The sequence below is a fragment of the Sylvia atricapilla genome, chromosome 15 (assembly GCF_009819655.1).
Source record: "Sylvia atricapilla isolate bSylAtr1 chromosome 15, bSylAtr1.pri, whole genome shotgun sequence".
Lineage (NCBI taxonomy): Eukaryota > Metazoa > Chordata > Aves > Passeriformes > Sylviidae > Sylvia > Sylvia atricapilla.
The window spans coordinates 13,582,167-13,719,892 of NC_089154.1; the positions used below are offsets into that span (position 1 = coordinate 13,582,167).

The window sequence follows — 137,726 nt, forward strand, 5'->3', positions numbered from 1 at the left end:
AGAATCTTGCAGAGACTTATCAGAGACTTCCCCCGTGAACTAAGGATATTGTGAATATCCTGGTTTTGCTCTGCTTTAAGCATTTCAGTGAGGTTTACAGCTGAGTATTCTATTCCTCTGAGCATGGGAAAATATTGTTAATCTGGTAATAACTCTTACTTCACTTTCATTCATCAGAGATAAACTTAAAAGGTTTGTTGGTGTTTCAATAAAATGTTTATATTTGGGTTTGATAGGGCAAATCAGCGAAGGTACTAAGTAGATAAATTTCTACAAAGCATTGCTTTGTAATTAATTTGTGAAAGATAATCTCCTGCTTTGGCCCAGAACCAAATTGTTTTTTGGCTGTACATACATGAATTGTTGTAATTGGCAGCCCAGTATTAACAGGGGAGAAGCCACAGGATATACTTGAGGGATCAGGACAGTTTCTTTTAGCTGAGTGATATATAACAATACACTCTCAGCAGAGATCAAGTTCAAAAGATATGTCAAAGCTGAGGAAGTTTGAGGATTTTAAAAAAAGTATTGATCCTTCATTTAGTTGTGCCCAAAAAGGTGAAAAATAATTGTTGAGTATGCAAAGAAATGAGTATACATTCCCATTATTGCACAGTAACTGGTTTTGATTCTAAGAAGTGCAGTGGCAACTGTATTCCTTTCAGTTAGGGAAAACCAAGGAAACATTACCTGTTTCATTAAATACCTTATTTTATCCTCTGTAATCCCTGTGTGGCTTTAAGGCCTTATTTAACTCATGCTGTAGGAATCTCTAGTGCAGTCACACTGGGAAACAAAAGGCTTTGAAATTATTCATTAGTTTACTTCAGTATCATTTTCCTGCTTAGACTGTGCAGTGGTCACTTAGAAACATCTGAAACAAGGGCACACACCAAGGCAAAGTCATGGGCTCTCTGCCAGCCTGGAGTGCATTCCCAGCATTTGGATGCAGATTTTTCAGTGTCTTTAGCCTTATGTATCTCTTGATATGTTCAAAGCTTCAGTCACTCTCAGCTGCAGTTCTTGGTATTTGTTGATTTTGCAAATCATCTCTCATTTCTCAGATTAGGAACTCCAAAAATAAGGAACTTGGGTTGTCAAAAGCTTGGTTTAAGCAACTTCATAGATCTAGTGCAGTAAACAGAGCTTATCCCTGAGCCCTGGCATCCATTTCCCAGAGTGGAAGTGATTTCATCAGAAGAGATGCTTGGGGCCTCTTCCCTGCTTTGCTGCATGAACACTCTCACAAAGTATCCAATAGCTCTCCTGCCTTAAGCCTCTATAATCTTACTAAGAAAAAAAAAATCTTAACCTATTAAATAAAAGACCCTAACGGCTATCAAACAGTTGAGAATCTTAGTACAATAGGAGGTTGATATGAAAAATTCAGCACTGTTTCTTCCACTGGTTTATCTGCAGAAATAAAATTTAAATTTGCATATGAAAGCTCTAACTTGCTTATTCATTAGATTTTTTACATGTTTCCCTTTTTTTTTTTTTTGTTCCCCCTGACTGCTAGTAGTACCTACACAGCCTTGCTTAGCTCCTTGAGAAACTTGCTGGACAGTTCTTCAGCCACCTTCACTGGCAATTTCTGCTTCATCTTTTGTTTTGGAGGCTGTGGCTAAGCAGATCTTGCCATACTTGCTAGCACTTGTTTTTCTTATTTGTTCTAAATTGGTGTGATGGAGGTGACAAAGGCAAAACATACAAAGAATATAAACAAAACACAAAGTAAGAAAGGATTTGTAATCTGGTGATGGAATGGAATGAAAAACCTGTACCTACCATTCTTAATTCTGTTAATTTTTCTAGGAACCTGTGATTTTTTTTGAAGCAGCTTGTGGTCCCTTCTTCTATAGCATTATTGTTTATTAGTATATTTCCTAATTTATTAATACTTCTTTTTCTAGTTCACCAAAGAGCTTCAGCTTCCTAGTATTCCTTGTGTTGAGACATGAAGAACTTGAGGGGATATCTGCAGTGTCAAAATTCACAAAATCCATTCTTTTTTTGTAGGTTTGAATAGCACAAAGAGGAGGAGGTGCTCCAGATTGATCTGCAGGTCCCCAGATCCCCCAGATAAGCTGTAGGGACATTAATTGCTTTGGATGGGGTCTGGCATATTGACTGATCATTCTTTACAAGATGCACCATGTGCTGCTGGACGTTTCTCACTCTCCATAGAGTGTACAGCTCTCCCAGAGACAATCTTTTGGCAAAACTGAGAGCAAGGTTCATGTCTATGACCTATGAGCCCCTTTTACAACCAAGGCCATGATTTAAGAGACCACAATTTCCTCTGTGGCCTGAAAGGTGACAAGCCTCAACCTTCCAGCCTCGAAGGGGAGGAAGCTCCAGCCTGTGCTGGACATCTCCACAGCTATGCCCATGAAAGCTGTTCTGCCTGACTTGGCAGCTCTTGGGTCTTTCTCCTGTGACTGAATTCACGAGGCACACACCTTTAAAATCTATAAATAATCACCAGTTAAAAATACTGCAATAAAGGTTGGATGAAGGGTGAGAACCCAAACCTGTTGTTTCTCAGAGAATGCACTGACTGTCTGATTTTCAGCCTTCATGCAGGGCAGAGCAGCTTCAGCAGAAGGGTGTGAGAGCTCCCCTTCTCCAGGGCAGAGCAGAGACCACACTGCAGAAGTGTGGCAGGAGGGACCTGAGGCTCCTGAAGAGGAAGGTGTTGTGACCTTTCTCTGATACCACAATCACTGTGTGCACTTACAAGAACATCACAGCTACTGGAATATGAGGGTCATGGTAAGTGCTCCTTCATTCAACACACTGATGATGTGGATTCTGAAAGCTTTTGTGTCTGGTGTGTGTTTTCGTTGACAAAGATCAGAAATAGTCTAGGGAAGCCCCTAAAATATGTGGTTAATTCAACTGCCAGTTTATTATTTTTGCTCAGTTTTTTTATTCAATCTGAAACTCAACAGAGGCTGTGGTTTTTTGCACGCATCCTTTTCCTTGTTAGCTGGAGTTTGCATTTGTGCGCTGTTTCCCATTCTTGCTTTATTTTAATTCACTGTTAGGGAAATTACAGAGGGTTTGTGTCACATGCTCCAAGTGTACCAATGTATTGGACTAGTTAAATGAAGTCCAGTGGAGGTGAAAGGAGAGATACAAGTTTCTTTTTTTTTTTTTTTTTTTTTTTTTTTTTTTTTTTTTTTTTTTTTTTTTTTTTCTCTAGTTGCTCTTAGCTACACATAAATGGGAACTCCTGTCAACAAGATGAATACTGTGGTGCACTGCCTGTCCCAAAACTACTGCTAAGGGATCTGTGCATTTGTAGTGCTCACAGATGACTTGAAAACCAAGGGAAGGCATAAGAGGTTTTCTCAATGCCTTCTCCATCCACAGGCCAGGCAGCTGCCAACTGCTGGTGGAAATGCTTTGCTCAGAGCCCCAGGACGTGTGACTGGCTGTGAGGGGATCCACTAGTGGCAGAATGGTAGACTTCTTGTGCAGAGAGAGCTCCACTCCATGGGATAGTTCCCTCCAGGAGCAGACTAGGGAGTGAGCCAACAGCTTGTGGTACATCACCGTGATTGCCACTGAAACATGAGAAACACAGACTTTCTGCAAGTGTTTTCAACCGTTAAACAATTTCCACCTGCAAATGTGCCCAGGCAGTGTTCATCATGATCAGGAGATTATAGGCTTATCAACCCAAACAGGGGATTGTTTCTTCTGTTATATCTAGATTGGAGACAGATCAAAAGCAAGATGGACTTCGAATGGGTGTTAAGATATACAGATTTCAGGTTTGTTCCTGTTTTGCTCCTCCCATGTCTTCTAAGTATTCCTGAAGAGTTTTCCAACAAGATCTGCAAGATGATAACGTGGGAGGAAGCCTAGTTTCTATAGAGCTGTCCCTGGCTTTTGGTGGGCTATAGGCAAACCGTGCAATAACGTGCCAAAACTATTCTGCCTTTGAACCCAAAGCTGATTATCTTGTAACTGAAGCCAAAATAAGGGAAAGGGGAGTAGAGAGGCTTAAGCTTTGAAAACTTGGTTCAAGTTCTTCTGCTGCTGCAGTCCTAATTTGCAATAATTGAATGTGATTTCTTTTTCTGCTTTTGTTTTTGCATTTGTAGAAACAAAAAAAAATTTCTTACTGTCTTGACACCAGATAAAATCTACCAAGGTTCATGACATACCCAATGCAGTGTGCTGAAGGACATAATGTGGCTTACATTGGTACACTTTCATCTACCTCACTGTCCCTGGGAAAAACAGTGACATTAATTACTGACATTTTACTAATAGTATTTGGGCTCCAAAATTAGCTGTAGACTTTGCACAGCATCGTATTTACTTAGAACTGATACTTCCCCTCAATGCAGAGAAATCAAAAGCACAAGTTCTCCTTTTCAACTCACTTTCCTCTTTATAACGTGTCACAGCACAAACAATGTGTGTGAAAAAGAGAACTAAGTCAGGCCATGCATTTTTACTGTTTGGTGCTTCTGATGTCGCCATTGCTTAGCACTTTCCACAGCTAAGGCATGTCTTTTCTTTTGGATCTTGAGAGTACTACCATTATGTCATTCATTTGTATAGTAAAAGAATTATATCTTATAATTTAAACTAGTATATTTCAACAAAACTTAAAATCAACTTTACTGAAATGTAGCTTCACTAAAACATAACAGAACATATGCCTAAGAGAACTTAAAGTTAGCATTGTTAAGACTCAACAAAAATTAATTTAAAAAGAAATTAACTTATTTAGACTCTATTATTACAAAAAGTTACTAAAAATTTGTCATACAACAGTTAAACATCAAGGTAAAAAACATGCAGGTAAACAGTTGTACCAAAATAGCAGCAACATAAATTTATCGGAGGGATTAAACTGCTGCAGCTTTTTAAGATTGCCTATATGATAGATTTCAGTTTGGCCTTATAAAAGTAATAATATTGAAAGCTAAAACAATCATAATTTAGTTATATAACAGTGCCATAAGTTTTACACAAATAACTTGGTAAGGTTACTGGGTTTGTAAAACTGACCCTTGCATTTAAACAAAGTTAGGCGTCCAAATTATTCTAAAAAATAAGCTATTATTTATTGTATTTGTGGTCCATCAACATACTTAAACTGTTTTGATATCAAGTCTAACTTTAATTTCAATGTGGCAAGGAAAAATAATTATACTTGCATCACTAAATAGCTCTACTAAAAATTCACAATAAAATTACCTTGTTAAAACTATGAAGTAAAAAGTGAGCACCTGGTAAAAACTGACAGTAGAGTTTCCTATAGTAATTACAGCTAAGTCTCAAATAACTACTACAGAAAAGATTAAAAGTTTTTCTTTAATGTGAGCCGACGAACGTTAAATTTATTACTTAGCCAATTACTCCCAATGAATCAGTCTTGCTCTGTTATCAATATGTGGAAAAACACCACATCCACAAAACACCTTTGAATCTTCCCAGTGACAATCCTGTTAAAAATCCCAAACCCCGGGTAAATTTTAAGAGTTTCCATCAGCGTGTAGCATCAGCAGGTGTTTTGCTGTGCTGAAGCTGGAGGGAGCCAGGCAGAGGGACTGCACCTCCTGCAGCAGCACTCACAGCCACTGCTCCTGACAGGCACCGTGCCGGGGGACAGACACCTGGGTCTTTCTCAGGGTCAGCACCTCCAGGGTCACAGGGTCACAGGGGTGCTCCCCACCACTGTCACTGCCATTCGGGCAGCACTGAGTGACTCTCCCTGTCCTCCTCACAGAGGGGCCGTGGGCTCTGTAAAGAGGGACACAGTCTGTCCTGATCGTAAAGAACTCAGGCTCTGCTACAAAGGGAAAGCGGGAGGCATCATCCCCTTCATCTTTAGCATGGGAGTTCTCTTTGAGGAGCTCAAAAATCACCCACCAGGAAGAGAGCATTTCTGCAAACGTTTTGTTCCCCTTCATTGCACAGTCCCACAGTTTGGCTCCCACCTTGTCCCACAAATTTGTCATGGACTCAGTAACTCCTGGTAGCTTAACTGTTGTCCATCTCAGTAGAGTTTTTGAGTCAGGTGAAGGTAAGGATTTGCCATGCTGTTGTAAAAGCTTTGTCGTAAGTTCAAAAATGTCTCTTTTCTGAGCAGACAGTCCTGCTTCTTAGCTGTATTCCCACACGATGTCTCTCAGTGTGAGAGAGCCTGAGGAGGCTGATGTTCTGCAGCACAGATCAGGCTCCATGTCTGTAAACACTGGCCAGAGGTCAGCTGCTCCCAGGATGGAAACAGCTTTGTCTCTTTCCAGTGAGCATGTTCCCATGGAACCTGGTTGGAGTGGCTCTCCTCTGCAAAGAGAAAATTCTTACACAGGTCAGCAGCTGCTTTGCTCATAGGAGCTCCTGCCTTGTGCAGAAGGCATTTCTTACTGGCAGCCCATTAAAATCTTGCCTTACTGAAGCAGAGAGCACAGGATGTCATTGTGTTCATCAAGTCCTATTTCCTTTCACCTTCAGACTATGGTGGAGCTTTGCTTAAAAGCTCTAGCCAATGGAATAATGCTACAAAAAGTATCTGTTCACTCTGGAGTACAGTCTCTTTTATAATGAATTCATTCCTAATTTGTGTAGGTCTATGCACTAATAAAAATAGAAAACTAAACAAATAAGCTTGCAGATCATCACAAAAGTAGCTATAGGCATCCTTGAGAGGAAGCCCATGAATGAACTTGGTTTTTAAAAGGCTGTTTGTCTTAACACCAGGTAGGCATGGCAAGGAAAGTGATGATTAGATGAACAAACATTCTGTCGGATGCTGCTACAAGCAAACTGTGAACACCATGTGCAAGCCAGACAAGCTCCTGTTTCATAGAACATCCTACTTGTCATCTTGGGCCAATGGCAAGAGACTTTGCATGAGATGCAAAACTTGTTTTTGTTGGTAGAGTCTGTGAAAATGTGAAAGACATACTTTCACTTCTGTTACACCAAGTGGAGCTGCAAGGTAAGTGCCCACATGCTGCTGCTTTTATTCTTACTGTTGGACTGTTTAACAGCATGGCTTTGGGACAGATTTGAACTGGAATGAAAAAGGAGAGGAAGAATTTGGGAACAATGGAAATTGTTACTGTCAACTCTCATCCAGTTCTGGTTTCCAAGCAAATAAATTGATGGTTTTTTATTAATGACAAGATCGAGCTCTTCTTAGCAGGGACAAGTGACCAGTGAATGTAATACTGCTTGTTATACTGGGGCTGCTAGAAGGGAGGTCCTTCTTAATTTTCCTCTTTGGAATTCCCCCTCTGAGTGTTCTGGTCCGTCTTATTTCCTCCTTTCTGCTGTCACTTTCTCTTGGCCCTGGGCAGGGCTGGCAGTGCTCATCATTTTTTGGTACTGGATCCAGAGTGAAAGAGCAGGAACTGTCCAGTTTCTTAAGGTCAGTTTTTCCTCAACCGCCGAATGCATGTTTTTTTCATGGTAAATTCATCTTATCTTGCTTTTTGTGCATATTTGTAATTGCAGTGTGCCAGTATCTGGACTTGTGTTACTTCAAATTTTAGTAGGATAATGTCTGGATGTGGATGAAATTTTAGATAATGGTTTGTGATTTTATTTCGTGGCTAGCCCTGCCACTTGCTCAAGAGGTTATTGTGGTCTGGTTTAGATTTTGTTAAGAATATTCATTTTTGTATAAACGTTGTGCCTATGGAAAGCGAAACTGAGAATCACTTGAAAGAAGCTGGCTTATTTCCATCTTTTCACAACTCTGGCAAAACAACCTAGAGCTTTATTTTTTTCATTGAAGTGGGCTGAAATTCTGTCTCAAAGAAAGCCATTGAGTTAAAAGGTAGAAGTTCTGCTGTGATGCTTTATCTCCCAGCTGGGATAGGAGAGCTGGGCACAGCTGTGACACAGGCAGTGATACTGGACATGAAAGGCAAATGCTGCTCTCAGTCACAAGTCTGACATCTGCAGGGCACTTGTTACAGCTCTGCCTGAACTTGTCCATCTCCAGCACCAGTAACATCTCCAGTAATGTCACTGAAAGGCAAAAACTCCTTTTACCTGATATTTATGCTTTTAAAACCTCCTTTAAACTCATCTCTAAGGCGGACAAAAAATAATGTGACAGGATATAGATCAGGTTCTTTTTCAGCTCCACCTGTTTTTCTTTCATTTTGGACTATAAAGTCTGTGAAAAATAACACAATTCCATCAGAAAGATAAAGACTCAGCAAAAGTAGTATCTCTTCTTGAGCTGGGTAATACAATAGAAAAAGTTAAACTGGCTTTTCAGTGTATAAGTTTTTCACAAATCTGAAACAGAAACTAAACCTTCAAAGCTAAATATAAATTGAGCTCCATTACTTGCATTTTACAAATAATCAGGGCATTTCTGAAAAGAAAAAGCGACATGGTACCTGTGGAGCAGAGGAATTGTAAGTCATTTATTGGAGAAGAGGAAAAGGAGATAAGTGGAGGGAATTTCATCCTTCCCCCCTGCTGGCTTGCCCACCTCCCAAAGAAGCATGTCCCAAAACATTGCCTGCAGCAAAAGCCAGGAAATAACTCTGCCTTTGGGAGAGTGCCTTGTGCACCTTGACATAACCTTCAGGGGGCACAGAGGATCAGAGAAAACTTCCTGAGGTTGGTGAAAGGAAACAAGGCCGTAAAATTGTGGCCAACAATATTGAGCTTTCCAATCAAAGTGTTTTTAAATCAGAGTACTGGTGTTTCACTGGACTCCTTGTTTACAGCTTGATATAACCTGCTTTTTGTCAGCTTGTTTCACTCAGACTCGTGTCTTAATGGGTCTGAGGTGTTGCAGGAAAATAGCATTTGTTCAGAAATCCTTGTATTTCATTTTTAACTTCCTGTCTTCACAGCAGTCCCACTCTTCAGTTTCTCTGTATTCTAGGACTTGGAATGTTATGAAAGACTTGGATGCTATGTCATCCTGTGGTTAAAAAGTGTGTGATTTGCGTGGCACTACACTTTTCTTTTCTATGAATTATCTTCAGCTTCCTAAACTGGTCCAAAAGTTAAGTTGGAGGGGGATTTCCTCTGTTCCTAAAATGACATTACAAATTTTCATTTTCATAACCTCTGTACTCATGTGGGAGATTTATTACCTGTTAGTTCATATGCCTGCAGAGGTTTGGGAAGGAAAGCCCCTAACAGCTCTCTTCAAATCTCTCCTTTATATTATTATTGGAGTAAATGTTGCATTTTGGCCTTTTTAATCCTTTATCCTCTTAGATAACATTTGATTTCCATCAGTAGCAGACCCCGTTGCCTGGGATCTTTAACATGTTGACCCTTTAAAATATAAGACAAGATTAAATCAAATTATTTGGGAAAAATGACAAATCAAAATGATTCATCCATTGCCTTTAGAAATCTAAAATGCCCCATCTAACTCTCATGATTAATATGTGATTTAAGTGAATACCTATTCCTTCTTTGTCCTTGTACAGTGATGGTCACTGTTTCTTTCACTACTTTTCCAGCATTATTAATTCACATTCCACTTGAACTCTAAAAGAGCACTGAAAAAAAAGCATTGTGAGTCTTGGAAATGAACCATATTGTCATGCCATGTATGCAGGATGCAGAGCTGAACCAAATGCATCCTGAGGAGAGACCTGGCAGTGTCAGGTGTGCCCAGAGTCACTGCAGAGATGGCACAAAGGACACACAGGGTGCCAAGTGTGGTCGTGCAGCTGGAGAATATCTGCTGCTGGGGAAAGGAGGTGTTATAGAAGGATTTAAAGAACAATATTTGTCTTTACCAGTGTCCAAACCACAAAGGATTGAGCTCTCTGAATGGCATGGAAATACATTTGGAAGTACGTCCTGTCTCGCCCCCGCCCAGCACATGCCCTTTGTGTGTGGAAGCCTCACAGGTGGCCCTGGGGACTCCTGTCCTGCAAGTCCCTCTGTCCCTGCAAGGCTCTGCCTTGTTCCTGCTGAGAGCTGGCCTTGCCTTCACAGCCCTAACACAGAAATCATTGCAGATTTTCTTATTCCTCTGGCATGAAACTGTGCCAAATACTCGTTTGGGCAGCATTGGGTCCCATGAGACCCCAAAGGGAATGTAATATCAGTAAACTAAGTTGAAATCATGTATGAAACAACAGAGGAAGTGCTGAGCAGTACAGAGCTTATTCACCCTTCACCTCAGACAGGACTGCTGGGATGCTGTGACAAAAAAAGGGGAAACTCTGGGAAAGGAGTTGCTGCTGTAAACAAACTTGGTTAAGGTCTGGTTTCATTTTGTGTGCTTCAGTTACAATATGCAGCAAAATATTTGCTGTCCCTAACGTGTCATTTTCCTTCCTCTGCCTCCTCTCCATGTAGAAGTTTCCATCTTTCAAAAACTTGTTCTTTATTCACAGTATAGTATCCATGGTGGGACTATATTTTGAATGCAGCAGAATACAGCTGCTATTAACAATTTTTTTGTTTCAGATTAGAAAGAAATCCCGGGATCCTAAATCCAATGTAGTCAACAGAGAGACAGCTATATAAGAATTTGTGTCAAAACCAAAACAATGAAGAAAAAGTACCAGAGTAAGCTGAGGGCCATTCAGGCTGGTGAAGCAAAAGTAGTCAAGCAAATGAGATTTTCATTTTTGAAAGAGTGGCAGTCTTCATTTTGTTGAGGTAGAAGAGCATGTTCCTCTCACTCCTGTGCACCTGAGCTACACCATCTTTTACATTCTAGTTTTAAGCTCTGTAGCCAGACTTGACACTGCCACAACATTTCCTTGGTTGCTTCCTGACTTCTTGTAGCTTAAAACATTTTTGCATTACTTACGTATTTATCCACAGAGAAGTGCTATTGAAAGAAAAGTTTGAAGATAGAGAAGCTCTTATGACTATAAAAATAATTAAAGCTTAGTATTTCCATGAAGATTAAGTAGGTCTACTCAGTCTCTTTCCCTAGACGTGCCCTTCTCTTTGTGCTGGAATCAAGCAGTTTGCCAATCACTGAACTTGGAGTGATAAATTTTTCTGTCTTGCATTCCCCTTAAGCCTTCTGCCCAATTTCTTCTCTGACTCTAACCCCAAAATGATGTTGACTCAGAGGTCATTTTTCAACAGCTTTTTTCACGCAGTCTGACAACTTGGCCTTCTGAAAGGCCCTATTTAGATTTTCTGTTAATTCTACAAATGGAAGGGGCAAAACAAACTGTTGCAATAAACTGAAAATTTAATCTGTGTTTATAACCTCATTCTTGGTTCCCAGGCAGGTTTCTTAACTTCTGCTTTCCATTTTTGGCTGCCAAGCAATGCTACCAAATTTTTGTAATCTCAGTGATTAGGCCATAAAATGTTGTGAAGCCATAAAACATAAAAAAGGAGAACTATCTTAGTGCAGGCTACTCCTCTCATGGAGCCACACCATGCTCACCTACTTTTCAAACGTCTGGCTCTAGATTTTAGCATTTTCTGCAACAAATGCAGAAAATACTCATTTCCAAGCTGTTCAGAGGGACAACCCCATAGAGGGGTAAGAGGAATCAGATGAGTTGATAACAAGGCAGCACATGGTAGTGTGTGATGAGGTCTGCTCTGCCTTCTTCCATCACAGCTGCAGTGTTAGCTGAATTTCTCTTTTTCCATGTTGCAGGTAGGTTTTATGGAACAGCAGTTGCTCCATTTTTTCACACCTCGGGAACAGGGATAGATGTAAACAGGGACATCAGTGGCCTTCTGCTAAAGGCAGAGTACTTAAGAGCTGTTTATTAGATATTCTTCTTTGATGCCAAGCTGAATCTTTCCATAGTTGTGGAGTGTGGACACCTATTTTAACAGGATAGAGTCTGAAACTTTTGCTGGTTGTTCTTTTCATCCTGGTATCTGTGTATTATGCTGGAGTAAATCATGTGGATCACCAGCTCAGGTGGCATTTACACCAGTGATCTATAAACACTAAGGAGCCAATATTTGGGTTCAAAATAATTTGACAAAGATGATGAATAAGTAACATGTAGTGTTATTCTGTACTTGTGGAATATCCAGGAAGAATATTCTTTATGAAGAAATGTAGCTTCTGGATTCTCCCATCATACTCACTGCAGTCTTCTAATTTCCCTAATACCTGCTGGATTTGTGCATCATTTATATCCTGATAAGATACCAGGGTTGCCACTTATTCAGTGCTTGGCACTTTTGGCCCAGGTGGTCTGACTGCAGTATCCAACTCCTCTCACTGGAGTAAAAGACAAGTGAGTCCCCTGCAGGCTCTCTCTGCATCTCTAAGGAACTCAGGGTTATAACCCAGTGCATGTCTTGGTGAGAAATGCCAGCTCTCCAGCCTCAAGATCTGTGTCTTGCCAACAGAAAGCCACAGTGCAGGACTTGTGGATTTGACTGACAAAAGCCGTGGGTGTGTCAGAGCTAACTGCTGTGTAATTTGATTTCTGACAGAGACAAACCATGGATTCTGTATTTATGCCTGAAAATGGCTACCTTGATTTACTGCACAGTGATATTGATCCATTGCATCTGTGTACTTTCTTTGATCCTAAGTCATCTGGAGATGAAGGTGATTTCTCTACAGGTTAGTAAAGCACTAAAAAAATATTTGTCTGGTTTATCCCTCATGCTGTAAGTTATTGCCATCTCCTCTCAGCTACAAAGCCGCCTCATGGCAGTTAATCATGATGACTGAATTAAAGTCTACAAGCACTTGGTGTTAGGATGTGGTAAGTTTGTCCGTGTCTGTACATACAGTGACTGCTTCCAGAAACTGTCATGTTTTTAAATTGTACATATTTATAGTATCCTGCTCAGTCAGTCCAACAAAACATACTGTACTGTCACTCATCAGGGCATGACAGTGTCTTTCATTTGGATATCACTCCTGTAAGTAGTTTATTCGCAAATGTTCCTGTCATAAGCTAGCCAAGTGTAATTGTCAACACCTCAGTGGCTTGAAGCCAAAAGTTTTGCAAAACAGAATTATAGATGACTTTGTGATGAAGACAGTCCACAAGCAAACAGCATTACATTGCCTTCTGAGATCCTAAGGCACCAGAACAATGGAGATGCATTACCAGATGCCATTTTCCAGCTTTTTGGGACACAGTGGTTTTATAATTCCATTACAAATGAGAAAGCAGAAGGGCAAGAGTATAAAGTTGATAATTTCTTGCACTTCAGTTCCTACAGGTAATCAGATCAGGAGGCTGCCCTGAATCTCAAACTTTGTGCTCGTGACTTTGTGTGGGAGTTGTGGGCTGTTCTGCTCTCCCTTCCCAAAGTTTGAAAGTGAATCTGTGGTATGGAGTGTTAGCTGAGCTTATTTTAAACAAATGAGCTGGACCACAGATTGAGTGGAGAAGAGCTGGTGTATGCCAGCTCCCAGCTCTGGTGTAGGAAGTCTCACAGCTCTGTGCCAAATAGGTGGAAAATGTCACCAAAATGGAGCATTGTGTCTTTCATGAGTGACCAATGCCAGAAGGCACATGGGTAATTAGTGGAGAACTGAGCACCTGAATGTGGAATCATCTTTGGGATAGATCATTTCCCTGGTTGGGCTTTTCCCTCTCAGCTTCTGACTGTTAAAAACAGCTGCAGGAGTGTTTCTCACCCCATGGCCCCACTGGCTCAGTGACTGAAAGTAGGATGAATTAGTGGTCAAGCACTGACTTACGCTATCACAGATGTTTCACTGATTGGAATACTTTTGAGCCTTAGCAATGTCTGAGATGATGTAGGTGAATCAAACATCATCAGGACATAGCACCAATTACTGGAAGCTGGGCATCTCTGCTGTGAAGGTGTTAGCATGGTCCCTGGCAAGGTTTTAGCCTTGGCCAACTGGCAGCTTCATAGGTAATTTGCAGTGCAATTCAGGGACTGTCATGGACACAGCATTGTTCTGAGCAGGCCATCTGGGTGAAACCACCATATCCTGAAGGATAAGAAGGTTTAATAGGCTGTATGAGTCTGGGCCTGATTGTCATAGAATGGATTCTGTAAGTATTTTATTTACCAGGAGAGATGAGGTCTCAGAGTTTAGCAAAAGAAAAGTGCTGACTTCCAGGTGACTGTGAATTACTGAGAGTTCAGTTCTGGTCTTTCTTAGCCAACACACAGTGAGAAGCCAAAGCCTTCTGCTGAGGTAACAAATCTGCCTGTGCTACATGTCCTGCTATCTGGTGGTTTTACTGCTTGGTTATGTCATTCATTGAGCCAATGCATATTCCTTATTAACTCTAGATCTTGAAGTTGATGCCAGCAACTATGAACAGGTAAATAATGTGGATTTCCCATATGAAAATGGAGATGGGTTCTACCCCTGTTCCAACACCACGGATGCTTATGCTAAAGTAGGTATGAAAGCAATTTTTGCAATTTTTGCTATAGCTATTTCTTATAAATTCTATTCTCAATCTGAAGGCATGGCATTTACTCAAATAGCCTTTCTCTCGTGTGTGGTAGATCTAATTTAGAGTACCTGAACATGTGCATCGTGCAGAAACCGATTAACAGTAGCTTGTGGTTGTTGGGGGAAAATCTCTCTATTAATGTCTCCTTCTGCTTAATACTTCCTTTCTCAACTTCTCTTTTCTTGTGATCTTTATTTCCTGAACAACAAGTTACAAGAAAAACTTAATTTAACTCTTCCATTTTACTTACACTGCAGAGTTCTTTTAATGACGATAAGCTTACAAAAGTTTTGCTGTGACATTTACTGTGTCATTACTATATTCCTCTATTTTTTTTTCCTTTGCTGCTAGCTGAACTAGTAGAATATGTGCTCAAGGATCAGCAAGAGAAGCAGGTCGAAGACATTTTTGGTAAGATTGATATGGCAAAGACTAATTTTCTCTGTGGCAATGTTCTGTCTAACACGTTCTCCATCCCCCCCAGTTTGAACACTAGTAAAGTTTCTATACCTCTGGTGTCTTCCTCTTTCCCCCTGGGCACAGTGTCCCAGAATTTTCTTGGAAAACGAGGATTTTATGCATTTTTTCAGGCCTGTCTCAAAGATGGCAGTTTTGTCTCTGACCTAGCTGCTGATTATATCACCATGGCCATAGAACATGGCCAGCTTCACTGTCCAGTGCATTAATAGCCTCAAGGATCATCACACTTGTTCTGAGCCCAGCAGGGATGATACACATAAACCCCCAGAGCACTTTGCATGTGTATAAATACAGTTCACACACACTGATTTCTGTCCAGGATGCACACAGCTGCCTGAGCATGTCTGTCAAGTTTTACTTCTCACCCTGATTAATGCAACAATGTTATATATATAGTAAATCATTCCTTCATAGGCGGCTGCTGAGAAATCCATAGAACCAGAAGGTTCACAGAATATCTGTATATCCTGGTTTATGTTTGAGCAAAATAATTAGGACTAATTTACCAAAGGTCAGACTTTCCCTAGAATAATTCTGGCTGTAGGAAGCTCACATGGTTTTCAAATTATTTATGCTGCTCTCTGGTGTGTTTGGAATTTGGAGAGTTTTGCACCTAATGGCAATATTTTTTATTGGTTTTAGAAAAAAGTGGTATACAGTATTAGTACTTAAATATTTTCCACTAAAAGTATGATGTGGATAACTTCACAGTTCTTGCAACACAGAATATAAAATATTTTTAGAACCTTTTATTTTTCTATTAAAGGATCTAATAATCCCTTTAGTACATAAATTGAGTAGTACTGAGATCACACTGTGACACAGCTGCAATGTTTTATCCTTTGCTAACCATTAAAGGATTGAGAAGTTCTTATGTTTTATTAGCCACTGCCAGTAGATTAATAGTTTGCAGTGCAGAAATTAACACAGGGTGGCAAAGTCTGCATTCAGAGTTCTGTGGGCTTTCTAAATCATATGGATCTGGATACATTTTTATTGCATGATTCGATTTTTATCTTTATTTGGAGCATATTTCATCTTTGCTCTCTGTTAGCGTGTTTCTCTTGCTTTTACTCCTCTCTGTAATTTTTTTAGAACGAAGTTTGACATTGGACCCTATTTCATGTGTTTAGCAGGGGACCTTATTTTGGATGACATCGTTGCTGACAGCACTGAGAAGTTTCCTGACATCAAGAAGCAGACATGTCTGAAACGAAGTAAGCGTGAGACAGTGACAATACAGAAGGCTTTGTGTCTGAGTTCCAAACTTGCCTTACAGCCCCTTGGCTTTAGCACAGCCCTAATGCAGTCATCAGGCAGCTCTTCAGTGACACCAGACGTGCTTCCTCTGCCTTCAGTCACACTCATGGGCCGGAAATGAAAGCAGGGCTCCCAAGCGCAGAATTTACAGTTCGCAGAATTTGTTGTCCTGTTACAAACATTAACCATGTTACATTTCTTTGCATTTTTGTACTCCTCATGGCAGCGCTGACTTTGTTTTCAGTGTAGCTATAGCTTAATAAGCATTGGCTCAACCATTGCCTCTTTAATAGCAACAACAACGGCAAAAATCTTTGGCATAAAAATCTGCAGCCTAATTAAAACTTCACAGTCAGAGCGAAATAACAGGAGGCTTTTCACACTCATTTTTATACATTGGACCAGTACAGTTCTGAAATAGCTGAATTGAAACTAGTAACATCCCCTTCTACTTTAAAAAGTTAAAATAAGTTTCATGGGGTAAATTTAAAATTACCAAAATTTTGCCACTTACCATGATTTTGCTTTCCTTCAGCTTTCTTAGGCTCTGCAGCAGAGAGTTACTGTGATGCTTCAGAACCCAAATATAAGAAAATTGGTAAGTCATTGTCTGAATAAGCAAAAGTTGTTGAACATATATTGTCTCATGTTCCAAAATGCCATCCTCTGTCAAGTACTGTAACCTATCTTCCAGAAAAGTTTGCTGTCATAGATTTGGTGATTTTGATCATTATGCGTTTTTATGTTTCTGCAAAAAATCACACTTTGAGATTCCTCTGACTAATTTATGATATAACAAATCCATATCCTCTGATCTGCAGCTATTAAATTGTGCAGCTTAGGATCAGCTATGCAGTAGCCTAAGAACAGTTGGATCCTTATGCTTTAAAAGTACATGTTCCTGCCAGGTGACAGGAAAATTACTTCAGCAGAGGCACAGTTGACCTTTTCAAAATCCACATGAGAGAAGAAAGAAAAATAATGGACACGTGGGTCAGTGCCAAATTCTGTAACTTTTATAACATACACGCTTTTTTTTCCACTGGATTTTTGGAAGATGCCTCACTTGGAGCAGAAAGGATCAAACCCAGGACATGGAGAGCTATGACCTGATGGGTAATATGACTCAGGTCATAGCTCTGCATGTCCCGGGTTTGATCCACTTTGTTCCAGGTGTGACATCTTCCAAAAGTCCAATGAAACATCCTAGTGAAAATAATAACTGTGATGAGGTGATTTCTTGGCCCAGTCCATTCTATCAGGTCCTTTAAACCAAAGAAAGAAAGGGAGAAAGGGAAATTTCTAGGTTTTGGCACATTGTTAGACCATCTACAAGGCAACACCTGAGGCCAGCAGGAAGGCTGGAACTTGTTTCCTAGGTGTAAACTGGTGCTTCTGTTCTTACCCAACTGTAGCCCAAAGGGGTATCTAAACCAGCAAAAAACTCTTCCAAAATTCAGGTGAGAGCAACCAGTTTTGACTATTTTTATTGTGTTTCAAATGGACATCACATGTCAGCACACCTCACAAGCCTCCCAAGGGGGGCCATGTGCATGTCAGGGGGCAGCCAAACCAGTGTGTCACCTAGAGATCCAGCCAGGGTGCACCTCAGCACAGTTCAGGTAAGGAACTGGCAGAGACTGCATGAAAATCAGAGAGATCACACATGTGCACCAGGACTGATCCAAGCTGGTTTTCCAGCTGGAGTTCTGAGGGAGTAAGGAAGGAGAATTGAGCAGAATTAGCTGTGAAAAATCATATTTGCTAGCACTGGGAAGGTTATCAAGAGTTTCTACTGAACTGGTACCTGCTGACTGTAGTTATTTAGACACAGGTAAAGTTCCTGGCAGTTAATACCCATTAAAGGTGGATTACTTTCTGTTTGCTTACGTTCCTTTCTAGATTTGGCACTTTTAAAAGCCTGTCTTTATGCCACATTAACAATAATAGCTTTCTATAAGGATGTGGCAAATCAGCTGCAAAAGCCTCACCCTACAGAAACTGCATTCCAGAGGAAAGGATAACAGGTGCTTTGTGAAGTTGCACCCATCCTTTTCCTGGAAGTCCTCAGAATATTATCAGTTTCTCTACTGTCCTTGACCCAATGAAGGTGCTGAGGAAGGAACATATACATAAGAAAGTGCAGTACACAGTGTACTGTGTAGAAAAATCCTAATTGACAAAAAGATGAGCTACTTGACAAGATGAGTTTATTTGACCTGTCATGGGTGTCACAGTATGATTCTGCAAAGGTGAATGCATCAGCCCTTCAGAAGTGCAAAACTACCTACAGCAAAGAGAATAATGTGTACTAAAGTTCAAAGTAGTAAGCCAAGGATGAGATTCTTTCAAAGGAATTGGATGGAATAGTGGCACAAACCCTAAACAAGTTTGTAGTTCCTGATAAAAAGTTCAGACCACAGGAAGTGATGAAATATAGATTTAGTTGTTGCAGCTAGACAGGAGAGGGAAGGAAAAAGCAAAACCAACTTTGAGATTAGGGGTGTTATAAAACCAGTGAAACTAACAGACTAATTCAAATATATGTGTCTTACTTGATTTGTAGGAATCTTTGATAAGCAGATGAAATTGTACAATGCACAAGCCTCTCTCCCCATTTGCTCTATTCTTGGAGGAAAAAAATGTGCTGCAGAGGAGATACTTCTTGAAAATCTCTTGTGTTTGTGACTGTTCTTTGGGAGACAGTTCACATACACTATTTGTCCTCACAAGTGTCTAAGTAGGAAGTGAAGGTCCCCAGTTTGTTGCTTGTGGGCCTCTCTGCTTTTGTGCAGTATTGAGATAATATTGTGCTTGGAAAATTGATACAGCCAATGTAAGACCTTTTTGTCTTACCTGCCAGTCATCCATGTCAAGGGTCATGTACATCTAGAACCATCTGGAAATAAGACAGGCCAGGAAACATGAAGAAAAAGAAAATTTAAAGAGTGAACTACTGAGAAGAAAAAGTGATCTACTGTAGAATTTAATGAATACGTTAAGATTCTGAGAGCTAAATAGTTTTCAGAGAGCTATTGTGAATTTTTCTTGCTTTTGGAAAGTCAAAAATAGATGATCAGAATCAAGTGGTTTATCATATCTATTGAGACCTTTTCTTTGGTTCCTTTAACTTCTACCAATGAGACAACTTTCTTCTTTTGTTTTGCTGTTTTATTTTTAAGTGGAAGTCCCTGCTGTGTCTGGAGGGAATGGCAGTTTCTTTGCTATGCCTCTCAACAGCCACCCAGTGAGCTGCCCCTCCCTGACTAACCAGCACATGTCCTTTTCTGTTCCTGCTGCCCACGGGCTGGAAAGAAGCCTCATAATTCCTGGTAGGTAGAGTACAGCTGTAGCTATGCACCTGTACACAGGCTGATTTACACATGGGGAAACCTCTCTTATAAATCTTGTCACTGACTATGAGCAATGGAAAATGGGGAAAATGGCAGGTGTGGCAGCTGTCTCAGTCAAGCTCTTTCAAAATGTGGCACTCATTAAAAGAGTGAAAAATATTCATGGGAAATTAAAAGGGCATTGCTCCTTGAGTGGAATGAATCTTTCATTTAATTGGTGCAGGTTATAAGAGAACAGTTATTTACTATATGCTAATCTAAGTAATTACTTACTTGTATTAAGAATAGGAAGTCACAAAATTTTCATTATTAAACTTTAATTTAGTTCCAATTTTTTTTTTCGCCCAGAGGTTTGTAAAGGACTGAGGGATAATTACATTTTGCAGCAGTAGAGCAAAACCTAGGCTGTGATTTAGCTGATGAAAACTGAGCAGTAATCGCACTGATGTAGGTGTAGGCACCTGGCCTGGGCCACACTGGGTACCAGAGGGTGCTCATGGTGCACTGAGAAGTGCTAATGACAAAGGCCCAGTTTAACACCTTTCAGTGTTAAATCTGTGCTGGAAAGGAACCAAAAACAGCGTGTGAGTTGGAAGCCTTGAAGCACCTCATGTGAGCCGAAGCAGCATAAAGTAGCAGAAGAAATTCTGTCCCACCTACAGAAACTCAGAGCTATGGCTGATTAAGTTGCAAGCACTGAATCATCAGAAAACTTTCCCAGTGTGGGTTGGGAGGGAGGATACTTGTACAACCTGCATGATGTGCAGTTATGTGGGAAGGATGAAGTGCAAGGAAGGTAAATTTAATGCAGATACATACTATTTACACATTTTCTCTTTTTGGACCTCTGGCTATACATTTACACTTTGCCTTAAGCACTGTTCCTTATGATAATAGATTTTCTCTTTAGACTGTTGGAAACAGTGGCTGCTAAAAGTGGGTAATCCCTTGTATTTCATGCTCATCCTTCCTTGTAAGAGTTCTTTTTTTAATGGGTTCTATGGACCTTATTATCCTGTGAATTCTCCACAGATTTGTCTAGCAGGTGCCATAAAGGATAAATAGCTGTTAGAAAGCTTTTTCTCTCTCATAAAGCTTTAGAAAGCAGAACTCTGTAAAAACAGAAGAGTAATTATTCTGCACTCATTTCAGGATTGTCAGAACATTTGACCTCAGAGTGCCTACCAGGCAGTGTGAAAGGGTACCAAGAGAATCCAGGCTTGGCAGATCCTCCTCAGCAGATATTTAACTTTGTTCTTGAAAATGGCACATCTAATGTTATAGTATATCCAGGTAAGAGCAGTAGCCTTTTATCCTCATAAAGAGGCATAAAGTGCTAAAAAATCAATGCTGCCAACAGAAGCATTGATTAAATTCAGTTACTGATAGCTATGATATGCTGCAAACTGTGCTTTGTTTCTTTCCAGTGCTGACATCTTCCATGGAAACATTCATGTCTCCAAGTATTCCAGTTAATTTATGTGGTAAGTAGAAAATTGGGGTTTATATAGGTACAGCACTTTGAACGGGGAAAGAAACCATATTGCTTCTACTCAAAGCCAATTCTCCCCTTCAGGCTTTACTTGTATTGACCTTAAAAACAAAAAATGGATGGGTTTTCCTTCTTTGTTTTGATCACTGGCTGCTTAGTCTGATCCAAAATGTACAGATAAGAGTTGTTGAGCTTCAGGTTCAGCAGCCAACCCCCTGTGTTTGCCATGACATCCAGTTTCTGGAATAAGTCAGGTTTAGTTAAAACAGTGCAAAGCCCAGAGTGCTGGAGCTCCCTCAAAAACTGGGAGATGCCCTGATGCTGCCATGGCCTGAGAATTTGAGATGCTCAGTGCTGGCAGCCAGACTGCAGCCAGCTCCCATGGAAGCCACAAAACCAACATGATGATGACTTATTGAGCTAAGCAGTACTGAAACCTAACACACACAAAGGCTTATAAAGGAATCAGAGCCTTGGTCAGGATTTAACAGTCCCAGTTCAGGTAACAAACTTTCCTTAGACACTTTCTTCCAGCCCTCAGAGAGCTGATGGAACCCAGAGTTTTGAGATCAGTGTCGTTTCTGGTCCCTGTGCCCAGTGCAGGAGTTTGTTGCCCTCTGGCGGCTTCCACTGCCCCAAAAACAAAAGTGTAACGTGGAGATTAAGAGGCAAATATCTCTCTAGGTATCTTGGTAAATTGCATTTACTGTTTATGTGAATGAACAATGCTAATAATTCCCACCGATTCACTGCAGCACAACATACATATGCCACAAGCCCTGGAACTCCAGATGCAGCAGTGGACAAATTAACATGTAAGATGCCAAGCCAGTTTATTTTCCTTTTTCAAAAGTTCTTCACTCTTGCCTGCTTTGGCCAGTTTCCCATCTAAATGTCTCATTACAGATTCTTTTTTCTGTTCTTCCGTTCTGGTTTCTTAGTAAAATAAACAGTAAATCAAAACCAGACATTTGCCCAACCCTTCTTTATTTAATATATTTCTTACTGGAGGCCTGTGGTACTTCCTTTTAGAAGCAAATCTGAACCCAGACCATTCTGATGGTTGCTGGCATGCAGGGGAGGAATTAATTTCCAGATCACTGAAATTTTAAGATTTGTATTTCTTTTAGACCACATTCTACATCAAGATGATGTTATGGTATGAAACACACTTTTACATATTTAGGGAGATGAATTTGTTTTGGTTTGAGTAATTTTTTTTAACATTTCTGTTGTGTGTTACGAGACTCTGAGGTTTAATTTGTTATAGCTTCTGTCAATTTAAATTCTGTCTTGCATCTGCAAAGCTCTTCCTACCAAAAGTTTTGTCGAAACTGATACTCTGCAATTACCAATCTGTAGAAAATGTGTTCTCTCTGAAAAATTCCCTATTTATTTGTGTAAAGGAGACACTGTTCATCTGACCCAACTGCAGAACTCTGCAATAGTGTGAAAGCAAACAGGTGAAAAGAAAGAAATTCAGACAGCAACAGGACTTTGTCAGGGAGAGTAATGGGTAAATTACCAATTCACCCAAGAGTCACTTCTCTGTGACTTTCATTCTCAGTGCTTGGTCACAAGGTGTAGAATAACAAAAGGAAGTTATTGCTTTTGAAGACATAAAGAAGCACTATGTGTGAACATGAGTTTACACAGAACACTGTCATTTGAAAAGAGCAGTGGATGTCACCTGGTAATGGTAGACCTGCTTCCTGCAGCTGCCAGAATAGCTGTGGTCTTGTTTGATGCCATTCTGCTTCAAACAGTGCACACCAGCAGAATTCTACTTGTAGGAGAATTTTATTCATTTTCCTTGTAAAATTAACCAACTATCTCTCACTCTGAATATATGCTACAATGAATGTGGGAATTTGCATTAATCTTATTGTTAAAATTAGTAAAGCTGAATCAGTGATTATCTAGGTGTCTTTGTCAAGTACATTGTTTTGTTTCTCCAGATTTAGAGGAATTTCAAGAAGTTCAAGATTTGATAATTCCTTCTGAAGAACCTTTCAAAAGACCAGGTGAGTTTAGTCTTGGACTTAAACCTTCCAGTATTTTTTTTAAAAAAGATCCTGTGTTTCTTTCCATACAGAAAAGCTCTTTATAGGAATCATTCAACAATTTGTGAAGCTGCTCTGAGGGTCTGAGCACAATTCCTAGTTTCAGGATATTAGACTTGGCTTCCTGTAGATATCTAGCTATATATAGTACCTACTGAGTAGCTCAGTGTACTTCAATGATTTTATCATCTGATCAGAGAGCTTCAAAATTACTCAGTTCATAGATCTGGAAGTGTCTGTTGTGCCTGCACTTCTCAGCTGCAGTTGCATGGGGTAAATCCAGACCTGTGGGCTCTATGGGAATGCCTGTGCTTTTACCATACTGCAATTAAGCATTTAAGGCACCATGCTGTAGTTTGTGGACTGGTTCCCTCAGTTTGTGTGTGCTCTTCATTTCTCTAGAGCAAGTGGAAACCTTCTGCTCATCCCTTAAAGATTATTTCCGAGACACGTGCAAATCTGTGACCATGGAGAGGGAAGTAAATCTGGATCACCTGTTCATTGATAGGACACTTGTTCAAAGTCAAACTGAAACCAAGACTGGGAAGAACAGTGCAAAAGCAATGGAAAAGGAGCTGGTAATCTGCAGCCTGCAAGAGAAGGAAAAGACAGCCATTGATAGAAGCCAAATATTTCAAATCCCACAGCGTAAAGACCTAGAGACTAAAGTGATTGTGGTGCTGGGAAAAGCAGGAATGGGCAAAAGCATTCTGGTTCAGAAGATCTGCCAGGACTGGTCCAATGGAGAGTTTTCTCAGTTTGAATTTGTATTTTGGTTTGACTGCAAACAAATAAGTTTGCCTGAGAAGCTATACAGCCTGCAGAAACTGCTGCTTGAATTTTTCGTAAAACCTCGAGAGGGAAGCAAAGAGATCTTTGAGTATATATTGCAAAATCCTGCTAAAGTCCTTCTGATTTTTGATGGTTTTAAAGAATTGCATGATCATGAGAATTCTCCTCGTTCCTCAGCCAGCCATCCTGAAAAGGATTTGTGCAGTGTAAAGGAGCTGCTTTCAGGACTCATCCAAAAAAAGATACTCAATGGCTGTACTTTATTATTTACAGCAAGACCAAAAGACAAACTGTACCAGTATGTGTCCAAAGTGGATAAGACTATTGAAATAGTAGGATTTTCCCCTCAGCAGAGAGAATTGTACATAACCAGATATTTTGAAGAATCATCCTACTGTGATAGTGCACTGAAATTAATCAGAGAGTGTGAGTACTTGTTCAGTCATTGCTACAGCCCTGTCATGTGTAGATTTGTTTGTTTTCTCTGTGAGGCAGTGCTTGAAATGGGAGAGAAAAGTCTTCCTTCAACTCTTACTGAAGTCTTCCTCAAATTTTTTCAGCAGAAGATAATGCTTATGCAAACAGATGTTACAGCCACACAAAACCAAGAGAGTCTTGCTGCCCTAGCACGTATAGCCTGGCATCTTGGAGAAAAACACCAAAGTGCCATGAAAAGTGATCTTATTCCTTCTAAGGAAGTTAAAGAGTTTGCCCTGAAGTATGGGTTCTTCCTGCCATTTGCATTCCCCAGACATTCAGATAGTGAAGAAGAGGAATTTGGGAGCACATTCTCTGATTTTGTCGTTCAGAATTTCTTGTGTGCACTTCACCTTTTGTTAGCAGAAGAGCTCAAGGATAAAAATCTAACAAAGTACCTCTCTTTCCTATCCAAGAAGAAAAAACCTTATAACTGGTTAGATTTAATGCCTCGATTCTTGGTTGGTTTGATGTATCTCCAGGAGGACCCCTATTTCTGCTCTCTTTCAAATGAGGATGCAAAACAATCAACCAAGAAGCAGAAGACACTCTTGAAATACATTAGAAGGCTGCAGATGAATACTCTCTGTCCAGAGAGGTTGCTGGAGCTTTTATGTTGTGTTTATGAAACACAGAACAATTATCTTATGCAGCATGTGGCCTTAAGACTTGAACCAGACTTGTCTTTTCTGGGCATAGCTCTTACACCACCTGATGTCCATGTGCTGCTCTCTATTTTGAAAAGGTCAAGAAAAGAGTTTTCCTTGGATCTGCGAAACAGCAGCATTGACATGCAAGGGCTGCAGGCCTTGGTCAGCCTGAGGAACGTGACATCATTCAGGTTGGTCACTCTCTGAACCCCACAGCACTGGGTGTAGGTGACACTTTCATGCAACAGCAAGTCACATCTGTTGGTTTTGATTGTTTTCTCACAGGGCCTCCCTCAGTGACACAGTCAGACTCTGGAAATCTTTAAAACAGGCAAAAGACTACGAACTGCTGAAAGCATCCACAGAGAAATTTATCCTTGATCCCTTTAAGGCAAAGACAATGAAGGACATCAATGATCTCTCCGACCTTGTAAAGATGCAGGACAAGATGATGAATTGGTAGGATCATTTATGATCAGAACTCCTCTTATGCCAGCAATTTATAAAAACAGAGTTCCACTACCAGTTGTCTGCTTGTCCAGAGGAGAAATAACAAAGGCAGTGCAAGCTCTTGGGTCACCTCAGGGGGTTCTCCTATACCCTGAGAGGGGGCTGTCATGGCAGGGAGGAGCAGTGACAGCACTGTGCAGAGCAGTCATCAAAACTGCCAATGAAAGAGCCAGCTGTCATTTCTCTTAAATCTCTGACTATGCCATCTTCCAGTTATTTCAGTTACATAACTTGGGCTGATTTTTTTTTTCCCCTCCCCTGTAGCACCTGGGTATAAATAAAAGCCTGTTTTGCCCTGGTCCCAAGTGGCCTGAGTCACTCCTTTAGCCCAGGAGGTAAAAGCCTGTGTTACATGGTCTGGAAACCCTGTGCTCCATCCCTGCTGCTGATGTAGCTGGGGGATTGGTTGCAATTCAAAACATGCAGAAAAAGTTTTGTTGTTTGGGTTTTTCTTTTTTAATGATGATGTCTATTTTAACATGGGTGGAGTGTTTTGATTAAAATATAGACAAAATAGTTTCATGTTTGACAGAAAATAGTTCATTTAGAAAAATGTATTTTTATGTTTTATTGGAAAAAGAGCAAACAATTGTACTATGAAAGGCAATCATTGGATTGAAATTACTCAGTTAAAGAAAGGTTGGAGCAGAAGTTACTCTGAACTTTCCTGGTTCCTCAGTTAATGCAACAGTGGTTTATTTTCTGTCAAAGTCTGCTAACAAATTATTTTTAAAGCACTGTTTTGGCTGCTAAAATATTTATCATACTCTAGTTCTACTGTGATTTATTTAGTGTGCAAGAAGAATCTGGTTGCAGCAGCTATGGAATTCCTGCCATCAGAAACCTCAGGAAACTGGAATTTGCGTAAGTGCTTAGATTTCTCCTGATGGAGATGGTTGTGTGTAAGGAGGAGCAGTCATGGTCTTGGCTACAGCCACTGCACTGATGTACTCAGCTTAAAGCACTAAGTAAACTCCATTTATTATAACTCCATTTAAACTCCATCTTGCTTTTCTCTGAACTAGATTTATTAACTTATGGCCAAAACTCAAAAAACACCATTTCTGGCTCCTGCAGCAATACAGATCAATGGGCTTTACCAATTTTTGTTTGGTTTTAGTACAAGTTCCCACCTGACCACAAGGTACTGGTCTTGTGCCACAGAGCAGAAAATATGTTGACTGTGATCCAGCTACCTGGGAAATATTATCCCCCAGAAATGCTGAACTTTTCTATCTGAGTCTTCTGATGTCATTTTCTACCCTACCAGAGCTAAGGCCATGAGAGGATCACATCAGAGAATGCCTCCCAAATAAATTATTTAGCACCCTTTTCTTGGAAGACAGAAAATTGACTTGGTAACATTACTTTAAAAGTGAGGTTTTAGTAACACTTCTTTTGTGTTACTTTCAGCAAACTGTCAGCAGCTTCCAAGGCCGTTCTATTGCTCAAAATATCCTGCCATAGCATATGAATTGGTTTGGGCAGAAACTGCAGCAGTGCAGTGGACAATTCTCACCAGGTCTTCACCTGTTTCCTGCTCTGTAGATCTAAGCCCAACTGGGACAGATATGCTTGGCCTCACTTCTGATTTTGTGCTGCTTTCTCTTCGAATTTCATCTTCCTATTTCCCTTTATTCAAATTCTGTTTAAAATCCTAATCTTTTTAAATAACTGAACTTGTTCTGATACCAAAGAAACTCCAAATAGGATATGAGAGACAAATGCTTGGAGCATGAATATCAAAGTGCAGTTTATGCCTTAAGCTGCAGTAAAACATTAATCTTAAGTTAGACTGAATTGTTATTAGTTAGGGGGGAAAATAACTTTGTTTTCATTTGAGTTATACTGAGATAGATATATATTTCATCTCAAGATTATACTTACAGTGAAAAACCTGAAAAAGATAGAGAGCAGAAATACAAAAATTTAAAACAGGTGAGCTAAGTCTTGCAGAGAGGAACAAAAAAGTGGCAGATGTCCCACTGCTGCTGTGGGAGCTCTGTCTTGCCTGGCCTTAGCCTCATCTGGAGGTTTCAGTGCAGAATTCCTTGGTGCAGGAGGTAGGGAATGGCTGCTTCTGAGGGGTGTAAACTAGCCTGCATTGGGGGCTGGAGGGAAACAACTCAAAAAATCATTAATTTTGCTGCCTGTGAGCCTGTGAAAAACCTGCTGTGTGTCTGTATTTTCTTCCAGGCTGGGTCCAGCATGTGGCCTTCAAGGACTGCAAAAACTCGTGAAAATTCTTGCAGCATTCCCATCACTTCAGCATTTAGAGTGAGTTCTGCTAAAGATTAACTTTGCTAACATTTCTCCTCAGCAGCCCTTGAGGATGGAGGAGCTCTTGTACCCAAGAAACTTCTTATTTGCCAACAAGACTCCTTGTTTGATGACCAAACTGAACAGCAGAAACACTCCCAGACTGTATCAGCAGCTAAAAGCTGACACTCCCATCCTCCCTGGAGACACCTGGTGCTTTGTTCAGGCCCTCCCAGGGGTGTTCTGGGTGGGTGAAGGTTCAGTAGAGCCCCTGGGTGTCCTCCCTTCCTGCCCCAGCACTGACCAGCTGCCTGCAGTGACTTCCAGAACATCCATGACAAAACAGCTCCCTCTTAGTTTTAAGCTTCTTCACACTAAATCCAAGTGTACCAGTAGTGCTGTGCCATGGGAGGGTTACTGGGTTTTGAGAGGAACTTTGGCCTCACACACCCCATTGGCCATTTGTCTCTATTGTAGCTGGTCTTTTCATGATATTTCAGGAAAACAATAAAGCTTTAAAACTGAGAAATGTCCAGTATATTCCAGCATTATCAAATTGTCAGAATAGAAAGGGATTCAGTATCTGAAATTGTGACTAGGTATGAGGAGAACTTCATTTTTAATACTCCCTCTCTGGAGAAGGAGCTGTTTAGGCAAGGATTTACAGACTGTGATGGATTTTGTCAGTTCTGTATTTTTCTGTGCACAGGAAATCTCATTCCAGCTTAGCAGGAACACAGCTATTTCATAACCATTTTAATAATCTTGCATATCAAAGGAAATGGGTCAAGACATTCAACTAGTAAAAAAAAAATCTTAGGCTGCAAATTTGGGCAGTAGAAAGCTGCTTATTGGAGAAGCTGTAATTTGTGTGCTGCTTCATGCTGATTGAGGCTACTGCAGAGAAGAAGCTTTTCCAGATAGATAGAGTGGTCTCTGAGGTGAATAAATCACCAAAATTTAGATTAAAAGGGAAGCTAATTCTCTCTTTGTTGTCACACAGCCTTGATGCTCTGAGTGAAAATGGCATAGGAGATGAAGGTGCAAAGAGCCTATCTGAAGTTTTTCCAACCCTGACATCACTGGAGACATTAAAGTAAGTGCAAGGTTAACAGTTCAGGGAAATTTTGAGAAGAAATAGATTAAACCTAGAGGCTTAAGGGACTGTGTGTTAACAATTATGGGCAAGAGTATCCCATGGGCATGGAAGACCAATGAGCCTATTGAGATACTTAATGGGTACATTCATTAGACAGATAGATTAATCCTTCCTGACTTCCCTTCAAGGGCTCTATTTTGTCTTTTTCTTTGCATTTGGCCTAAGCAGACTGTCCAAATTCCATTTTTTAAAAAATTGAAAATTAATTTCCCCCACGTTGTAGTAAATTAGAATAAATGTGCTCAACTAACAAAGTGATCTCACTGTAGTTTATCACAGAATAAAATAACAGACGTGGGTGCAGAGAACCTCGCTACAGCTCTCCCTTCCTTGTCTTCCTTGAAAACACTAAGGTGAGTGGTTGTGTCCTGCTGAGTTGTTTTGAAAACATCCTTTGCTGTCTCTGAGCTACTGAACAGGGAACAAAGAGGTAACACTGTGCAGCACCCAAGCTTTTGATTTCATTTTTGCATGAAGTCTTCAGAAAGAAGTATGACAGACATAGAGAAGAATATCCAGGAATATAACAAGGACTGGAGTGATGTTTAAATCCAGTCCGTAATACTCACTTATGAATCATGCCCTGCACAGATTGCACCCAGGGCCACCAAAGCAGGATGCAGAGACAATGGTCCATCCCACTGCAATGGGATATCTGACACAGGCCTGAGTGAAGCAGGGAATGCAAGAAACCCTGGGGTGCAATTCTGGAGTGGTTTGGTGATGTGGAAACCTTTTGACTGCTATACCCCAAATCTTTGTGCTTCATTTTTTAGCAGATCTACATTTTTTAATTTGATCTAATGTAGACAGAAATGTTCTTATTATCCATAGAATAAGAGAATCTAGACTTATTTTTGCTGTGCCTGTGCTAGGTGAAGAAGGATGTGGCCATTGGCTTTTACTTGGTACAGGAAATACGAATGTGCGTTTTAAACTTTAACTGCAAATAAGGATAAATTCAAAGTTATTTGAAATATAACTTTTGAAAACCATATTTGAAAACCCTTGATCTAAGATCTGTTTACATTATCCATTATTCAGTTGTGACTATTCTGGTTTGGTTTTCTGCAGCTTGTACAATAACAACATTTGTGATTTTGGAGCAGAAAATCTGGCAAAGGTTCTTCCTGCAATGAGATCTTTAAGAGTGCTAGAGTGAGTATGAAATCTTTTGAGATGGCCCAGGAAAGCTTAATTCCTTGGAGACTGAAAATACAGATGTTACATGTTTGATTTTAGAGGAGACAGAAATTGAGGAAGAAGATTTTGGGGAAAATTTCACTGGGAAAACGTGCTTCTGCAGAGTCCAGATAGTCAGTGATTAGAAAAGATTAAGGAGTAGTTCACCATAAACCCAAAAATACTGGTGTTAACATGGGGAAATAGGCTCGTGGGGAGCTGGATAATGACCTCAGGAACGTATTAAAAGGAATCCCTCAGATGAATTAACATAATGAAGTTCCTATTCAACCTTTTGAGTATATTATTACAGGCTTTTTGAATCGACAATTTTCTTTTCTCTTTCTTACCCCATCTGCAGATTAGCCTATATAGTATTTTTGATTTTGAATGAAAAGTTTGATTACACCATTTGATTTGGATTAACAAAGTTGTTTTTATTCCTCAGTGTTCAGTATAACAAAATAACTGGTGTTGGAGCCCAGCAGCTGACTGACAGCCTACGAAAATGTCCCCATATAAAGAACTTGGTGTAAGTCTCTTGACAGGCTGTTTGCTGTATCTTCATCCTGTAAAACTGGGTTAGAGATCATGCTAAAGCTGCCTTCTGTATTTGTCAGATTTATAAGAGGCACAAAAGAAGATATCACCAGAATACAAAAGCAAAGATGTCAAAAAATGTTGTCTCTGCTTTCGGATGCATTAGTCCCCAGTGATCCCAGGCAATCGAGCTTGTCTTGCCTTAAGCAGTTTCCACTGAGCCTCCTTTCGTTAATTTTCCACCCTCCCAGAGAACCAGACCCACTCTGTGCTGCACCGCTTGTGTTTGAGGGGTAAACAATGAGCAGCCATCATCAGAGGTTAAACAGACTGAAGCTCCCAGTCAGAGGAAGGGAGTTTGATGGAAACCTAGAGAACAGTTAGAGAGACAGGACTGCAGTTGTGTCCTGTAACCAGAGTCAACGAGGCTATGGAGTACTGAACTGCTTTTTTCTAAATTAAAATGCATTTTCCTTTGCTCCATAGCCTATATACCTTCACAGAATGGTAGACAAAGGCAGAGACAACTTAAAAAAAAAAAAAAAAAAAAAACCAAAAAAAAAAAACCAAAAAAAAAAAAAAAAAACCAGCAACAACCAAAATAAGCCACAAACATATCAAACTCACCAAAAGAAGGTGAAGCAAATCACAGTCCTTACAACATCTTTCCTTTCTGAATTTGCCCTTACAGGATGTGGAATCCCACCATTCCCTATGGGGTTCTTGAACACCTTCACCAGCTGGACTCTAGGATCAGTGTGTAGATTCAGAGGATTCCATACAGGTAACATAAACCTTGGCTCCCTGAGACAACCAGGTGTGTTTCTGTGGGAGCTGTTGGTGCCAGGCTCACTGGCAGCAGGCACAGGAACAACATCTGTGTGTCCATGGGCAGGTTTGGAGATGGTGCCCAGAGTGGCACAGATCAATGTCACATCAGGCCCCTTTCTCTGTGCTCACCTTGCATCCCTCACCTCCATGGCACCTGCACTAACAGACTGCAAGTGCTTTATTTAATAAAAATGGACTTCCAGAACTCCCAGTCAAGCCCAGTTCAGAGACTGGCAGCTGCCCTGCTTACTTTCCCTTTTCTGTTGTGGAAAACTAAAGCTCTGTATACTTCTCATGTTTAATAGATGAGTTCTGCACCCCTCAAAGGTTTTGTGTTAATTTCAGTGGATCACATCCATGATTTTGGTAACTTAATGGTGGTTAATCTGATGGGTATACATCTAATGTTCTGTTTTCATCATTTCACAGGTGTCATAAAGAAGAGGGGAGGGTGTCCTCTGTGCTTTCCTGTCTTCTTGCTGCTTTATGAATTGGTGTTTTCATGTTTGTTGCAAAGAGGTCACATTTAAGTTTCTAAGCTATGCTAAAATCGGGTGAATGGTAGAGTTTTAAAATGTTGTTCAAAGACCCAACTGTACTTCTACTTAAGTGGTAAAAGGGTTAAGCAACATCAAGTTTCAAAGATGAAAAGAGCATCTGGATACTGTGACCATCATTAAAGGAGACCAGGAACCACCAGGATACTGTGAGTATAAAATTCCATCAAGTCATCCAAGAGCAAACTGAAAGCTGCTCAACCTGCAACTCTGAAGCACTGACAGATCAAATCTGATTGTTTCATGGTGCCTGTGGTATCTGCCATCAGACTTGGTCTAATGATTTTGGACTTGGAAAACTCAAAGTTACAGATTTCACCTGTCTTTATGGACTGATTGGAAGCACTAGGGTGAGGAGCATAAAAATAAGTTAATTCACAAGAATCTAGAAGTTGCTCTTCATAATAATTAGTGTATCCAGAAGTTGCTCTTTTATTCATAATAATCAGTGCTACCTTAAGGGATAGAACCATATCTTCTCTGACTTGTTACAGAATCCTTCAAAAAGATTGGGAAGAAAAAAAAAGAAGTAATGAGAAAAAGGAATTGAAAGTGAAAAACTGAAAAACTATGAAGGATTTTTCTAACATTATTGCAGAAATCCAAATGGATAAAAACAGCCAATTCATTGCACACAAATCCTCAAACTATCTATCTTTGAAGGTTTTTACTTCGTCTCAAATGAGAACTTTTAATTCACATACCTGGATTGCTATTTAATTTCTTAAATGCAGCTGGAAGCATAAATGTTTACAAGCACCAATTTTATACTTGACAGTGATATCACTACTGTATGTGGCTTGTGTGGCCTTCTTGTGTAGAGCTAGGAGTAACCAGGCAAAAGCACATTTCAGAGCACTATCATGTCTATGCTGCTGGTCTCAGTCATATGTGGGCCAAATATTCATCCTGCTGACTGCAATAGCAAACCAATTGTCTCTTTTATTCTTTTACTTCTTCACTGTGAACATGGAGAGAAGTTAAAAATTGTGCAGAGGCAATTGTCAGGTCAGGAGCACCATTCTGGCTTCCTCTCCAGATACAGTCTGAGCTAGGAATGCTCAAAATGCTACAAATTGGCAAGTCTTTACTTCACAGTTAGCTCAGGGTTAGTTCAACAACCTCCTTGAAATCTCTTCTGCCAGGAAGCACTGACAGTACTGACCCAAGGATCTGTGCAAACTACAATCTCCCAACTAACCTCTCAAATACTCTTGTTTCTTGGTCTTTGAAAATTCCCATATTTGAACAGTTCAAACCCACAACATCCATTTTCTTTCCAGCATGTTGTACTCCTCTGCTTAAGCTTCAGTGCCTGCAGAATCTTGACAGCAGGGATGTGGACAAATTAAAGGGAGTGGACAAATTAAAGGAAGAAGGGAGAGAGGAAGGAAAGTCTGTTGTTTCTGAGAGCAGGGAATTAGACATAACGTGAAGGAACAGAGAGCAAGGTGGAAAAACTCTGTGGAGAAAATCATTTAAATCAGAATGTGGTATTTTTCTTATCTGCATGGCTCTTCTCTCTAGACAAACTCTAGCCCAAGCCATGGATAAAAAATCTTATTTATCCTCTCCTCTTTGAGCTGCTTGAATGGGAGGTGGTTTGAGCCAAATCTGGTGTGATATTCCCATCAGCCTGTGGCACTCCAGCCATGCACATCTGTGGTGAGCCCTTGTCTTGCCTTCTCCTAACTAAGCTTTGGATGACAAATGCCCCTTTGGGCATATATTCTGCAGCTGCACTTTACTGTGACTGAGTCTGAGACTGTGCTAAAGATTCCACAGGCAGCTGAATGTGACAGGATGCTGTCTGGACTGCTAAAATCATGTTGGGTGTACTGCTGTTCTCTGAGTTAGTGTGTTCTGAGTTACAATCTCAGAGTTTGTAAATGGAGACCACAATTGTAATTGTAAATTTTGGTTGTCTTTACACATCTTTTTTAAAGTGTAAATAAAAGTAAGTATTCTGTTTAACAGTACCTTGTAGTACCCATTGAAAAGTATTTCGATTTTTCTCTTGGAAACACTGTGAAACCACACAGCAACTGCTGGTTTCTGCCACAGCAACAGGCTTGGGGCTTCATATTGCAGGTTGATGGAAAGCACTGTGTGAGGGAGACAGGATGGTCCTGCTGGCACTGAACTGTTCAGTGGGCTGGAAATGGAGAAATAATTCTTTCTTAACAGGAACAAGTTCTTGCAATGCCAACTGGCAGAGGGTAACTTCAGGATCAGGAGATACAAATGTGCTGAGTGAGGCTGCCTGCTAATAAAAGCAAAACCAGGTTTTCATCCTTTCTCAGTATTTGCAGTTAAAAGTTCTAAAATTATTCCTGGTTCAAAGTCTGGATATTCTTATGGCACCAAGCTCCTCCAAAATGCTTTTGTCAAATGAGTTCCTTGTGTATAGGAACTGAATTCACTGACTACCCCCTAAGAAGCTGTTGAGACCAAATCTTTGTTCTAAAAAAAAAATCTTTTAGGATGAGAAAAATGCTTCTCTCTTTATGCCCCTCTCTTTTTGTTGTCAGAGAAGCCTTGCTAAAATGCCAAGGATTGTGTTATCATGGTAGTCACAGCCTGTAACCCTCTTCTCATCCTTCAAATGCATGAAGCTGAGCTGTTCTGAGAAATCAGAAATCTTGATCTAAGATTCAGAATCTCCAAAGGGACTGACTATGGGCAATTTGTATTGTTTTACTGTGCACTGTGTGCACAATAAACCCAGTGCAGAGAATTTATTACACACTCCTAAGTACCAATAGTGACAAACTGAACCACGTACTTAAAAAGGCCTGAAAAACTAGTGAAGCCATCTCTGTGAACACTATGAATTAATAATTACAGAGGCAGCAGGAATGGCCCCTTGCAGTAGCAAAATTCAGCCTTAACTGTGTTAGTAGCAAATGAGCACACGAACACAAGCTTGACAAGTTTTTAACTTGGTTATTCTTTCTATAGGTACCTAAATAGGGACTTTTCTTCCCTAAATGTATCTTTATGTGTAAGTGACTTCATCCCTGAATTGCTGTCCAGGGATTTGTGGAACAAAACACTTGTCAGTGATTAAAGGTCCTGAACTGCACCTGATGGAACCAATCTTGGAGAAACGCTACTTGGTTCAGTGTCAGCACTTCCCCTCTTGCAGGAGCAGCTGAAAATTGCATTTGGAGCACAGAATTTTGGGAACTGGGAGCTAATTTCTACTGCCTAGGAGCCAAAATGTGCCATTTGAATGCAACACACTGGGAGTATCAGGATACACAAGTTTGTCTTTGTTTCATGGGGGATCTAAACCATCACCCTCTTGTTCTCTCACACTGGCTGAAAAGAGACTCCTGCCACCATCTGTCTGCAGCAGGGAGCCCACGCTGGGAGCAGATGGCAGACACAGACTGCAGAGGACAGGCATCATGCAGAGAGTGTCAGCACAATTGTTTTCAATTCTGCTTTATCCAAAATGTTCTTGATACACCAGCGCGGTTTAAAAATCGCACAGTTACAAAAATCAGACTTTTCTAAAAACACAATGACAATCAAACAAAACCAGTCCAATGCCTGCCCTAATAACACCTGGCTTACCCCCTTCCCATGCCTGATGTTTCAGTTCAGGTCTGATTTTTTACGTAGCTGTTCATGAGAATGATTTCCTACCTGCTGGCCATCTCAGCAATCTGGAACTACTGAAGGTACCTGCAGGAAAACTGGAATTTCCTTGAAAGCATATTTAAATTATTTTCTTTTCAAACTTGAAGAAGAATAACTCCAACACAACTGCTTAATTTTTTATGGAAAAGTCAGTCTTTATTGTATTGCTTTCACATCTGTACATAGGAACGTGAGCTTAAACAGTCTGCAAAGTATCCTGTGTTAAATAATGAATCCACCTGACATATAAAATTCACTCTCTGATCTATTTCAAAACTCTCTTTTTAAATAAAATATCTTACTAGCACAGTTCTTACCATAATACTCCCTGAACAGAACCTCCTTCAGTCACTCCTGCATATTTTCCCCTGAGAAAGCACTGCCTTTGAACTACTGGCTGGTAGAATTTTCAACATGTGATTGTAAAACTGGCTTAAGCTATATGTAGAGTGTGTCCATGTGGGTGACATGGTATTCCTTCAACAGTTTATCAAATCTGGGTAACATCTTGATTTTCTGTTATAATAGAACATAGTTTATCTTTACTTTTTCACATAGTTCATCCCCAAATTACCTATGGAAGCCCAGTATGGTGCATGAATCACTGCAGTAAGTGCACACACAAGAGGCAAAGATCGTGAAGAGAAGTCACAACTGACAAGGTCTGATGACAACTCTTCTTCTTGTTCTCTTGTCCTTATTTTCATCTCTACAGTTCAGAGTATAGTTTCTTTCCAGGACTTGATCCATTAGCCTGGTCATAATCCATTTCAGGTGTTTAATGCATCTGTTTAAAAGAAAACACATAAATACAGAGTAACCCTCCATACCTAAAATGAACAGAAAAGTCACCGAGTATGTGATATACAGCACCATGTCGTTGACTTACTAGAAAAAAAACCCCAAAAAATCAAACCCTTTTATGACTGTGGGAGAAGTAAACACCTGCACAACCTTTCAGAGAAATCAAAGTCAGAGTTTCTGTTAATGTCAGAGCACACCAGTCCTTGGGAATTTAAGAGAGCCATGAAGATACCAGTGTGAGGGGTATGAGAGTAAGCTGTGAACCACAGTGCATCAGTTACTAGGGGATGTTCTTAAGAGTAAAAACAGCTGTGACATACAGGGGGATAACCTATTTTATCCCAATTTGATATCATTAGTAAAACTGATGTTTGAACTGGCTACATTATCTTGACTAGACACCATTCATTAGCGTGGTTTTATTTTTTGGATTATCATGTTAATTAAGTATTGCCTACATTTGATGTAGTCTCTGATTTTGGTCACTTTCTCCTCTACTTTAGAGTCGCATTGTTCCAACTATTTTGGATCCACTGGTAAGTAGTTAAAAAGCTAGATAATATTTAGTCTTATAATATGGCTAGATAATATGGTCTTACTGCCAAGAATAAATTACTGTTACGTTGCTTTATCCCAGTTTATCTAATTTGCCTTGACTGAGTCAAAGTATCCCACTGCTCCTAGGAGGTGACTTTTACAATCATCAGGGGTAAATACAAGGCTGAGAAGATTCCTTTAATGAGAACCAGAGCTGTGGATTATGAAGGTGCTGGGCACTAGTGACAGTATTCATTTGGTCTTGTGATTTTACAGATGAATAATTAGTAAATTGTAGAACGGTGCAGCTGAGAGGGGATGGCTGGGGATGAGTCTGTGTTGAGGTACAGAAGACCACAAGCAGGTTTCCTGGCTGCCTGCAGCTCAGGACATTTCTGTGTGGTGTGCAGCAAGTCTGTGAATGGACAGCTCCTCCCTCCTTCCCCTTTACGGGGCTGAATGAAGAATGAAATCTGATGATCACACATTCTGCATGAGCTTGGACAGACATTAGTGGCATTAACGAAGGTGTTACAGGAAGCCAAAAGCAAACAGGTTGACACAGGACTGGGGGAAAAGCTCTTTTATGGATTGAAAGCAGATTAGAAGATTGAAAGCAAAGAATAAAGCTTGGTAGGAAAGAACTCAGTAGCAGAGTATACCAGGGACCAATTTTTGTTCATCACCATTACTCGAAGAAGAGGATGAATAGAGAAATCTTCAAGACTGCAAAAAACAAGCTTTCAGGTATTCAGATCGTGTACTGATAGGAAGGAAATCCAGAGGGATTTCATAACACAGAGTGGGCAAAGGGTGGTGGGTCTGGAGAATGTTTGCTAAGGGGCTGGGCAGCAAGGTGCCTTCTGTCATCCTGCATTCTGCCTTGAGCATTTGGGAAAGCACAGAGAGCAGCCTGCACATTTTGGTCAGGGACATGAGCTCTCCCAGAGGTGGAACACAGGGCTGTGAGATCGTGCTCTGACTCACCACAACACTTCCCATGTTCCTGTGTGCCACTTACTGCAGACACTGGGTCAGAAACAAGAACCACTTTTGTGTCCACTGAGGCGTTTCTGTCAAATGTCTGCCAGCGACAGTATCTGCTAACAGAACACATCTGCTCAAAATCCTTTCTCTTAAAAAATGAGGGCATGAAAAGGGGGAACAGCAGCTCTACCAGGTAACTCATTTCATATTTATCTGATTGCTTTCCAAGTGGAACTAAAAACTGATGTACAGCAGCCAGTTCAGTGTGCTTGTTAGTATACTGCACTGTAGATCAGATTCTAGGCTGACTTAAAAATAGCACAGCAAAATGCATTGGGCCTCCAAAGCAAAGTGCAAAGCTGTCTAATGGTAGTTCTAGACACTGCTGTAGGGCTGCTGGGCCAAGACTGTAATTTGTTGTGGCAGATATTAAATGGGGTGTAAATTACACAATTGACAGGATATTCAATCCTTTCTAATTTTCAGATTTAAAATCTGTCCCTCAAATTTCATGAGAACCTATTTTTTAATAGAAAACTTTAAAAATTTCAGAAAACGGAAAAATGAAGAGGTGGAAAATATTTTAAACTATATTTTAAATCTTGGAACGAGAACTTTCAATAGCCTAGAACATACCTGCAAGCACTGAACAGCATGGCTGTAGTATGGCTCTAGCACTAAGAGCTCAGTCACAACATCTTTGTTAATTCTGCCTTTGAGGTCACTGCTCCTCACAATGCAGGCTGAAGCAAAGGACACATTGTGTGAACTCTGTTTCACACCCTGACGCTGTCTGCTTTCTGTTCCCTCACTTTCTGCAGCACTGATTCAGCTCTTGTGGCCTATTTGGGCCCTACTGCCTGAGCAACCCTTGGGTCTTTCTGACCCTCAAAAGAATATTTAGCTTTAAATCTGTGAACTGACCTGGAGTTTCCCCAGCAATCCATCACTCAGTGCACATCATCATTTTCCATTATACCATTATTTCCCATATATGGCTCCTGTTTGTCTTTGCCCTTTTTATCCAATATATTAGACACATGCTTGTGTCTTCAGAGAGCATCATTCAAACTATTCAGCTATTTTTTCTTTCCAAATCTGTAGCCAAAGTAATAAAATTCATCTGTGAAAAGAAAGACAGTCTGACAGTTTCCCTGAATGCCTGGAAAGATTTAGCAACTTGTGCACATTTAATCCTTTGGGATAGTTGTACTCCTTATAAAGTAGGATCATTATGAGGAGACAAATGCAAAGAGTTAGAGACTAAATGTCTCTAAACAAATTATTCTTTTCTTCTATTTTAGGATTGATAGTTATTAGCTGAACTGTAGTGTCCCTCTGTCCCTTCTCCAGAGGAAACAAACACGAAGAATTAAATTGGATTTGTTTCTTAATTCCTTTGACAGCTGAAAAGTGGTAATTGGCTATTGCCACCTATCGAAGCAAGTTTTTTACAGAAAGCTTGATTTTTGTAGGAAAGAACCACAGACTTTAAAAACAAATTATTCTTGAAAGTTACTTGTGGCTGAGGCTTTTAACACATGCAATACTCAGGCCTAAACTATGTCTATCAAAAATTGAATGTCTCTCCAATTTCTGTGCCTCATTTTAATTCCCATTATTAACAGCACCATTTGGAAGACTTTTTGAAAAATCTGCTTACTCTCTTGACATTATATAAATAAATGCATTTGGTAGAAAATCACTTAGAACTGTCCATGGCTGTGGTTAATGAGTCTGTAGGGACAGCTGAACAGTTAACCATGATTTTGTCTTCCTTCCATCTAGAATTGAATTCGTGTTAAGTACACGTGTCTTTAAAGCAGAGCTGCCAGATGAGTCTGGACTTCTATTAATTTTAATGCCATCCAAAAATTCAAAACACTGTTCTAAAAACCACAGCAGTTTTTCTTAATCCTATTGCTATTGTAATCCATAAACAGCCAACAGATCTGTATCATGGAGTCAACAAATCACCTTGGCAAGCTCAACAAAAAGGGGAAAAAATGTGAAAAATGGCAAGGCAAATTAAGTAACCAGCTACTCTGTTTGCTATTTTTAATATTTAAAGTCTGAAAAGAAATAAGTCAGGAAGTGGCTTTTGATAGATACATTTAAATGTATTCTGACAGTGCTAGTGACATCATTCTTCTGATCTGTCCTTTGCAGGACATCTCTGCTTCAGAGCAGAGGCTCAGGGGGTGGATGTCTCACAGACACTGAGCCTGCAGTTCTAATTGGCACGATATTGATGAGCTGGGGACTTAAGCTATTTTTTTTTTTTTCTGATTCAGAATTTAGATGCTGGCATTCATTGGAAGTGCTGAGTCACAGGTTTTTGAGTGCTGGATTCTGCTCACTGAAGCTACTCATCATAATTCATCTTATGAAAAAATACAGGTAAAGCATGTACTGCAAGATTACATAAATTCAGTCCTTCTTATCCAGTTTTCATTATTGATTACTTTTGCCCGTTTTCTTTCTGATAGGAGTACTTTCTGATGAGTCACATCTGATTTTATGGAAGTATGAGAACAGTCTATGACCTTATGCCAGGGGGCTTCAAATATAGCAAATAACCTGGAACACTCACACAAAAGCTGTAAATTACATGAAAGAGCTCAATTCTGCTCAGTTTATACATATTAATTTCATCATTTGAACAGGCCAGGAAACATTTTTCAGCCGCTTACTTCTCTGTCTGCCTTTAATCTCTGCCACTAATGATGCTCAGAAACTTGGACATCTTTTGCTCCTATGGAATTTATTCAAGTGAGGTGGTTTGCTGCCAGAGAGCACAGAGCTGTTCTGATCCACGTGTTCTTGTGTTTTTACATCTAAATTAGCCCTTCCACGTGCTGCAGAGCAGCCTCCTGGGATTAGCCCCCTCTGTTTTGCTGTCACATCACTCAGGCAGGGTCGGAGGATGCTGCAAGGTTTCAGCTCAGCCTAATCACAGCTCCTTGGTTCTCCTCAGAAATCACTGGTGAGTCACATGAAGAGCCCTGCTCTTTAATGCCAAGAGCAGGCCTACCTATTTTTCATCACTGCTGGCAAAACAGAACCATTCTTCCTGCGGTGTCCTGTGAATCCTCAGCACTTTTTGGGTGCAAGGGAAGAGGTGGGAAAACCCTGCCCAGGCCAGGAGAGCAGGGGTTAACACTCACACCAACCCGGGTCACTGCAGGCAAGGCACCACAAGAATTTAAATCTTTCCTTTCAGGGCCTAACTGCTGCTCCCAAAGCAGAAAACACAGCTCCAAATTAGGGCCCTCTTCTGCCTGCTTCGCTCCTGTGGAACTGGTGAGGAGGAATGGCACAGAACAGTGAACAAACCTGTAACCTGGATATTAACTCAAACCCCTCCTCATGGTGATAACGCTGTGTCTGTGCCTGGTAGCTAAATAATTATGCAATTTCTGCCCTGGTTGCTGTATCTGTAAGTATAATTAAACATATATATAGATGAAACACAGTACATTTTTTACTGCCTAAGTAGTTATCTAACTTTTAGGATTTGTGATTTGATTCTCAGTGGAATCTACCATGAAACATCAAGGCTGGTGCTGGTACCTGTAGAGAACTCCATTAGTTCTTGGTGGATACAGACTGAGCCTTATTTCTGAGCTTTGAGAAAACCTCTGCATTTTGATTGCTGCATATGGAGTTTTTATAGTTAGAATACCAAGAAGTTTCCACAGCTTCTTATCTTATTAACACCAAGGAAAATTTTAAGAAGCTCATTAATCTACACTGAACAGAATTGTGCTCATATCAAATTATATATTCGTATAGTAGGAAAAACCCACTGAGGAAAATTGTGTCTCCTGCTCTCCTTAGGTCTCCCTGAAAACTAGACACAACTCATCAAGACAAATTCTAAACAGAAAAAAAAAAAAAGTGATTTAAAAGAAGTATTTTTAATCTTCTACTAACTGGCATTGGAGCACTAAGATTTGGAGTTTGGGGAAAGGTATTTCGGGAAAGAAAATGCATATGGTTTTTAGCACCAGAGATTTTGCTCAAAGTGCCATTTATTTTTAGGAATTTCTTTCCTGGAATAGAGAGAGATGTGTATTATTTGTCCAGCTGAAAAAGGAGGAGACAATCACAAAAGCAGTCAATAGTGTTTTGTGGGGAGGATTGTTCTGCTCCACACTTTCTATTCCAGCAGAAGTGATTCTAATCCAGTTGCTTGGGATGGACCACCAAATGTTGGCATAGACACTTCCATTTGCAGCGATTATATGCAGTGAGATTTCTCCAGTAGCAACAAAATCTGTTCACTCCCTCTTTAGGCTCCCACGTGCCTTTGGCCAAGCCTTCTTCAGCTGTGTTTCTGCAATGCTACTCCAACACCAAAAATGTCAAATTTTTCCTTCCAATATTTTCCAGCTAATATTGCTTTACATAGAGTCTGACTAGAAATATTCAGGAGATAATTTTAACCTATAGGAAGGGCAGAACTACAGGAAAGGTTTGTTTGGGTTTGTTAAATTAGAAGACTGCTTAAAATGGTTTGATATTAACTGGTATTTGTATAGTGGGGTCACCGAGTTTATACTTGCAACCTTGTAACTGGCTTTCCTATTTCCATAATTTCAAACAGAAAAACTGAGATACCCTGAACTGGTTTTCAGATTCGCAGACAATATTTTGCTAAAAAATCTGCTGGCAGATTTGCTAACACATTTTAATTTAAACTGTGAATGTTTTCATTAACATACATTTGGCACAGAAAGTCCTAGCTAGAAATAGTGATTTTTTTTTTTTTCTTCCCAAATGCATTTCAGTGTTTTAAAAATGCTAAATCCTTACATTTCCAGGGGTTTAGAAGCGCCCAAAACTAAAAAAAAAAAAAAAAAAAAAAAAAAAAACCGATCAAGCAAACCCTCGTGCTACAATTCAAATGGGAAGAACGGTGAGCTAGGCAGTTTGTCATTATCCAAGAGAGTAGTTTTTAAAGGGCAGCAAATTAAGATGTACTTTGGCTGGAGGAAGGTCTGTGAATTGCACTAACCATTACCCGGGATGCTCGTTTCCATCCAGGGCTGCTGTCAGGAGCGGAGCAGCCCGGCTGTACAGGAGCCCCGAGCAGCACTCGGGGGACCAGCCCCGGGGCAGACGGACGCTGTCCCCGCCGCGGAGGGGACACGGAGCGCTGTGCCCGGCAGGACAGTCAGAAATTACTTACTTCCCTTGCGAGCCCTCTGCGTCTCGGCGGGCCTGCCCCTGCGGAGCCCGGAGCGGCGTGTCGCTGGGAAGGAAGGGCAGGAGCGGCCGCCGAGGGCACGGCCCGAGCTGCGCCATCAGGGGCCCTGCCCCGGGCCGGGCGGCCGCACAGCCCAGCGCCCTCCCACGGCCCTGGGCCGTCACTCCAAGTACCCGTCAAACACGTCCAGCTCGCTGTCCGTCTCGTAGAGCACCGAGCCAGGGTCGGAGAGCATCCCCAGATCCACCAGAGCCTGGTCCATATCCTCGGGCAGGAAAACGATGCCCACATTGAGGACGATGTACTCCATCAGGAAGGCATAGTACAGGATCAGCACGTTGACAAAGAACAAGCCCACGTAAAACATATAGGGCAGCACCAGCAGTGCATGGAAGGCCCAGGACTCCACCGAATCCAGACGTGCGGAGACCGCGGCGGTCATGCAGCCGTGGGGCCGCGGGGGCAGCGGGCACCGGCCGGCGCGGTGAGGGCGGGCGGCAGCGGCGGAGCTGGGAGCGGGGCACGACCGCGCGCCGCAGCCCCGCTGGCAGCAAAATTCCTGAGCAGCCGGATCCCGACCCCGGGAGGAGGCGACCCCCGCAGGGGCGGCCCGCTCGGTCCCTTCAGTCCCCGGAGGAAGAGGCGGGCGGGCGGCCAGCGCGGGTTCAGCGGCGCTGCCGCAGCCCCGCCGCCGGCAGGAGGCTGATCAGCGGCATCTCCGGCCCGGTGCTGCAGTCCCGCCGCGACTCCCTCCTCCTCCCGCCCGCAAACTTTGCGGAAGGAGCCCGCAGGCGCGTTGGGAGGCCGGCGCGGAGCACCTGCCAGCGGGGCCGGCCTGCGCGGCGGGACCGAGCTGCCGCCCGCCCCTCGCTCCCCGCCCCGCGCCTGCCCCGCCGCACGCCGCGCTGCTTTACCGGCGGCCGTACAGGCACTGGGGGGCTGCTGCGGCTGCACGGGGCTGCGGGGCACGGGGGGACTCTCTCCTGCTGCGGGGCACGGGGGGACCCTCTCCTGCCGCAGGGCACAGGGGGACTCTCTCCTGCCGCAGGGCACAGGGGGACCCTCGCCCGCCGCAGGGCTCAGGGGGACCCTCTCCTGCCGCGGGGCACACGGGGACCCTCTCCTGCCGCGGGGCACGGGGGGACTCTCTCCTGCCGCAGGGCACACGGGGACCCTCTCCTGCTGCAGGGCACGGGGGGACTCTCTCCTGCCGCAGGGCACAGGGGGACCCTCTCCTGCCGCAGGGCACACGGGGACCCTCTCCTGCTGCAGGGCACGGGGGGACTCTCTCCTGCCGCAGGGCACAGGGGGACCCTCTCCTGATGCAGGGCACAGGGGGACCCTCTCCTGATGCAGGGCACAGGGGGACCCTCGCCCGCCGCAGGGCACAGGGGGACCCTCTCCTGCTGCGGGGCACACGGGGACCCTCTCCTGCCGCAGGGCACACGGGGACCCTCCTCGCCCGCCGCAGGGCACACGGGGACCCTCTCCTGCCGCAGGGGACACAGGGACCCTCTCCTGCCGCAGGGCACAGGGGGACCCTCTCCCGCCGCAGGGCACACGGGGACCCTCTCCTGCCGCAGGGCTCAGGGGGACTCTCTCCTGCCGCAGGGGACACAGGGACCCTCGCCCGCCGCAGGGCACACGGGGACCCTCTCCTGCCGCAGGGCACACGGGGACCCTCTCCTGCCGCAGGGCACACGGGGACCCTCCTCGCCCGCCGCAGGGCACACAGGGACCCTCTCCTGCCGCAGGGCACACGGGGACCCTCCTCGCCCGCCGCAGGGCACACGGGGACCCTCTCCTGCCGCAGGGCACACGGGGACCCTCCTCGCCCGCCGCAGGGCACACGGGGACTCTCTCCTGCCGCAGGGCACACGGGGACTCTCTCCTGCCGCAGGGCACAGGGGGACCCTCGCCCGCCGCAGGGGACACGGGGACCCTCTCCTGCCGCAGGGCACACGGGGACCCTCCTCGCCCGCCGCAGGGCACACAGGGACCCTCTCCTGCCGCAGGGCACACGGGGACCCTCGCCCGCCGCTGCTGCCTGCCCGGGCTCTGCCGCAGCCGCGGAGCGGGGCAGCGCGGGGGCAGGTCTGGGCTGCGCCTTCGCCCCTGGAAGTTGTTTCCCGACCTCTGCTGTGACCGAGGCCCTGCTGGAGCAGCACTGCGGCCCCTCTCGGCTGCGGTACGGGTGTTTCTTCGCTGACCAAAGCTTCACGTATACCAAAATATTACCGCAGGCGGGATTTTAAACTCGGTGCAGTTTTGATACTGGCTGACAAACTCTTCAGCTTTTGTATAGTTTACTTTTCTGGCTACAGAAAAAAAAATCCCAAACTAGGTCAAGCCAGTCAAGGGTCCCTTTCTCTTTGTTCTTCCTTAGTTTTTGAGCCGATTCAAAATCCTTACTGGAAAAACCTCAGCAAGGGCAATGCCAGCAGCTGAATTTCTGACAGATGCGTCCTACAGCACGAGAGCTGACCCCACAGAACAGCTTCGTTTGCGTTGTGGAAGCCGAACAAGGAATGTCAGGCCAAATACTACCTCCAATAACAACATATTTCGCAGGTACACTCACACGTTTAATAGGGATTTTTTTCCTGGTTCGGTTTGTGTTGACTCTTACGTTGTTGTAAGGGAGCCGCCCTCAGAGCGCTCCCGGCGCAAGCCCCGCCCACGTGCCGCTTTGGCCCCGCCCCCGCGGTGCTCCCTGGGACTCGCAGTCCGCGGGGCGGGGCGGGGCCGGCGCCTTGGGGCGGGGCCGGGCCGGCGCTTTCCGGCGTGCCCTGCCTGCGCATGCGCCGTTAGCGCCGGTGCCGCCGCCGAGGCTCCGCGCCCGTCTCCGCCCGCCGCTCGCCCGCCCGCCCCGCGGGGCTATGAGGCCGTAGGGCCCGCGGACCGGAGCAGCCTTCCGCCGCCAGCATGTTCGGCCGCTCCCGCAGCTGGGTGGGCGGCGGGCACGGAAAGGCCGCCCGCAGCATCCACTCCTTGGACCACCTCAAGTGAGCGGGGGGCAGGCGCGGGCTCGGGGCGGCGGTGAGGGCGGGGGGTGGCGGGGCTGTGAGGGGGCTCGAAGGGGGGGGCGTTTGCGGCGGGATCCGTCCGCGGAGCTGCTCGGGGCCGGTTCCCTCAGACACGGCGGCGGGGTCGGGAGAGGAGGGGGCGGCTCCCCGGGCGCTCGCTGCCCTCGCCGGGCCGTTTTGCCGCAGCTCTCCCGAGAGGAGCGCTCCCGGGGTAATCCCCGCTGGCGGTCGGCTGTCTGCCTCACGGAAACCGGCCTCTCCGGCCCAGAAGCTCTTCGGGGCAGACGCAGTTCGTCATGTAATGTCACACTCCGGGCTGCCATCCGTGTTTGTTCTGTTTTTACTAATGCCACAGAGTCTTTGGTGGAGTGGAGCGCGAGACGTGCCAGATACAAAAAAAAAAAAAAAAAAAACCACCAAAAAAACAATACCACATTCCTCGTGAGGGAGAAGTTTGTTTGCTTCCTGCTGGTGTCAGAGGCGGGGAGGCGAGGGGCTGTGGCTGTGTGTGGGGATGTCGGTAGGCAGCGGTGAGTCACGGCGCTCGGGATGTGCCCTGGGCTGCGGGCCGAGAGCTCGGAGCTGGAGGGCTGTGACCTGTGTCTCTGGAGCCCCAGAGCCCTGAGCTCGGAGCTTGAGGGCTGTAACCTGTGTCTCCGGAGCCCCTGAGCTTGAGGGCTATAACCTGTGTCCCAGAGCCCTGAGCTCTGAGCTTGAGGGCTGTAACCTGTGTCTCCGGAGCCCCAGAGCCCTGAGCTCGGAGCTGGAGGGCCATAACCTGTGTCTCCGGAGCCCCAGGGCCGTGTGTTACTGCTGCTTTCAGGAGGCGGAATAGTTCTGTCCTAGCTCTGCCACTGGAGAGTTGGAAGGGTGGCAAGGGATAAAAAATTTAATTTCCCTGTTCCGTTTTAGATGTTCTGCTATTGCAAGAAGAATGAGAGGCACTTTGATAGGTTTTTGTACTGAACGAGGAAAGAAGGCCTGTAAGAGACGAAGCACTCTCTAAGTGAAATCACTGTGAATATGGAGCTCATGGAGAAATAGTGCCTGGTGGGTTTCAGTCTTCTTACAAGGACATGAATGGTCTGACAGTAACAAGCAGGATGCTCTGTACAGGATTTGGATCTTGCACTGGCTTTATCGAGATGACTTAGGGATTCTGGTCCTTGTCTCTGAACTGGAAAAATGTTCAAAATGAGCAAGACTTAACTTAAATGCAGTGCTTTTTACCAAAGACGCAGAAATCAAGGCCATGAATACAAAACTAATGAGGCAGTAGCGTTGAAGAAGTCATTTTGAAGGCATTATAGGTCAGACTAGTAGGTCAGTGTAGTCTGGTTTTACAGGAAAAAGGGGAAAAGCTGTGCTCAGATGTGAATATAGGAATGTGCTATTGAACATAGAAGGAGTAGTTACTGTGTACTACTCAGCATCAGTGGAGCTTTAGCTCTGTCTGGCTTTGATATTTGACTTGAAGGAAGAGCAAGAATGCTGATGTGGGATGAAATTTGAAGAAACTGAATTTAAGTCCAGGAAAAAGAAGGCTGATGAGAGGGAGACTTGAGACTAACTTTCAGGCAAGAAAAAATGTGTCCATATGTTCTGTTGGGGCCACAGAGAATAGAAAAATGACACCCTACCTCATTTGTAGCAAAAGGGAATTGGGCTGTAAGTGTTGTGGCCTGTGCTTGGTTTGTTATCTGAGAGTTGAAGTATATAATTATCTACTAAAGTATGAGCTTTGGTCTGTTTGCTTTTTTTGCATGTGATTTCTGTTACGAATCTGAAATGGTTGTATGTGAAGGGCAGCTGAGACCTTTGATCTGTTTAGACTATGTATATTTTAAGTGTTTATTAATCTAGGCTGTGTGAATTTCAGCTTTTAGCTAGATGCCAGCAAAAGGGTGAAATTTAGGTATTTTCTAACTATTGAAGTGGGTAAAGTAGCAGCAGGAAAAAGGGCAGAGAGCCTTTGTTTTGGGGTCATGAAAGAAAATCTCAGCTCAGTTGATCAGCTGTTTCCCTTCTCATCTTTTCAACTCGTCAAAGCCCATTTTGTGTTCTGTATGAAGGAGCTGAGTAGAACACCTGCCTTACTCTTACAGGTTAGCTCAGGCTGTAAGAGGTATGTTATGCTGTGTTACAGGGGTGAAATCAGTCTGGGCTAGCCTTCTGAGAACATTTTTATTTTTAAATTTGGGTAAGGTAGAGTTTGGTCTAAATTGTAAACAATACACGTGGTTAGTGACAGCAGCAGTGTTACTGCTTTTTGTCAGTAAATGCTGGATCTTTCCCATCAGCTTTAATGCAGTTTGTTTGAGGCTTGCTTTTGAAATTTTACTGTTCAGTCTTCCTGCAAATGTGCCAGAGAATGGATTGGCAGAAGGAGAATTGCAAGGCTGTTTGTATGAAGTGGTTTTAAACAGCCTCTTCATCTTGAAAACAGTTAAAATTTAATCCAACTTCTGAAATGTGTTCTAGAGAAGGATGAAAACAGTGCACTGCCCAGGTGCTTCTCAGACAACTTGATATTTTTGTATGTCTTTGTTTCTAAGTCACATTTTTTTCTGCCTACTTTTCTGTGGTATTTTACTGTTGTTACTGTCAAGTGCATTTCCCATTGTTGTTTCTGCAGTTGGTATTTTAATTGCACTGTGATTGCACAAAAGGTTCCATGCTATTAAAGTTGGGTGCTGAACATTTCCCATGCCTTGGTCAGATGCAGTGTCCATAAAGGTGTGCTCGAAGTCTTTTTTTTCATGGGTGATTCATTTCCTGAGGCACTGTCCCTGCTGGGCATCAGGTTTCCTCTGTGAGAACAATAGGCAGTTACCTGATTACAGGTAGGGTGAAGGAACAAGCCTGTTATGGTCAAGTCTGGGCTTTTAAAATTTGAATGCTTGACTTCCCAAACTCTTACCTGTTTTAGTGTATTTTTTTAAGTAATAAGTAGGAAAGTCATTAATATGCACTTATAATATCGATGAGTTACTGTGTTAGAACCCTTTGAGCATGGTTTCTAACCAGAAAAATGCTCAGAACTTGGGTTGGTTTAAGTTGCTGGCAGCATCTCCCACTGATTTTGATGGTACTGGGTGTTTGACACTTCCTGCATGTGTTTTTGTTTGCACCATTCTTCAGATACAGAGATGACAAAAGCCTCCTCTTCAATAGTTTTGTGTTTTGAAGCCCAAACCTGACCCCTTGGTAATCAGCATTTAGAGACAGCCTTTAAGGATTTGTCTAAATCCAGAATACTGGGTGATACTTCATGTTCTCGTACTATGCTATTTCATGTGTCTGTAAAGAGAAACAAGTATGTATGTGCTTTCTTGTTCATTTTCAGGCAAATTGGATAAATAAAAGATGAAGCAAAAAGGAATAACTTGAAGGTGAAGTCCAGATTTCCTCTAAGTGCATCAGTGCCTTAGCAGATTAAGGAATTTTGCAGTAATGCAGCCACTAAGTAAATAATTTTGGAGATAATGTATTCCTGAGTATAAAATGCTTTTTGCTTTTTGTGTTTGTAATGATCTATATTCCACAGGCTCCCAAAATGAGGTAATAGCTTGTTATTCTTCCCGCTGCATCCCATACCAAAATTCTACTGTTGGACTAAACTTTCATCCCAGATTTGTGTAATGTAACTTGTTAATGAGAAATGCGTGTTCACAGATGCAGTAACTTCCATGTGACTTCAAATAAATAGGCTAAAATCTGTGAAGTAATACAGTATTAATTACTGACTGTCTCAGGAAGTTGTTCAAATGATTGTGGAATGAACTGATCCAATTGCCATCTCTTTAGATGTTCCCTGCTCCCCTAACTGCTGCATCCTCAGAGTGGGGACTGAGTTTGTGCTCTGTCCTTTGATTCACAGTCCTGATAATGCACACAGTGCCCTAAGGGGGAGTTTTCCAGGGCTCGTGTTCTGTTCCAGAGCCCCTGGGGATTCTCACAGATGGTCAGCCCTAAGCTGGTCCATCCCACTGTCAGTGTCCCCAGAGGGATCCTGAGCTGTGATCCTCGGATCAGTGAAGAGGATTTCCAGGTGCTCTGCCCTGATGTTTAATGGCTGTAATGGTGCAGCGCGTGGCCAGGCAGTTATGACTGAAGGATATAGCTGACAATCAACTTTTCCTAGAGTCATTTCAGTGTGATCAGTGGCTGTTTTGGATTGGAAAACGAGTGTTGATTTATGGAGGAGGGAACCACCGTGAAGGGGGAGATAATTTTTTTTTTCCTGAAGAGAAAGATTGAAAAAAGACAATTCCCCTCCTCCTCTCTTCCCTTTCCACCTATTCCCCTTTTCCTCCTCTTTGCTGTCTGATGATTTTTGTGCTGTGATCATGGCATTGGTGATTGGTGCAGGCTTTGTCACATTGCTCATGAGGGGGGTGAGGGAAGGGAGCCTGTGGTGGATGAGTTTGTTAAAGCTGTGAACCACTGAGGGCTGTTTACCTCTTGTGTCCTTGTGCAGTATCAACACAGCAGAGTTGTTGTTTGATGCTGAAGTGATACCAAGCCCAGGCAGCACACAGTGTTTTACCAGACAGCACAGAGCCTTTTACCAGCTTCTCTGAAATGGCACCTGCTCCCTGCGTGGCTCCTGACTCCAGACTGGGTCTTGCAGCAAGTCCTGTGAAACTCTGCCCAACTCAGTGACAACTCAGTAGTTTAAGAAGACTCTCAAACCCAAATTTGACAGATTTTAAGTAAACTGTAAATCTGATCAAAGTTCTTACTTGTCTGGGGGAGGTTTTTTGAGTTTGAGCAAAAGGGGCTCTGCAGGCAAAAGCAGGGATTGGACATCCCTGGTTAGACCTCATGTGCCTCTGTCCCATATCAGTACTACATGCTTACCTGATTATTCTTGTGTTTTTCTTCCTTATCATTCCTTTGACTTGAACATATTCCAAAGAAATGGATGGAAGAAGCCCCTTGGGTCCAGTTGTGCAGTTTTTAGTTCTTTGTTAACATATGCATAAGCACTGGCTGGGGGGAATTTGTTTCCTTTGTCACTGTCTCTGTTTAACAATTACTTTTCCCTCTGCATCAGTATTGGAAGGAAATTTTAGGGGTTTAGAACTGTGCAGTGGTTAGACTTGTGTGTGCAAATACGTGTCTGCATTGGTACAGTGATGAAAGATCAACATGGTGCATGTGAAAGTGGCAGGACAGCACACTGACCTGTACTTCTTTTCTCTTTTAGGTACATGTACCATATTTTGACTAAAAACACGACAGTGACAGATCACAACCGCAACCTGCTGGTGGAGACCATTCGTTCCATAACGGAGATCCTGATCTGGGGGGACCAGAATGACAGCTCAGTGTTCGAGTGAGTCCTCCTGAGCCACTTCTCTCTGACACTCTGCTTCTGTGTTTGAAGAATGCTTGGAGCTGTACAGACTTCTGTACACTATTGCTGTTAACTCCTCCAAGAATGTGTTTCATGACTGTGTGGGAAAAGCTGTGTCCTGTAGTAGGTGTGTGAGCAGCTTCACATTCATGTCATACAAGAGTTTGCTGCTTCTAAAAGGGGTTTGAACTCCAGAACCCATTTCAAGTATTGCTTTTGTCTGACTCTCCATTCTTCTGATGTAAATACAAACTCTAACCTATTTTAGGGTCCAGATTTACTCAGTACATCTATTAATATCACATTGCTTCAATTTACCTAAGATACCACAAGTAAATACCTTGTTCTAGCTGTGGTATTTAGAGCTGCATGATAAATTGAATATACTAAAAATACAGTAAGAAAGGCCCTGATTTCCTAATACCTTTTTTCCTGCATAATTTGAATTTTTAAGCCCCCTTGTTTAGTATTTCAGGTTTTTGAAAGGTACTCTTTTGTTATACAGATAAAAAGCAAATACAGATTTGCGAAGCAATTCTTCATAAAAGCAAAACATGCTGTTTGTCAAAGTTGCCTGCTCCTAGCCAAATTATGTTCCTGTTACCTACAACATGTGACTTAATGACACCTTTCCTTTATTTCAGCTTTTTCTTGGAGAAGAATATGTTTGTGTTCTTCCTGAACATCCTGCGTCAGAAGTCGGGTCGTTACGTGTGTGTGCAGCTGCTGCAGACTCTGAACATCCTTTTTGAGAACATCAGCCATGAAACATCCCTGTGTAAGGATACACCTCCAGGCTGCTTAGGATGAAGTGATAGAGATCTGATGGGATTCCCTTTCACTCAATGAAATTCAGTCCTAGTAACCCTGCACAGGACTGTATGAATTGCTAACAATCTTCTAAAGTGAAAACTACCAAAAATATGGTGTGAACTGACTTCACAATACCTTTTAATGTAAATTTTCAGTGGTGCAAAAGTACAACAGGCATTTAGCACATTTCAAGGGGTTCTTTTAAGTCAGGCTGGTTGTGATCTGAAATGTTCACTGGCTGCCACAGGTCATGTGGTGTGTGATTTGTGCTGTAACTCTTGTGACATCATTGGTGCTGGCAGTCTGCCCTGGGAGGTTCCTTCAAGATAAAACATAGAGAGAATGGAGAATTAGTAATTTGAGATATTCCACAACTGTTATGAAAGTCATCATCCAGCCTTAGAAAGTTGGGACTTTGGGAGGAAAAGAGTTGAGTGTTCTTAGCTGCAGAGCTTACCTGAATTGAGGAAGATGAAGTATATTCTCAAGTTTTTCATTGTAGGGAGCAAGTCCTTTATATTAATGCTCAAAGGCATCACTTGAGCTGTCTGGCTCAAAGTTGTGATCCTCAAGGATCAGGTTATTGCTTTTTAGCTGGTACTTTACATACAGCCTGTTACCACAGGGATTGTTTTGGTTAACCTGTGTAAATACTTGTTTTTTTTCAGACTACCTGCTCTCTAATAACTATGTGAATTCTATAATTGTCCACAAATTTGACTTTTCTGATGAGGAGATCATGGCCTATTACATATCATTTTTGAAGACTCTTTCCCTGAAACTCAATAATCATACTGTGCATTTCTTTTATAATGAGGTAAGTAAAGTTGCAGTATAATGACAAGAGAACTTGGATTCGAAATTGATAAGAGTGTGGCACATACTCTGTTTTGTCTCATAATGCCTTGCTTTTGTTTTTATTATGGCCATAGCAGTGGTCGTGAATGTGTTTGTGAGGATCTCTGCACAAGCATGGCTTTGTCCTCTTACTGCTGTAAGAAACTAAATATATGGAAGTTAGTGTTATATTGGTTAATTTCAGTAGTTCTTAACTCTACTTCCTTGAGAATTCAACTTGTTTGTGCGTTGTTTTCTTGTGCTTCCATAAACAGAGTCTTTTCTGTTGCATCACTTGGTTCTAAGAGATTTAGTCAAAGTCCAGAAAGCTGATTCAAAGGGCAAAGTTGAAATGGGTTTTTCCTCCCTGCAGTCTGCTTTCTGCCAGAAGAGGGCATGAAAACACAGAGTATGTGCACAGCTATCCTGGGAGGCTCTGATGCTTAAAGCAGATTATTTTAGTGCAGAGCTACAAATGCAGCTGAATGTGCATTGTAAAATCATTTTCATTACTTAAGTAGAAGGTAAAGATACACATTAAAGATGTTAATACACAGAAAACATAATTCATACAGAATCCCAACCCATATTCTGTACATGTTTAATGAATAAATTTTTTTTTCCTCTTGTTACAGCACACTAATGACTTTGCTTTGTACACTGAAGCTATTAAATTCTTTAACCACCCCGAAAGCATGGTCAGGATTGCTGTTAGGACTATAACTTTAAATGTCTACAAAGGTATGCTTTTTATATATTAAAAAAGGCATGTGTGCAGATCTTGTTTCATTGTAGTTGAATTATCAGTTCTTTACTTGTGAGGGTTTTCTGTCTGTTTTATGAGATTGAAAAGCTTAGCATGTTGACAAGTTTCAGATACACATTTTGACTTTTGTGACCACTATCCTAAACCTGCAGTATGTACTTGTGAATAGTATTATTTTCTCACCAGTGAAACTGGTTTTAAAAAAACCCACAAGTGTTGGGCACACAGAAGGAACTTCAGTTTCCCTTCCAAGACAGATTAGAATGTGACTGTATTTAAAAAGTGAACAACAAAAACCCCAAAACCAGAGTGTTTTAAGACTGTAAATTACCTTTTACTGCTGAAATTGAGCTGTCTAGTGTATGAAGCAGTATCCAACATCACTCCCTTCTGGACTGGAAGTGATTAAAGTGGCTGTAGAACTGTTGGGTGCTGCAGTCACTCCAGTCTCAGGAGGAGCTGGACCATTCCCAGAGGTGCTCAGGGAGGACTGGGGGGCTGCAGTCTCAAACTCCTGTGCTGGGCATTCCAGCAGACATAAGGAAAAAACCTGAAGCTTCACTGTGAGCAGGGGTTTTCCAGAGAAACAGAGGCATCTGTATTGTTTGAGATGTTCAAAAGTCAGCAGGGATCTCAGCAACCTGGTTGAACTTTGAAGTTAGCACTACTTTGAGAATGTCCAAGCCTAGTGTCCGAAAGTCACTTCTCCCTAAATTGTGCTAGGGGTATGTAACATTTTAAATAAGCTGCAAATACCAGTGTTCTCTGTTTAAAAAAAAAAAAAAGAGTTGTTTATTCTGAACTTCTGCCTCTGAAATCAGCATGCTGTAAGGTAATATGTATTATGCAATATATAATATATTCATGCATGTAAGGTAATATGTATTATGCAATATATAATATATTCATGCAGGGCTTCTTATTCTTTAGTCAATTTTGAGTCAAATTACATGTTGAGTTACACAACTTTCTGTTAATTAAGAGAGGAAGTGGTTTGAGACTCTTCATAAAAGAATATGAAGTATTTTTTAAAACAATGAGCACTTTGCTTTGCAAATGAGTGGACAGCCTGCATAGCAACTAGGGTCTTTACAGTGTTGGCTGCAACACTTTTTCTTCTTGTGTGTTGAGAAATGGGCATTGATACTTGCCTTCTGCTTCAAGGAACTGTAAATGCAAATAAGAGCTCACAAAAAAGAGCAGATTATAGGCTTCATATCCTTTTCGTGATATATTTATGCAATTAAGTATTTTTATGACAAATTTTACTTGTCTAGGATTTTCTTTGAATGTTGTAGTGTTATAATGATTAGAGGTGAAAAGGCAGAGCTCAGATGTTCAGGTTTGATAATTTTCTGACTACCTGTTTGCACATTTTCTGCTCTAACACCTGCCCTGAATGTTTTAGTTTAGATGCTTTGTGCTTTAGCATTTTAAACCCTTTTAGAGGATGTCACTATCCCAGTTCCTAATCCTGTTAACTATTGTCTGTTTCTTTTGCCCTCCCTTCACTGATGATTCCTGTGTTCCTTAATGCAGTGTCATGTAAGTCTAACTAGCTTGACTCTCAGCATTACTGCTTTATTCTTGTGCTTCTCTCTTCTTTTTAATGAATAACGTGCTAAAAGAACCTTTCTGAATTCCGCTAGATTTGTTTATTTTCAGACATCTGTAAATATATCAGCATTAGGCTCATGCAAGCCAGCTAAGAACTGATGTGACATTTTTATAGATTTCCATTTCATGCCTAAGACTGTGTCAGGTGTATACTCATATGGAAAACTAGCATGTAATCAAATTCAGAAGATACTTTGTTGTATTTCTTAAAGAGCAATATAAAATATTGGCACCTGATTATTCTTTTTACTGATTTCCCTTCAGTGGACAACCAGCCTATGCTGCATTACATTCGAGATAAAACTGCAGTTCCTTATTTCTCCAACCTCGTCTGGTTTATTGGCAGCCACGTGATAGAGCTGGATAACTGTGTGCAGACTGATGAGGAGTAAGTTTTACAAATGCCAGACGTCAGTGGTGTCCTTATTTTGTCTGTAGTAGTCCAGTTAAGTTAGTTTCTAGATGTGTTCCCTTGTGGGCAGTTCAGACTTCTCAGTCTTTAAAGATTTTTAGTGATTCTTAAGTTAACAGTCAGTGCTGTGTGCCTGATCTGTGCTGATATCCCTACAAATAAATTAGTGTTTGCAACAAGCCTTTTCTTTGTTTTGTTCTGCTAAAAATAGCAGATACACAGAACACACAACTGGTATTTTGTGCTTCTCCATCTTACAAACTTTGTCTTTTTAATGCTCTTTTTCCGTGTGTCATCTCATTAGAAGAACTTTCTGAAAAGATTCTAGGAAAGATCTAAACTAGAAAAATGAACTGTAATATGTGAACTGTCAGACCTGACATGGCAGTGTAATATTCCATTAGCAACTGCAGAAATACTTTGTTGGTTCAGGTTGTTCTTGGTTTGTCTTGCCACCCCCACCTTAGAGTGGGCTTGTGCTTCTTGCTTTCCTCAAGTGAGGAGGTAGGTGTTAAGTACAACACCAAAATCTTCTTTGGTTTTTGAAAAAAAAAAAACCTTCTCATTTTTGTAGCTGGCTTGTGGAAAGACTGGCAGTGAAAAGCAAAGCTTTGTAAAAACAGTGTTAAAACAGTCTTGTGAAGACTTGGGGGAAAAGCTTGGTATGTGCATCCTAAAGAAAATACAGGCAACTGTTTAACAGTTGCATTAGTTGACTTCACAGAAACATCTGCTTTGGGCATGTACTTGACCCACGTGATCTGTGGCATTAATTTGTTTTTTCCCTAAGTTTTTAACTTTCCCAATTGATCACATATAATTTTTTATTTCTGCTCTCTTCCCAGGCACAGAAATAGGGGCAAACTGAGCGACCTGGTAGCAGAACATCTTGATCATTTGCATTACCTTAATGATATCCTTATCATTAACTGTGAATTTTTAAACGATGTGCTGACAGACCACCTACTTAACAGGCTCTTTCTTCCCCTCTATGTGTATTCATTAGTAAATCAAGACAAGGTAAGCTAATTAATACCTGCAAACAGTTAATTCTCAAAGGTGCAAAGTGATTTGGGCTGTAGGTATATGGTAATTCTGGTATCTGTGTGTGGTTTACTTGAAACAGCTTAAGTAAGGTAGAGGAAATACCATGAGAGGGAATTCAAGAGCACAGCAAATCAAATTTTATTCAACAAAAAATTGCTGTTTTGGGTGACATGGTGGTTAAAACCTCCCAGTAGGTGAGACCAAGAAGAACTGCAGAGTTGGCACAGGGTTTAAATTTCTGTGACACTGGGAGATGTGTGATTTCCTTTTCTGTTAAGGTAACTTGGTTTCTGGCAAAAGCAGATTTGCTATGATTTAAAAATCTGTCCAGGTAGAAAATACACACTTTTGGGTTTGATACTTATTTCTTCTATTTGTTGAGAAGCTGCTTTTTAATGTGATGTAGCTGAATTTATTTTTAAAGCATAGCCATTAATTTAAGTGGAAAACTGTTTTTTAGTGAAATAAACTATTTTTTAAACCTGCCCAGATTCCTGCATTCAGTTGTCTTGTGGGTGATATTTCATGCTATCTGAATAGCTGTTTTTCAGAGCAGTCTTTAATGAATGTTAACTGAGAAGAATTTTTTTAACAAATAGTAGCATAGTGAAAACAAATCTACTTCTCAGATGCCCACCTGTTGGAGTTACTGAAGTGACCATGAGAGACAGTAATTAATTGCATTTTTTTAACCAAGGGAGAGTGAGGGATATGCTTATTCCCAGAGTCTCCATTTGAAATAGTTGGCAAATTAAAGAGCATAATGCTTTCTGAATATTCTGTAGCAGAATGTGGAACAACACAAAGTTTGTTTTAAATAAAACATTAAGCCATATAAATTCTTTGTATAAATAAATAAGCATTTTTCAAAACTTTTTCTGTAGGGTGGAGAGCGTCCAAAAATAAGTCTCCAGGTTTCTCTCTATCTTCTTTCTCAAGTAAGTATTTGTGCTGGTTCAGAATAAATTTTGCAGTAGTGTTGTGATTATAAAACTGTGTATTTTCATCATTTTGGCAAAGCCATAAAAGAAAATCTGTCAAAACAAAATTTTAACCTTTCAGTTTCCATTTAGAAAAAGAAAGTAAAACATTTTGGCAGACGAAGTAGCTTCTTATTTGAGGGAATGTTTTTTATCTGAGGATCCCATTGCACAGGGTAACCTTTAGAGCATTTCATTTTCATAAACTGTGTACACACCCTGACAAATAAAGTATAATAGTCCTGCAACATGCTGGGACAGAATTTGATGCGATGGCAGATGAAATTTGCCTAGATGCTGGATTGCATTTTGAATCTGCTTAAGCTATGAAATTTTTCAGGTCTGAATTTTCTTCTTTGAAAACCCAAACCCCAAAAACCACCACCACCAAAATCTCACTTTCTCACAATATGAATTTCATTATGCCTATAGTTTAAATCTGTAATTAAGTAGTTTATTCTTACTCATTTCAGTTCCACCTCGTTTTCTTTCTGGAACTTACTTTCAAATTAAGAATTTTACAGTAGATTTTTTTGTATTGTAGAGAAAATTCATCTGTTCTCCCTGTAGTCTTCACTGCATTGCTATGAGACTGGTTTTCTTAAGTTACATTATCTGAAAATAGTTTTGACTTGTATTTATAGAATTTATACTACTTCTTCTTTGAACTTAGAATTTTAGAATACTTATTTTATTATGATCTGGCCCATAAATTCATCTTTTTGCCAGAAGTACGGGGTTGGAGGTTTTTTTTCCTAGGGAAATATAATTTGATGCTCCTTAATTTAAACCTAGAAATTGTGGTGGTGTGAGGGTTATTTACCACAGATAAAACTGTGAGAGCAGCAGCTTCTTTTAACCAAAGGGATCTGCATCATGCAGTTGTACAAAGTGACCTCTTTTAAAGTCTGTGCTTTCAGTGGAAGTATTGACAAGGTATCACTTCAGGATTTGTATCTGTGTTCTTCATTCTCTTTGAATAAGAAAATGGAAGTAGTCCTAAAGAACCGAGAACAAATTTTGTGTATCAGAATGAGATGTGATATAGAAAATGAAGCGACTGTTTCTGTGACTGGCAGAAAAAACATCTTTCCCCACCTCTTTTAACCTGGAGTTTGTCCATGGCGGGGTGGGATCTGCCAAACCTTGCTGGCTGTTGCTGTTCCTGACACCAGGCATGTGCTCTAGGCACTGCTCCTATATTAGAGACAAGTGCTTCAGAGACTGGTGCTAGCACCTGGAAATGCAGGGCTGGGACTTCTCAGCCGCTGTTTGCTACAGAGGGAACTCTGTTCTTGCACCACAAGAGGCCTGTGGACAGTCAAGCAACACTTGCTCAATTGCCAGAAGCTCGAGTGATTTGGAGCTTGTTCAAAGCACTTTTGAAGTGTGTTGTGACTTTAAAGTTTTATATAGATCACCACTACATGCTAATAATCATTTCCCTTTTGGAGGTCTGGAATGCTTCTGACTTTAAACAGACAACCTGTGGAGAACATTTAGCTAAATATTGTCTAAACGGTGATTAGATTTAATGACTTAGAAATTATTTAGGAATAAGGAATTCAGCCTTGGTATTGCCTAGAAGAGAGTGGATATAATCTGACAGGAGGCTATTGCAGCTGGACCTGAGCTGGTTCTGTCCAGGAGCCAGTTTGCTGGCCCAGACTTGTAAGCCTTGGCTCAGAACAGAGTAGTCAGTGTAAACAGAGAACTCTGGTAAAGCACCAAGGCACTTGTGGTCAAATGCTTCAATGCTCCAAGCATTATAGTCCCTATTCCTGTGTTCTGTGTAGCTGACACTGATTTCCTGCAATTTCAGAGCCAGAAAAGCTGCTTCTGATCCAGCTCAGCCTAGTGCATGGCCTTTAGTCACGAATCACTGCACAGAACTTTCTGGAGTCTGGCCAGTTGTTGGCACACAGGAAGGTCTGGGGGTGCTGTGCCCCATAATCAGTTTGTTGTTTCAAAAAAAAAAAAGAATTTCTGGAATGGTTTTCATGAGTTTCCTGCTAGAATGTCACACAACTTTCCTTTCAAAGGTGTTGAAGAGAGAAAATTTACACTTCTCAGAAGGAGGAAACAATATGAAGAATTAGTAAAACTAGGTATCTTCAAAGGTAGAGGAAGTTCAGATGCTCGTATCTTAAAGTAGATTTAATGAGCTCTCAGTGTTACCAGTTGTATTTATATGCAAACTAAAGATAGCACTTAACAAGGTCAAAAGTATGTTCAGCTAGTGAAATTGTGAAATTATATATTCTGCAAATATATCTCATATTTTTTTCTGCTCTTTTTTCACTAGGTTTTTCTGATTATACATTATGCTCCCTTGGTGAACTCCTTGGCTGAGGTTATACTCAATGGGGACCTGTCAGTGTTTTCTTCTAAGGTTGAGCAAGATATACAGAAAAACTCAGTAAGTGGCCAACTGTCTCTGATTTTATTTTTTTTAAGACAAAGAGAATACTTGAAAAATAAAATCAGGTATCTGGAAACTGGTAAGCTGAGGTGTTTGTGTTTAGGAGAGGAGAGCAGCAGCAGACTTCATGTTTTGATGCTGGATTATCATTTTGATGGGACACTTCTGTAATCCAGTCTTCTGTGTTCAGTTTTTATCTGCCCTTTGGTAGTGAAATAAAAATTACATAGAACAATTTACCTGTGAAATTTCCTTGTGCAACTTGTTGTAAAAATGAGAGATTAAAAAAACCAACCCTGGCTTAAGATTTTCATCTGAATGTTCCCAGTGTTTTAGCAGTAAAACTGATAATGTCTGAAAGTTGTGCATTGGTGAGCACGGGAGAAGAGAGAGCAGCCACAGAGACAGGAGTGTGTTCTCTGTTCTTGTTTAACCCTGGGTAAATGTTGCTTGATGCTGCTGTTACTGGTTTTCTAGGTGTCATGTGTAAAATATTTTCCCTTTTGTTGTGGTTTTCACAGTTTTTGTAATACTTATTTGTTGCCTTTTAAAGGCCTGTTTTGGAGATGGTAACAGGTGGGGGGGGCATGACCATTCTGTAACAGGCCTCTGACTGGAGTTCTGTCTAAAAATTGAACATACCCCCTAATGACTGAGTGGCCAGCAGCTGCTGCCTGAATGTTTAATTTATAACAAGCAATGGATTTGTTCTCATGCACCTTCTCTCCTAGCAGTGGCTATAGCTCTGGGAGTTTCAAGGGGGGAGATACATTTCAATTCCTCCAAGATACGTCAACGTTTCCAGATTTCTTCTCACTGAGCATTGGAAGCTGTGTGGACTGATCTTGGCCAGGAGCTTCTAGGTTCTGGTGTTCTGTTGATCTTGACATTTAGAAAAAACTGTGGTAGAGTTGACTGAATGCTTTAAGATAAAGCAATCTCTTACTTTTGTTAGGAAATGTCTGATGTTCTGCTAGCTGCATACTAAATGTTGTGTGTTACTTGTGCAGAAGAAGCTTTGTTACTAGGAAATTTGTGGCAAGAGGGTGGAGTAGCAGTTGTTACAGAAGTGAGATTTTCTTTTCCTGTCATGGTTACTGTACAGAGTTACAAAATACCTATAGCATGTGTTTGTGTGCTTCAACTCATGTTAGGAATATTAGAGGTTTCCTATAAACTCCTGTTCATCTCAAGTTTGTAATACTGTTTAGGTTGCTGTTCCTCACTGGCCTTAAAGATGTAAACAGGGGGTTCTGTTGTACCTGAGCAGGTACTAGAACAGGAGAGGTATTAACCTTCTACAAGAGACCCTTAGAGAGGCTGCCAGAGGTGGAGCTGTGTTCCAGGGGGTGCAGAGCAGCGGGTAGAGGGAAAAACTTCCATGGGAAAAACCTTAATTTCCAGTAACTTCAGCCACACTGTTCAGTGAAACCATGGAGGGGAAAGGCTGGCAGTCAGAAGCCCCGGTGGAGGTGGGTTCTGTGCAGAAGGAGGGGCTGAATCTCCAGCAGAAGAGCTCCGTGCCTGGTTTCCAGGAGGGCAGCCGTGGATGGGGCTGCTCTGCAGGGCTGTTGGCAGCAGCTGCTGCAGGCTTTGCTGGGGCTTCCCTGCTGCAAATGAAGGCACGGTCAAGTCAAGTGAGGCAGTTCCTTGTTGCTCTGTGATGGGAATTGATAGAGTAGAAAGTTGATTTTTGAGCGTTGTTAAGCAATCCAGGGGCTGTTCCCTGGACTGTGAGGGGAATCAGGATCGTTGCAGTTATTGCTGTGTGTTTCGTGTTGCAAAGAAATTGCAGGCTTCTATTGAATCCTAAAAGCTACTTCAGAAGTTAGTTTAGAATTGTTAAAGAGAAGTGATGAGCAAATTTTTAAATTTACTTTTAGTCTGAATGTAGAATTGTTTTTTATCTTAAATCAGATGCAAATTTATTGTTCACTACTTCCTTTCTGTTCTAATTTGTCATAACCATTCTGATGCTGTCCTAAGCTGCTTGTTTTGGGATATCTGTGTATTGTGGTGAACTGCAGCTATTTCTAAACCCTCACTCTGTACCTAACACTGCTCATCTGTTGTAACTGAGATGTCCTGATACGTTTAAGTTGAAATGTCACTGGCAGTTTCTAACTAGCACATAGTTTCTAAACCCAGAACCTCATATCTATATTCATCTTTCTAATAAGATAAATTAAAGTGGAATGAGGTACAGAGTAAGGACTGAGATTACTAGATGCAGAGTCTCATGTCCTCTTGCTGGGACACTGAATAAAGAACACTTAAAAACAAAACCTGGGAAGGGTCACAGTTGCTGTGTATAAATGCAAAACACCCTGAGTTATTTAGGGCAAAGAGCAGTGGTAGTTGTCACGACAGGAACAAATGACACTGTTTACTGGAAATCAATTTATGGAAAAAATGACCAGCAGTTGTAACCGCTGATATCTTATGAATTGGCAATAACCTACCCATGGAGATCTGCTGAACATCACTGAGCAGTAGTGATTACCTGAGCTCCAGTGAGCAAGTTCTCCACATCATTCCCTGTTTTTTCCCTGTATTTCTGGGTTTAGGCATCACCAGAAGAAATACAAACCTTTATCTCACAATGAGAGTTGAATATGTGTAGGCAGCAGAATGTATTTAAACTTGTCAGATATCACACTAAGGTTTACCTTACTTCCTGTGAGATCTGTTTTCCTGCATCATTCAGATGTGGGCCAGTTCTGCCCAGTGCCTGTTTCTTCTTTAACCTACTTTCTCCTTCCCGTAAAAGGTGTTACTGGTATTGTCTTCTTTTACCATCACACGTTGCACAAGATAAACCATTATTGAAAATGTGGTTGAAAGGCATTTTAAAGATATAAACTACCAATACCTCAGGCTGTATAATCAACTTATATAATAAATCAAATGCTATCTAAATTAATTTTAAATCTGATTTGAGAGTGTTTAAATTATATATAGCCTTGCTATATATAATATAGCAGAACAGAATATTTGTGTAGGGTTTTTTCTACAGCTCCTTCTTGGAACAGATCATGGCTCAGTGTTTACTGTCTGCTGGTCTCTTGTGTTCCTTTGCTCATGTGGCTGACAGCATGTGAGAAATGCAGGGATGTTAAGAACATGTTTTCTCCATAAAGAAGTAGCTACAAGGTTCTAGGAAGCAATGCAGAAGTAAGAAGTGAATGCAGAAAGGGGAAAATGCATTATGAAACTTGCATGCTGCTTTTCTGTTATTGCCCTTAATAATAGGACTTAAGGTGCTCTGCCCTTTCCTGAAGGCTTTTCTGTTGATGGCCAGAAGCCATCAATAAAGGTAGACTGGTCATTTTATAACCTTCCTGTGTTGCAGTTGGATCACACAAAAAATCCATCAGAGAGGTTATTGGGGGACATAAGTGAAGTAAATTTCATATTGTGGGGATTTTTTGGTATTGTAAAATAAGTCTTCCCACTATGTGGTTTGTTTCAGTGCCAAGTGTAAAGCCACTTAAGCAATATTTCTATAAAACATTTGCAAAATGTCAGAAGATTCAGAGAATCATTTTGGCCCTTTAACTTGTAGACAGCTTCTTCCCTGATCTTTTCTTAATTTCTTGTTTTTATGTACAGATGTTGCTAACTAGGTGAAGGGAACGATTTTTTTCAAACTTCTTCCCCCAGAGTTTCTTTGATGCAGTAATCTTGAGTGCTTATTGTGCTGACTCACCTAAGGCAGAGGATGTAATCAGTTTGGTATTTACTCTAGTTTACTTCTTTTTTCTCTTGCTTGCCCTTAAATCTTTTACCCTTTAGGCAGTATCAGCTAAATGTGATTGAAGTGTTGAGCTCTGGAAGGGGTTTCTGTAGGTGTCTTGTTTAGTGTAAACCTGGCAGCAAGCTCCCCATGTGTTCAGTTCTCAGTGACAGAGGGGTTTGGTTGAGCAGTGTTTGTACTGTGCTCTGGTGATCAGCTGGCAGGCCTGGCCAGGGAGAGGGGAGCTCAGAAACAAGCTGCAGGATTGTGAAAAACCAAATTTGTTAGTACTTCTATTTGCAGAGCTTCTTGGTCATTCTCTGTAAGAATCCATTGCTCTGTGTTGTTAGGATGACACACTCTTGGAAATACTTCATTTCTTCTGGGAGAAATTTGTCATCTCAATTTATTTTCTTGCTCTACAGATTAATACTCAGGAAAATGAGGTGTTGGTTTGCCATCTTATCCTGTGATAACCTTGTGTAAAACACAAGTAAATTAAGTGTAACAAATGAAGTTGTGTTTTCCAGACTTGGTAAGTCCGTGTCTGGAGGCCCAAAAAGGGTTAATGACAATGTCATTTGTTCCTAGTTGATGCACGAATTAGTTTGATGTAGAGGGAAGCATAAGACTCCAAAAAAAGAAAACCAGCCCAAAATCTCACAGCACAGAGCTTTGGATTTTGTCCTTGTTGCTTTAAAAAGGTCCTTGTACTTCTAAAAAGGGTGTGTTTCTTATTAATACACAGCTGCCACCACACATGTAGGACTTTGCTGCCTTTATCCTTTTGTACAAAAGGCGTCTGAATTTTATGTGTATTGTCTGTTCCACCCCTTCAGTTTAAGACTTGTAGTGATGAGAGAGATCTGCATCATCTCGTCTCAATAAGGCCTACTTTTTAATGATAAATCTTTGGGGTGCATTACTTTGGAAATAATTGTGCTGCTGATGATTTGGTACTGCTATTTTGTATTTTAACCTGGATTTGAAATTTGTGAATAGTGTGCTAATTTACATTTTATATGAACTGAAATTTCTTTATCAGTTACACTTAAAAATGCCTTGCTGTAACTCAGTGTAAATTCTTCAAATTTACAGGCAAAGTCAAGTATCAGATGTTTCATAAAACCTACAGAAACGCTTGAGAGGTCTCTTGAAATTAACAAACAGAAAGGGAAGAAGAGGATGCAGAAAAGGCCCAACTACAAAAATGTCGGCGAAGAAGATGAAGAGGAGAGAGGATCTGAAGATAACCAAGATGACCTTGATAAAAGTAAAGGTACAGAAGCAAGTTCAAAGGGCATAAGAACAAGCACTGAAAATGAGGGTGAGTAGTCCAGCAAGAAAAATGGTGCTTGCAATTTAGTACATGAAAAATGGTACTTTTGTTTGCTAATGGACCTAGCTGTGATTTGTTACGTGACTTGTTTACCCAGTGCAGCAAGAGAACATGAGACTGTGACATTTGTTTAAGGCTTTGGCTGGATTTTTTTTCTCATGTTAGGTCATGCTGTGAGAACTTGTACTTCTAATCTGATGAAAAGCTATGAAAGTGTGCTCATATCTGCCTGTTGGCCTTTATCACAGCGTGTGCCTTGCACCTCAGTGTCAGTGGTCATGGGCACCTGATAAACACAAGCTTGACAACTTTATAGCTTGTCCTTTTGTGGTAAAGGCAGAGCTGCAGCCACTTCACCTTTGCAAGATGGTCAGCAGGATTCCATGCAAATTTCAATGATAAAATAATATATGATATTAAATAGTTTGAAACAGAAAATATTTTTAACTCTTAGATGTTTGGGTTTTTTTTTTTTTTAGTTGGACGTTTTCAGGATTTTTGATGGAGCACAAACCTAAGAAGAATTGCTTTTATAGGATGAGTGGTCTTACAGCAAATTTTACCTGTTTATTATATGGTTAGTTACTTTGAGAAGGATGTACATAAGTCCTACTATTTACATTAAACATAAATTGAGAAAAATATGTCAGGAGTGCCTGCAAGCAGTTGAAAACAAGAGTGTTGTGCTTTGACAGTCCTGTCCAAACATGACTGAGCTTAGATTTAGGTAAACAGTCTGTTTGAGAAAGCTTTCCTTTAATGGTGTCAGATAACTAATGGTGTGTTTTCCACCATGATTTGAAGAAAATCTGAAATAATCTGCTGTTTAAACTGGTGCATTTAGTTGTAATCTTTGTCCAAATTCCTAAACAAAGGCAAAATTTGTTTGTTCTACTGAAAAAGTCAGTAGGTGTGAATCACTGGGGGCCATGTGTCCTGTTTGCTGCAGCTATAGAGCCTCTTTACACCCTCAGTGAAACCTGATGTCCACCCATGCCCCAATCTCACCAGCTCTGTCACAAATCTTTTTTTCAGAAAGAGGTTCTATGGCTTTTCTTCCTGTGGTTTGCGTGGGAAGGGAGCTTGCTGTGGCTTGTTTATTTGCCAAAGTTATATGTATGTTTTCTTTACATATTTTATATATATGTATAAATTTCTCATAGTGTTACATTCCTTACAAGAAATGTAAGCCAAGTTCTTTACTGGGAAAAAAAATTGCCTACATCTGTTCATTAACCTTTCTGAGGTAATGGTTTATACATCTTTATATATAGATGCATAAGATGTTTTTATGCCAAACAGAAAATACAGAGGAGCTTGTAATAACTTTGTTAAAAATATGAAATTGTGGTGGTATGTTTTGGTTTTTTAGAAATAGAGATGGTAATCATGGAGAGATGTAAGCTGTCAGAGCTGTCTATCTCTGCTGTGACTGAACAGAATACAACAGATGAAGAAAAGAGTGCAGCTGCTTCTGGGAGTGAGATGACAAACTGGAACAGGTACAAAGGAACTGTAAAAGATTTTGCTGAGTTACTTCCTCACCTACCCTCCCCTTAAACATTTTGCTTTTCTTAAAGGGATGTTTCAAATCTGCTTCAAGTGAAAACTGCAGGGTTTTTTCTGGATCACAAGTGAGTGAATCAATACAAAAGTGAGGTGTTGCCTCTCCCCTGCTTAGTTTTGGAAATTATCCTGTTCCTTTGTAGTTTGTGCTTTTCTTTATGGCAGTTGTGATGCATTAAATTGGTAAAGTTAAATTACCCAATATTAACATGACAAAAATAGAATATAAATGTTTCTATCCCATAATTTCCTAAACCTCTACATTAAGATAGAGTTTTATTAATTACATTTATGGTTGCATTTGTCCATTTTGTATGCACCTCTAAGGAAAACACAAGGAAAATTCCTCAGTTCAGGGCTGAATTGGTAGAATTTTAGTAATTACAGGCAAACCCTTGTAACCTTCACACTGTTTCCAGGGTCCATTAATATGTTTTAGGGTTATTGGAAACTTCTACTGGAAATACAGATCATAAGTGTTTCTGGGAGCAGAAATTGTCCTGACTTCAAAATTTCAGCTTGGATATATTGAGTTCCCCTAAGACACCTTCTCACGAGGGATTTTGCATTCCTGTTAATAGAATGTTAAGAAACCAAATGTGCCTGACACAAAAGTAATTGCAAATGTGTCCATTGGGGAAATGCATATGTTTGATAGGATTTAAAATTTATTTTTAAACTTGGGAAATGCTGCCTGCTGTTCCCAGAATTTCATTGTGTCTCCATTATAGCTTTGTAGTTTAGATTACATTCATTAATAAAGATAACATTTAATTTCATTGTAAAAGTGAAATTGAACCTTGACTTGAACTGGCTTTAAAACACATTGTTCTAGATTATTGATAATTTGACTAAAATATGTGCCAAATGGCTTTTAGAAAGAAATTGGCAGTGAGTGCATGGAATACTAAAGTGACTGGGATGTTCAGGTCTTGAAAAGTGCAGAATGCTTAGAAGTGAGCTGCCAGTGCATTTGGCAAATGTCTGCAGTTCAGGCCTCTCTTCATCTGCAGGTGTGGTCTCACAGCATTCTGCACCTTTCCTAAAAATAAGCAACATCAGAAGGATGTGCAGAGCTAAAAATAGTTTTAATATAAGGATATACCTTGTATAGGTCAATTCTGGCCTTTGTTTTGTGTGCTATTTTTCTTTAAATGTCAGTGGATTGCTGTAGCTTAAGATACTGTGTTGTATGCCAAGTATAGTATTTGAAACAGCAGCTAAATTTCTCAAGAGGCTTGCTCCAGAATGTGTAGTTTCTCCTGCACTGGTTGGAGTCACTGAGCCTTGTGGATAAGGTACTGTGTGGGAGTGGAATGTGTGATCTCTGCCATGCTGGAACTGCTTCCACACCTGGAGTAATCATTAATTATTCTTATCACCAGTCATTAATTGTGGTGACAGTGGTCACTGGTGTGTTGCAGTCTTCAGTTGTGGACATACTCTACAAAAATAAATTATTTGAGGAGCACCCATAGGGCATTTGATCTGCTGCTTCTATCAAGCCCTTATTAAAAGACTAGTAAATGAAACAAATGTTTACAGAGTTGAGAAATAGATTTGAAAATACTTACCATGAAAAGTGGGGATTTTTTTTTTAAAAACAGTCCCCAGTAGTTGTTGAAAAATAAATGGAAAACAGCACAGATGGCAGTTAAAAATCTGCAGCTGTAAAAGCTTAAGTCAAGCTTCTCATTTCCCTTAGCCCTTTTCCTACTGCAAAAAAACAAAAGAAAAAGCTTAAGTATTTTAGGTGTAATGTTATTTTGATAGGCCTCACTACTGGAAAGTTTAAGCTTAAAGACATGTTTTAAATTAGCTTCCTTTTATGAAATGCTGCACAGTAAAGTTTTTTCCAAAGCATGTCAAATCTTGGTGCTGTGTTGTGGCTTCTGTTGCTGTTTTCTTAGGCTGAAGTTTTTCTGGGTCTGTTGTGTATTTAGTCTAAATGAGGAACATTGTTGAGGGGGATTCTTGGAAGTTGTTTCAGCCTCAGGTTATTGTGGCTGAGACAGATAATGCCAATAGATGCTGTGAAGAACCTTCTGGAATGAAAATGGTGCATCTTGCTGCTGTAATGTTTTTTTCAAGTTTCGTAATTTCATGAATCTAATTAGGATGTGGGGGAAAACAATGAAAAATGCATTAGACATCACAGAAGTCATTTAATACTGTGTAATACTGGTGTTAATGGAACAACTACTGATACCTCAGCAGCTTTGACCTGGTAAAACATTGGCTTTAATAAAATTCCGTTAAATAGTATTTTTGTATTATAGGTTATGGTTAGGTTGTTTACTATTTGCTGTTGGTCGGAAAATGAACCAAATGTTATCTTGGATTTAAGTATTTTAGTATCTTGGTCCTCTTTGTTCTTTAGACCCCGAAGCTGAGTTCATTTTATGCAGTGAAAAGCCCCTCCATCTGAGGGTGCCATGGGGCCTGTTGGGCTTGTTCAGTGCTTAGGGAACCTGAAGGCTCTCTTGGCTTGTTTTCAACAATTCTTTAGGTTGTTTTTCCTCGAGTAGTTACTCGAGGAACTTTTGAGGTCTACAATATGTGGCAATTTGACTTCAGCCCTTGGAGCAGTGTTGAACTTGGGCAAAGAGGGGTCACTGCTGGTGGCATTTCTGGTAGAGGAGCCTAATCCCAGCTCAGCAATGCGCAGAGGTGCTGCTGTGGCAGGAGCTGAGCAGGGAATGGTGTGGGCTGGGTTCTGCTCACTGCCTCTCTGTGAGAGAGAACACTCAGTGCACTGTGCCTGGAGCTGGGTTCTGCTCACTGCCTCTCTGTGAGAGAGAACACTCAGTGCAGTGTGCCTGGGGCTGGGTTCTGGTCACTGCCTCTGTCAGTGAGAGAGAACACTCAGTGCAGTGTGCCTGGAGCTGGGTTCTGGTCACTGCCTCTGTCAGTGAGAGAGAACACTCAGTGCAGTGTGCCTGGAGCTGGGTTCTGCTCACTGCCTCTGTCAGTGAGAGAGAACACTCAGTGCAGTGTGCCTGGGGCTGGGTTCTGCTCACTGCCTCTGTCAGTGAGAGAGAACACTCAGTGCAGTGTGCCTGGGGCTGGGTTCCGCTCACTGCCTCTGTCAGTGAGAGAGAACACTCAGTGCAGTGTGCCTGGAGCTGGGTTCTGATCACTGCCTCTGTCAGTGAGAGAGAACACTCAGTGCAGTGTGCCTGGGGCTGGGTTCTGCTCACTGCCTCTGTCAGTGAGAGAGAACACTCAGTGCAGTGTGCCTGGAGCTGGGTTCTGATCACTGCCTCTGTCAGTGAGAGAGAACACTCAGTGCAGTGTGCCTGGGGCTGGGTTCTGCTCACTGCCTCTGTCAGTGAGAGAGAACACTCAGTGCACTGTGCCTGGGGCTGGGTTCCGCTCACTGCCTCTGTCAGTGAGAGAGAACACTCAGTGCAGTGTGCCTGGAGCTGGGTTCTGATCACTGCCTCTGTCAGTGAGAGAGAACACTCAGTGCAGTGTGCCTGGGGCTGGGTTCTGCTCACTGCCTCTGTCAGTGAGAGAGAACACTCAGTGCACTGTGCCTGGGGCTGGGTTCTGCTCACTGCCTCTCTGTGAGAGAGAACACTCAGTGCAGTGTGCCTGGGGCTGGGTTCTGCTCACTGCCTCTGTCAGTGAGAGAGAACACTCAGTGCAGTGTGCCTGGGGCTGGGTTCTGCTCACTGCCTCTGTCAGTGAGAGAGAACACTCAGTGCAGTGTGCCTGGAGCTGGGTTCTGCTCACTGCCTCTGTCAGTGAGAGAGAACACTCAGTGCAGTGTGCCTGGGGCTGGGTTCTGGTCACTGCCTCTCTGTGAGAGAGAACACTCAGTGCAGTGTGCCTGGGGCTGGGTTCTGCTCACTGCCTCTGTCAGTGAGAGAGAACACTCAGTGCAGTGTGCCTGGGGCTGCTGGGAAGTTCTGGTGCACTGTTCTGCCCTGGGTGCTGTGGCTTTCCAGGGACACACTCTGTGTGACCATGAGAGTGCTGCAGTTCTGCAATGAGGGGATTGAATGTGTTGTGTCCTGGCCTCTGACAGCCCCTCTGACCCCCAGGAACCACAGCAGTGAGTTTGTAGAGCCTGCTGCTTGTCTGCTAGGCCTGAACACAGCAAAATGTCTTGGCTTCTGTGACTTCCATGTTAATGCCTTTTCTCTGAATGCAGTTTAGATAATGTGACGATATTTTTCCTTTCACTGTTAGAGTATAGTGTAAAAGATAGGAATAAACCCTTTCCACTTGGGCTTCCACACTGTCATCTTCTGATGACTGTGACGCTTCCCTGACCTACCATTTGTTTGTCTGGGCCAGTTGGGAAAATATATTTAGTTTTGGCTTGTGCTCTGAACTTGAACAACTGACTGGATGCAAGCTAGCTTAAGACCAGAAGTGAAGCTCCTTGTCATATCTGTGCTAATATCAGCTGAATCTCAGCCATATCTGATGTGTCCAAATGCCTTCTGGATTACACTGACTTTTGTTGTCTTTCCAAGGTACAGGTAAAGAAAAGGTGAATTTAAAGGTGAATACTGTTGGTAACTTCCCGTATATGTGTCATAGGTCACACATGTTTAGACTCAGGAAAATAAAGCTCATCTTCAATCCAAAGTTTTTCTTTCCTCTTTAAATATTCCCCCCTAGTTCATTTTTCTTTCCTATAACTGTTGGATTAAAATGGTTGTTTTAGAACAACTTAGCTTCCTCCAAACTTCTGGGAAAAGCACTTACTTGTAATAATAAGAACTTTTCAACTCTGTTTAGCCACAAGTTTTAAAGGAGTCTGTTTTATACAACAGTGATAGCAGCTCCTTAAATTTACTTACGTATTCACTTACAGCAAGCTCTGCAATGCTTCTGTATGCTTATTAAACAGGCTACAAACAACCCAGTAAATGTTTGAACAATCAATTCTTGGGAAAGTATTATGTAATAAATCCTGTTAAAACTCAGAATTATTGTCAGTATGTAAACACAAAGCACGGCTGTAATCTGAGTGCTCTGCAACAGAAACTCTGTAACAGAACTCTTTTGTTGTAATGCCTGAAAATGTGAATTACTGTAAATTTGCCTCTTCCATTAGCCTCATAGTATAGTTACCCATTTTTCTGTGAGTTTTTTTTAACTGTTTCTAAATTACTGCTGTCCACAGGCCTTTTCTTGATATGGTCTATAATGCACTGGACTGTCCTGAAGATGATTACTATGCCCTCTTTGTGCTCTGTCTTTTATATGCAATGTCACACAACAAAGGTAAGTATTGTACTGTAGAATTAGCTGTTCCAGCCGTGGTGGGAAGAAACTGTAATCTCAATAGTCATCTTCTGGTTTATGGGGTTGTTTATTGCTGTTCTTCAGAATGGGCCAAGGAGATCCCCACAATCCATAACTGTGTATTGTTTTAAGAGGTCTCCCAGCAAACTAGTCTTTTCTGAGAAGTAACTTGGATATTTTAGAGGAGTATGTTAAAGAAAAATGGGATTAGTTTCCTTATATAACGAGTCAGTGAAAATTTTATTTGTGTTGGAGAGGATAGTAAATGGGGCCTCTACAAAATAAAATTCCCATTTCTTTTGAATGTATATGAACAGATTACTTAGCTACCAAACCAGAATTTAAAATCAGACTTTGATCTTCTCCCCTTTAGCCATTGTGTTCTCCAGATGTATGGCTTGACTTTGATTTGATTTAGATTCAGACAAATAATCTGAGAATTTTCAGAAGCAGCAAGATCATTTGCAGTTCACCAGCCACTTCAGGATTTGAGTGTTTTCAGCAGTAGACCCCATTTAAGGCTGAGAATTTCAGGGATTTATCCATGTGTTTGATCTCTATTGTTCCTCCTTTTCCCTGTAATACAAAGTCACAGCTATCTTGCTAATTGTTCTCTTCTGAGAAAACTGCTGTGGTCTGTTAAACACTTGCCTCGGAGCACACTCCTGTTTTCTAATTTGCTTTTTTCCCCTTCACCCCCGTGAAAGGACTTGACTCTGTCAAGCTGGAGAGAATTCAACTTCCAGCTCAACATGCTGAAGAGAGAAATTCGTATAATCATGTCCTTGCAGAAAGACTCATCAGGATAATGAGTTATGCTGCACAGCCAGGTACTGCTTTGCCAGGGTTTGTTTTTCCTTCCAAGGTGAAATTTTTGAAGATGAAAAAAAGCCACTTAGCCTCTTGTCTTTGAGGGGAAGGTGATTGTTCAGCATGCTCCTTGAGCAGTATTTAGATATGTTTTGTGAAAGACAGCTATCAATTTTTCCTGGGTTGGTGAGGAGCCAGAAACTCTGGATTTGTACTGAGTAGTTGTTTTTATATTCAGAACTATACAAGGATTTCTTGTCTTAATTCCTACTTTCTGCACTTTTGAATAAACAGAAATTGAGATTTTGAGTGGTTCCAGCTTAATGGATTTCGTCCTGAAAATATGATCTGTGGCACCTTTGCTTGTAAAAATATTTCCAGTGGAGAAATGGTCTTGAAAACTATGGTGTCCCTTGCACAGAACAGTCCTTTGTCTGTCACCTCTAGGTGGTAGCAAATTTTCCCATACCTTTTTTAAAATTCAAATAGTATCTTCAGTGCTGAAGTGTTTTGCAGAAAATGTGGGATTTTTTTCTTCCTTTTTTTTTTCTGTGAAACGAGGGTTACAATGTTCCATGACCTATTCTATACGATTTTTGTTCAATTCACACCTCTCCTCCTTGCACTTTTCCCCTTAAAACTTTAAGTGGGTGGAGCTGGTTTTCCCCGGAAACTGACACAATAGCAAATTTTTGAATGTATGTAGCATAAAAATCTAATGTTTGTTTGACTTGCAAAACTGATCTACAGCATATTAACTTTACTGATGTGTCAGAGATAAAAAACATGTTTATATATGAAGGGTTTGTACCTACAGCAGCAGGAAGGAGTGCAAATGAAAATGTGTTTATTTAAATAAAGGCATGTCTGGGGAGAGGAGTGCTGGGCAAAGGTGGAAATAGGGGATTTTTATTCAACTTGCTGCATTCTGTATAGAACATCTCCTTTTCTCTCTTCAAAGAAAAGCTGTGCCTTATTAATGTGCTGTATGCAAAGCATCCTTTCACCTTGTGACTTCATCCATCCCAAATGTCTGGGATCCTTTTGTAATTTTAGTGTAATTCAGCCTGTGCTGCAGATGGACAAAGGCAGCAAACCCCAATATTTGGGCTTATTGTTCAGGAGTATTAATCTTTGCCTTCTTACTGAATGGTTCTGCTACTTTAAATTCTTCGACTTTAAATTACTGTTCCAGTTCTTTTTCTTTATAGCCATCAGCATTGTAAGGCAGCATCAGCACTCATCCCTGTCAGGTGGGTGCTGTGACAGAGGAGCAAAGTTGGACAGTTGCAGGGAGAATAGAAACATTAAAGAACATGGGATGATGAGAAGAGCTGTAACTAAACTTCTGATATTTTGTATTGTTGAAATTTTTGAAAGTTTGAAATTTTTGAAATTTGAAAAATTTGAAATTTTTTTTCACAGATGGGAAAATTCGTTTAGCAACTTTAGAACTTGGCTGCCTGTTGCTGAAGCAGCTTGTGTTTTCTAAAAATGGCAGGATCATAAAAAGTGTTCACCTTGATTGTCTTGAGGTGAGTATTTTGTTTCAAACTGCCAGTCACTGCATTACTGGTGTCTGAGTCTTGTAATATAGTTGAACAAACTTGTTTTATTTCTGATTGCAATGAGCCTTAATGTGAAATTTGGTCTTCTAGAACATCTTTGCATTGGTAGCTCTGTGCTGTGAGCATCATAATTTATGATCTGTTCTCACCTCTGCTGTTTTAAATTGTGACTTCTCAAGCAGTTTTGTTTCAGTGTTTCTCTGAAATTTGTACATTATCCATCTCAATAACGTAAAGAAAAACACTTTTGAAATAACAAATAATAAACTCACATAAGCTGCATTTTCATGGGTACAAGAACTGTATTCCATCAAATTCTGGGATTAAGGCCTTGGGTCAGGATCTCTTCTGTATTACTTTTTGGGTGGGCTTTTTAATGTGACTAATAAGTGAGTGGTGCAGGTATTCCCTGAAATGCATTTTTCTCATTCCTAGGGTGCAAGAGAGGAAAGTGTTCATCTCCTTCGTCGTTTCTATAAGGTAAATATGCAAAATGCTGTGAGAAAAAGGTCTTTGCATATTGGGAATGTTTTCAGCCCAGTCTTCACACAGCAACCAAAGCAGCACCTTTATTGAGATGGGAGCTCCAAATTTGTGTGAGAGAAGGAAGTGTTCTCTTGGAGAATTCCTCTCCTTTCCACCCTTCTCATGCCACTCTGACATATGTCACAAAGGGCTGTTGGAAGATTAAGTTTTGTACTGGAGATCAGGTTTATCATTGATTCTTATATGGAATATGTTTGGTTTTAACATTACTTTTTGCTTGTATCATATCTGAAACTATGATCTAAAGTTTTACTTTCCTTTTTCTTATTGGAAACCTTGCAGCTTTTTACTTGTGCTTTGTAAACAAGGAAAGAAATTAATTTTTTTTTAGCCCTAGGCATTAACTTCTATATAAGGAGCCATAAATCCGTGACAGACTTCAAGTGTCTGAAATATCTTCCTGTTTTTCTTAGAATTCTCTTGAAGGATGTTTGTTCAATGTGGCTTACAAAAAATAAGTAACTTGTGGTGGGTTGACCATGGCTGGCTGCTCCAAGTCCACTCAGCTGTTCTCTCACTGCCCTTCCTCAACAGGATGGAGGGACAATAGGATATCTTGTCAAGATAAAGAACAGGGAGGTCACTTGGCAATTACAGTCATGGGCAAAACAGACTCAACTTCACAGAAATTACTGTGTTGCCAACAAAAATAAATTTAAATAATGAGAAATGAAGGCAAAGTAAAACACTGTTGTCCCCCATCTCTCCGTTTTCCCAGGCTCAGCTTCATTCCTGGCTCTTCAGCCTTGTCCCCCTGTGAGTGGTGTGGGGACAGTGGGAATTAAGGACCTTCTCTGTTGCTTGTCCCTCCTCACACTTTTCCCCTGCCCCAGTGTGGATCCTCTCCTCCATGGGCTGCAGTTGTTTCAGTGTGGATCCTGCAGACTGCAGCTCCTTCAGAGCACACCTGCTGCTGTAGGGTTGGTACCTGCTCCACCACGGTCCTCCAGGAGCTGCAGAGGAATCTCTCCCTTTCCAAAATGTTCTCCCAGCAGTGCCCTGCAGCCCTGGCCTCCCTTCACAGACACTGTACAGAGCCAAACCTAACAGCCCCAAACAGCAAGGCTTCATGGGATGTCCATGTTCTTTCTTTTGGCAGGGAGAAGAAATCTTTCTGGATATGTTTGAAGATGAATACCGGAGTATGACAGTAAGTGAGACCCCTTCTCTCCTGGTGAATCCTCAAACCCAGCTACTGCAAAAGAACAAGAAAAAGTGCTGATAGCTGATGGGCCTTTTTTCTGGGAGTAGAATAATGAAATGTGGGTGGTGGTTTTGTCTCTGAGAATTTGTGTCTATACTTACATAAATTACTTACATGACACTTCACAGCTCTTTATTTAATAAACTTGCATTACTTTCTAAAATTGAGTATACAAAAATTGTGTCAGCCTACTAAATTGGACACTGGGTTGTTTTTTTTTTTCCCCCTAAACAATATGAGAATCTTCTATACATATCTGAAGCCTGGCAAGTTTTGAGAAAGTTCTTTTTGGAGAAAAACTTATGAGACACTTCCTTGTGATTAAGTAGCCACAAGTTTAAGTCAAAACTTAAAATCAAACCTGGTAGAATTAGGTTTTTGGTGTTTGGGAAATACCTCTTTTGTAATCCTGGAGTTTTTCCTGTGTTTTATTTGTGTGAGAACTTTGGTATTGTGTCTGGGAACAACGAGAGATTGCATGTAAGGACCTTTAATAAGACATGGTATTAAAATTCTCAGAATTTTAGAATATGCAATGAGTTGTAATTGAAACTAAAGAGGCAAATGCTTGTTGTTCTGTATAGTAATCAATGCCAAAATATTTTTATAGATGAAACCTATGAATGTGGAATACTTGATGATGGATGCCTCAATCTTGCTGCCCCCAACGGGGACACCACTGACTGGGATTGATTTTGTGAAAAGGTTGCCTTGTGGAGATGTGGAAAGAACACGAAGAGTGAGTAAGACTTATTTTTCTTACATTTGCTCATGACAAAATGGTGCCAAAACCGTTAAGCAATTCTAGGAATACAAATGCTTTTCTTTGAAAACTGCTCGATTGGAAGCTTCATCCACAAAATCATAAAAGCTTGGTGAAGACAGATCTGTGTAGAGTATATAATAATTACCTGCTCCAGAGGAGAAACTTCTCTGATTTCTTGTGTCTAGTGAATGCAACAAGTTCTTGCACTGGGATTTAAATTTTTCAGACTATGCAGAAAGCTACATACAAAGGTATTTTGATGACACTCAATATATTGTCAGTTTCTTTTGTGATCTGCTATCTCAGTCTGTCTCTCAGTTGTATTCCTGTACTAACAATCTCCATGGAAGACTGACTCGCTTTTTATTGCTTGTATATCTAGACATGGCAAAAGATTTAATTTGATTTGAGGGTTCATCTTGCCAAGGTAACTAGTGATAGAGATTTAGGATAAGGAGAAAACCATTAAAGTATCTATTTTTGTGACTGACGTAATCTGAACGAATACATCCTTATTTCCAATCTTGGTTCATCAGTTCTTGGCCCTTACCTGGCTGTGTCCTGGAAGCCTTGCAGGATCAGTAAGTCTAAGAGATATTACTGCACAAAATCATGATTTGGAAAGTGCTGTCCTCTGAGCTTCTTTGCATTTATGGAAGTGTACTATGTAAGTCTATTCAAGTACTCATGAAGAAAAAAAAAACACATTTCCAGGAATCTTCTGGAAAGGTTTGTTTTTATTGCTTATAAACCACACAGCTTTTGTTACCACAGCAAGCTGTCTGATAATTCACTGTATTCTATGTTAAAAAGTATTATTCTTAGAGAGCAGAAATGCTTCCTGGAATTCTCTCTGATACATTTAACAGAGGGATGCTTAGAAATGCACATTAGTGGGAAATGGCTGTTCCAGGATTTTTATGTGCTAAAATAAGGAATAGCTTAACTTCTGTTGGTGGAAATTAAAAAATCAATACAAATATTCCTATAGATCCTTTGGGATGAAAGGGTCTCTATCATCAGCAAGAATTCCCAGAATGATCCTTTGTTGGTGCTCCTTCCCCAGTGACACTGCACTCGGGGTTTAGTGTCTCCTCAGTTCTGTGCTGTTTCCTTCAGCCTCACTTGGCTGAATTGCCACGACAAAACGCTGGACTCACCTGTACCTGGTGACATTGCTGCTGCCACTCGACCTGCTGAAGTCCTAATAATGGTTTCAAATGGAAAAAGATTCAATTCTGAGCGTGCTCCAACATAATTCAAAAGAGTTCTCAAGTTTTATTTCACTAGCAAGTGAACCTTGATTATATTGTGAGTTCTTAACTGTTAGGCTCTTACTTCCTTGCTCTAGAAAGTCCCTCCAAGTGGCAGCTCTTCTCTTTAACAACTTTAGGAGAAGCTTTCAAAAACCTCACTTGGTGAGAAGTTTTTGAAGTACTAAGAACGCTTTTCCATGGGAGTGTAATAAGTGTCAAGTTTCCCTGCAAATTGCTGTTTCTTTGCACATGGAATGTGTTTATAAATGAGGAAATCAGCATTATAATGCATAACTCTTTAATGAAGGTAGAAATCCATATTTTTTCCAAGTTAACAAAAAAACCCAAAAGTCAGCCAAAAGAATTCCAGGCCATAGAACTTTTCAGTTGTTTTGTTGAGATAAAATGTGTTAGGCACAATATATTGATACTGGTAACAAACTGAGGGCTGTCAGTGTTGTAGGAAGCACGGCATGGTTCCCATTTTATCTAATGTTCGTGTTAATTTTTTTTTTTTTTTGCAAAGGCTAAAGTTCAAATTTTATTTTCTACTCCTGTACTTTGTTCTGCAGTAAATGTGAGTGCATGTTTGGAGATGAGTGCCATTAGTTTTATCGGAAATGAATGTGATAAAAATTAATGTAGTCTAGGAGGAAGAGGTTTGAGGGGGAAGATAAGTGAAACCTGAGTGATGGTTGCCCTCCAAATGAAAAAAAAAAAAAAAAAGCCAGAACCAAAACCCTTCTTGGGTTTAACTTTTGGGTTACCAGAAATGCCAAGATTTTCCTGTTCTTGATTGAATTTGGACAATTTAAAACTCAGTACTGTGAATTCTTCTTGAAGCACCCAGTAGGAAAACTGCTTTATAGTAATCCTGTATAATTTCAGTAAATATGTTAGAATGCAGTCTGCCTAAATGGGAGGGATCATCTTGCATTCTAAAGTGACTGTTCTCATGAATTAAATAGTACTATTATCATATTTTTGTTCAATACCCTTGACGTCATTTGCTCCGTGTAATCATATTGCCCTGTTAAATTCCAGGAGTATCCCAAAGCCATTGCTTTGGGGTCATTTCATAGAAAAACCTGATACATGGCTTCCCTCTCTTCATCCCTGTTCTGCCAGAAATTTCTGGAAGCACTGCCACTAGAGAGCTGGCCAAGCACTCACAGTTCTGCTTCACAGGAGCCACCCTTCTGTTGATTTTAAAAATAGAGGAGTGAAGGGTTTTCCTTTAAAGCACTTTAGATTTGTTTTTCCTAATACTTCCTGTAATCTGGGAGTTTCTGGGCACTGCAGCTGTTCATGAATTCAATGCTGTTACTGTAAGGCAGCAGTGAGTTTACAGTATGCCACAGAATTACTGTGTAGGAAACTCTTAAAAAGCAGAACACCGGAAATAATAAAAAATGGGGTTTTATATTTTCCTTGAAGGGGAAGAGGATTATAAATGGTGCCTTTCAAAATGTGGCTAATAAAATGATTGTTCTTTGACACTTTGGGTCTTTGCATACCATATGTCGTAGATTTGTAAATCAAAACTAGCCATATTCATTTCACAGAGCAGCTGTTGAAAGTTTCTTGGGACTGTTGAAGCCTTCAGAATGGTTTACACTGATAAAGACCTCCTGAGAATATAAATTATGAAGAATGTTACATTACATGTGGCTAGTTTTGGTGAGCACAGCATATTAAAATGCAGAAATCCCCACTGCTTCCCTCTAACTTGTAGGCCTCTTAGCTAGACTTGGCCAGAAAAGTTATTACTGTTTTAAATGCAAAATGTGAGACGCTCTGAAGGTGGGTTGTGTAGGAGTCTGTAGCATAGAAGTATTGCAAATACAGTCAGTCTTAAAATAATAAATAAAGAAAAATATTCCAAGATTATTGTTTTTGCTTAAACAGCTCCTGTAATTGTTTCCCTGTCAGTCACAATGTGTGTAAATGTGCCAGTGAGACAAAAGCTCTGCTGCTTCTACCTCACTGAAAATGAAGAGCATGTTTCAGCTTCTTTCATGTCTTTCTTTTAACTAAGTTGGAAATTACATTCTACTTTGTCAATTCAAAATGTCTTAAAATTTCATTTTTAATTTGAAATGTACTAAAAAGATTTACTGTAGGACAGCAAACTTGAGGGTTGTAAAAGCCAGTATATGTTTGTAAGATTCTGTTTAAGTATGTAATATTGGGTGTAAAAATATTCTAACACCCTTTTCTTTAATTTCTCCAGGCAATCAGAGTTTTCTTTATGCTCCGTTCACTGTCCCTGCACTTGCAGGGTGAGCTGGAAACTCAGTTACCACTCACAAGGGAAGGAGATCTGATAAAGGCAGATGATGTTCTGGATTTAAGTAAGTAGTCCCTCAATTTCCTGAGTAGTCTGACATGAAAAAATTACTGACTTTTCTTTCTCCTGAACTGCTTGTTACTGCTATTCTTAATTAAACTACCTTAAGTGAAGTAGGGTCATGCTGAAGTTCTGCTGTGTGTTGTAGCATAAAAATGTCTTTTCCAGTTTGAGTCTGTGCCCAGACAAGAGAATTATCAGCATTTTGGCATAAAGCACATAGGATTCACATCATTGCATAGGTGCCATGCCGTGGGAGGAGAACTTTGGTAGGCAAAGTGTGACCTGAAAAGTTACATTTGTGTGCCTTTTTTAGTTACCACTTTGAAACTGTTGTTGTTTTAACAAATTTTCCTCAATCTCTATTAGTACGAGGCTTTTAAAATTCTTGGGAACATTATGATGCCTCCAGTGTTTATGCTTGTTTGTATATAAATAGTGTCAAGAGGGGAGTAGAGGTTAACATGATCCAGTAATGGTTTCAGCTACTGTTTTGATTTGGAAAAATCCCACAGAACTGTATCAGAAGAGCTTCTTTTTCCTTTTGCCTGAATGCAATGATGGTGTTTTATGTGAGCTTGATGAGGGAGATTCAAGTTTCTTGTAAAGAAGCATTTTTAATACTTTGAACATATCACCTATGTGGAATGCAAACCTTTAGGTGTAGTTGCAAGGTTGTCACCAGTGTATATGAAGGTATGAATAGAGAGTCAAATAATTCCACAGAAGGTTCATTCCATCCTGCTGGATATGCTGTCACCAGAATCACAACTACTGTAACTTTGCACTGTTTCTCTACTGTAAATAGTTTTGAGGCAATTGCATATTGTGTGACAACTGTCTGCCTTAGACTGCCTGTGAGGCTGGAGGTGTTTTCAGTCTTGTTTAGCAGCTCACTGTGTGAAGCTGGCAGCTCAAATTAACAGCCTCGGTGCTTGGTTTCAAGTGGTAACAAGATTCTGTTAGTGGCAAGGTTTTAAATGCCATGGCCAAGAGATAAATGAGGATACATTTAAAGCTGTTATTTCTTTGCTGAAACAGAAAAAAGTAACACTATAGTTAAGTTTCTATGCTCACTGTGTCTGCCAAGTATACAGGCTTTAAAAGGTCATCACAATCAAAAGTTTATGATGGAATAACTTCAGCAGATCATCTAGTCTAACTCCCCTGTTCAAGCCAGGGTCAGCTAGAAAAAGGTGCTCAGGACAACTTGTCATATTTGTGACAAAGAGAGAACCCAAAGTGTGGTGCAGGTGTATGGCCAAGGGCACATCCTCTAACTTCAACTAAACGGACTTCATGGTGGATTCACAATTGGCCATTTTCTGGTTAGTAAAGCAGAATATCATCCCAGATGGGCTGCCTGCTGTTGGGAAGAGTTCTTCCTGTGAAGTGGGAGGTGCCTCATTCACTATCTCCAGCCTAATGCTTATCTTGGGCTGCCAGCTGTGTGTACAAAGGGCTAAGAGTTTTCTGTAAGAGCTTTTTATGTCTGCAGATGATTTCAGGAATTGGGATGACTGTAAACTATAAAATCATTAAAGATCAAGCCCCAAAGCAGATCAGGTGCATTTGGACCATCTCAAGTAGCTGTTAGGTTCATAAAGATTTCTTACAGTACAGTCTTTTCAGGCAACTATTTTTAATTTACATCTTCAGCACTGCAGGCAGCTGAGGTCTGTGAACTCCTCCTTCCCTGGCTGTATTTCCTAAAACTTGGATTTTTCTTGACGAAAGTCCACAGAAGTCTTGGATCTGTGTAATGGAGGTGTAGTGTCTAAACTGGTTACAAGCTTCATTTTGCACGAGGAGAAATTAGCCATTGCTGTTAATCCCAGAAGGGACACTCCAGGTCTTTGCAGTGTCACACCAGGAAGCCCATTCAGCCTGTGGTTCACTGTAATCCCCAGACCAAATCTGAATAGCACTGAAGTTTACTGGGCCTGATATTTTCATCTGAATGTGGTTGGGTATCTCTAGCTGTTTCATGGCATAGCTGAAAGTGTTCTTAGATCAGCTCACTGAAAATGTGTTTAACCACACTTTCTCTTCTGTTTCTGTCATCAAGGATGACAGTTTGACTCTTCAGCAGCTGTGAACTAGAAACAGTCGTGTAAATGGACTACATTCAGTTGTGTAGGCTCAAAGGATTCCTGTAACAGTTGCCTAGTAAATGAGTAACTTCTCCTTCTGTTCTTTAAAAGACTTTTACAGTAATGCTTTACTTCAAAGTGTTGTCAGGTCTAAAACAAAAACTTTCTGTTCTGGAAAGCATTTTGCCCTTCAGAGTTCTTGAAGTAGTGCATTTCTGTTGTTGGGCAGTTGAATTTGTACAGCAAGTATTTTAACCTGTGTGCTGTCTCACTAAATATTGGTCAAAAAATAGTATTTGAGAGCTCCACAACTCTGGTGTTGTGGCCTGTTTGTTGAGAATCTCCCAACAGACTCAAAACTCATCAGCCTGACCTACTGTGTTTGGAAGAGCCCTAATCCAAACACTTCATGTCTTGAGAAGAATAGAACTGCTCCAGGAATTCAAGTAAACGGAAATTATTATGTTGATGGACTAATTTAGTTGAAGAACAAAAGAGGCAAGAAATAAAGTATAAATCCAGTTCTGCCTGGTGTCTCAGCTCCTTCTCTAAACAGGAATAAATCCCCCACAGGTTCTTATAGTAATATTTGCCAATCCTGTATAGATTTTTTTTTGAGCCTTCCAGGGCTAGGAGAAGGTAATAGCAATCAATCCTCATGTTAACTGAATCATGTCCTGTATGTATTGCATTTATTGATTAAACTTGTTTTCTCAAATTTCAACAGCTCACTGTAGATTCACACTGCTTAGCATTAATTACCCTCTTAATTGTGTTAGGGTTCTGTATTTCATGCCTTTGTTTCCCACCACCCAATCAATTTTGAATGGATCCTGCTGGTAAAGGGTAATTGGTAGATTCATAGAAATGTTAGTTGGAAACTAACATTGGAAAAGCTCTCACTTGTGCTGCAGGGTTTGGTTTTTTTTCTGGGGGGGAAGAGGAAGTTGGTTTGGTTTTTGAAGCTTGGAAACCTTTGGTGATGTAAATTCCTCAGTATCTCTGGGCAGTTGCTGCACAAAAGAATTTCTTCCACCTCCTGATCACAGTTTATGGCTGTTGTTAATAGTGGCATGACCTGCCACTGTGAAGAGCTGTACATTTCCACTTGTAGCTTATCCTGCAAATGTTTCTAGTATGAAAATGGTGTTAAATGGTTATTTAGATGTTTGTATGTGTAAGTTTTACTGTTTTGTGTAGCCTCCAGAATATTTTACTTGCTGTAATTTGTACTAGATGAGAGAGAGGAAAAGAACTGTGTGTATGAATGAAAGTATCAATATGAAGCAAAGGAAAAAGCAACTCTTATTTCTGAGTTAGCAGAGCACTTCTAGGGTTTGGCACTGCCAGTTTAAGAGCTGCTTGGCAGATTTCAGCTGGTGTGAAGAGAGTGGTTTAGTCCCTTTTTGTGAATAATGGGTTTGAACTGGAATGGGGCAGTGAGGAAATGCTGGAGAATCTATTCTGGGGTTTGCTGGAGGGGTTTCTGGAGTAACAGAGGCTGTGTTTGTTTAATATAAGCGAATTGAATACATGGATAAAGGAAAAAATGTCACCTCATTTAACAAAGATTGTCAGATTTCTGCTACAATTTACCTGGAGAGTCCAAATAGTTTTGAAATTGAAGTGTGTCCAAGAGCCAGCATTGGTTTCAGACCTGTACAAAAGTAGCTTGTGTCAGGAGCCAAAGTTTATAACAAGGTGGAAGTACTGGCCTGCAGTGGTGTTGGGTCTGGCTGTGGTTGTTAACAAGATTCCTTGGGACTTCCACTTAGTGAGAGAAATTGGCACTGTTGCAATTTCACCCCTAAGGTGAAGAGAGCTGTTTTCTGAAAGGTAATGGAGGTGGTAGGAGAAAGCAAGGTGCATACAGAACCAAATCTTATCTTTAACCTGTAAGATGTCTGAACCACTGCTGTTAAAATCTCTTGCCCTTTCTGTGTAACTGTGATAGGGAAGTTAAAAGATCTGTTAAAAATGTGAACAGAGGCTTTAACCACGTATTGTCAAGATTATTAAATTTTTATGTGTTAACATTTTCTGTTATGTAAAATACCCACACCCCAGAATCCTCAACTTCAGTGTTACATAACCTTTTCCCTTCCTTCCTTCCTTCCTTTAGATAACAGTGATCTGATTGCTTGTACAGTAATAACAAAGGATGGGGGCCAAGTTCAAAGATTCCTGGCTGTGGATATTTACCAGATGAGTTTGGTTGAACCAGATGTTGCAAGACTTGGATGGGGAGTTGTTAAGTTTGCAGGCCTTCTGCAGGTAAGGGGAGCTGTAGTTTGGGTGGCCACCTTTTCTGAGCTGAAAATCTACATTTTATGTCGGATAAATAGTAATACCAATATTAGCATAGATATATAAACTGTGTACCATGCTTCCTTGTTTCTTTGGTCACTAATCTTTTTGCTGCTTCCTGCCTTTTAAAACATTTCTGATTTTCTGAAGAGGTTTGTGTAGATAAGCAGAGAGACAATTGCAGATGGGGTAACTGCCTTAACATACGTTGGGCTGTGCTCATTTGAGCACTGAAATCACATCTGTTGGGACTGTGTTCCAAGCACTTTACTCAAGTAGCACATTAATGAACTCAGAGTTCTGATTTTCCTACACAGGTAGAGAAGGTGACAGGTTGTAATTTTGAAATGAGCTGTACTTATTTAAGGAAGTTTTTCTCATTTGTCTCTTTCTTGCCCTAATCATCGCTGTTTGTATGTCCTGAAAACTTGCTATGCTCATATAATTTAACTCAATCTCTATGAATGCTGATTTCTGAAGAAGTAAATCCAAGGTGTACAACTTGCAGAGTGTGGTTTGCTTTCATTTTGCTGGGTTTTTTAACAAAGAAATTGTCTTTGTAAGAGTAAGAAAGAAATTCATAGGATTGTCTTTCAATGTTGACATTTAATCCGTCATTTAGGAAAGCTGACTTTTTCTTCTGCTTCTCTGTAGGATATGCAGGTGACGGGAGTGGAGGACGACAGCAGAGCCCTGAACATCATCATCCACAAGCCTGCCTCCAGCCCCCACTCGAAGCCCTTCCCCATCCTGCAGGCCACCTTCATCTTCGCGGATCACATCCGCTGCATCATCGCCAAGCAGCGCCTGGCCAAGGGCCGCATCCAGGCGCGGCGCACCAAGATGCAGAGGATAGCAGGTGAGTGCTTCTCCTGGGATCCCCCTGGAGACAGGGCCTGCCTGCATGGCCAGCCACTCTGCACTGTGGGGCTGAGGAGCACTGAGCAGTGCTGGGCTGTTGCAGGATTTCGTACAGAGCGAGGACATGATTTATATTTGGGTTGAGGGTTGAGCTGCCCCTAATTTAGGCTGTGGCGCAGGTAGATATTATGTTAAGGTGTGCACATGGGATAGTGGATTTCTAGGTGTAGTTTTGTGGTGTGAACGTTTTAGCCACCTTTAAGAATAAGATAAATAATGTTTGTTTGCATTCTTTTTATGGCCTGTAATTGTAAACTATACTGGAGTGTATATAACCCACCATTTGAGATAGAATAAAGGGAGAACATGATGCTGACCATATTGGCTTGACCTATGTTACTCTTGGCCAGCTTCCTAATATATTTTCAGCTCCCTGACTTCAGTGGGCCACAGAAAGTTCTAAACCAGGGCTGAGTTTGCAAGGAATAGGTTTGGTTTCATATTTAACTTGGAGTTGGTAGAGTGGATATGTCACACTTTTATGGCTTGCTTCATATAAAAAAAATTAAAGCAGGTTTGAGGATATTACAATCTACTTGATATTAAAAGTTTTAGGTTGAAGATAATGCAAAGGCATTTATTTTCCATTTTAAAAGAGATTGTCTCTTTAAGTGGCTTTCTGCACTATTCAGTTGTAACTAATGGATTACTTTATTTGTGCAGGGAAAAACAAAAGGAGTTTTTTATTGTTAATAACTCCTATTGTTTTTCAGTGCAAGGGACTTCCTGTAATCCTGGGTTTTTTCCCTTCTCCACTGTATTTTGAGGTTTCCCTAGTGTGAATGTGGTGTGGACAGCAATGTAGAAAAGGTTGCCAGAAGCATTGACTCTTTAGTTTGCCAGTGCATTTGTAACCATAATTAAGAGGCGAATGAAGGCAAGTCATGTTAAATTCTGGCTTAGTCTTAAGATCCTGAGCAAACTATCAATTTTCTTGTCACCTCTTCTTCCTTTTATGTATTTGAGTAACAAAAACTATCAATTGTGATTAAACATAGCTCTCCTGGATCTTCCTGTTCAGCCTTCAACTGAGGTTATGGGTTTTGGACACAGCTCTGGAGCTGCAGCCCAGCACCTCCCCTTTAGATTCTATGACCAGTCCCGACGTGGGAGCAGTGACCCGACAGTGCAGCGCTCTGTCTTTGCATCTGTTGACAAAGTCCCAGGTAAGATTGGCATTTATTCCACAAGCAAGTTCTGCTTTGTGATTTCTGTCTGCAGAAACTGTACTGTAATTTGTACAAGCAGTGGAAAGCTTATTGTGGTGTGTTTCTGAGCACACAACTCCAGGATGAGGCTTTATGGAGAAATTTACTCTGAGAGAAACAAGTAAACCTGGGTGTGTGTTCTGGGTATGTCATGAGCAATACTTCCATGGCAGTTTTCCCAGATGTCTTAATACCTTGCCTTCCTTACAGATCAAGTTAGTTTAAATCATGCTTTGCATACTCAGTATTTATGCAACACATGTCAGTTGTGCATATTTCCTCTTTTAATTTGGTTATGAATATTTCCATGTTGGATTGTGAAAACAGCCGGGATGCTGTGCACTGCCTTGTTTCCCCTCAGGGAGCAAGACAGAAAAGGGTCACAGCTACTCCTAAAACATTAGCTTGGAACTGGGATTAAAGGAATGACTCTAAATCAATGATCTCTTTGCTTTTTTGTCTCCTTATTGTCTGTTTCACAAATGGACTTCTCTGCAGAAATTCTTTTCCAGATGGTGACATTTTTCCTTTAGGGTTGAGTCATTTTAAAGGGAAATCTCATACTGCTCGAAGCTACTTAACTGTGCTGTGTTATACAGAAGATCTCATTACTCCTTGCTGCCAGTCATTTCACAGAACTCAGCATTTCTCTTTAAATGTGATTCAGAATTCAGATGACTTAGAATGCAGATGTTTTACTGCTTTAGGATAAAATTGGAGCTCAGTTGCCCAAGTCCTTACTGGGGAACAGAAATTATAAAACCATAGATACTGTCAGTCAGGTGTTTCAAAGACAAGTGTGTGTTGTGTGAGGGGAGTGTTTTCCTCTTACTTCACTTGACTTCCACGGAAAAGGTGTGGCTGGAAAGGTGCCAGTGTTACTGTTTCAGCTTTCTCCAAGGAGAGTGCACTTTTGTTCCTAACAAATCACTCTGGCTAATTATTTGAAGGGAGGTATTGGGGCATAGTAGTTTGTTCAAGCAACCACATACTTTATTTTAACCCAGGAAATGCAGACTTCACTTGCAGGTCCGGAGGGAAAAGTATTTTGAAGCTTTTCCTTGATACAAAGTATGAGAAATGAGGTACAGAACTTGAAGTATTTCACGTGCAACATCTTTGAAATGCATTTTATGACAGGTTGTAATACAATCAAAATGGATTAATAGCCCATTTTACATCTGATTACAAAACAAGTATCAAATGTGGCTTTATTCTCTTATCTTTGCTGAGGAATGAAAAAGGTTTCCTCATTCCTAATGATTTTCATAGGAATCTCTTTTGCATTTATTTCTTAATCTGGCTTGCAGTAGTTTTTAGGTCAAGAGGGGAATTTTGTAGCTTTGAAAAAATTACTGAATAAGTTGTGGTTAAATTACTGGCTTCATGTATTCATTTCTTACTGCTACAGCTCCAACTGGTGTTTTGAGTTCTGCAAAGCTCACTGTAACTTAATCTGGTTGTACTTTTAAGAAACAAATTAAGTTTTCCCTTGGTGATGATGTCCTTTGCCGATTTAAAGGAGAGCTGTGTTTTTCTGGCAACATTTTTAGAAGACTAATTACTACTCTTGGTAGGACCTTGTTGGCTGTCAGTGCTGTACATCCAGCATGGATTTAAGAAATTAACAGTCACATAAATGTTTTCATTCCTCTTGCAAATTTCAGTCTGTGGAGGACTTTAATACAGCTGTTGAATCAGTTCCCTAATTCTTATTGTCAATGAATTTAGAATTTTCAAGAGCACACATTGCAGTTGTCTGGTTCAGTTTCTCTCATAGTGCTTACATAAGGCTCTGCATATGCCACTAGAGAGCCTGCAGTTACCTTCTGTGTTCCCTTATTGTTGTCAAACTGGGCTTCATTCTTCTCCAGTGTTCCACAGTCCAAAGTTAAAATCTTGGTGTCTGGGGGGAAGTGTGTGAGGATTGTTACAGCTTAAAACTGGATTTTGTGTAAGACAAGTGAAGGGTGATGAGAATGTCACAGAAGATGCTTCAGAACATGCCCCTGAACACCATGAAAAGGTTATCCAAGTGCAGGGACAGGCTGTAATCATCTCCTGCTGCACTGGACAGTTCTCAGCAGAGAACAACGTAAGCAAAATCCCTCACTCGATCAATTTTATCCTCATGAAGTCATGGCTATGAATATACTCCAAGGTCTATTTTAAGTTACTGGCCTTTGCTGGAATGTTAGAGCATTTTTGGGATGGTGTAGCTGGCTGGGCTGTTCATCATCTCATGTTTTAGGGTGATGGTGACACACATAACCCATGACAATTAGCTGTGTATGAATATATTGTACTTCTGAAGACTCTGTGTAAATGAAGAATTACACTGTTTTCAAAGAAACAAGCAGGTTTGATAAGGGCCCTGTGAACAAAGGTCTTCTATTGAAAGTAAATAAATAATGACTTCCTCTTCAAGCAAACTCAAGAATTAGTTTCAAGTATCAGCTCTCTTCTGAGATTTATATGCCCAGTGTGTCTTAAGGGAAATGTTAACGATTTCCAGCAAAAGGTACATGTAAATATTTTAACAACTGTGGTTGCTTACCTACTAAGTAAATTTATTTTGAAAAGCAGAAGTAATCAATAGACTTAGCTTACTATTTTATCCGTTGTTAATGTCTTAGTAGATAACGGTAAGGTTTTGAGGGAAAACAAGTAGGAAAAAATAACTTTTTTTGACATTTGCATGGCAAGAAAGCTATAACCATCTTCTTTTTGAAGTCTGAAGGAAAAAATCACACATAGCTTTGGAACCCTTTGTGTAATATGAACTAATATTTCTGTCATCAGATGAACCTTCTAACTGTCATTTTGCTTCCTGTAGCTGTGATTAATTCTGTTCACCTTTTCTTTGCAAATACTTCCTGAAGGAGTTTCCTGATTAGAATATTTCTTTCTTGGTCAGTAGTTTCCCAGTTACAGTGTTTTGACTGATTTAGGCTTACCTTTTCCTCCTGCCTAAATTAGTTTCCATTAACACACTTAAAATCCTTCCTTTGCAGTTATTGTGGGAGAGAAAATACACTGAGGTCATTTTGAAGCAAATGCTCCCATGTAAGGACATGAATCCATGAGTGCTGTTCTGCAGAAGCTTTGGGCTGGCAATCCTGCTAAATCAGGCCAGCTTTTTCCCTGTGACAGTCATGGGAGGCCTTGTTGGCTGTTCTCTACTCTTCTGGCGAGGGTGGAAGATTTCTTCTCCCCTGAAGTGCAAACTGTGGCTATGGAATGTTTCAGATGGGTACAGCTTTTACCAGCAACGTAAGGGAAGCTGAATACCTTGATGTAACTCTTCTATACCAGTGGCTTTAGGAACTGTTCTTAATTTCATTCACATTAACAGTTGGCTTTGCCTCGTTTCTGTGGTCTCAAGTCCACCAGTTATTCCTTGCTCCCCCATCCTAACTGGTATTTGAAACTCTGACGTGTGTATGAAAAATCTACATTCTCTGTGATTAAAAACTATAGCACTCAGGGCCGGTGATATGTGTGGGAATATTTCACATTTGAGGTGGTTCAGTTTGTGGTGAACTTTCTGCAGGCTCTCAGGCGTCACTGTGTGTAAGCTCAGTTTGATTTACCTAAATGATTGTAGAAGATCAATCAGTTGGGTTTCTGAAATGAAGTACATGGATTTATTTACATTGATGGGATAATTAGCTCCTCGCCTATTTTTTGTTTTTCACTGAAGGAGATCTCTCCTGCCTTGGTGGTGATTTAGTTCTTTCAGGTGGTGTTCATCCTGATGAACATAATGAATTGCAATTTAACTTGGTAAAAGTGACATTTAGATACCTATCTAAAACTATGCTGCAGTGCTACAGAAATTCAGATAGCATTGTGTTTCTGCAAGTGGTTTTAAGTCTAGTTCTTGGGTAAGTGTGGGAGGTGGAAGGTGGGAGGTGGGACTGCAGATCAAGTCAGATTATTAACAGGACTGATGTTTGTTAGCCTTCTGTACTTTCTTCACTGTTTTCACTTGTAGCACAACCTGTCAGCATGTTGCTGCTAACAGCATTTTCGTGACTTGTCATAGCTCTGTTTTAAAGCTTTCAGAGCTTATTGTAGCGTGTCCATTTAAGCTAAGTTCTGAGTGGCTGCTCTCTGTATGGCACCAGCACATTCCCCTTACAGGAGATTCTCTGAGGGAATCATCCATCCAGTGCCATGGGAGATTCTGATATAAAAGGATAAAGAACTGTCTGGTGCATTTTCAGTCTTTACCCTGATTGTCAGATACTTTACCTTTCAGTGTTGACTGTGCAGTAGAGCATTGTTAGGTGTTTATAGTCCACACTGTGGCTATTTTCAGTAATTCACAGGGCTGCCAAAAAACCTTCTGCACTAGTACTTTCCCATGGGAGAGGGAGGAGAGCTGCAGAAGCAGGAAAGGTGTGTACCTCACCTGACCTGCAGCCCACGGTGAAGACACTTCCTTTGCTGTAAGAAGTGCATCAACTTCTGAAAAGCTGCTTGCTGTCAGAACCTGAAGAGGTGACTGTAGGCATGTAGTTATAGAAGGAGAAAGGAATGGGTGCAAGGTGGTTAGGAAAGAAGAGGATGCTGCACTGCAAAGAGTTTGAAGAAGTATTGCACTAGAAGCCAGAAGATGACTCATCTAAGAAGCGTCAGACACTCTATAGACCTTTCCAGTCTTCAGACTGGAAAAAGTTTAATTTGTGAGAGGCTGGATGAAATTCAATGCCAGCATTAGATGTGATTGATTAAAATTTTCTGAAGGTATGTCTAGTAAAAAAAGTAGGTGTTCTATCCAAGATGCTTTTTTGTTTGCTTTTGACTTAATTATTTTCCTTATGTTAAGGTCCGTGACCTGTGAATATATTGACTGTATCAAAAATTGAAGAGTTTTGGTACATTTTGACTGTGCAATCTCTAGGTTTTAAAATGCTTTGAATTCCTTAACTCTGCTTCTTTATTCAGTGATCAGGGCTTGAAGCCTGTTTTCAGTAAGGCACATTGAGATTTTCTGGTTTTCAAGATGCAGGTGGGAGAGGGCACATCATCTGGGTCACTGCATGAGGTTGGCACTGCCTTGATAGGGGATTTGCTTTTTACGTTTTCCCATTTTGTTCAACAGCTTAACTCGTTCAAAATAAATATTTAACTTGTACATTTAACATGCAAACTTCACTGTCCTGTTTTGCAGGCTTTGCTGTAGCCCAGTGCATAAATCAGCACAGTGCATCCCCACTGTCGTCACCGTCCCCTTCCAGTGGCAGTGGCAGTACAGGGCGCTGTGATTCAGTGACTGCAAGCTCGACATCCACTCCTTCTGCTGCTCAGAGCCCAGCAGGTATTCACTCAGCACCTTCAGCCTAGGCGCTGAGGGATGCAGAGCAGTTCGTTGTGAGATTATGTTACTGTGTTACTGGATTTAAAGAGTAGGGCTTCATGGTTTTAGATCACATTAGCAACTAAGCCAGGTAAAAGTAAATTCTGGTGTAAATTGCAGTGGTTCCTTCACGTTTCTGGAGCTTGAAACACTTGGTTTCTTTCAGTAGAAACTTGAAGTACCAGTGAAATAACGTCCTGCTTGTCTGACTTCTCTCATAGCACAAACAGCTTAGAATGCTGAGGCAGTTTTTTGTTGGTGGTTTGTTTTAACTCAAGTATTGCTTTGAACAAATCTGTAATGTAAAGTGTTAGCCTTTCACCGTAGTGGATTAGCTGATTTCCACATGAAGCATCTTTTTTTAAACTGGGTGACATTTGCTTTTGTGTGTTTGTCTGATCCTCAAGTTAATTTGTAACAATGGGCCAAATACTAAATGCTTGAAAATAGTTATTTAGGATGTTAATACTGTAAAGTTTTTGCAGCAACACTCTTGTGGCTGAACACCTCCACATTTCAGGAGGCTGTTTCATTGGTGCAGAAGAGGCTGCAGTACAGATGGACTGACAGTGTAACTTTCACAAATGTAGGTTGCATGTGTTTGCGTTGGTCAGTATATTTAGTGGGTGTGCTTAAACTGCAACTTCTTGTTGCATTATTCCTCCTTTTTATGTAGTAATTGTAGAGAATCTTGTAATGGTGTCTGTTCTGAGTGCAAATTGTGTGAGGCAAAGCCTCAGGCTGGAAACTAAACAAGGAAATCCCAAAGGGTATGTCCTGAAATTCTTTCATGCAAGAAGTGACCTACTCTACCTCATTTTGGTTATAAAACAATAGAGGTAAACTTGATTCTCAAGACCTTTTCAAGCAAGTCCTCATTTTAATGGTCACTTCCAATGTTGATCACTCCTTGAGGGGGTTGCTCTGGTTACCCTTTCTAAGACATGCCAACTGGAAAGCCATCTATGTCTAAAATTCCTTGCAGTCCTACAGGAAATGATGCAGCCTTTGTTAGATATTGTGTTTTTAGGTTTCACTGAACAGTATCAGCAGATCAGTGTGCATTCTGTGTTTAAAGAGAATATCCCTGCAAGAAATACTGCTGGAAAGGGTAGTGAAAGGCTGCTGATGAAGTTAAGGAACAATAAATACGTAAAGCCTTCTAGCACCCAGACTCTAGATTAAAAAGCATCTATTACCTTGAGAGACTAATACAGTCAAAATAGTCCTGCAATAGGTGTTATTTCAGAACAAAATGTGGAATGTCTCTCCATATACCATCTATTCCAAGTTTTATTTTCTCTGTTGGCAAGTGATTGCTGTTGCCCAGTCTCTTCATGGCCCAGGTAATACGGGGTCATTGCACAGAGTTGCTGTCATTCATCAGAACTCTCAGGCTGGGTTGGCACTACAAGAGAACATGAATTTGATGAGGTTTCTCCTTAGCAGAGTCAAAGGCTCAGTGTCCTTTGCTGTACTTGAATCCTCTTTAGTCAGGAAGGGAAATGCAGCTACAGGTTCTTGTCAATAGTGGGTGAGAGAGAACTCTGGGAAAGAAGATGAAAACAAAGAACCTGTATTATTTTTGTAGGTATAAGCAATATGCTAGTTCACACAAATATCGAGCAAGACTATACTTCATTTCAGACTGAGGTCTTTCAAGCACACATAATCTGGCTTCTATGAAAAACTGCATAGCTCCAGAACACATAATTAGTCATTAAATATAAAAAGATAGTGAATTATTGAAGTAAAATCACGGACTGTAGTTAACAAAATTACACTCTACTTACACATTATGCTGGCATTTATGTAACATAAAATTCTGTTTGTTTTTACTGCATTTTAAAAAGCTTGATGACAGGAGGCTGCTCATTGGTTTCCAAAAAAAAAAAAAAAAAAAAAAAGCAACAGTGAACCCCAAACTCTTCCCTACCATCCTCACCCCCCAAAACCCCAAAATAAAAATAATGAAAAAAAACCAAAACCAGAGGAAAAGTATATTGAAATGCCTGGTTTCAGTATGCACTCCACCAGTTAGGCTGCATGAACTGCCCACTTTGACCTTCATTGTGACTTAATCATAAAATGTGTGCAAAATGCCACGTGTTGTGCAGGAAAACTGTCTTTGGGTGTGCTTTGATTTTATTTTTTTTTTTTTTATGTGATGCTTTAGCAAATGTGGCTGTGAGGATCCATTTCTGTGCTCTGCCACTGGGCACAGTCACTTTTAGCCAGGTCAGAGGAAATGAACCTGACATTGGGCATCAGCTGCTTCAGGCCCAAATCTGCAGCTTGCACTAAGCTGCTGCAGGGATGACTTTTGAGCTCAGCTCCTGTGGCTGAGTGTCTGATGGTGTCTCAAGGTCCTTATTATAGACTGCTGAGAATTCTGAAATCCCTGGAGCAAGGTCTTTTGGGAGGTGTGAATGTAGGAAGGGTTTTCCCCAGCACCTGGAGCTCTATTGACACTTTGTACCAATACTCAGTGTCAGTCCAATGGTGTCATTTATTCCTGGGATCAGTGTCTCTGCATTTACTGATTGACCAGTTTGCTGTGAGTTTGAGTATTCTCCCTCTTGTAGCACTTACATGTAAATGTGACCCATAGTGGAAACCTGCCAGGAGTGAAAGTGAGGGTCTGTTTGGCATGTGCAGGTGGCTGCCGTGTGGGTTTGTGCATGAACAGAGCTCTGCTGACATGGGTGACAGTGCCATGAGCACAGTGTGTGTTACATCAGGTCAGACTGACCACTCAGCTGGGGTATGGAAACAGTTGTTGGTATTCACCCACTTCTCTGTAAAGAGATGGGTTTCCCTTTGCTTAACCACTTGAGGACAGTTGAAAATGAACTGCCTGACTCTGCTGTGAAGCAGAAGAGACTTGCATGATGTGAAGTGGCTCCTTTGTGGAGGAAGAAACCAGTTGCTGATGAGCAGCAAGCAGTTACCAAAATCTGGTTTTTTATGTCCCAAGGTAGCGCCTGAATGCTGCTGCAGTCGGTCATGTTTGATTTGATTGATTTTCCATTCCATTTTGAACACACACAAACTTACAGGAGCTGTCTGCTCCTCCTTCCCTGCCCCCTGTTGATTCTGGCACCTGCTCAAGATGTGAGCATGAAGAGCACCCTGGGTTGCTCAGGAACTTCAGACAAGAAGGCCAGACTAGATAAAGGGGAGATGCCTATCTGGACTTCAAGGAAACAACCTCAACTACCTTTTTAAGAGCATAATCTTAAACCATACAGCTTTTTATTCCGTGAACTTGTGATTAAAGTGTCCTAAGCCACAGTCTCTTGACAGATTTAAACTGGTCAGAGTTTGATATGTTTGAGATGATACTTGTAAATCTTCACAGAGTTGTTTCAGGAAATAAGATTTGGAACATAGACACCAATTTTTTATCTAAAACGGTGATAGATGAGAACAAATTGCATGTTAGTTAGGAGAAAATGTTACAACATAGAGGATATATTGATGATTAAACAGCAATTGAGCTTTCAAGAACGTGTCACAGGAAAATGTTACATGAATTCAATATTAAAAAAAAATTACTTGTTATCACTTGTACCTGCATCAGTCAGTCATGCAGTGTTGCATCAACTGCTTTGTCATGAGTGAAATACTGTGATTCCTGAGTTTATTGGCTATCCCACCTAGTACTTGTCACACTGCTTTATGGCACAGATATTTTAAAGGCTAGCAACTCCCCCATTTGCAGTGCTTGGGGATTAAGCTTAGCCCTTTATACAAGATTACTGGTCTTTGAAATTGAAAAAGCAGAAATCATCTCTTAAAGAGAGCAGAATGCTTAAGAAGACAGAAAAATCAGTATCAGGTTCTGCAAGTGCTGCTATCAGGTTGGTTTTTTCTTTGTATTTACATATTTCTTTTTTTCATTATCATGTGCTTTTGAAATGTTGCTGTGATAAGGTAGAAATGTTCTCTTGTTAGGTAGATTTTAGTCATCAAGTTTCAGAGCTTCAGATACAGTCATGTCTTGGCTACCCTTGCTGGAACTGTGCACTTCTTTAAAGTGCTTATTTTCATATATGCCAAGGATTAGATATAGAAGGTCTCTTACTGTAAGTTAGCGTTCTTCCAGAATTATGAATGTGTTAATGTCATCTGTGCTGTATTTTATTACTTCTTAAGCTGTCTTAACTTCGAAAAAGCAATTGGCTTCAGTGCTTAAGAAAATGTTTACATCGGAGCAATAGCTAATGAGGACTTCACAAGGCACTGATCTGTGCACTTAAGTTGTATTTTATGTTTCTGGCAGGTACTGATGATAAAAGATCTAAAATAAGTACTAGGAGCTGTCCCTTGTTGCAGAGAACATATTGGATTCCAGTCTGTGAAATTAAATTTCTATTCCAAGGAGAGGATGATTAATCAAGCATGGAGAGTTTATAGGAGCAGTGCCTGCCTTCCTACTGAAACCATCTCTGTCTCTTCCCTCTATAATCAGTAATGTAAATGTGGTTTGACCTCCTGTTCTGTGATGCTCTAGTAATTTTCTGACTAGGTGAGGAAGTACTTTTGTTCTTAGAAAGTTTCTTTTCTAGGAACTTTCTATGCACCAAGCATCATCATCTGAACTGCTGTTATCTTTTCAAACTCTGTGTTTGACTTTGTCATAAACCAAATGAAAATGCTACTGCTGGGTATGAGAACAGTAGAGCTGAATGGTCTGAAGTGGTGTCACTTGCACAGTTCTGCACCACATACAATTCATGGCCAGGGAAAGGAGAATAATTCTGTGCCACCAGAATTTGTGGTAAATAAGGAAGGTAAAAGCTTCTCTCAAAGTTTCTAAAGCAGGTCAGTAGATTGTAATGCAAATAAATACCTGCTTGCCCTCCTTGGTGTAAGTGCTGTTGGTATTGCCAGACCTAGCTCAAGCTTATGAACATTTTCAGATAGGAAGCAAAAAAGTGAATTCATACAAACTCATTTGTTTCTAAAGAATGAATACTTCCACCTTCAGAAGTATTTCCCAAACATAGAAGGCTCTTGATGCGGTGTCAAATTGTATCCAAGATACCAGCAGTTACAGGTGTGTCCTTGTCACTTACTCTTGTTGCTGCTCTAACATTTATCCTTTGTCTCCATTCCAGTTTCCCTTCCCTGTGTCATTGTTCAAGCCTGTGTATGATTTCTGGCTGTTTCCCTCTAGTAAGGTCTGGCAGGAAAGGACGCCGGCGGGTGTTTAGTCTGTCGGAGGCTGACAGTCACGGTGGACACTGGGTTTAGGCCTTCCAGCAGCAGCTGCAGCAGAAACTCCCGCAATACCCACTCAGGCAGGTTCCTCCATAAGCCTTCACCAGCCCATAACAATCAATAGATTGCTTTCCATGCTGACAGCAGTGGCAGTGAGGTAGGAAACGGAAGAAAGCACCGTAATACGTGTCTGCGTTTTGTTTTGGGAGGGCTGTAAAGCAATAACGAGCTGTTCCTGAAAGCCTCGTCTGCAGCTTCTGCCACGGCTCTGGGCACTCCTGCCAAAGGTGGAAACTGTGCTAGCCAGCCTCCAGCTTCAAAGCAGCCATGTCTTCATTTGCACAGGGCAGCCCTGGCTGTAGTGAAATTGAGCAAGCACAGGCTCCTGAATGGGCAGTAATGCAGGTCCTTGGCCTGCAGCAAGAAATCTGCTGATAGCACAGGTCAGATGGACAGGCATTCAGCATGAGACTGTCCCTGGACTCTGATGGCACAAGTTTAGTATTTCTGTGATCATCAGATTCTGGCAGGTGACGTTATGGCCTGTTTGCCCTCACCTGAGGAGGTGAGGAAGGGGAGCAGATAAAAAAATATGGAAATACACTCCAGATGACCTTTGTAATAGAATCTGTTTTAACTTGTATCTAATTCATTTCTTTTCTTTTGTTACTATCATGGCATGAAGATACTTTACTCTGCTAATATTACATAGACGTCCTTTTTCATCTTTATAGATTTAATTTGCAACTTTTTGCTTAATGTCTTGTAATTTGTATTTTTGTTATCCTTTCATAATATGTTGCCGTACAGCTCAGGACACTTCTCTGGGGGTGATATTCATTCTTTCCATTTTATGTTCTTTTCTAACTTGTCTCACAATAACCCTTCTTAACATAAGTTAATATAACAAGTTGAATGTTTTAGTTGGGATTTTTTTGCTGTAATGATAATCTTTGCAGCATTAAAGAAGTGCTGAAATCCATGTAAGGCTGTTGAAGGTTCTGCATCCAAAGAGAGCTAATAATACTCCAAAACTTGCTGGATTACACCTTGTTTTCAACAAGGGCAATAAGTTTGGAGGTATGGAAGGCTGTTTGTTAGAACTCATTGTTAAATCAGAACCATTTTAAGAAGCTGACTTCACACTCCCTGGTTTTGTTGCAGATCTGGCACATATTTTGTGCCAGAACACACTTGCTTAGATACATGAAGGCTGGGGAGAGAGAAGTAGAAATGCTGTTTTCTAGTATTAGGCGATAACCTTTTGATATTTAAGAGCAGAGCACATCTCAGTGGCTGGTAGTTTTATCCAGGGGAAAATTACAAACTTTTTTCTTTGTATCCAAAAGTCAAGCTGGAGCAAAGTGTTGGAGTCTAGGTTTTTTGAAAGCCAGTTAGTATTTTTATATGTAATACAAAGGGAAATTCCAGATAATAAGTAGAGAAATTAATCTGTAAAAATCCCAGGTACATGAAGCTCTTTAGAAGCAAAAGCTTGGTACTTGGTACCTTTTAAAGACAGACATTCTTGTGAGTTCCAGACCATGTTCAGAGCTCTCCCTCCTCCAGCCCTTTGTGTGTTGGGATTTGCTTTCTGGTCATTTTGGCAGTAGTGCCACCCTGGGTGACAGCAATTGGCCATTGTTCCCTGAAATTCAGTGCCAGAGTGATGGAAGTGAGGCTGGCAGTAACCAAGGACCTCCTAAGAGGAGACAGAGACTGGCTTCTAGCAGTGGGAAATAAAAGCTGGAGGAAAACAGAGGAGAGCTCTGATCTTGTGTTCTCTGCAAATGCTGCCACTGAAATACTGGCCAGTATTATTCGTCTTACAGTTTTTGATATTTTTATCTTTCTTCTTAATGTTCTTTGAGACTTCTGTGTAGGAAGTTTGGACTTGTTAACTCCAGATATTTTTTCTATGAAGACTTATTTCAAATGCTTCTTGTTTGTGGCATTGAGAAGGGAGTCACTTCAGCATTGCCTTTAGAACCTGCCTGGAAGGATTTGGGGACAATCCAGCATCACAAAGGAATGTGTCTGCCTTTCATTATTTCAGTAAATACAAATATTAAGAAAATACATTGATGCCCTATTGGGAGAGGGGAAGAAATGATTTAAGAAATGAAGTGCAGATTGGGAAGTTAAATAGAACTGTAATAGGAATGTGCTGTGTAGAACATTTTGAACAGAATGCCATTGATTGATGATAATACTTAACTTACCAGAATGCCTCAGGTTTCTGAGTCCTGAATTTGCGTGACTATTCATGCTAAAGTATAACTAAGATTAAAAAATTATCTTGGCAAAGAATGTTTGATAGCCTTTTAAGATTTTGTAGATTCAAAAAGCAGAAACTTACTGTTCTGTGCATACTTAAATGTTAGTGTTTAGCTTGGAATTCAGAGAAATGAGCCTGTGTTTCATTGTTTTAGCAGTTCATTTTCCATGTAATTCTTGCATCACCTTCTCTGTTATCAGTTGCTACATTCCCACTAAAGCTTCTTGACAGATAAAAAGAATCTGTAGGGTTATTTTGAATCTGTCCTTATAGTTCAGAAATAACCACTGATGTCTCTTTTATTTAAAAGTAGACTTTGTTACCATCTATAAATCTTGTTTTTACCAAAACAAGAGGCTTTAGCCACCAATTCAGCAGAAAGTACACATGAGTAGTTGTGAAGTGAGTATACACCATTGTTTGGGTTATCTTACCAGAAAGGCAAAAAAAGAAAAAGTCAATAATTTTCATGTTATCCACTGATACCCATTCCATTCTCTACTTTGTTTTTCTTTTTTATTTTTTCTATTTTTTTTCTTTGTCTTATGTTCATGCTTTTTGTTCTTTTCCAGGACTAATTGGAATCATATTGAAACGGAAATATTTTTAAGGTCACTGTGTATTAAAACCATAACTTAATTCTTAGCTTCTGTATTCACTACATTGCCTTGTAGGCTTTTCTGCAGATGCCTGTACACTTGAACACATGCTGTTTCTTACAAAATCTTTAAAACTGGTTTGTCTTGAAGCTGGATACCTGTTACTTTAATGGCATCTATTATTGTAGCCTGAAAAGAAAAAAACCTGACTTTTCTGGGCATATTTGGTCATCTAAGGCTGTTTCACCTCATCCCCTCCATTCCCTCTCCATCCTGAGCCAATGAACAGATTGTTTGACAGTTCACCAGGAGTTTTAGGGGGGAAAGGACAATACAAATAGCTATTAATGTGGGAAGGTGCAGCAGCGTATCAGTTTTCTGTAGCATTTCTGTTCATTCTCAGTTTTATCAGTGTTGGATGCTCCATGCTTAGGAGGACAAAACCCCCAAGGCTGTGTAAACCAGGCCTTTCAGTTGCAGTAAGGACATTTTCCTCCTTCCTCTTCTGCCATAATTGTGCTCTCTGTGCTTGAGGTGTCGCTTTAATGTGAATCTGGAGCATGAATTGAGAGAATGCCTTCCAAATTTTTGTAAGAAACAGGCCACCTTTTGGGAAAGCTGGCTGTAGAGTGGTTCTTCAGTTTTTCTTTTATGTCTGAAGATCTTCCTGATATGGGGTAGTGGTTCATTTTAGTTCATACTAAATACTGGAGAGGTTTCTTTCCCTCTACTTCCTCTCTCTAAGAACATTTCTAATATTGCTACATACTCTAATACTAAATGTATAAAATTGGTTCCTAATTTGGACAGGATCCTGCTGGCTTTTTAGGTTATGCCTTTATAATGGTTTGGTTTCTTTCTAATTACTAAAATGCGGATGTGTAAGCATAGTGCTTCACAGAACTGTATTTTCCACTTAGTTATTCTTGAACACTCAGGAATAGTGGTGTATTGTTAGGCTTAATGTGCATACTGACTCGAATATTAATTGTTCTTGGTGTTTTCTTTCCTCAGATGATGCTTCAGCTCCAGAGCAGCCTGTGATGGCCAGCTCCAGTCAGACGATGCTGACTGATGAAACTCTCTCAGCTGTTTCAAAGTCCAACAAAAATCCTGTAAAAACCAGTGACATAGAAACAGCCAACCTGTCTCCCAGCCTGATTCCTGCACAGCAGCCCACGATATCCTTGCTCACAGAGGACAGCACGGACACACTGAGCGTGGAGTCACTCACACTGGTGCCACCAGTGGATCCACACAGCATTCGGACATTCCCCTGCCTCCCTCAGGCCTCTCTGCAGTCCCAGGCTGAAGCTGACAAGGCGAAAGAGGTGGAGGAAGAGTGTTCTGACTAAAGTCACCACGCAGACTGTAATAAACAGTGAAGGAAGTGCAACCAAGTTGTGATTTGTTTTTTCCTCTGGGATACTTCTGGAGGCCTCGGGTCCGTGTGAAGGGACCAACTGGTGACAGAGAATGTCAGCAGCTTTTAGAGCCAACATCGGATCCTCAGCGTATCTGAACTGGAAGAGGCACACAAAACCCACACTTGGGAATCTGGACTGCTTCTTGCCTACCAGCTTCTGTTATACAACAACATGAACGTGTTTCAGAGGACCTGCTGCCTTTCTAATAGGAACTAATCAATTGTAAAAGGTCTACAGTATTACGGCAAAGTGAAGAGATTTTTGGACACCCAGAACCATGGCACTGCATTATTACGTCTCTGAAACGGGAGATGTGCCATTGACCAGAAAAAATGATATATTGTAGGACAGAGGTAAAACTTCCCTTTGAGTCAGGGTGTGTTTTTTCAGTTTGATGTTTGGTTTGGGTTTTTTTTTTTTTGTGGAGGAAGAATTTGGGGCTTTTATTTTGGATTTTTTTTTTTGGTTGGTTGTTTTTGTTTCTTAATCCTGATCTTGTTCATCTTTTGGAGGTCTGTACAATACCAGCAGGCTCAGCCACATTCAGTATTGTCTTTGTAGGACTCCAGAATTGAATATTATGTTTTCCATATGTAGTATTTATTTCAAGGTTTGGTTCAAAGTTAAAATACAATGCGTGTTCAAATTAACCTAAGGGATTTTTGAGACTACTTCAGTCTTTGCTTAGCTGCCTAGAGAGGAATGTAAAATATTTTAAAAGATTGCTATAGCTTGTTTGTTCACTTCTGACAGTCAAATTGCTACATATCTGAGGAATGGTGATATCCCTTCAACTGAAAGACAACTTCAAGAAGCAGACAGAAGCAGTTTTGAGAGATTTTTCAGATTTTTCAGTCATGTAGGAAGAAAGTCACCATATCTAACTGATAATTCCTTTGCAATCTGATCTCAAAAGGTATTGTGTAATTTTATTTTTTTTTCCTTGCTGGGGTAGTATTCCAGCATTGCTACATCAAAGTGGTTCTAAGTTAACATTACTTCCTAGGTCCTGACACCAAGTTGACAGAAAAGGGAAAGATGCTGACCAAAGTTTGAAATGTTCTTTGCTGATTTGATACATAGTGAACATGAAAGGAATTTAAGATTTTTCATCAATTTCCAAGTAAGTTAATTTAAATTAATAGTAAAATAAGCAGATTACTGGTCTGTTCATACCACTGAGTTGGCAGTTCCTCAGAGGAGGAGTGCTGTTTACTTGCTATTGATTTCAGTCAGCACTGCAATCTGTTTCCTCATGCTGTCTCTACTGGCACTGAGCTCTTACCAAATAGGTGGATCTGCAGAGTTTTTACCCACTTCCCAGTGCTTACTGTACCTCTTCCTGGCTGTCATAGGGAATACTTGAAGTGATTTTTCAGTGTTTATACATATATAGATATAAAGAGAGTGACTAATTGACAGGTACCACTTTTCTCACTTTCTGTCCTCTCCTCCACATAATAATTGAATCTTTGCCAACTGAGTATATGAGGTGTCTGCTACTGAAAAGCCAGTAACTTTTCCCCCTTCATTAACATTTTCATGCAGTTTTGATTTCTAATTTTCTGTGACTTCTACTTTCTCTCAAATTGAATTAACTGATACTCTGACCATTCCAGAGTGGCCCAAACTCTAAATGAGCTCAGAGTTAGGTGTCCTCAGCACTGCAGTGGATTTTGTGTGAAAATCTGGCATTACTGGAATAAGAGCCTACTTTTTGAGTTTTTTAGTCTGATGTTTAAGATGAATTTGCAGTCATGCAGTCACTGCTGCAGTTAATGTGCATGTACCTGAATGAGCTGAGACATCAGGAGCAATCTGGGCACAGGGACCACATGAATTTTTATTAGCTGAACTGATTGCAGTCTAGGCTTTCTCTAAAATGTTGCAGCATTACACTATAGTCTTGATAATATTCTGAAGATCACTATAAAAAATGCCTCACTTTATTTAAAAGCATTTTATATTAGTTATTAACCTTAAATTCTTGACCTAGATTACACAAAATATCACTGTGCAGGCTGAGTTCCCTTAAATAGAATCCATTTTAGACTGGAATACCTTGATCTGTATTTATCTCATTTCAATTCTAGCAAGATTAGAGTCATGCACAAGGAGTCTCTTCAAGGCATATGCATAATCTGACCCCTGAGCTGCACTGCACAAGAAATGGGGCAAAGGGAAAAGAGGTGACTTTGTGCTTTTCATTATTTTTGAGTGGCTTTTAAATCTCATGATCACTTGTCTAGGGAGAGCTTCACAGGAAATGACTGAGATAGATACTATTATTAGGGGGGAAAAAAAGAATAGATCTGCTGTTCATTTTCCCTAGCCCCCTCTGGGGGAAAAAGCTTTCTGAGATCCAACCTAAACCTGCCCCAACTCAGGTCCAGCCATTTCCTGATTAAGGAGTAATGTGTGAGTGATTCTAATTTCCACACTGACTGCAAGTGTCTTGGGGTGTTTACTTCAAGCAACCCAGGAATTCAGAAATTGCCCTGGAATTAAGGGTCATTTCACTAGCAGGAAAGAAACTTTATGCTTGAAGACATAGGTGAGCTGTCAAACAAACAGGTCAAACTGTGTGTAAGGATGAAGCCACTTCTGAGAGCAAACACTTCACTCACGTGGTGCTGTTGGTCTGGTGTAATCAGTCACCTCACTGCAGAATACCTCAGGGAGTAGCAGTCAGAAAACCCCCACCAAGCTGGACATTCTGCTCTTGTCTCCACTCACCAGCTGAAGGTAAACTTGCCTTTAAAAGAGCATTGCCCAGGCAGACAGCTGCTCTCTGGGAAAATAAATGGTTTAGTCCTGTAGTTGGATCAGAGATCTGCAGAGACATCAGCTGGGGACAGGGAGCTCGAGGCCTTTTGCCTCCAGGGTAATTAGTCTTCTTCTTTCAGACAGCCTCATGTAGCCATCAAAATATATGCAGAAAATTCTCTTAACTGCTACTGTCCTCCTTGAAAGAGTTTTTTGGTGTGTCCCTGGTTCAGCACCACTGCCCTACCCGGGAATATCACTCCCCTGGGCACTGCTCTTCTGGTATCTAGCAATCTTTGGAGAAGTTCTCTGTGCTTGCCTGCTGTGTTTCTCTTGACCTTTCCCAACATTTGCAGCATGAATTAGAAACAAAATAGAATGACTCTTCCCATCTCCCATTGGATTCTGGAAAGCAGAGGGTGATCCATGAAGGGCTTGCTAGGGTGGGATGTTTTTAGGGGTTGGGAGGGTTGTGCTTGGGGGTTTTCCTGCTGCTCAGGACTTGCGCAGCATCAAAGACATAGGAGATGCAGTTCTTGACTGAGTCTCAAACAGAGGGTTCTTTCATATGGAAGCATATTTTTATATTACATTTGTACAGAATTTTCCCTATTTTGATCTCCCAACATTTTTAGATTTGCACGTTGCTCAGATTTGATTTCTTTTGCAAGGTGTTACAATACACATATTTTGTGTTTGTTAGTGTATTATAAATGTAAAACTAAATTTTTGTTGTCTAATAAATGTGCACTGTGGTGGTATCTGGTTTATTGTTTTGCTAACTTGAATTCATTGGCTCTTAATATGAAAAGGAAAAACTTGTCATTGTTGGGACTGTCTTGTTAGCATAAATAAAGTGTGGAGTGCATTTATTTTAAAAGTAACTAAAAATGGCTTAAGCAGGTAATGACTAAGAGTACTTATAACAAAAGTTAAAGTCCAGACTAGTTCACAGAATTCTTTTAAGATCATAATCTGAAGATTCATGAGATGTTTATCTTGTTTCCCATTACTTTTGGTTATGGATACTCATACTGAAGTGAGTTTAAGACACAGAGTAATTGCAGTCTGATCACTTCAGTGTGTGTTAGAAGATATGAGGGTTAGTGTTTGGGTGAATTTAAGGACTATTTGTGGCAGAAGTATTTACAATAAATACAAAGATAATTTTTTTTAAAGATCAAGAATAGGTTCAAGTGCACAATGTCTAGGAGCTTTGTTTTGCCCAGGGACAGCACTGAATATACCCTGTCACAGCTTCAGTAAACCCTCTGCCAGTGTTACAGACTTTGGAAGGTAACTTGAGGCGTCTCCACTTGTGAACAGTGTTGATATTTTTGTTGCAAACTTTTTCCTTGATTTTTAGCTGCTTTGTAAGTTTGATTGTTTTCAATGCAAAGAGGAAGAAATGTATTTTTCTAGAAGAATGAATGTACCTGGGGTTTAAGCACTACAAAAAGCATTTAATTAACACGGACTGTCCTCCTATGAAATATGTTTCAGTGAAGTTGCCTGAAATGTAGTTCATTTGAGGAAAAAAAGTCCTGACCATGCACTACATTTACATGAAAAAAAGCCCAAACATGGTGTGAATTGAATTCTGAAATGTCTTTCTACAGGCAATAAGTATTAATTATTTAATGTAAGTTATGTTAGATATTTGGAGTAAATGTGGTATCTTATGTTAATTTAAAGAACAATGTAACTAAACATCTGGGAGGGGAGTGGAATTAGAAGATATTGGTGTATGTTTCTGAAATCCAGACTTCTGAGTCTGGATTTGGTAGCATTGATAATTTGTCGTGGCTATTGAAAACCTGGACAAGAACAAGGAACAGACCTTTCTTTGTAAATGGAACTTGGCAATAAAAACGGTGTTACTAAGAAAACTTCCTTCCCTTTCATGTTCTGTTGCTGCACTGATGCACAAGGACATCCAAAAGCAGTGAAAGGCAAAATTTGCAGAACCTTGCTTTTATTTAGAAGGATCTTGTGGATATGTGGCTGTTAGGCATTTTGATCTTTAAGCCAGGGTAATTTGCTCTGTGTGTGCAGGGAAGACACAGCAGGAGAGGGAGCAGAAACAAGCCTGGAAGGGCAATGGAAAGCAGATGAGACCAAGGATTAAGAGGGGCTGCAACATCTGAAATATCTGTGAGCAACTTGGAGAGTGCCTGTCAGGTGTGATTTCTCCCCCAAATACATGATTTCACCCTCTGCCTCTTTCTCTGGTGCACGTTGCCAGTTCAGTATGTGGATTAAATCCAACCCAGTTATTAGTTAGGTTCTTGTTAATTAGCCTCTATGTCTATAGGAATTCATCACAGTCAATATACGTTCCTTGGGAATTGTTATTTCTCAAAATAGTCACTGCTTGCTCCAGAAGCTTTCTTAGGAAGAAATTAGATTTCATTGTACCATCTAATAAGCAAGCCAGGTATCAGAGATAGGAGACAACACTGTGATTTACTCAAAGATGCAATATTAAATCATAGTGTGTTATGGCAAATGAGCTTAAATCTGCTCCTGGCAGCTGAACTTTCTAAATTTTGCCAGTAATACTGCTTTAAGGATGCCAATTTGTGGCCAGGAAGATCCCTTCCTTCACGTTTGAAACTGCTTTGTGGTTCTGTATCACGATGCTTCAGAGCTCTTGCAGACTTCTGTCTTGTCATTTTTCCTGTGGCTCTGTACTAAACCTTTCTAGACTGAGACACTTGAGTCAGATTGAGCCTCTTGAGGAGTGAGTTACTAATGATCAGAGAGGGAATGAAAGCACAGCCTCCAAACCTCTTCTCATGCTGACTGGGTTGAAAGTGAACTAGACAGAAATGCATTAGTCCTCTCTTTTCTCAGTCCCCAGAAACATCTCAGTGCAGCAACTTGAACAGTCCTATAGTGGGTAAATCCCCATCTTTATCAGCAAGATAATTCCAGCATAGTTACAAGAAGAAGAAAGTGAAACTCTGTCAATACATATGTCTTTGTCAAAGTAACTTTTGTCTAAATAAAGACACAGCATTTGGAGATAAACTCTTTGTTCTTTGACACTTAACCTTTGTTTCTCTATCAAGGAAGGAGTTCTTTTGGACTTTGTGGATGCTGCTGTTCAGGCAAAAGAAACTGCATTTCTACTCTGCCATGTTAGAGAACTGGGAATGAGAGATGGCTGTTTATATGAGTGCATTCCCTGAAAATTCTGTTCAATTTTAAACTCATACGTTTGATCTCTTGAATAAGGAGAAGTAGAGGGAGTTGCAGCACCTGGAGTTGCAAATGTCCAGTGGCAAAATTGGAAGAAAGGTTTCAGGCCAATGTTCATACACTGTTAAGGCAGTTGAGATGATGGGGAATATGTCAGTCTGGTTGGATGGTGCTCAATTGTGTGTCTGCTTTTAACTGAAGGATTTTACCATCAGCTTATTTGCAAATATGTCTAGGTATTAAAATTATTACTGATTTTGGAGGCCAGTTCTCTAAAATGGATTTTACAGGGTGAAGTTTTGGACTATTAAGTACCTTATTATTCAGACTTGAGATTTTTTTGTATTAAGTTGAAAGTTCTTGCCTGTCCTCAGACACTCAACTCACAAAGCTGGGAAATGTACTTGTTGAGTAGAAAATACTGATCTCAGCATTCCATTCTCACTGTCTTGTCCCCAGATGAAGGTTTTTATTTCACTTAGGCCACAGTTTTGTTTTGGGTTTTGTTTTTTGTTTGCCTGTTTGGATGGCTGATAAAGACAGATGAATTCTTGGGCTGTTTCTTAGCTCCACAACATTTTTCTCAGCTTTGGTATGGAATAAACATCGTGGCACCGGATGGGAAAACAAGCTGTTACTTTACTACAGCAACAAATTTTGTCTTTTGGTTAATTGAATGAAACATCTTTGTGTAAATTTGTCCTCATTCAGGGGTCATTGAAGCAGATTTAAGCAGCTGCTTGAAGCTGCATTGAGAAGGAAGATGGCCAGACTGGGTCACCACTACAGAGGTGCTCAGAGCTGAACTACCAGAGGTAGAAAAAGGAGTTTCTGAAGGAGGAGAGAGGCATATAACCATAATGTCTTAGGAAAAATTAATTTCTAGTCTGCAGAGAGAGGTGGGGTCTGCAAAGGAGGAAAGTAGTGTCACTCCTCCTAATAGCTAATCTGAGGGACAAGTGAAAAAAAACATTATTTTATAGTAGTTTATATGAAACCTTGACCTCTGCTCAGGATATCAATTGCTTAATTGATATTACGAAAAGCACATCACCTGCAAGAATATCAGATATAACTGTCCACTGCCACACCTGTGTGTGTCCTACTCTTTCCCCACCACATTATCCTATGCAAACCCCGTTGGTGATGTGCAAGGGGCGTAGCTTAATTCCAGAGTTCTTGGGAACAAGATATGAGCAGCTTTGCTTTGCTGCTTCTCCACTGTGCAGTTCACTTGAATTTGCTTATCACACTTTATCAGCTTCAAGGCTTTCCTGCGAAAGTGTTGTTGGTAACCACTGTCTGTTAGATAACTTGTAATTCTTACGTAGCTGCCAAAGTGCTTTGGAGGGAGATAGCCTGGCTCAGCTCACTAAATTTTGGTTAAAACAGGTATTGCAACCTCTTTGAGAGTTTCTGAACAGATCTTCAGATGTTTTTATGAGGGAGGGATACTTGTCAAATATATCAAACTACAGATCACTTTGAAAGACAGTCTTGGGGCTAAGCTCCTTCTGTTTTGTCAGAATCTGCCAAGAAAACCAGACCTGTTATGAGAAGTCAGAGGTGTCTTTTCTCTCGCTGTGCTTAGATGAGCTCACACTGCTCAGCATGTGTTGTGCTGGGATCAGGAGGCTTCACCTGTGCTTCAGCTTAACAGGACATTGGACAGGTCCTTCCTCTTCCTGAGTTCACCCGTTTTAAATAGATTAGTAGTGCACTTGGGAAGCCTCATTCGTGTTTGTAAAGTGCTTTAATGTTGATGTTAAGCATTAATCTTTTTATCACCTTGTCATAAAGAAATGTCATTAAAAGCATCACTCCAGTCTTAACTGCTTGCACCAATTAACAGTTCCTGCTGAATACTTGTAATTTTCAAGGCAAATAATTTTGGGGTTTTTGTTTGCAGCATATCTCTGAGTCATCTGAACAACCTCAGAATTATAAGAAAACATATCTTACTTGTAGCTTCTAGGAATGTTTGATTTAAGATATGGTCATAATTTGCCATTGTCCAAAATGATTAATTCGCAGGAATGGGTTTGTTTGAACAGAAGCCTGGTTTCTTTTAAATTTGGGGGGGGGAAAAAGGAAGGGAAATAAATCAGTATATTTAAAACCTTTTCAATCTTCCCTGCTTCATAGTAATGATAGCAAGGAAATGATTAATCTTCTTAGAAATCAAATGGCATGTGTGAGTCAGTCTTAGAATGTTGAAACTGTTACAGGCATCTGTTTATACATAGGCTAAAAGAAATGTGAAAGAGATTGCTAAGAAATGGAAGAAACTGTGAAGTTTGCCTCCAAATTAACCATAGCAGTATGATGTACAGACTACCTCTGCAAAAGTCTCAGGTTGCACAATTATTTGAAAAAAATAATTTTGCAAGAATGGCATCATTTAAGACATGACAGTAAAATGCCGAGTCACTTAAAAGGAACACGGGAACACTTTTTATCTGCTTCAGTAGCAGCCAGGTGTCTTATCTGAAACTGATGTGGAGAGGTTGGTGGAGCTGAGTGGACGTTCCCTTTTGCCATCTCTGTGTTGGGACATGACAAACTTAATCCTCCTTTGCTCTGTTAGAGTGAAGTGTTATGTGTTGGTAAGTCCTGAAGAAATCCTTAACTGCTTGAGAGTTCTCAGTTACAGCATTGAAAATCAGGTGTCTGTGAGCCTAAGAACATCCAACAAAGGTCAAATACAATAAAGAACTGTTCATCAGAACAACTGAACAATTACACCTGGTCAGTCTCCTGCACAGAGTATCTGTCAAAGACCATAGGAAGCTTGGTTTTGGTACAGTTTTTCCTGTGGAGCCTGTTTGTTAAATTTATCAGAAACTAGCTGAGAACAACTGGAGTGGGAATAGAAAGTCTGTATGCAGAAAGAAACAGAGAATTCCTTCTAAAGCTTTTTTAGATATCCCAAAATAAAGAACCAGAAGTGGCCAGCAGAGTGGGTCCTATAAGGCACTACAACAGTGACACCTAACCAAGACTCACTCATTAAATATTAAACATTACCTGAGCGAATGGAGAGAATGTATCTGAGGGAGTGTAGTCTGTTGATTTCTCAAGTATTTTCAAGAAAACAAATGCAGAATTCACTGCAAGCTGGTACTAGACTATTCCCTGTCTGTTGGCAGGATTCCTCAGCTCCCTGGTGGATGATGTACCATTCATTCTGGAAACTGAAATTTCTCAGTAGTCCTGTGACTAACCTTGTTAATGTGAAACACTGAATGATGTATTCTTTTTTGTTTACTCACTGACTCTGGGCTGGGTAACCAGAAGTCGATTCAAGGACTTCTCATTTCCCACCATGATAATGTCACAAATGTCCCTGCTCACACTGAACATGCAATAATGAACCAGATGGGAATTGAGTCCAGCCCTGTGACAGTGAGTTTAGTGTGTAGGGCAGGTGTGTGACTTGTGCAAGGCAGTGGCACTGTTTCTCCCTTCAAGATTAGGGGAGCTTATCACAGGCTGACGGCTCAGAGCTGCACATGGAGTCTGAATGACTCAAGAACTGAACACAAGGCAACTGCCTTCACTGATGACTGGTTTGTGTTCCCAGTGGCAAGAGAGATTATATGTAATATCTGATCTTAAAATACATCTTCTAGACAAGATCTTTTTCCTAGTATGCATGAGGAAGCTTTTCTATGTAATGTTAGTCCTCAGAATAATATGATGACTAACCAGCTGTTTTAAGAAAAGTAATAGGAGGAACCCAGAATGATCAACCAGTCTGGCTGAGAATCATCTGGAATATTGCCTCAGCTGTCAACAAGAATTGATAAATGGGCAGTTTTGAAGGGTTTGGTTACATGTGAACTATCTAAACCAACAAATTTTGGGGGACATTAAATGAAAAAACTGATTTCAAGCTGTTTGATCAGAGAAAATGCGAATGAACAAAATTATATTTCATATTATTTTAATGGGAATCTTTAATCCATAAGTACATTAAGAAATTTCCATGCAGGCCTTCCTCAGCCAGAATTACTAGAAATCTTGCAAGGAGTTATTTCTTCTGCCCAAGCAAGCCCAGACACAAGGTGTTTTTCAGAGCTCAGTAGGATGCACTTTTCCTCTGAAGCTGTTTCAGGGAAAGGCCACAGACAGATTTAGTGCTGACTGGGGATTTGTCAGTGTTAGCTCTTGTTATTCTGCTTTACCCATGGAGCTGTGATGTTTTGAATTGCTTCTAGATTAAGGAAACAATAGGAAAGAAAACCACAGTATTTCTCAACTCTCAGATACAAAGTTCTGCAAATGGGCAATTTTCAGACATTGCAGTGCAAATATTCCGCCTTTGTCGCCTCGGGCTTGAGTCCTGGGGCAGTTATAAATTTACTATTGTGATTTTTTTTGTTGGTTTTGCCTTGTTTTGCTCATTGTAAGAAAGAGGACCTAAAAATATAATCTATCCCACCTGAAAGCAGAAAGCTGTGACATACTTCCACATGGATGAGCTGGCCCTTGTAAAGACACTCCTGTGCACTGAGGTTTAGATCTGCAGCTGTATCCAGCTTCAGCCTGCCAGGACAAAGGAAACTTCCTCACTCCTTGGTGTGGATGAGCCAGTGCTTGTCCCACTGGAGGGTTCATTTTGGAGCAATTCCAAATCTGTGCACAGTAACATTTCCCTGTAAGATGTTTTATTTTTAGGTGGTAGATCCAGTACACTTCTGTATAGTGACCCCAGAGGATCTCTAGAAACCTGACAGGGAAACGGGAGCAGCTGCTCTTTGTTTGCTTTGCTTTCCTCCTCCATTCCAGGAGGCTTGGGAGGATGGATCCTCAGCTCAGTGTGCAATGTGAAATCCCATTCTTTATATTAAAACAGGCGGTGAAGAAAAAGAATAAAGTGAGAATCTGTAATTGAACCTGCTTGAGCCACGACCAGATCCTGGATGTGCAAGGCATAAAATCAGAAAGGGGCCCTCAATGACCTTTGCAGTTTTGGAACAAAGTAGGCAGCTTGTTGCTCCCTGCTGCTTCCAGAGTCAGTCTGGAACGCTCAGCAGTAGGAGGGTGACTGGGAGCTCTGCTCTCTGAACAACGTGCAGTGGGTGATTTGTAAAATGAAAGGACATCTCTCCCTGTGCAAGAGTTACCAGTGCTGAGCAGCACTGCAGCAGGGAAGAGGCATCCTGAATTGTGCTACCTTCCATGCCAGGGAACTCCTGATCTTTTCTCCCACCTCTTAGGCTTTGATTCTGCAGTGTCCAACCTTTTTTTATAGCCCCACTGATTCCAGGACCTAAGTATGTAAAAAAGGACTTTGCTGTCTCTTTTCCTTCACTGAGGATTTGTTGCCTGCCACAGAGCAACATACTGGGAGTGGTCCAGCCATACTGGAACTGCAGAACCACATTCCTGCTTCCATGGTTTTGTTACTGGCCTCCAACATAAGATCCAGGTGCAAGATTTTTGTGGGAACATTAACTTCAACGATTTTATTCATAAGGACTGTTAATTTGTGTTTATATTCGTGCACTTACTTGAATTGCACTTAATTTTTACCTCGGGGTTGTTTGGTGCTTGCAGGAAAATCTGCACAGCTGCTTCCAGTAAAAATACTGGGGGTTTTTTAAGAAGTAGATTAATTAGGATGAGCATCAGTACGTGTGTGCATTTGGACCCAGGAATATTCACTTTGTGTCTCTGCCTCCATGTTAATTCAACAAGAGATAAAGGAGAAAGCCAGGAGAGGAAGGGGAGCATTACCTGGTGCAGGTGTTGGGTACAGAACACCACTGGCCTGGTTCTGGTTCTGACTGCAGCATGGAGACCCTGCAGGACTGATCTGGGAGCCTTCTCTGCCTGCACAGCCACGCTGGAGTCTCTCTGGTTTCCCTTTTGCTGTTCCAGCTCCTCTAGGATGTGGTTAATTCTCCAATGTTGCAGTGTGGCTACAGGGCAATTACTGTTTGTGTGAAACTGGAGAGAAATGGGTGGTTAAGTCTGCCTCAGATGTAATTAAGTCTGAAATGTCTCAGTGGTCACATTAGAAACACTAATTTTAAGCTCTCTTATTGGTTTAGACCATAGCCATTTGTTATATAAAGAGGCAAAGGATTTTTTTTTTTCTTGTTTGGTCCGTCAAATGATTTTCTGTGGGAACATGAAAAAAACAGAGTTCTTCAAAGCATCAAGACAGTAATACCCACTACAGACTCCTTGGCATGCAAAAATAAATTAGTTAAGAAACCTCAAACCATTTTTTTGAATGGAAAAAATATCTAATCATCCTTTTTAATCCATTGGTGAAACAAGCCATGCCTGCAAGCTCGTCCTATGGGTGGCTATTTCACTATCTGTGGTCCAGAGATGGAATTTTAATGTCAAGTTAGTCATCCAAAAGCTTAAATTGCTTGCTCTCAGGACTATATCATTCAAATGCATTTTTCCATGCAGAAAATGGTCCAAGAAGTCATTTGCTCCTGCCTTTAAGTTTCTATGCCCCAGTTTATATTGATGCAATTCATTTTGGGTTGCAAGTGTTGCAGCCAGTTTTGATTAAATGAGATAGATTTGAAAATACAAGAACATAAAATATACTGGATGTGGGGGAATAGAAGGTAGAAGTAGCTAATACTAAATTGTTGATAGGAGTATTTTTGCTGTACTCAGTCCACTAGTGAGAACAAACAACAGAAACAAATTTAGGTTAAGTAGGTGAAACTGTGTCCAGAACTAAAATACCATCATTTTTTATGCATTCCTGGCCTTTGTTCATGGTGTTTATGTGCCAGAAGCTTGTGCTGATCCCTGGGGTTGTTTGTGGAAATGTTTAAGGATTCCTCAGTTTTGGAAGCAGTCCATGTTTGACTGCACGAGACCTACAGGTAATGAGGCTGTTTCTGAGAAACAGAAACAGAACTCCTTGCTTCCAGACAGGCGCAGCTAGAATGAAAAGTGAAACTACCACTGTTCCCTCAGGGATGTCAGCAAAGATGGAACAGAACAGCAGTTTGAAATGTTACCCGAGTTGGAACTGGCTCAACTTTGACACTGGTTATTTTATTCATCCACCTCTGGCTCCCTGCTAGTGCTCCAGGTAAGGACCCTGAGCACAGGAATCTGCAGGAGGTGAAAAGCCAGTCTGCTGACTGGGCTCTGACATGCCCACCACTGAAATAGGTGTGGCATTTCAAAGTTACCTCAGTTCAAGATTCTTAAACCCTTAAGAGAATGTATTAAAACACATACTCCTTTTTAAAGTGGTGTTTGAATTCCCTATGAACTAGACAGACACCTTTTATCTTAGCTGCCTTTGAATGGGTGGGTTGGGCTGATGCAAACTTTGGCTGATGCAATTTAGTAGTCTGATTTCTCCTGCCTCACAGCTTTTGCATAAATTACTTTCACTTTTATATGACTCCATATCCTGATGTAGTGATACCAAAATGTTCGTTTAACACATGTTTTAGAAGTAAGCCTAATTATCATAAACAGAACTGAGTTAATAATAGTCCATCTAAAAGAAAGACAGCCCTACAAAGGTGTCTCTTAAGCCCAGGTGTGTAATGGTACAAATACCTTAGAGATTCATCACTCAGGTGGTGCTGGCTTCTGTTTTTCCCTTCTCTCCTCTGTCAAAACAGAAGGCAGTGTTATCAAAAGAGTGAGGTGGCAAGTGAAATGGATGATAAATAAGTGGAAAGGTGTAAGGGGCACAATCAGTAACAGCAAAAGTCAGGAACTGTGTCTAGAAAGCTGGCCCTGGAGTTACTAATTTCCAGAGTGTTCTGCACACCTATGCCACTGCTTTTCCTGTAGTTCCCCTGTGGATCCCTCACACAGTTCCTCAAACTTCTGACAAGTCTGAGTGACAGGACAGGGTGTGGGGCTTCTTGCTTTGTTTTCCCCTCACCCTGTCTTCACAGGGTTAGCTTCCTGAATTTGGCACAGCAGAAGCAAGACTTCATGGAAGAAAGTTTAAGGAATGAGCGCTTTTAATTGGGAACTAGATTGATTGCAAGGAAAACTGTTATTTGGGGTTGTTTTTCTGGAGATTTTCCTAGAAGTGCCTGCCATCAGATGAGCATCAGACTGAATGAGCATTCACTCAGCTGATAAGTCAAGTTAAAGACATTTCTTCAATGTAACCTCCAGAAGCTAAGAGAAGAGCGTTTTTAGCTATTGAGAGAGTTTAGATGATGAATATTTAGATAACAAATGGATAACAAAAATCCTGCAGACAGATATATTAATACTCATTCAGAATTGTCCCCTTTTCCACCAGCACAAAGCTTATTTCGAAAACGAAACAGCAAAGCAAAGGAAGCCAAATAAAGTCTGAAGCCAGAAGAACAACTGTTGGAGCTTTTTGGAAAACAACCCTTTGGTATGTCTCACATTCCTGAGTTGTTCTCTGCAGCTTTCTCAGTCATCACCATCTTACTTTAGCTGCTTGATCTTCTGTGGTCTCAGTTCCACCTTCTGTTTAGCTAATGCACTTTGATGTAGTTTCACAGAAAGGATTTAATCCTAAAACCAAACAGTCCTTGGAGCACGTGGGCACTGTCACATGGATACAGAGCTGCTTGTGTTGTGCCCCTTGTCCAGGCTGGGACCTGCCTGGGTGGGACACGCTGCTGCAGCACCTGCACTGGCCTCTGATGGCTTGGGGCCTTAGGCCTGCCCCAGGAAACAGCTCTGAGTCATCAGGTGGGATGGGATGGAGAAGAATGGAGCTTTCATCTCTCTTTGGCTTTTTGAAGGTTTGTGGGTGTGAGTTGACAATGGTCTGGAGCAGGAAAGGGAGAGGACAGTGAGGGAACTGTGGACTTCAGGGCAAACAAGGGAGGAAGTAGAAGAGCAGGATGTGAAAAAGACAATGTCTTATTGAAATACACCAGCCAGGATGTGCAGATTAGTGTTGTATCCTCCTGTATGATTAGTGTGCCCAGAAAAGAGAGGAACAGGTATTTATGCATGCCCAGGACACTCTCTTTGAGCCAACTGTCACAGATTGTTTTCTACCCACTGAAGACAGGTCACAGCATTCTTGGGAGAGTAACATGCACAAGATGTACAGCTTTTATCACTGAAGGGAAAAGCTTAATAGCAGTGGGAATAGTTAAACCTATTAAATTCTCTTCTAGGAATAGAGTTCATTCAGCTTCTTACCCAAGAAAAGTTCATTTACGCTGTTTGCCCAGGCAGGCAGGAACCCCCTGAGTGCAGAGTTTCAGCTGACCCGTGTAACCAATTACATGCCTTTCTCTGACAGCACTTGTTCTTTATCAGCCCATTAAGCGTGGGCTTTCAGCCAGTGAAAACACTGGATATTTGGCAAAGCATTTATAATTAGTAAGTGTTGTGGCAGAATAATGGAATCTCAGGTCTCAGAAATGATCCAGTGTGTCTGTTTCCAGCCAATAATCCCATGGAGACAACAAAATGGAAAGTGAAGAATACCAGATTGAAGGAGGTAGTATGCAGTGTTTGGATTTACTGCAGAATACACAGACTCTTTCCAGAGTTTGATAGTGCCTGAAGATCTTGCAGAGAAGCATGTCCTCTGGCCTTCCTTTGTCTGTGTTTAACAGGCATTGCCAAGCCATCTTTGTTCCTTCCCAGTGCACAACGATTTTGTTTTGACAAGATGTGCACTTAGGGAACACATTTTCATAATCTTGAAATGGTTTGATATTGAGAACAGTCACATTGCTGGGAAGAGAGGCTGACAGAGGCTTGAAGTACACTTTCTGTAGGTGTGGCTGGGCAGATTTCTACTCAGTCTCACCATTTATGAAGTAGGAATCTCCATTTATTTTTGGCTGATTTAGGATGTTTGTAGCCAGCCATCGGCCACTTTCTGCTCTCAGGCAGGAGCATCAAGACATAGCCACTTTCTGTCAACCATGGTTTTGTTTCCCCTCTCTTGGCATGCATTTGACAAGCATGATTTGGCATCTTCCATGTCTTGCAGCCTGTTTCCTAAGAACTGGCTTCCAAGCTTTTGACATTTTCTGGCTACATGTCATCTTCCCATAGCAGAAATTCTTCTCTCCTCACATCAGTGTCCATTTGGTATTGAGAGCCAACCTGTATAACTCACATGAAAAGCTTTTCTGCTCTCAAACTGGAGAGTCTGAAGATAAAGCGTTCCAGTGGTTCAGTTTATTAATGCCAAGTGGGTTGGCAATGTTTGAGATTTTTTAATACCTCTTCTAGAAGGTTGCAAAGAACTGAGATGAGGACTTTGTGAACTTGTTTACTAGCAAATAGTGCTTCTGTGACTGTGATGAGGGAAATAATCTGCCTGAACTCTAACTGCAAGAAATAAAGTTCCAGAATACTTCATTTCTTCTTTCTTTGCCAGACATTTTTATTACAGAGTCACATGAGCTTTACTGCTGGCACAAGAGAGAGGTGGGGAGGAAGGGACAGGCACAGGACCACAGCATCCGCTCTGAAACTCACTTAAACTTCCATAAAATCTTACTCAAAGCTCTCAGCATGTGCCAGGAATGTGCTTTCTCTGAGCTGCAGTCTTCGCTGCTATTGCTCTCTGCTGCCTTCTTCTCTCTGTTGTAAAACCCTGTCATTCACTTTGCAGCTCCTTCATCTGTGTCTGGTTTAAAGGAAGCCCTTCAGAAGTATGATTTAGCCCTTGTCAGGACTTGGTATGTTCAGCACTACTGTGGGCTGTAGATTCCTTTTGGGTTTATCTATTGTACAAATACCTCCATAGAAAGGAGCAGGATTAGTTCTGTTCTTACTCTGAAGTGCTGAGTGATAGGTGCTGAGGAGACCTGTGAGATTTGCACTGAGGGATCAAAACTCCTTGAGAGCAGTCCTTAATGGCATGCTGACAGTTTAAAACGAGGGCTCAGAACATAGGAAACAGATTTCTTCTAAATGCCTAGAAGGGGGACTGAGAAAAGCAAAACATCTTATTTTTGAATCACTGTATGCAGCATCGGAGCCAGCAGAGTCTATATTCTTCTGCTCTTTTTGGTTTGTTGCCGCCTTTGGAGCATGAGGGATGGTCTGGGGAGGGAAGACACTGGCTCAGTAGACACAGGGTTTGTGGTCCAGGGGCTCAGTTCCAAGTGCAGAAATCATCTCCTCTCAAATGCTCATTTCTGCACTAACATTAGAGACACTGGGCTGTGCAGCTGCGTTCAGGCTTTTCCCTCTGCAGTGTGAGCAGAGTCACAGTGCCCTCAGACACTGAGCAGTGCCTCTGGGTGTGTTGGCCACCGAGTACAGGCCCAGGGCATGTGAAGTCTGCTCAGTCACAGAGCACCTCTGTGCCATGCTGCATGAGCACTGGAGTTGTCTGGCAGGTCATAACGAGTATTTTGCAAAACTAAACGCAAGACTGCAGTATGGGCACATCAGTAATGCATGTGATGCATTTGATTATGGATAATGCTATTGATTAGAGGCCAGGCTTTTACCACTGTGCCCATAAATGGCACTCAGTCCTCTTTTTGTTCCAAATGAGGTGAAGCTCTTCCCCTGGTGAGTACTTGGCCCAGTCCAGGTGTTAGAGCAACTTCCTACAGAGCAAACTCCTGCAGAGTTGTGATCTGCAGTGCTGCTTTGTTTCCAGGGCTTGGGGCAGACTGGCATTGGCACATGCAGTGTTGGACAGGAAGGAATTGCAGGATTTTTTTGCAGAGTAATTTCAGTACTGGCCTTTGGGCAGCCTCAGTACAACAAACCATATCCCTGGAAATTTGCCAGACTGACTTTGCTGCAGCTGAACTGATCTCAGCGTTGGAGGCTTTTATGTCCAACTCTCTTTTCTCCCTCAGCACCAAGCAAGGCTGCTTCTATGCAAAAGTTTGTTCCCAAAACCAAGGGGAAGTTTGTTTTTTCCAAGTGTTTTCTGCCTTACTCACTGATTAATTTAAGGTGAACCTTTGTGCTACCACTGAAGTGTCTTACAGCAGCTTTGGGATGGAAACCATGTGAGCTTTTTTGCAGCTCCTCAGAGGTGTGACAGCATTCTAGTAAATGCCTCAGGTTGTGTTAGACCCTGAGATAAGGCAGATCAGTGGCGTCAGATAACATCTCATGAGACTGTTTCGCTTTCGGGTTCTTGGATTTATTGCTTTTCCCCGATGCAGTGAATGCATCAGGGAAATTGAGATATAACGTTTATTCTCCAGTTTTGAAACAGAAGTAGTAATCTTAAATTTGTCAGTTTAGTTTAAATAAATAAAAACTTGCTTTCATGAAGATGGACCTCTTTTGAGTTCAGCGTGCACACTGTTAATTTTTTTTTTCTTTTAAAGTTTGGAAATATCTACAGTGACATTTTCCAACAGGCTCAGGATTTAAACAAACTTTTGTAGCCTTTTATTTCCCAATAGGAAACTTCTGAATAAACCTTGCTTTGTCCGAGGCCCATCTCCCAGTCTTCCTTTTCCCTGCTGAAAGGTATTCAAGCCTCATTCCATCTCCTTGAGGGAGTGGGTGGAAATCCTGATGTCTTCATAGTCATGGGAGAAGGCAGATGGACAGCACAGAGACAGAAGCAGCAGATAACCCTTGGCATAAACAATGACACACAAATTACCTGATAGGATGTGGGGCAAAGGCTTGTTTGGATAGGGACAACCTTGTGGAAAATGGTTGATGTAGAATGGATCACAGGAGATCGAGTGCTCCAGAGAAATAAATCCACTGGTGCCTGATTATAAACACTCTCTTCCTGCTGCACTACCAATAATTCAGAACTCTGTTACAATCCCACCCTTAGAACCAGATCCAAAGCCAGCATGGTGTCTGGAGAGCATTTAAGTCTGGCAATAAACCCAAAAGTGATCTCTGGAGTTAAGAGAATCTTCAGAGCCCAGAAATTGCTCAGCAGAATCACACATTTGTAAGCGCAGTTTTGAATTTAGGAGCCCAAAATTTGCCATAATCTTGTTTCATAAATCTATATTTCTTACCCAGCTTGCTGGGAGGAGGGTGTTCTTTCATAAATGTCTTATGAAAATGAAAACCTCATCCTATGAAAGAAAAACAGACATAAATTATGTAAGAGTTGATTTATCAAGTATAAGCCAGGAAAGAGCTTATATATGTGAATTATATACTGAGATGAAGTCAGATAATATTACTACCCATCTCCATGCTTTTTTCCTTCTCAGACTGAACATCTTTTGGAACAAGATTAAAGAAATATTTGTATAACATGTAACTGAAGGACAGCAGGGAATTAGCTGCAGGACTTAATCTTATACTGTAATGGACTGTGGACAGCAAGCAGGAATGGTAATTGTGAATTTCCTGTGTATTCAGGTGTTTTTTCCTCTCCATGAATTTTTGTTACCCTTGGTAAAGTGAGGAACTACAAAATGAGGCAGTCTTTTAAAACTGTATGATTCTTCTGACAGTGATGCATTGGTATTTACGTGGGAACTATTTTACCAGAAGTACAGATGATGGGGAGGGAGGGATACATGCTGCATTATTCCCTCACAGAAAAGAAAAAATCAATCCATTCTCATAAATAATATACAAAATTCTGAGGAAGATCTAAATTGAGTACACTTAAGATGTCACCAGGTTCTAAGCCTCACTGGCCAAAGGGCTGGCTGGGGAAGAGCTTTATTCAGTTCAATTAGCAAAATCTGGGTGGACCTGATCACCCTCACTGTCCATCACAGCACTGGAGAGAGGACAGCTCTTTTCCCTGGATAATCGGTGCATTGCTGCAGGAAAACATTTGCAGGGGGCAGAGGGGCTGCTCCTACCTCCAGGAGATGAAGCAGCACAGCCAGGGGCAGGGACTCCAGTGGGAGATTTTCTGCCTTCAGCTGAAACAATGCCAGATTTGTGTAAATGCAGGAATTGCCTGATTTAATCCAAGAGTTGATGTTGTCATTTACTTAACCCTAAAAGAAGTTTCATGTGCCAGGAGCTGTAGTGTTCAAATTAAAAGTGGTATCAGGTCTTGTTTACTGGGGTTTGGAGTTTTTACCTTGCAAATCCAATGTTAATTTCCCTATTTTATATCTGCCTTTCTACTTTTCCTCTGTATTTGCAGAGCAAGATAACTGAGCTACAGGTTTTTATTAAAAGGCTGTACTCAATGACTATATTTAATTGTTTTCTGGACAACTGGCTAATTAAAGACTTGAGTACATTCAGATGGCAAAATGCTGACATTTTGATTCTCTTGGATTTCAGTGTCCTTATGAGAAATTTCACTGATTGCTCCATAGCCTTGTTTCTGGTGCTTGCTTTTAGCTTGCCTTCTAATGCTGTAAAAACCTAGGGGTTTAAATCCAGCAAATATAGAAGGAGTCAGTACATCACAGGCTTTCCATCACTTGTAGTTTAATGTTTCCAGTGATTCTATGACTAATGGCCTGTGATGGGAAACTGGGAGCAGGTGGATTCCCTGTGGGTCTGTGAGTTCAGGTGTTCCTGAGCCTCCTCTGAGCACCATCCTGTTTGATGGTCTTTCATGATTGCTGAACTGTTTGTTGCTATTGGTGCTGGTCCCTGAATGGTTAATCTGTTGTTTGTAAGCAGAAGTTGTAACACAGCCAAAGTCATTAACATTTCAGGGCTAATTAAGAAAGAGATGGGGCCCTCTGCCTTTTGGATGATGAGTGCAGTGGGAGAGCAGCTCAGCCATTAAGAGCAGACCTTACACAACTGCATCTTTCTGTGACTTTGTCTTTCTGAGCTCCTCCTCGGGTCTTGTATAAATTCCTACACAGATGGACTTTTAACTCCCTTCCCATCAGTATGTGGTGGCCAAGCCTCCACCTCCTTTTCTTTTGCCTGCTCACAGGGCAGGGAGCAGCACATCCTGTGGCTGGTCAAAAGCTAAATAGCTGCTGGCTCTTGCCTCCCAAGCAGAAGATGAGTCGTCCCAGACATCCCAGACAAATCTAAGTGGAGCTGTTTGTACTTTTTCCTCTGAGATTAGATGAGAGAGAAAACGAAAGTAGTTTCCCCTCTCCTTTCAACTGTGCATATTCAGAGGGCTGGAGAGAGTGGGTAACTCTGGTGTTTTAAGGTCTGTAGCAAACTGGATTAGAATCAACCAATCCATTAAAGCCTTCATGGCAGGAATAGGAGGCAGAAGAGCCACATTAACATGAACTATATTTTCTCGAAAAATCAAGACAAAAAACCAGTGTGCTTTGAGAGAATTCTGTGTGCATCAGCAGCTGTTGAATTTAAAGCAAGGGAGCTGTTCCACTGAAATTTCCTGGCTGTCCCATGGAACCACAATTCTGCCTCTACTGTATTTCTACTGCAGCTGTTTTTCTCTCCTAGGCATTCTTTGTAAAGTAAGCTAACACTTCCCTCGTCGGTCCCCTCCCAAAAAACCCAAAAGCAAATAAATCCTCCATCATTTTCTAGAAGCAAGTATGCTGCAGGTGGTTTAAATACTAAGTGTGCTTCTGTTTAGAAATTAAAGCCTTTTCCTTATCTCTGGGCTGACAGATCTTTAATTAATGGACATTTTTTCCTAGAATAGAAAGTTTTAAAAACTATTCAAAAAGACTTTGGCAAATATTTCTCTTGTCAGGCAGTAACTGAATAAAGTCTCAAGATGCTTGATGCTGCCCCTCCCTTTTCTTCTGAGGGTTTGTATGCATTGCTTTTTGCCTATAAATAACACAGAGATATCTGAAAATGGAAACCTTTTTTGAAAGGAGATATTGTCATCCGGCTGCTCCCCAGTAAGGCCCTGTTGGCTCTAAGTCAGTGCTGAGCTTCCCTAAGAAAAAATCTAATGTTAGTTTAGGCAAAAAACCAAACCAACAAAGCAACAACAACAACAAAAAAAACCCCACAACATTCAAAACCTCACAGTATTGTGTTTGCTGTTTAAAGGGAAAGGATCAGAGAATTGTTTATTTTCCTGTATAAGCACGCATGGATGAACTTTAATGCTGCAGCCAAAAACACTTCTCAATCCCTTTGATTCCCTGTAAAGCTGAGGATGGTCCTTTCTGGCAGGTACCTGAGAGCCAAGCACCAGCAGCCAGAGCACAAAGCCCAGCGCCAGGGTTTTGTCTGTGCAGGGAGCTCCAAGTGCTGGGACTAAGAACTCTGTGCATCTGCAGAGCCTCGGCCTTGGCTCAGAGCTTCAGCTCTTCCACCAGCACATGAAGGAGGAAGCCAGCAGGCCAGAGGCTTTTGTGATGTTTACGTGGAGATGTCTGTCATGCCATTGTAACCGTGCCCAAAAATAACACAGCACAAAACTCGTGTGCCTGTGTGCAAACCACAGAACATCAATGAGTGTGTGTTGATGTCATGGTTGAAAACATAGCTGGTCAGCTCACTGCCACTAGTTATTTTTACTTGCCCATGCCTAGGAATTGAAATTGTGCAACAGTCTGTTCTGGCAGCTAGGCATCCAAAAAACTGCCTACATCCCACATCTTGTCCTGTTGATTCCTTAGTTGCATCCATGCTATTTTTCTAAAACAGCCTGATCTGGTTAGTATTACTTCATCACATATTAGGATGTGATATTAGGTTCATAAAAATGGTGTTTTTAAAGACTCTTGGGTTCAGTAACTCCAAATTAGACTGAAATGGTCATAATAACTTCATGTCAATGGCCTCCTTACACCTTAAAATGTTAAAAGATGAAGTATCAAAGTTAATTACATCTTTATCAGATGGGTTTTTTCCTCTTCTATGACTAGATATAATTCAATGGTATTAGCACTCAGCCGTAGTTTATATGTAAGTTATTGAATTTGACACCTTCTCTCCTCAGTACATAGAAACTTATCTTGGATTTTCAGTTAAATATTACCATAGATATTCAAAGCTGTTTTTTCTGTTGTTATTTTGAAAAATGTGCAAGGAGCAAATAGCACAAACCTACTCTCCATTTTAGACAGGATTCCAGCCTGAAAATAACTTTGTTTGTCCTTTGGATGTAGCCAAAATTTCCTCGTAAATTTAGGTAATTGTTTCTGTGCTTCTGTGGAAACAAAAGGAAACAAACTTGCAATTAAAGAGAAACTTTAAGTTGATAGTTAGGCTTTTATCAGTTTTGAGCATAGTCAAACAGCAGTCCTTGTTAGAACTTTAATCCCTTGCTCTCTGCCCCGTATTAAACTTCAGAAATCTGAAGCACGAATAACATGAAGCATGCACATGAAAATCAGGCCAATACATCCATATGATGATTTATGGCCCAGTACTGTCAAAACCTTAATGAGCTCTGTAAAGCTAGTTTCCAGATGCCCCCTCTATAGCTGTCCAGGGCTCTGTGAGCTGCTGCCTCCTTTCTCCCAGCTGGATCAGCTTGGATCAGCTTTGGACTGTACCAAAGCCACTCATACTTTGCTTATGTCTTGAATACAGCAGGAAAATGTATCCCAGGTGCTCTTACAGTGTATTATCCCAAGGCACTTCTGGTTTGCAGCAGGAGCAGGGAAGAAGATTCAGAAGTCAGATGACCTGGAAGAAGGAAATAATAGACTGTGAGGAGAAGTGTGTGGAGAAAATAGGCTCATCCTCATACCCAGAAGGTAAACCCATTTTAGGAGATGCCTTGGGCTGTCCCTTGGCGAGACATAAAAATACAGGGGTTTTCATTATTTCAAAATTGAATCATTGCTGCTGCTTCCTCTTTTCTGGTTAATATCACCAGAATTTCCTAGGAAATGTTTCACAAGGAAGGACTATCTGGTTTCTGTTTCTGCTCATTGTTTTCCTTCAATGAAATGAGCTGTTAATGAATTGCTCAACTGAAGCATTTGGAACCACAGAAGTAATATCTGATTCATCAGAAGGTGAAATTTGCTTTTCTTAATTGCTGTTATGCAATAAAGTGTGACTGTTAAAGTCTTTGTAACCAAATCCCACTCCCTGATAAGCAAATATGGGAAGGCCAGGGAATTGTTGGAAGTTTAGACTTTCTTTTCCTGGAATGATAAAGAAATAGATTTCTTGTTAAAGCTGGTACAGCTCAGTGTTTTGTAATGATTCATGAGACTGTAAGGACAGTGCTGAGACAAAACCACAGCATGGGTTGGGTTGGAAGGGACCACAGTGGCCCTCTGGTCCCTGCTCAGGCAGGGTCATTCCAGAGCCTGGCACAGGGCTGTGTCCACACTGCTCTGGAGTATCCCCACCGAGGGAGACTCCACGGCCTCTCTGGACACTCAGGGCTCACAGGGAAGAAGTTCTCCCTCGTGTTCAGCTGAAGTGCCTGGCCATCAGTTCCTGGTGCCGTCGCTGGCCCAGGGAGCAGAGCGCTGACAGACACGGCTGTGTCCCCTCTCAGCCACCTCCTGGGGACAGCCCCAGCTCCCTCAGCCTTTCCTCACCAGAGACATGAGCCCTGATCCTCTTGTCCCCTCTCCTCCAGGAGCTCCGTGTCCCTTCTGTGCTGAGGAGGCCGAGCTGGAGGCAGCTGTGCCCCAGGGCTGAGCAGAGGGCAGGGTCACCTCCCTGGCTGCTGCCACTGCCCTTCCCAAGGCACACAGCATCCTAAGGCTGAGCTCAGTGTAAGCCTTGTGACCAGGGGAGAAGAGTTCATGTTCTTCACAAAACGAATGAATTGCTCCGAGTATGTCACAGATCCTCCTGGCTCTGATAACCCTCCGTGTTTGCTCTGGGGTGATCTTCCTCCCACTGTGTGAGCATTCCTTGGGCTCCCACAGCCCTTGAGTGGCCACACAAGTGCTCATCAGCTGTAATTGCACTTCCAGAGAAAAGAAAGAATGAATTTTGAGGCAGGGACCAATTTTCTTCTGGGTTTGGTTGGTTGTTTTCTTTTTTCCCTGCTTATTTTGGATATCGGAAATAAGCCAGCAGAAATCACAGAGAATAATGCAAAGGATGTTTCTTAAATTGTTTTTAGGTGAGAAGCTGTGCCAGAAAGACTGCTGGAGAGTAGGACATATCACATCAGTCTACATGAGTAGGAGATATGCATACGTGCACATTTCCCTCTTTTCAACAAAGTGTTTTAGCAAAAGCAACGATCAGGAGAAAACATGTAAAGTTACTGAGAAATTATTTTACTGTCATCAAGGATGGTTTTACTCTCTTTAACCTTTTTTCCTCAGTAGATTAATTGAAAAAGAGTTAACCTACTTCTAAACATTCTCTTGAGTAGAAACTGGTGGCTATAAACTACTAAGCAAAGTCAGTGGGCAACCTGTTGTAGGCTGTATCTTCTAAATTTGATATTCCATATCGTGTTGAATTGTTTATCAGGAAGGAGCCTTGAACCTGGTCAAGCTGCTTCTGTTGAAGTCCGCAGAAAATTTCCCACCTCGTTCAACTTTCAGTTATGCTGAACACTGTTAAGTGTCTGAAGGAAGTCCTTCAGTGAATTCCACTGGAGTTACTTCCCCTAAGTGGCAGCTCCGGTATCTTGATCCAGGAATAGTGTGAACTGTGCCATTCACACTAAGCTGAGATAACTGGGGAGTTCTCTCTGCCGGCCCTGGGCCTTCCCCACCCAGCTCAGAGCCCGTGCTGTGTCCAGCACCCTGCTCGGGAGCTTAGTGCTGCTCCTCCACCACCCAGCAGATCCTCAGCCTGTTCTCCCTTGTGCTACAACTGATCCATTAACTCGCCCCAAACCACCCAGCCCGCAGCCATACTCCGCATTGAGAGTCCTGTGCGAAGTGATTCACTCGAAACCAGGAGGGTGATCAGATAATTCCGAAGGGCCATTGTGCCATTGTTAATGGAGTGCTGATGGTGCAGCACTTCAGTCACGGAGTGTTCTAAGGAGACCAATAGATGCTGCATCCTCGGCTCTCCTGCAGCCACACAGCAGCTGTAAGGGATCCAAGTGACCTACTTTCGTTGCAGAGGTGTTTCCCTGATAAAGGAATTAGCAGATGGATGAAATTCCCCTGGAAACCAGTAAAGTGTGTTATCCAAACATTCATGGATATCTCTAAGATTCTCTAGGCACATTGTTTTTTTTTGGGTTCTCAGCCTTGACCCGTAAGAATTTTAACTTAAGTTCATTCTAAAAGTAATTGCACTCTTTGGCTCTCTAAGCTTAAGCTGAGAGTTTTCTGAGAAGCTTGATAGAAACTTTGGCACCACCATACATAAAATCAGGCTATAAAACACTTTATGGTGTGATATGGGTGTATGCTAACACACACATGCATCTGCTCTGCTGGAGTTGTGTCTGTAGGCATTACCATTCTGTTAAAATATTCCCAGATCAGGCTGCTTACGGGTGCTTTCTTTTGCAATTAGCAGGGTTATGTCATATTTACTCTGGTGAGTTGCAGAGCAGGATACGTTCCCAGGCTGCCTGCCACGAGTGCTGCAGAACAGAATGGAGAAACAAACTGGGTGTGATGCAGATCTTAGGGTCCAAAGCTAAAATTCTGCCCCAAGTCAAATCAGGGAGACAAAAAGGCTGTGGGGCAGAGTAAAAAAAAAAAAAAAAAGGGGTGAGGGGGAGGAATCGTCATAAGACAGACAAACTGTTGCTTAAAATGAGTGTGTGGAACCACCCCCAGAATGCAGGGTGCTCAGAAATATCACAATGAAAGTAGCAGATTATTCATAGTTACCAAAACAAGTCGAAGACTTTAATGACTATTAACTGAATCATACAAAAATATTTGGGATCTGTCACTGCTGGAAGCATTTGTATGGCAGTTGTCAGGGAAATCAAAGCAGTCCATGGTGAACTGGTTCCTTGTCTCTGGTGAGAGAGAACTATGCAGAGCGAGTCTGGAGGTGTACAACACCCTCAGTACTTTCCCTTAGATCCACCTTTACTGACTTTCTCAGAGTAACTTTTTCTCAGGCAAACTCTCTTCATTTTTAGCATCTTTCTTCCTTACAGTTCATCATATCACTGAAAAGAGTCCTCATCCTCTGGGAAAAAGAAATTTCACTGTAATTCAGACATCTTCATGGCACAGTGTATAACAGATTGAGAGGTGTCATGTCCGACCACCCCAAGAGACTTCAGCCTGTGTGTTTTGTGTAACATTTGCACTAAAAGTGGTGTAAGACCCGAGTCACCAGGGGTTTTGTCTCCTGAGTGCCTGCTGGATGCTGCCATCCTGTTAAATCCTGTTGCCTTTATCTGTTTAATTCTGCCTTCATCCACTTCACGACAGAGGTCACACAACACAGTGCCAAAAAGAGTTGTGGTCTATGAAAGAAACAAAAGGGATTTTTATGCCTTTATCTTCACATTGAGGAAACTAATACTCAAATTGTTTAGGAACCTTTGGAAAGCACAGAACCCTGGCTGGCTTTCCTGCAGGAAGCATATTTCTCTTCCCAGTGCTGCAACAGGAGACACATTTTGTGTCCACTTTGCCCACTGCTTGCTCATGGCATCAGAGAGCATCTCCTCAGCCAAGCATTAGTAAGATGGCCACATTTCTGTTAAAACTCTTGTAGGTTTTTAAGAAGAGTTTGAAGAGTTATATCTCAGTGACAAGTGGTTTATTGTGCTATGTGTAGGATGAGCCATGATGTCTGTGTGTTGGCATCTAAAGTTGCTGATGGCCAGTGACTGAGCCTTCTGCCTCCAGAAACAAGGGATATGTGACATCTTAGCTGAGAAATTAAACTGGGTAGTAGAAGGGAAATCCTGGAAACAGTGTGCAGAAGCTCTGACCAAAAAAGCTGAACCAAGGACAAATCTGGGGCTGTAATCATGTTTTCTACTGATTTGTACAGTAAAGATTTCTGAAGAACAGAGCTCTGATGATTTATTCAATTACTGACTGGCCTGCAGTGTCTTTGGTTTGCAGTGTAAGTTGGGATGCAGTGAGAGTTAATCCCTCCCTGCTGCCCTCCCTGCAGTAGAAAGAAGCCAGGAATTGTCAGTCGTGTTGAGACACTGTGGAGCACAGGTTAAAAGCAGATCACACAGCAAGTCCTGTGGTTCTTGTGCTGCTTCTCTCAAAATGGAGCTGCAGAGCCAGCTCAGAGCAAAAGCCAACTTCATCTGAAGAAAGCAGCTGTGTGAGAGCTGCAGGCCTCCTCCTGTTGTGTGATGAGGCCAGCACTGACTCAGCCTGTCCCCTAGGAGTTGGGAATGTTTGCAAGAAGAAGTGTGAGGAGGCAGTGCTTAGCCTAGCTGCTCCCATCTGGGAACCTCATCCAAACACAAATGTTGGAGCTATATTGGTTTTCCAGGCCAGCAAGTTAGATTTATCTCTGCTCTGATCTGCTTCACTTTACTGGAGTCATTCAAGGACAAGTCTGACAGCAGCATACCTGGGAGAGCTGAACATCAGGTTGATGAGGAAATACAGAGATGTGGGAAGAAGAAGGGAAGGTTGGCATGAAGCCTTTTTCCTTCACATTGTGAGGATGAAAATGACCCCTTCTCCAAACACAGTGAATCAAGGGTTCCAGGATTACTGAGGCTTCACTTCCTCCATACTTGACAAGTTAAGAGTTGTCATATTGAGGTGTAACATATAACACTATGAATCATTTTTCTTCATCTTACTATTATTGTGCTCTTATGGATCTCGCACACTAACAACATTCTCTCTGCTTTTCTCAAGGCTTTGACCCGTATTGGCACCTCTTAGGAGCAAGGAGAGCACTGGCCTCGACTGCCAGTCACAATTCCTGCCCGAGTGCAGTGTCTGGGCAGGGCACAGGATGGTCCTGCCTTCCCCCTGCTTTGGCTGCAGTCTTCAAGGAATGGTTACTTGGTGGCAGATGCAGAAAAGACCAAAAACCCCCTTCTCCTATTTCAAATTAAAAATCTGGCTCTATGTTTTATTTTTTTTAATGAATCCAAGCCCAACAAATGAAGAATTCTAACCAAGAGGCTGATTATACTCAGTGACCACAAATAACAGTAGGAAAAATGCACTAGTGGTCCTTGTGATACTCAGTCCCAAAAGACTGTGGCCTCTTCCTTATTTTTAACAAGCATCTTTCTGTGCTCCAAACCTCATCCACAGGAATGAAAACAGCATCAGCTTAAATTCAGGTGGTTGTGAGCATGAATGACTTGGTCTAAAATTAAAAAAAGTTGTTTCAATTTCAAAGCATGTGTTACCAGTTGGCGAAAGAAATCTCTCTGGCAGGGGAGAGAGGAGGCACAGATCTCCTGTCATGTGAATGAAACAGCTTGATGTTCTGATGATAGAGCTTCCCAGCTCTTTTAGGATTTTTCTCTTGTGTGAGAAGGGACTTTAAAGCAGCTATGTTTAGCAAGGATATGTTATGTCATGAGCAGGGAGAAGAATTCAGTGTTTGTCCAGGCATAACAATGGCTTGGCATGGGCTCAGTTCTGCTCAGCAGCTTCTTGTCTGGGGCCAGCCTATAAACTCAGGAGCAAAATATCTAATCAGCTGGTCCAACTGCTGTAGGGTGGTTTCTTTTTTAAAACTGCCCTCATGTTAGAGCATGTGATTTGTCTTCTAACGAAATAACATCCCCACCCTTAATTTGTGATTTGAGGACACAGAGACTATGATGATCCTTTTATAAATAACATTCATAAAATCATTTACATGTGTCATAACTGTGCTGGAGGTTGCCAAGGCTTTGCCCTTCACTGGAGAGAAAAGGCATGAGATAGGATTAGTGTGTGTGTGGGTGTCTTGTCACACCGTAAGAGTGTTGATTTGTGGTACATTTTTTGCATCCCAGCCACCTGAACAGCTGCTGGAACAGCTACAAAGATCCATCAGATGAGTTCATGCACAGCAGTTTCAAGGGCTGTCTGTGCTGCACTCTTCTTTTTTCACTTATTTCCTTCCTCAATTAAATTAAATTAAAAAAAGGGTAGGGATTAAGAGATAACTGCACTGTAAACACTAAATGAGCAGTATTGTGAGAGCAGGAGTGTCCCGGGATGCAGAGAGGTGGATACACGCAGGAAACACGCTTGGAAAGAAATGGGTTTTACAACATCGTGTGTCTTGCTTAAGCCTGCCCGTGCACATGGTGGGTGAAGGTGTGTGAGTGAGCAGACACCCCGGGCAGTGCTCCAGGCTTTAAACTGCTTCCAGCGAATCACTGAGGGCATCCATCCTTTGGCAGTGCCAGCAGCAGGAGGCCCCTCAGTCACTCCTGCCGTGTTCTGCTGCCTGTGTTCCAGCAGACTTCCAGGAAGATTTCCCTGCAGAGCTCTAAGAGCTGTGCTGGTGTCTCAGTCACCATCTCCCACTCAGGGTGGGTTATTCCTAGCCCTGCTCCTGGTGCCCAGTGCCCTCAGAGCTGATGCTCCACGGAGACTTCGAGTTTCAGGAAAAGGGAAAATGCATTTGGCGTTCCAGGTGTCAGTTTTAGCCCCTATAGAAAAGAAAATAAAAATTCTTCTCGCCTTCCCAAAATACAAAGATTAGCGATCAGTCGGGTTATTATTAAGGCAGGAGCTGATCAGGTCCCCTGAAGGGATGTTTGTGTGTTCCAGGTGTACCTGTGAATGGCTTTCCAAGGAAAACAAGGGATCATCAGTGTCTGGAGGGGCCACCTGAGGAGTGGGTCATTGACACATCTTTGCCATGAGCTCAGGAAGCTTTTCACAAGTGAGAGCGCAGTGTTAGTTTCCCTAGAAATGAGATTCAGATTCCTGTTAATCACATGTTCTAACACAAAAACTGAAGTTCACTGCATGCCTCTCCTACCCATGTTTTCCTTTTTCATCTCAGTCTATTATTTTTCAGAGGCCAAGTTTTCCTAAGGCTTATTTTTCTTTGCTTTCTTCTTCAATTGGATTGACTTTTTTGTTTTCTTCTTGGAAATGGCCTCCCTTTTTCTATTCCCATATATATTTTTTTACTCTCTTTCTCTTTTCCTTCTCAAAAAGTGCAGCTGAAAGAGCTGGCATCACCACACAGTGCCTGCCTCTGGGATGCAGGAGAGTGGAGATGGGATCCTGTCCCTGGCCCACAGCACGGATGTGTGTACCCTAAGCTCTCTTTGGAGTCAGTGGAAAGAAATGAGCATTTTGAGGGCAGAAGTGCCCTGAAGTGTGTTAGATTATGCTTTAGGTTGAGATGAAACACACCTAGATTCTTTAATGTCCAAATCAATCAGGGACATGACTACATTTAATTAAATTTATGTTTAACCCCACTCTTTGAGTCAGCTAGTGACAAACATAGTGAATGACTTGGGCAAGTCACCAACCTGTAAATGGAATACTAATGCGATTTTACTGAAGACTTTCACTTGGTTAAGTCTTATTTTGGCTAGAGAAGGATTTGGCTTTGTGCAGTGCTGTTATCCTATATTACTTTTGACCTTTGGACTCTTTTGCAATAGGAAGTTGTGTCATTTCTTTAATTGGCAAGGGCTGGTCCAACATCTGCAGGCTCAGAGCTGGAGTTTAAGACCCCTCTCTTACAGGCCAGGGCTCCTTTGTGCAGAGAGCAGCTAACCCCTGCCCTTCCACAGGGGTGCTGCTGTTTTGCGGAAGAGAGCAACAGAGGATGTTGAATGCTGTCCTTTTTGTTAAGGAGCAGTTTCTTTTCCTGGCTACATGATGGCACTAGAAGGGATCACTGCATCCAACCAGCCCTCCAGCCTGTGACAGGTGCAGGCAGCAAAAGGCCAGGGTCTGCCCCTCTGCCCTTGTGTCCTTGAGGGAAGGTGGAGAGGACATCAGCAGGTCACAGAGCAGCTGGACTCAAAGCACAAGGCATGGGTGGAGGGCTGAGCAGAAGGCTCAGCAGAAAACACGCCTGATGCAGTGGCTTTGGCAGCATTACCAGCTCTCTCAGTTTCATTATGGATTCATAATATTTAGTGGTATAAAATTCTCCGTCTGCTTTCAAAAGCAAACAAACAAATTCCCCAAATAAAACCAAGCTTTTGTCAAGGAGAAAAAAGGCGGGCAAGTATTAACCATGAAATTCAAACCTCCAGACAAAAAAACCCCTGTTGACCAGCAGGATCCAAAGTTACTTGTGAAGCTGTACAGTTTTAGACAATCCTATCAATTTTTAGGGTGCTCACAGATGTTGAGCAACCCCAAGCCTCTTCTATTTTCTGTAGTATTGGGACACATCAAGGTTGGCCCATGGTATTTTCTATCTCGCTCCCTGCTTTATCCAATTTTTAATTGACTCTCAATCTGAGATCACAGGATGCAACTGTGCTTGCTTTTGCACAATTACTCAAGTGCACATCAGCACAACTGAAAGCCTTCTGCTGTTTTCATCTATGCTTTTTACCCAACAACATTATTATTCTTCATTTTTATATCCCACAGCTTTACCAAATTCTTTTGCCATGCAGTTCTCTGCTGGGTTTGCTTCTACCATACATTATTTCCTCACAGGAACATCTTGACTTTATAAAGGGGAGGACAGTTCATCCTTCATCCTTTGCAGGTTGGGTTCACAGGCTCTGTAGGTTGAGGTGCTGGTCGTGTCCTTGAAAAAAAAAAAAAACAAAAACCCTGCATGTTCAGTTCCATGCATGACAAATGAAAGAACAGGATATCCGGTTATTAGTTTTCTTAAACACTTCTAGCTTTTGGTACAGGATGTACCCAAGGGAACGACCTTCCTCAGTCATCATTATGGTGACAGCTTCCTCCATCTGCCCTCTGTGGAGGCATCTGCAGGGACTCCCTGTTCTTTCACTTCTCCCCAAGAGGCAAGAGAGATGTTCAGTTTGATGCCCAGGGTCAGGAGGTGCTGTGCTGTTTTAGCAAGGTGCTACCTAGCTCTTTTATGTTGGACCACAAGCATGAAAATGGCCTTCACCTGTCAGAGGATCAGCATTTGAATAAGACAGGATGGTTCTGATGATGTGCAGGACTGTGGGATAGCACTTCTCAGCTTGTCAGTTGGATGTGCAGTACCTTTGACCCTTGTTACCCCCAAGATTTACAACTTTCAAAGCCTGCTGCCGGAAAAATCTCATGCTGTGATGGTGTGAAAAAAAAAAATTGCATGAGAAAGAACAGCTTCTCAATGCAAACCCCTTTGGTTACATCTTCTCTCCTTTCACTTCCTCCTCACCAGCTGAGCAAAAGCAAGCAAGAACAGCGAGGACCACAAAAGCACTTGTAGCACAGAGGAGCTGCCCATGGGTGTGTTGGAGGCAGCTGAGCCCCACACAGCCCCTCATCGCTCCCTCACAGTGGGAGGGAGTTAGGAGAGTAAAAGTGAGAAAACCTGTGGGTTGAGATAAAGGCAGTTTAATAGGAAATGTAAAAGCCCCGTGCAGCAACAAAGCAAAACAAAGGATTCATTCACCACTTGCCATGGGCTGGTGGGTCTTCAGCCATCCCAGGAAAGCAGGGCTCTGTCGTGCCAGTCACTTGGGAACAAAATGCTGTCATTCTGGACATCCTCCCCTATCTTCTTCTCCAGATCGATGTGCTGAGCATAACCCCTGTATGGTGTGGGATATCCCTGGGGTCAGGTCCCCTGGCTGTGCCCCCGCCACCTTCCTGCCTGGTTGGGTGGGGTGAGGAGCAGAAAAGGCCTTGGCTCTGTGTAAGCAAGCACTGCCTGGCAGTAACAAAAACATCCCTGAATTAGGAACTCTGTTTTCAGCACAAATTGAGAATACAGCCCCATTCCAGCTAACTAGTCAAAACCAGCAAAGGTTCTAGCTCAGCCGACTAGCAGTTCTTCCTATCAGAGCTAAAGGAGGAGCTGATAGAGAATATGTTTTCTATATCCTCAGATTTTTGGCAGTTACAAGCACTAAAAATATATATGAAAGAAGAGGATATAGTCTGAAACCAGCAAGGACTGCCTAAATCTGAGGTGGCAAAGTGACTGAGTTTCCCATGTATCATTTGGCAGTGGGCATCAGAACAGACTGTGTCTGTTAGTGCTTTCTCCAGTTATATTTGAGCTTGTGGGTCCAGTTTTAAACCTCAGCAATTAGTCCAGCTTGTGTAATTTACTCTGCTCATTCTAATAAATGCCTTTCCTCTTTCCCATTTAATTATGGGGAAACATACCCTAACTATGAATATAAGTTTACTTATATAAGTCTGTGCTACTTGAAAAGCTGCAGCTGGCATATGGAGGCAGCCTTGAAATTTTCTGTCCTAAATCAACAGCTGTTTTTCCCAGGAAACATTCCTGGAATAGAAAACATCAACATTTTCCTGCAAGACATTTGGCTAAATCATTTAGCACACAGTGCCTATGGTATCTTTCACCTTATCTGTTCAGAGTGCTCTAATACCTAGTGAGCTGCTGTTGCCTGCACAGAATGTACTCATCTGGTTGAAATTCTTGTTAACATCAGCTGAGCTCTGTGTAACTTGGGAACAATCTGTGTTTCCTGTAGTCAGACCCTGCTTCATGTGCCTCAAAGGCACTTGTGCCCTGCAAGATCTGTCCCACTAGGACAGCTGGTGGCAGCCCAATGCTTTCTTAGTTGCTGGATCTCCTTGAAAGAGGATGTATGGAATGCTGTCGTAAAGAGATGTGAAAATAGCTTTGAACTCATACCATAAATCATTAAGAGAAAGATCCATTCCACACTGATGCAGATGCACAGCCTTGCAGGCAGTGAAGAAAATATTCTTTCAATGACAGTCCCTGCCCCAGTTAGAAGTGGAACACAGGAGTAAAAAGCATTGAGAAAAATCTGGTGTTCAGGTAACCAGTTTAAACAAAGCATTCTCCCAGAATGGTTGAGTCTGAAGTACACAGAAAGGTCATTAATAACATGCAAAGGATCTTGCAGCTGCCCAGGATGTGGGAAAAATGTGGGTTTTTTTCTAAAGATTGTATCTATCTTTAATTCTGCAAGTATAAAGCCTTTGCTTTGTAGTTTAAACAAAGTGGTACCAAAAGTTAAAAGGAAAAGGCTGTTCTCAGGCAGAAGCATGCTTGCATAAGAAGAGGCATTTACAAGAAATATGAAGCTACAACTCCTTTTGGTTTCTACCTCTTCTACTAGAATAGAGACCATTATCACTCTAAAGGCAGAAGTCCTTGTTCATGATTGTAGGGTTACATAATGGAGTGCAGCAGCATCAGATGATTAGAAATGCACTGAGCTGTAGGTGCCTAAAGGTAATTAAGGTAATTCCTACTGGAGTGGGGAGTGAACTTCATATTGGGGAATATTCGGGTGTATAACTATTTTGACCAAGTAATGTTAGTATAAAACTAGGCTTGATTAGACCAAAAGTTAGTGTGGAAATTCATTAGTAATGGCAGACCTTGTAGCACAGTCTGTGCTTCAACTCTGTTCCTGCAGAATTGTCTTTCTGAATTGTCACCTCACAAGGTTCCTAAGGCTCAAATTCAAAGACTTAGAAGATAAGAACCTAATGTATTTTTAATGTAGACAGACTTTTGATATACTTTTATCTTTGAGGCAATTAAGATGGCTTCATGTTTCCTTGTTATTTTTCCCCCCAAGGCACAAGGGGGATTGTGGTCTGCTGCTGTGTGGGGCCCAGATTAAAGCCTAACACAGGTGAGAGATTCAAAGCTGTTAGGAGACAAAGCTGAGAGCAGGAAGATGAAAAGAGTGACCCACATGAATGACAAGTTTGTGCTGAAGTCTTTTCACCCACAACCAAGTCTCTGACCT

General features: G+C 41.3%; 3 protein-coding genes and 1 long non-coding RNA gene across 11 annotated transcripts; 2 read left to right on the plus strand and 2 right to left on the minus strand.

The window, feature by feature from the left end:
* Positions 1 to 12,403: 12,403 nt before the first annotated feature.
* CIITA (class II major histocompatibility complex transactivator) lies at positions 12,404 to 33,953 on the plus strand. Its single transcript, XM_066330250.1, has 20 exons — positions 12,404 to 12,535; positions 14,200 to 14,313; positions 14,721 to 14,780; positions 15,983 to 16,066; positions 16,645 to 16,707; positions 19,292 to 19,441; positions 20,615 to 20,755; positions 20,890 to 20,946; positions 21,710 to 21,769; positions 22,913 to 22,978; positions 23,420 to 25,127; positions 25,222 to 25,395; positions 26,239 to 26,310; positions 27,643 to 27,723; positions 28,709 to 28,801; positions 29,134 to 29,217; positions 29,939 to 30,022; positions 30,495 to 30,578; positions 31,278 to 31,370; positions 31,847 to 33,953. The coding sequence occupies exons 1-19, from the start codon at positions 12,412 to 12,414 to the stop codon at positions 31,348 to 31,350; spliced, it is 3,372 nt and encodes a 1,123-aa protein (XP_066186347.1). The 5' UTR covers positions 12,404 to 12,411; the 3' UTR covers positions 31,351 to 31,370; positions 31,847 to 33,953.
* Positions 33,954 to 35,752: 1,799 nt separating this feature from the next.
* Positions 35,753 to 43,198, minus strand: LOC136368168 (uncharacterized). The gene is made up of 2 exons (XR_010744783.1): positions 43,145 to 43,198; positions 35,753 to 36,409 (listed from the first exon to the last, which is right to left on the minus strand). It is a non-coding gene; the product is annotated as an uncharacterized lncRNA (long non-coding RNA).
* Positions 43,199 to 43,261: 63 nt separating this feature from the next.
* Positions 43,262 to 44,014, minus strand: DEXI (Dexi homolog). Its single transcript, XM_066329604.1, has one exon. It carries the CDS (start codon positions 43,602 to 43,604, stop codon positions 43,323 to 43,325), a length of 282 nt encoding a protein of 93 aa, XP_066185701.1. The 5' UTR covers positions 43,605 to 44,014; the 3' UTR covers positions 43,262 to 43,322.
* A 1,938-nt stretch (positions 44,015 to 45,952) lies between these two features.
* Positions 45,953 to 106,929, plus strand: CLEC16A (C-type lectin domain containing 16A). Of its 8 annotated transcripts, none has more exons than XM_066330271.1 (24): positions 45,953 to 46,167; positions 51,401 to 51,529; positions 52,195 to 52,328; positions 53,032 to 53,180; positions 53,836 to 53,941; positions 55,848 to 55,971; positions 56,841 to 57,015; positions 57,927 to 57,980; positions 60,328 to 60,441; positions 65,279 to 65,507; positions 66,892 to 67,021; positions 72,229 to 72,329; positions 73,058 to 73,180; positions 74,586 to 74,695; positions 75,164 to 75,208; positions 76,374 to 76,424; positions 77,089 to 77,217; positions 80,734 to 80,854; positions 85,066 to 85,217; positions 85,905 to 86,109; positions 87,170 to 87,337; positions 92,559 to 92,705; positions 97,931 to 98,050; positions 101,862 to 102,243. In XM_066330271.1, exons 1-24 carry the CDS (start codon positions 46,088 to 46,090, stop codon positions 102,200 to 102,202), a joined length of 3,237 nt encoding a protein of 1,078 aa, XP_066186368.1. In that variant the 5' UTR covers positions 45,953 to 46,087; the 3' UTR covers positions 102,203 to 102,243. The 8 variants fall into 8 exon arrangements, with proteins under 8 accessions (XP_066186368.1, XP_066186370.1, XP_066186362.1 ...); XM_066330273.1 differs by lacking the exon at positions 97,931 to 98,050 and adding an exon at positions 102,285 to 106,929 and having other exon boundaries at positions 45,954 to 46,167; positions 101,862 to 102,189; XM_066330265.1 differs by lacking the exon at positions 97,931 to 98,050 and having other exon boundaries at positions 45,954 to 46,167.
* Positions 106,930 to 137,726: the final 30,797 nt, after the last annotated feature.

Excerpts from the sequence above, each read along its gene's own strand:
- CLEC16A (XM_066330271.1), top strand. The coding sequence starts at position 46,088 with ATGTTCGGCCGCTCCCGCAGCTGGGTGGGCGGCGGGCACGGAAAGGCC. Across the intron at positions 92,706-97,930 it reads TGCTGCTCAGAGCCCAGCAG|GTCTGGCAGGAAAGGACGCC; the intron begins GTATTCACTCAG and ends CCCTCTAGTAAG. Across the intron at positions 98,051-101,861 it reads CTCCCGCAATACCCACTCAG|ATGATGCTTCAGCTCCAGAG; the intron begins GCAGGTTCCTCC and ends TTCTTTCCTCAG.
- CIITA (XM_066330250.1), top strand. The coding sequence starts at position 12,412 with ATGGATTCTGTATTTATGCCTGAAAATGGCTACCTTGATTTACTGCAC. Across the intron at positions 19,442-20,614 it reads AAGAAGCCTCATAATTCCTG|GATTGTCAGAACATTTGACC; the intron begins GTAGGTAGAGTA and ends CACTCATTTCAG. Across the intron at positions 20,756-20,889 it reads TAATGTTATAGTATATCCAG|TGCTGACATCTTCCATGGAA; the intron begins GTAAGAGCAGTA and ends GTTTCTTTCCAG.
- DEXI (XM_066329604.1), bottom strand. The coding sequence starts at position 43,604 with ATGACCGCCGCGGTCTCCGCACGTCTGGATTCGGTGGAGTCCTGGGCC.